The 101,509-nt window shown below is 33.6% G+C and overlaps 9 protein-coding genes and 1 non-coding gene across 11 annotated transcripts; 5 read left to right on the forward strand and 5 right to left on the reverse strand.

The window, feature by feature from the left end:
• The first annotated feature begins 7,517 nt into the window (after positions 1–7,517).
• On the forward strand, positions 7,518–10,805 carry LOC108222698 (heat shock protein 90-3). Its single transcript, XM_017396580.2, has 3 exons — positions 7,518–7,884; positions 8,485–8,626; positions 8,713–10,805. Exons 1-3 carry the CDS (start codon positions 7,762–7,764, stop codon positions 10,548–10,550), a joined length of 2,103 nt encoding a protein of 700 aa, XP_017252069.1. The 5' UTR covers positions 7,518–7,761; the 3' UTR covers positions 10,551–10,805.
• A 1,485-nt stretch (positions 10,806–12,290) lies between these two features.
• Positions 12,291–15,756, forward strand: LOC108220725 (F-box protein CPR1). The gene is made up of 4 exons (XM_017394575.2): positions 12,291–12,424; positions 12,777–13,942; positions 15,079–15,157; positions 15,475–15,756. The coding sequence occupies exons 2-3, from the start codon at positions 12,798–12,800 to the stop codon at positions 15,116–15,118; spliced, it is 1,185 nt and encodes a 394-aa protein (XP_017250064.1). The 5' UTR covers positions 12,291–12,424; positions 12,777–12,797; the 3' UTR covers positions 15,119–15,157; positions 15,475–15,756.
• A 372-nt stretch (positions 15,757–16,128) lies between these two features.
• LOC108219876 (farnesyl pyrophosphate synthase) lies at positions 16,129–19,691 on the reverse strand. The gene is made up of 12 exons (XM_017393431.2): positions 19,400–19,691; positions 18,958–18,982; positions 18,662–18,774; positions 18,468–18,554; positions 18,256–18,372; positions 17,805–17,893; positions 17,666–17,717; positions 17,327–17,422; positions 16,948–16,992; positions 16,753–16,842; positions 16,593–16,664; positions 16,129–16,465 (listed from the first exon to the last, which is right to left on the reverse strand). The coding sequence occupies exons 1-12, from the start codon at positions 19,511–19,513 to the stop codon at positions 16,337–16,339; spliced, it is 1,029 nt and encodes a 342-aa protein (XP_017248920.1). The 5' UTR covers positions 19,514–19,691; the 3' UTR covers positions 16,129–16,336.
• Positions 19,692–25,447: 5,756 nt separating this feature from the next.
• On the reverse strand, positions 25,448–25,520 carry TRNAK-UUU (transfer RNA lysine (anticodon UUU)). Its single transcript has one exon. It is a non-coding gene; the product is annotated as a tRNA-Lys (tRNA).
• A 2,417-nt stretch (positions 25,521–27,937) lies between these two features.
• On the reverse strand, positions 27,938–31,049 carry LOC108222730 (ABC transporter G family member 26). The gene is made up of 9 exons (XM_017396624.2): positions 30,749–31,049; positions 30,236–30,519; positions 29,990–30,145; positions 29,716–29,899; positions 29,345–29,623; positions 28,976–29,260; positions 28,615–28,899; positions 28,431–28,538; positions 27,938–28,345 (listed from the first exon to the last, which is right to left on the reverse strand). Exons 1-9 carry the CDS (start codon positions 30,959–30,961, stop codon positions 28,076–28,078), a joined length of 2,064 nt encoding a protein of 687 aa, XP_017252113.1. The 5' UTR covers positions 30,962–31,049; the 3' UTR covers positions 27,938–28,075.
• Positions 31,050–39,518: 8,469 nt separating this feature from the next.
• Positions 39,519–47,711, forward strand: LOC108223673 (26S rRNA (cytosine-C(5))-methyltransferase NOP2B). Its single transcript, XM_017398044.2, has 18 exons — positions 39,519–39,649; positions 39,800–40,084; positions 40,179–40,339; positions 40,438–40,501; positions 40,582–40,715; positions 40,806–40,889; positions 40,982–41,056; positions 41,149–41,220; positions 41,475–41,548; positions 43,675–43,727; positions 44,482–44,591; positions 44,865–44,933; positions 45,043–45,117; positions 45,258–45,350; positions 45,514–45,593; positions 45,670–45,769; positions 46,094–46,362; positions 47,005–47,711. The coding sequence occupies exons 2-18, from the start codon at positions 39,805–39,807 to the stop codon at positions 47,096–47,098; spliced, it is 1,887 nt and encodes a 628-aa protein (XP_017253533.1). The 5' UTR covers positions 39,519–39,649; positions 39,800–39,804; the 3' UTR covers positions 47,099–47,711.
• Positions 47,712–48,600: 889 nt separating this feature from the next.
• On the forward strand, positions 48,601–54,063 carry LOC108220737 (SEC14 cytosolic factor). The gene is made up of 11 exons (XM_017394586.2): positions 48,601–48,798; positions 48,893–48,921; positions 49,830–49,913; positions 50,015–50,068; positions 50,446–50,523; positions 50,667–50,720; positions 51,281–51,340; positions 51,424–51,519; positions 52,583–52,684; positions 52,774–52,854; positions 53,463–54,063. Exons 1-11 carry the CDS (start codon positions 48,639–48,641, stop codon positions 53,781–53,783), a joined length of 1,119 nt encoding a protein of 372 aa, XP_017250075.1. The 5' UTR covers positions 48,601–48,638; the 3' UTR covers positions 53,784–54,063.
• Positions 54,064–57,019: 2,956 nt separating this feature from the next.
• LOC108223511 (uncharacterized) lies at positions 57,020–67,061 on the forward strand. The gene is made up of 11 exons (XM_017397811.2): positions 57,020–57,175; positions 57,266–57,333; positions 58,138–58,219; positions 58,390–58,473; positions 59,764–59,803; positions 60,515–60,560; positions 61,729–61,787; positions 62,673–62,740; positions 66,201–66,284; positions 66,365–66,429; positions 66,782–67,061. The coding sequence occupies exons 1-11, from the start codon at positions 57,117–57,119 to the stop codon at positions 66,865–66,867; spliced, it is 741 nt and encodes a 246-aa protein (XP_017253300.1). The 5' UTR covers positions 57,020–57,116; the 3' UTR covers positions 66,868–67,061.
• Positions 67,062–68,022: 961 nt separating this feature from the next.
• LOC108220383 (protein NOI4) lies at positions 68,023–71,394 on the reverse strand. The gene is made up of 3 exons (XM_017394133.2): positions 71,250–71,394; positions 69,968–70,150; positions 68,023–68,315 (listed from the first exon to the last, which is right to left on the reverse strand). The coding sequence occupies exons 1-3, from the start codon at positions 71,346–71,348 to the stop codon at positions 68,271–68,273; spliced, it is 327 nt and encodes a 108-aa protein (XP_017249622.1). The 5' UTR covers positions 71,349–71,394; the 3' UTR covers positions 68,023–68,270.
• A 2,155-nt stretch (positions 71,395–73,549) lies between these two features.
• Positions 73,550–88,722, reverse strand: LOC108221973 (E3 ubiquitin-protein ligase UPL1). 2 transcript variants are annotated; one of them, XM_017395844.2, is made up of 16 exons: positions 88,383–88,722; positions 87,079–87,174; positions 86,792–86,998; positions 78,668–86,593; positions 78,287–78,601; positions 77,796–77,985; positions 77,425–77,714; positions 76,984–77,318; positions 75,695–76,823; positions 75,440–75,586; positions 75,267–75,347; positions 74,852–75,077; positions 74,625–74,764; positions 74,297–74,403; positions 74,032–74,180; positions 73,550–73,946 (listed from the first exon to the last, which is right to left on the reverse strand). In XM_017395844.2, the coding sequence occupies exons 1-15, from the start codon at positions 88,413–88,415 to the stop codon at positions 74,078–74,080; spliced, it is 11,325 nt and encodes a 3,774-aa protein (XP_017251333.1). In that variant the 5' UTR covers positions 88,416–88,722; the 3' UTR covers positions 73,550–73,946; positions 74,032–74,077. The 2 variants fall into 2 exon arrangements, with proteins under 2 accessions (XP_017251333.1, XP_017251332.1); XM_017395843.2 differs by having other exon boundaries at positions 78,668–86,596; positions 88,383–88,558.
• Between the last annotated feature and the right edge of the window lie 12,787 nt (positions 88,723–101,509).

Consider the following 101,509-nt stretch of genomic DNA (forward strand, 5'->3'; position numbering starts at 1 on the left):
TGATTAGATTGTTATTTATATTATAATTCATTGTATACAATTGAACATATCATGAATAGTTCATTGTTCAAGCGATGGTTTAAATTTCAAAATTTCTCCTCTGCCATTAATCTAGTTAGCTAATTTATTTATTAAATTGAAAGTATATTTCTTAATTTAATTTGTTGCGGTTTTAAAATCGAAATCGCACCAATTAAAACTAAACCATAGTTTTAAAACCGAAACCGTCGGGTCGGTTACAATTTTCAATTTTTAAAGGATCTTCGGTTTCGGTTTTACCCAAAAACCGAATCGAACCGAGGTTTGCTCACCCCTAATGTAATGTATTTTAAAAGAGTAGAAACAGTTTTTCGACCTGATTGTATGGACAGCTGTACCAAATCTACAAATGGTAGCCTGTTTAGATAATTTTATATTAAAAATGATCTATAAATTATTAAAATATAATAAAAAAAAATTTGACAGATTATCTATTTAAATGATGAAAATTGACATATTTAACAAATAATAAAGATAAATAAATTTTTTAAAAATATATTCTACTACATTTTTAAGTTAAAATCAGTTTTTTGTTTATTTTTATTTTAACTTGAAGAGAATAAGGATAAAACTTTCGTCAAAATCGAAAAGTTAGTCAAAATAATCTACTTCTACTTATATATATAATAGCCCAACACGTTCGTGTCAAGCCTCCCTCCTGAGCAAATAAATTACCTAGCTCCGAACCCGAGCCTAACTCCGAACCTAACTCTTCCTCATACATATAAAAAAAATGTTGTTAAAGGGACTCGAACCCAAGCCCTCTTCATTAGAAGTGCACCTCTCAAACCACTTGAGCTACACATGCAATTATTTTTTTTGTTCAAAAGCATTAAACTCATACATTAAAACTGTTGTATTTATATTTTTTTTTCAATATCATATTTATTTGAGATAAGTTATTATTTCAGGTAAGTCTCATATGTTTTTTACATGATAGATTAATATCCATAAATTAATTACTTACGTAATGAATTTAAATTTGAAAAAGAATTTGAACAATTGGGCTCGAGCCATGTTTCAGACTTCAAAAAATGGATATAATTCATATTTGAATAAAATTGGACGAATTCAAATCTAACTTAATGCTTTAAACGAGTACTGATACAATATTAGAAAATTTTAAGCCATGAATGTGAGAAATAAGCACAAAAACTAAGATTTCGGTGAGCATCTTTGAAAGTAAAAATTGATGGACTTTCAACATGGACTATGTCATATTTTTCTTTTAATTATAAAAAGTGACTTATAAAAAGATTACAATATTTTGAAGAACATAAAATAAGATAACTGAAAGAATATTTTTATTTAGATTACTTTTTTATTTTAAACTTATGATGAATTCAGAATTCGACGTGTAACCAAATCTTTTAAAAAAAAAATTTATAGATATAAGAATAGCGACAAAGACATCAAATTTGGTGTTAGAAAATATGTCTAAATGATGTGATTTTGGTGATATATGAATTTGAAATATTATAACTTGTGATACAAAGGTGAATTTAGGGAATTTCTATATTGTTAATCAAAAGTCAACCAAATAATAATAAAACGCGTTTACGAGACCTACTAAAAAAATTGAGTTATAAATTTTACTTGCTTAAAATAAAATAACACAGAAAAATAAGTTATATATATATAAAAGTCTTAAAACTATAATTTTAATATGCCATCCATCAATGTATAACATACGAGTTAAATAAAATGATTCGAAGTATAATTAAATTAATTAATCAATTACAAATTAAACTAATAAAATATAATTAATTCTGAAATGGATAATCCGACGCGATAAGGTGAAAACTATAATCTAATTAAACGGGAATAGAACAAGAATAGTTTTTCATAAGCCAGAATATCGAACACTTGATTTGATCTTTAACAATTGAACATGATATGCTACATTGCTCACCCCTAAGAAATAAGAGTATCAAAATATTTAGAAATGTGAGTTTGCACAAAGCTAAAAAAGTAACTATACGGCTAATTAAACTAAATATTTCTTATTTTTATGAACTTCATGGTGCCTAACTGACATCTACTCTATTTTTGCTATTTGAGATCTGGTTTATTACAATTACATGAAAAATCATTAAAAGCCTAAATCAACAAGCTCAGAAAACTAATGATAAAAAATTAATATTTTATAACAAGACAATATTATAACACGCGGTATCAAATTAATAATCATCTAATATTTTAAATTAACAAAAAAAAATTATAAGACATTGAAATACTATATAATTGATATGAAAATTAAAAGGGTAAGCCAAATCAAACGTGTCGAAATTTTTCGGGTACAATTATAAGGTTAATAGTTCAATGGATGCTTTTATAATAAAGTAAGGTAGGGTCTTTTACATACAATATATGTTTCAATTATTATTTATACAAGGTGTGTGCAACATATGATAAAAAAGAATGTGTTGATGGTATGTCCATCATATATCACTTAACTATTACACAAACGTACGCTCAAAAAAATAGAAATAAATATAAAACAACGCGGACCACACATCTTCATCTAATCATGATTTAGGATATCGTAATTCGCATATCAAGAACAAGTTTTCATATTGGATGAAATAATTTAATAATTTTCAACAATAAATTACAGATCTTTTTAATGAGGTATAATATATTTAAATTCTAAAAGTTTCAGTATTAATTTCGAGTATAATTTTGAACATGTAGATAATATGGCAGTGACCTCTATATCCTAACGAATTTGAATATAGAAAAATCAGTTCAAATGTTGTTTTTGATCCATAATTTTTAACTATCAATGCTATTAGATTGCAAATATTACATTTCATATTTACACATTATGTTAAAAAATAGGACGTAATAGTTATGCTCGAAATAATATGATGACACACGAATATTATTTAAAATACAACAAAAACTAGAGTCCCGTGCCTCGCACGGATTTTTATGCTAGTTATATACAAAAGGTCTATAATTAGATGTAACATAATATGTTGATTTTATATTCAATATGATCGCTAATTCATTTTCTCTCCCTCCTCCTGGATACTATATATTAGGGGGCGGGACTAATCACACAATTATATTCCTATAAAGTATAGTTCTCTAGTTTGTAACTTGTTTTGAAGAATTTTTTTTGTAAACAAAAATTTAACATCTAAGTTTTATTTTAGGAAGATAAATTTTAAAAATATTTTGCTGAATTATAATTTATAAAAATATTAAAATACATGTCGAGCAGTTAGGTAAAATATATAAAATTAAATGAGATATAAGGAGTAAAATTTTTGTTTAAATCGGGACAATGTCATTATTATATAAGAATATATAATTCTTAAATGAATAAGTTGTGAAATCATATTATGTATTTAACAATGATAAATTATTTAAAATATAATTAAAATTGGGTATTTACCAAATATACCTCTTTTTAACATTTTAATTGTAATAATACAATCTTCTCCCAAAAATTGCATATTTACTTTCTTTTTAAGAAAAGCTACAAAATATTTGCATATATACGACTATGACTATGAACTGCTTCCTGGAGTAAAAGAGAGAGAGAAACGAGCGAACTTGTTCTTGCCTCACCCCTTCCCCCTCTCTGGCTCATTCTGATCTGTTTCTCTCTCCTTCCTCTCTCTTCTGCCTCCATCTCTTCCTGCTCTCTCTCTATCTCTTTCTCCGATCCATTGATTATGTCGGCCGTACTTTCTCCGATCACAAAACCCTAGGTACTCATTGTGAGTACAATCTTCGTGGTGTTCTTGATGATTGTTGGATTGGTGATTATAGTGGATACATACAAGATGAGTTTAAAAGAAGGGAGAAATGTCGAAATAGAAGCTCCTAAACGTGGTTGCTGGTGTTGATTTTGTGTGAATATATTTTGTTTTTTGTTATCCTTCATCTCTGTAGGAAGTTTTGGTTAGTGATGGTTACTTGTGGTTGCAAAACTTGTTGATTTTGCTTTTGGCCCCGCAGGGGCATTTATTTTTCTGCCTTTGCAACTTATTATGCAACTTAATATAATTTTAGCATTTTTTAAAAAAAAAGTTACATATGTAGTTGAAAGTATGGTTGCTCGTAGTTGCAGATTTGGTTGCATGTGCAAAATCGTATTTTTGCAAGAAAAAATTGAATGATAGTATTTTTGCAATTTATTTTAAAAAATGATAGTATTTTTGCAAAATTTCTTTTTGACTTGGGTATTTGTGAAAAAAGCCCATTAAAATTTATATGTATTATTTTGGATCTTTGCATAAATAATTCAAGGGCTCATTAAAAATTTATTTTTAAAAAAAACATTTTTTAGATATAAAGATTGACAAAATAATAATAAAGACTTATTTCACAAAAAAGAAAATCTCATAAAAAAATTTCAAAAATAAAATTTTATTTAAAAGATACTCGCTCCGTTCCTTTTTATTAGTCGCTTTAATTTTTTGCACGTATTTTGAGGTGCAATAAAAACGTATTTCTACACGTTATTTTCTAAATTTTCTTTTTTGAATAAAAATATAGATGTTAAACTTTTATTCAGAAAAAGAAAATTTGAAAATAATACGTGTAACTATATTTTTTTTGGGCTTTTCTCATAAATACCCAAGTCTAAAAGAATTTTTGCGAAAATACTATCATTTTTTAAAACAAATTGCAAAAATACTATCTTTCAAAAAAAATTGCAAAAATACGGTGGTTGCATATGCAACCTTATCTGCAACTATAGCAACCATATACGCAGCCACAAATGCAAATTTGAAAAAATTTATCAAAAATTATATTAAGTTGCATAACAAGTTGCAATCAGTTGCAACAAAAAGAAAAATGAATGCCCCTGCGAGGCCAAAATCAAAATCAACCACTATTATAACTAGAATCAACCAACACCAACCAAACCTCAAAAACACAAAAGAAAAGTGCGGTGAACAGAGTCGATGTGGGTTAGGGTTTAGAAAAGGTATCGCTAGTGGGAGCAATCATCAGTCCAATCGACACCGCAAATATAATTATCGATCCAACCATCATCAAGAACACCATAAGTATGCCTCGGATTTCACGATGAACAATCATCAGATCGATTTTTGGATGAGATAGGGAGAAAGGAGGAGAAAAGAGCAGAGGAAGAAAAATAGAAAGAGAGAGAGCGAGAAGAGATGTTGGTAGAAGAGAGAGCGGGTGGAGAGAGAGACAAAGAGTAAGAGAGAAGGGAGAGAGAGAGACAGAGAGTAAGAGAGAAGGGAGAAACGGATAGACATGGAGCAGAAAGGGTGTGGCTGAGTCTGTATTTGTGCAAATGTTTCAATCAGAGTCTCAAAAAAAACGTACATTTGCAATATTTTAGGTAGGTAGTAATTTTATTAAAATATTAAAAAGAGGTATATTTGGTAAATACCCTATTTTTTTTACACTCTCGGCACAAAGTCAAAGCGACGGAGGGAGTGTTTAACCAAACAGACCTTCTAATTTCTATGTTTAAAACAATTTTCCAGAAATCGCTAGGCGTCCCAGGGCGGTCGGGGTACCTTCTAGCAATTAATCGAGAAATCGGGGATTAATCGGAGTATTAATCGGACATATATTATTTTTAAATTATTATAACTAAATATATTTTAATAATTTTATCTACTTTTCACTACTAGTAGAGTCAAACTGGTAAACAATATAATATCATATATTAAAAATAAATACTTGATACATGTAATACAAAATCATTGATTGAATAAATATATACCAATCAGTATCTTATAAATAATGTAAAAAATATTAAATAAAATTATTTATTTTACTTTTTTTATAGGATATTAAGGTACTGTTTGGGGTTGCTGTTGCAGACAGCAACAACAACTTTTTACTGAAAAGCAGGTGAAAAACTGTTTGGTAAATCGAAAAGCAGCTTTTCCGAACAGCAGTTTTTGACTGAAAAGCTGCTGTTAGAAAAAGCAGGTCCTCCCATGCTTTTGGAAAAAGCTGCTTTTCAGCTTTTGCAGAATGCTGTTATAGATTTCATTATAAAATCTAACCAAAAACATTTTTTTTTATATTATAACTCAAAATAAGTAAATATAAAAAATTACCAAACAGTTATCTGATTTCTGCACCAGCACTTATTTTACCAGCACTTTTTCTGACAGCACAGCAATTTTTAACAGCACTCCCAAACAGACCCTAAGTTAAGTACAAGTGAATATTTAATTTTTTATAATATAATCATAATTTTAGATTTTATTTATTAAAAAAAAATTCTTTTGTTATTGGCCGCCTCGACCGCCTAGGCGGGATGTGGACCGCCTAGACGGGATTTTGACCGCCTAGACGGGATTTTTGTAAAAAACGCCTAAGACCGAATCGGGGCGTTTCGGTGCCGTCTAGCGTCTAGGCACCCCCTAGGCGGCTGCTATGCTTAGGGGTGAGCGTGGTTCGGTTCGGGGCGGTTTTAAGGCAAAACCGGAACCGGAACCGGAACCGGAACCGCGAATCTTCGGTTTTTAAAATTAAAAACCGAAACCGCAACCGAACCGTCGGATCGGGTTCGGTTTCAAAAGCCTCGGTTCGGTTTTAGTCGGTTCGGTTTCGGTTATAAAACCGCAAGAAATGAGAAAAAGAAAAAAAATTACGTATTAAATCTTTAAAATTTATTTTACAACATTAAAAGTTATAACTTTGTATCTTTACGGTATTAGATCGATGAAAGAGTCCAAGGTTGTGAGTTTATGATTTTGATAGTATGCTTCGTGCTACTCTTTTGGATAAAATCTAAGGTATGTAAAAAAATCGAACCTAATTCAAGTATTCTCCGACCTATACCAAACTATAATCTAAATTCTATATATCACTTAGTTACGGTTCATGATATATTAATATAAATATATGTATATATTATTTTAATACACACGTGTATATATGTACATATATAAATATATTTATATATTTATATTTATATATGTATTATAATTTATAAATAATATTTATTTATTTATTTTAAACAATCGGTTCGGTTCGGTTTATTTCGGTTCGGTTTTAATCTAAAACCGGAACCGCAACCATTAGAATCGGTTCGGTTTTTTAATTTGCGGTTTCGGTTCGGTGCGGTTTTATACGGTTCGGTTTTCATCGGTTTTTAACGGTTTCGGTTCGGTTTCGGTTTCAATTCGGTTTTTTGCTCACCCCTAGCTATGCTGATTTTTAGACTACTGGTTTAAAACGAGGTTTTGACGACAGTTTTACTTTTATACTTTCGTTCAAAAATTTATTCATTGGGACATTATTGTCATTCATCAAAAATAATTCATATTCATATTTACTCCCTCTGTCCCATTTAATTGTATACGTTTCTTTTCAACTGCTCGACACGCATTTCAATACTCTTATAAAATATAGTTCCGTAATTTATTTTTGAGATTTTCTTTTTCTGAATAAAAATATAACATCCAAACTTTAATTCAGAAAAAGAAAATTTTAAAAATAAATTACACAACTACACTCTACAGGAGCATTAAAGTCCGTGCCGCGTCCCCGTCCCCCGATGTATACAACTCAGGGGACGGAGGGAGTAACGAATAAGCCTTCGGGTTTGCGAGGTTTGAAACGAAAATAAAAGGGGTACAGTAATAGAAGGATCTAGAAACCCTAATCTGGTTATATAGTCTCCGCCTCTTGATTAATTCAAGTCAGCTTCTTTCTTGTTGTAATCTCAAACCCTAGATCTTCAATCAACTCGTCTCTCTTTCTCTAATGGCGGACACTGAGACATTTGCTTTTCAAGCCGAGATTAATCAGCTTCTGAGCTTGATTATCAACACTTTTTACAGCAACAAGGAGATCTTTCTTCGTGAACTCATCAGTAACGCTTCTGATGTAAGTCTTCTAGTTACATATTTCTTTTGCTTATACTTCTTATTTTCTTTGTTTCTTGTTGTATTAGATTGGTTGTTTTTTTTTAATTTAAATCGATTCTTAATATTATGTGGTTAGGTTGTTTTTCATTTGATTAGAATTAATATTCATGTGTTCTAGTACTCTTTGGAATTTTATTGTTTAATGTAATTCAACATTTTGCTTCGATATATTAAAGTTTGAATAATAATCTGGGTATTAAGATGTGTTAAAATTCAAATCTTAAGCTGGCTATTAAATGGCAAGGGTTCAACTCCATCTCACCCTCGAGAATTATTTGAGAATATATACTAAATTTGGATGCAGTGAGTCTTGTTGTTAAATATATAAATCACAGTATTGAATGCTTAATACATGGAGTGACGAGTTGACCTCCTTACATCTACAGCTAATCTGTTTGAGTTGCTCTTACAAATTTTGGTAAACTAAAAAGTTGTTTGATTGAGATCCTCTTCACATACATTAATGAATGCTTGTATTCAGTTGTGATGAGGTCACACTAGCATGAGCTCTATGGTACAAATTGTCGGACTTGGCCAATAATGTTTTGCTTCCGTGCAGGCTCTAGATAAAATTCGCTTTGAAAGCTTGACGGACAAGACAAAGCTCGATGCCCAGCCAGAGCTCTTTATCCACATCATTCCAGACAAGGCCAGCAATACCCTGACACTAATTGATAGTGGCATTGGCATGACCAAAGCTGGCGAGTGACAGTGTCTTATAGATTTATTAATGTTCATGTATATGTATCTGTTTGGCCTCACTCATTGTCTTATATTTTAATTTCAGATTTGGTAAACAATTTGGGTACCATTGCAAGGTCTGGTACTAAAGAATTCATGGAAGCTCTTGCTGCGGGTGCTGATGTTAGCATGATTGGACAGTTTGGTGTTGGTTTCTATTCTGCCTACCTTGTTGCTGAGAAGGTTATTGTAACCACTAAGCATAACGACGATGAACAGTATGTTTGGGAATCCCAAGCTGGTGGATCTTTCACCGTTACCAGAGATACTTCTGGAGAGGTTCTTGGAAGGGGTACAAAAATTGTTCTCCATCTTAAAGAGGACCAGCTAGAATACCTTGAGGAGCGCAGGCTCAAGGATCTTGTGAAGAAGCATTCTGAGTTCATCAGCTACCCAATCTCTTTATGGATTGAGAAGACCACCGAAAAAGAAATTTCAGATGACGAGGATGAGGAAGAAAAGAAAGACGAGGAAGGCAAGGTAGAGGAAGTTGATGAAGAGAAGGAGAAGGAAGAAAAGAAAAAGAAGAAGATTAAAGAAGTGTCTCATGAGTGGTCCTTGGTTAACAAACAGAAGCCCATCTGGATGAGGAAGCCTGAGGAGATCACCAAGGAGGAGTATGCTGCCTTCTACAAGAGCCTTACTAATGACTGGGAGGAGCACTTGAACGTAAAGCACTTCTCTGTTGAAGGCCAGCTTGAATTTAAAGCTGTTCTATTTGTTCCTAAGAGGGCACCCTTTGATCTCTTTGACACGAAGAAGAAGCAGAACAACATTAAGCTGTATGTCCGTCGTGTTTTCATCATGGACAACTGTGAGGATTTGATCCCAGAATACCTGAGCTTCGTTAAGGGTATTGTTGATTCCGAGGATCTCCCCCTTAACATTTCTAGGGAGATGCTGCAGCAGAACAAAATTCTTAAGGTCATTCGCAAGAACTTGGTGAAGAAGTGCCTTGAACTCTTCTTTGAGATTGCAGAGAACAAAGAAGATTACAACAAATTCTATGAAGCTTTTTCAAAGAACCTTAAGCTTGGCATTCATGAAGATTCCCAGAACAAAACAAAGATTGCTGAGTTGCTCAGGTACCACTCTACTAAGAGTGGGGAGGAAATGACCAGCCTGAAGGACTATGTCACCAGGATGAAAGAGAACCAGAGTGAGATCTATTACATTACTGGGGAGAGCAAGAAGGCTGTTGAGAACTCTCCTTTCCTTGAGAGGTTGAAGAAGAAAGGTTATGAAGTGCTGTACATGGTTGATGCTATTGATGAGTACGCTGTGGGTCAGTTGAAGGAATTTGAGGGTAAGAAGTTAGTTTCTGCTACCAAAGAGGGGCTTAAACTCGAGGAGAGTGAAGATGAGAAAAAGAAAAAGGAGGAACTGAAGGAGAAGTTTGAGGGACTCTGCAAGGTTGTTAAAGATGTTTTGGGGGACAGAGTTGAGAAGGTTATCGTTTCTGATCGTGTAGTGGATTCACCTTGTTGCTTAGTTACTGGTGAGTATGGCTGGACTGCTAACATGGAGAGGATCATGAAGGCCCAGGCTTTGAGGGATTCAAGCATGGGTGGTTATATGTCAAGCAAAAAGACAATGGAAATTAACCCTGAGAATGCTATAATGGAGGAGCTCAGAAAGAGGGCTGATGCTGACAAGAACGACAAGTCTGTTAAAGACTTGGTTCTCTTGCTCTTTGAGACAGCTCTCCTTACCTCTGGATTCAGCCTTGAGGAGCCCAACACCTTTGGCAACAGGATCCACAGAATGTTGAAGCTTGGTTTGAGCATTGATGATGATGATGAAGTGGTCGAGGCTGAAGACATGCCTTCACTGGAAGAAGCTGATGCTGACGCAGAGGGCAGCAAGATGGAAGAAGTGGATTAAATGTTCTCTTCTAGTGCATGCTAATCCAGTATCGCTTCTACTTTCTTTTTTAATATTATAGCCTTCTAAGTTTTAGGTTGTTTTTGAGACTCGGAGGAATTTAGAATGTTGGGAAGAACATGATATTTTTGGAATCCCGAGACTTGTGATAGTTGGTTCTTTAAGTCCTTATGCTCTGGCTATTCAGTTCCAAGATTGCCTAAATTGTTTTGTTTTATGGAAATATCTAATGCGTTTGGCCAGGGCCATATATAATCTCTTTTGTTCAAAGCTCAAGTAATTTCAATAGTTTATACTTGTGTGTTTTTGTGAATACTTGACAAATTTCACCATTGCTAACAAAAATCTGCAATAGAATAAGCGACAATTGAGGGACTTGTGCTTTGACCTTCACTTTCACGGGCGATGACAAATTCCTCTAGCCTGATGATCAGAATCACTCATATGTTGTGTTTGGTTGGGGTGAATGATTCCGGAAGGAATGGAATGAAAAATGAACTATCTTATGGACAATTTTTAAGAAAATTCATTCCTTCCTCCATTCCATTCCTTACCTCACGGGCTAGATATCACACCTTCAATTTGAGATAGAATGCTTCATTCTCTTCCATCCTCAATTTCTTCTCAAATCTCATCATAGCAATTTTGCACTTCCTCAAATTTTTTTCAAAACTTTCTTACTATCTCTATTAGCTTCAAGTATTTTTACTCATTCCATTCCATTCTCTCCAACCAAACACAACATTATGGACATTCCTTAGCAATTGCATGACAGAGTGGCGTGCTCCTGTATCATCATTTTCTCCTTCAATGCTTTCTTTTATATGTGCCTAGTTGTTGCTCAGTATAGAAGATGTCTGATGTTTTGGATTCTGGGTTGTAAGCATTAGTCTCAGCTTGTTAGTTGTGACTGCTTACTTATTGCAATGTCACAGGATCAAGTTAAAGGCTCTTCTCTAGAAGTTGACATGTATATATTTACTAAAAACCTTAATGTTTAAAATTGGGTAAAGTGCATCAAAATGTTAGAGTCTCTTTTTCTTCCAAAATATGTATTCCAAATGACTAACTACTATTTTAGCCCTCCTGTAAAAATTAAAATATGTATTCCAAATGAGCAAATACTCGTTTACCCCTCAGTCCTGTCTACTTCTGAAAAAATTAAAATAATAATGATAAATTTCTTGTTATTTACAAAATCATGTTAAAATATGTGATTTTATATTGTAGATGATTTATGATTTATTAAAAATATAATAATAAATTTAAATTTATAAATTATTTATTTTATAATAAAATTAAAAAAACAAGTAAGTTGTTCATGTTACATCCTTAAATTAAATTTTGATTTATTTTTAATTTTAAATCATTTTTTTGAAATTTTGTGTTTGATGATCTTATATTCTTTGTATATATGTCAAAAATCAAGAGTTATTCGGGAGAAGATAACAGTTTCATAAGATCAAAGCCGTCAATAATCCAGGATCTAGGGGAAACGATAAAAATTTTATGAAATCTGTAGTCTTTATGTATATTTCATATCTGTTATAATTTTCAACTTATCTGGTTTTTCATGATCAAAATTTGATTATAATTTATATTTAAAAATATCAGAATTTTAAAATAATGTGAAATTTAAGAATGCAGATAATCTTAATAATAAAATTTTGTAATTGTTTTCTTTTCTACCGGTGTATATTCAATTTATGATCAAGTGAATATGATAACAAGAGTATATGATCAAAAGGCAAAAAATTGGGAGAGGACGAAGACACAAGTTAGTGTTGTCTTGGGAGCAGCTGAGTGTATATAAACTAGGGCACCATTTCAATCCTCAGCTACAAGTTCAGTGGGATTTTATCACACAGAGTAAGGTAAGTTTATTTACACCCTCTCTCTTAGTCTCTTTCCTATACGACTATTACGGTTGTGTACATTGTTGCAGTAGCTGTAGAGTAGACTATGCTTTCTATTATCAACTCAAATTCACCATCACTAATTACTATTCCCTCCGTCTCAAATTGTACGAGCCACTTTTAACTAGTACGGTTTATAAAAAATGAATGTTCACCTTAATCTTAACCACGTTAAAAGAGGTACTGAGTATCAAAGTTTACGAATGTGTAGTTATAAAGTGGTTTATATAAAATGGTACGGATAGAGTAGTATTTAATAGTATGATCTATTATAATGCTCACTCACACTAATTACTCTCATTTCTTACAGTTAAACCCTAGACTTGCTACAATGTCACTTCCTTGTGAAATGTTGGATGAAATACTCATTCGCCTTCCTGTCAAGGATCTTCTCCGCGCCAGATGTGTGTCGAAAGGATGGTGCTCTCTCATCGATAGCACTCCCTTTGTTAAAAGACATCTTAGTGCAAATGCTGGTGCTGGAAGTCTCCTTATTAGGGGCTCTGCTGGAATTGGAAACTTCTACCTGGCGAGTTTCAATGCTGCTCAGGATGAGGCGACTGCTCTTGAAATTAATGATCCGCTCAAGACGCTTCTTGTGGGTGCTCGTATTCAGGGGGCTGCCAATGGTTTAGTTTGTGTGTCCAAGAATAACATAAATCAGCTTTTCCTTATTAATCCAGCAACCAACAAGTCGAGAATGATACCTAGCGCGCCACAGGAGTTTCCGCGTTCTTTCTATTATAATGAGTCTTCTGTATGTGGCTTTGGATATGATCATATTAATGATGATTACAAGGTCGTCAAGATTGCAGATTGTTTTATTCAGTTTCGTGGCATTATGGCCATTGTCTACAGCCTTAAAACCAATTCTTGGAAACAGATTCATAATGTTCCTAGTAACACTCGGTTCACAAGAGATTCGGGAGCATTTGCAGATGGAGCTCTGTATTGGTTGGGCATCAACAAGCCGGTGGATATCAATGACACATGTTGCAAAGATTTTCTTGTTGTTTTTGATCTCGGGCTTGATCAGTTTAAAGAGATCCTTATTCCAGCTATGAAGGGCCCTGTTATCAGTTTTAGTACCAGATGTGTTGATTCTGATGGAAGATCACTTTGTATTATTGATTCATACCCTGATTGTCATACAGATCTGTGGCTTATGAATAATTCTGGGGCGGAAATTCCTTGGTCTAAACTATTGTCAGTGGAGAATCACCGCACTCAACCTTTTAGATTTTTCCGACCAGTTTACTTTTCCAGGAGTGGTGAAAGTGTGCTCTTAGAGGTGGACAACTCGAAACTTGTCTGGTATGACCTTGGAAAGAAAGCTGTCAAGAATTTTCTGATTCGTGGGATTCCGAATAAGTTTAGTTCACATGTCTACACTGAGAGTCTCGTGAAGCTCACTGAGGACAAGCTGCTGCAGAAGCCCTCACAAGACAAACCAGAGATAAAACAACAAAAGAGGAGGTAAAATTTGTTCTGCCATTTCTGTGGTTTAAAGTAGTGCTTCTCTGGCAATCATCGTGTTGTTAGTAGTTTTAGACTTTAGTCATTTATAAATCACAACGGCAAGGACATCAATTTGACATTATTTTATCTGCTGTACATTGTAGTGTACGCTTCATGAATCCAATACTTGATAAGAGTTAACAAACACAGTCTTGTATATATATTGTAGTATGCTTTTAGTTTTTCCATTGGTTTGGTGGTTCACTACTGTGGCTGAGACTTTTTTTTCTAGTCCATTTTAGGTGCCCTACTTTGGGTATATGTGAGTTCTTGCTCTCTTTCTTTCATGTGTTGTAATTTGGTGTAAAGACATATGTAGAGCCATCTTTTCTAGGCAATATCACCTTTGTGTCCTCTAATGGAGCCTGCTGTAAATTTTTGTAGTTTCCCAATTTTAATCACTTTGAAGCATACACTTGAAATGAGATTATCATTTACATGGTATGGTACTATTAGTTCATATCACTGTCATTGTAATGGTACTGCATTTTACTTTTTAATCAAGCTGTCTATGGAGTTATGGAAGTAATTGATGTTATCTGTGCCGCTTCCTTAGTTCCTTTTAACAGAATTAGGTTTTATTTACTGTTAGATTTTGTATAGTTCTTGAAATCATATTTCTTTAGTCAGTAAATGTTGTCTGCTCCTTATAAGTCAGACACTTACATTATGTTGGGTACTTTGAAAGCTCCATCCCTAGTTATACTTGCTTCCTACATCCAAACTTTTAGAGGCAACAATGCTTCCCTACTCTGTACTAAAAGCAAGAAGAGAAGTTGTTAAGTATTTCTGTTCTTTATTTTTGAATTGTCTAGAAATTGGGTAATATGAAAATGCATATTAATTGGCATAATTTGTGTCATATTATTCTCTTGTTGAACTAGTATTATACAATATTGATGCATATTTATTATTATAAAGGGAGTATTATTGTCTAGACCATGCTAATCACACAGCATTCTCCCTCTTTTCTTGTTGTCGTTTTGGTTACTGACTTGAGTGTATCTTTTGATTAATTGTGGTTGTTGAATAATTTGTTTTGGAGCTAAAGCCAAAACTACTTTCTTACCAACTGTTGACTGTATCTGTTGCAGAGATGATTTCCTTTCCAAGGGATTCAAACTGAGGCTGTAAGATCTTGTAGGAACAAATATGGATGAGTAGGATGACAAGGTAGAACCTTTTCCGAATCAAATTTTGTTGTCAGTAGGTTTTATACCATCTTTGTTGTTGTTATTATTATTATTCTTGTTGTTGTTGAAATTTTGAGTCTTCGTTTCCTCTGCACTGACCATTTTACATTTATGCACTTATGTAGGTTCTGAACCAGTAAAAGTTTGTCATTAGTCGATAATCATTATAATGAGCTATCCGACTTAATCAGATTGTATTGGAACAGTGAACATGTTTGGATGTAAAATGTTATGAATCGAAATAACTTGTATAATAACTTTGAATTTCTTACTTGACAAAGATGGTTTGTGCTGCAGGAATGCACTAGATGGAAGGGAAGTAGAGCTCTATATCGTGTTTGGAACAACTGAGAGTTCACCTGAGCGATGCATATGTTAATGTTTTTGTCAGTGTTTATTGCCCCCTCCCCTTTTGTAACTTGAGTTGTTGGCAAGTGTTTATGTGTTACAAGTACACTGTGAGTTTGAGAATGGAATGCAACTGGCAGTATGATGATTAAGATCTCGTCTGTTATTTTTACTAGCTTGTTTAAATATAACAATTGATGTCTTCATGATATATATGCTGAATTGGGTAAAGAGCTTATTTGTTTAATTAGGAAGAGGTATTTGTGTGTTGCCCTAATTTCGTTATGTAGCAGGGACATGCTATATAATTCAGTGAGTGCAGTAAGAAGGCATAGTATGTACATAAGTATCTGCTAATGCCAAGTGTAACTTGTGAAGTAGGTACCAAAACAATTATCGAAACACATAAAATAAGCACTTCTTTTAAGTTAAGCCAAACGACCACATAATTGGTGTTGCTTCAGGTTTGTCCATCCATATTTATAATGACGCTTTTAGAGTTGCTCTTATCTGCTCTAAATATTGTATCAGTTGTCTGAGCATAATTACCATATGTGAGAAGAAGCCAAAACCGAGGGATTGCAGTAATGTAAATACCAAATGTGTCCAAGCAAAATAATCTAGTCTAGTTGTAAAAGTTAAATAACAGGAAAAACAAATGTATTGTTACAATACATCTTGACTTGCAATACACTGAAAAAGACGACAACTGATATAAATATGGGATGCCCATAACAATGACAATAGAAAGCATCACAACACAGGGACTTCTGACACTATTGATCTGACCGGGTGGCTACGAGACCATCTCTTATTTTTGCCTCTTGTATATCTTTCCCAAAAATGATTTTAACACTGCTTGCACAGATGTGTTTGGATGAGCTTCAATGAAGTTGATCAACTTTTCATAGCTTTTGCTCTCATACTCTGCGAATACATCCTACAAAGACAAACAAGAAAACGATGCATTCAGTTTTCAGTAACTGGGAACTCGAAGCTACCAGACTTTGTTTGACACTCCACAGATTGCAATGTAAAGAATTAACTAGAAACAATCTTGTAAATACCTCAAGCTTGAGAGTATTGTATAGCTCTTTCACTTTAGCTACAGAGGCTGGATCCTCCTTTCCATAGTTTTCCTGTTTTAAAAAGAATCAATAAGATCCATCACGGGGTTAGAAATGTTAAGAGTAGAGGACTACAAATAGGATGTTCCTTTGAACTTACATATAGAAACTTCTTCTGTTCCTCATTAGAAAGTTCAAGTGCTTTTACAACCAACCAGGAGCACTTGAAATCTTCGATATCTGTTCCAATCTGTCAAATGGACAGAAACATTGATATCCATTAATCTAAGATGACCGATACAGACAAATGATCAAATATGTTAGTGGTAGTAGCAAAAAGTCAAGAGAGTTTTACCTTCCCAATTACCTCTGGTGCACCAAAGCAATCCAGGTAATCGTCCTGAAAGATAAGAGAATTGATCAAATAGCACACATTGACACAAGCAACATAATTAAGCTCTGTTAAATTCTTATTATTAGTGACAAACAAGACTGCACCTACTCTCCATGTGCCGATGCATGCACATATTTTATGTTCTTTGGGGGTTGGGGGGGGAGGGGGGGGGGGGGTGCTAGGTAATGAATCATGTATATATAAATATAAGATATACGCAAGTTGAGGCAAATTTCCGAGTGACTGGAGCACAATTTAAAATAAAGTTAGGTTGTCTCTTAAGATTATATAAAGTTCTTTAAAACTGAACAACAAAGGTACATGGAGCATTAAGACTTACCTGCACTTGAAAATACGTTCCCATTTCAATAAGTATGTCCTTCACATTAGTATGTTTCTCAAGATCTTCACCAGCCATAAGAAGCGCGCAGGCCACCTGCATAAGACATACAACCAATTTGATGAGCAAAACAATAACAAACATGGGGCCATGTAATTACTTAAATTAACAGCAAGCTTCAAAAAAAATTTGAAGGGGGCTGTTAATTTTCACAAATTAGATACTACTTAAAATGGGCAATATAAAAGGCAAAACAGGCGTAATGTCGGCAAGTGATGTGTAAAAGGGGATTCTAAACAGAAATACAAGAGAAGATATTTATATAGAACAAGAACTTACTGGAAGATAAAATGAGTAGTAAGCTGTTTTGTACTGCACAATCCGGCGGTGACTGCACAAGAACACCAATCTTATACTTAATAAAGTGAAAAAAGAAGAAATGTTTTAATGTAAAAAATAAAAGAAATCCAGCACTTACATAGGCAATGAATACTTAGACAAGTCTTTCTCTCCTACAAGGGTGGTGATCAGATCTATCATCTGTCCACAAGCTGTCTGGAACTCCACCTGCTCATGATATATATATAATCACTTAAATTAATTAAACCTTAGCTATAGCCTGTGTATAATAACACTATAGAACTTCGATATTGAAAATTTACTTATTTGCTACAATATAAATGTAAAATGGCATTAAAAAACACTTTGTCTGACACTTGCAGCTCTAAGCATTTCTCTAGATTACTTTTCCAACAAGAACTTTGTTTAATATTCACTATTAATATTGCATTATCAAACTGTTGCATTAGCTTTGGGTAAAAATTTGTAGTGTTTATAGCATGTGAAAATTTTAAATTCTTTTTATCAAACAAACCCCCGTGTTGATTAGTAAATCCTTATATAGTGATCATTTATGCAGGAATTCTCACCTCATTAAATAGATCCAACAGGTCCACATAGTAAGGTTTTTGCCGAAAATGTTTCTTTAGAATCCTTGGGATATGGTTGCGAAGCAAAATGCCATCATTGACAGCAATCATACCAACCTACCACACACAAAAGAGACTGATCAGTCAAGGAATTAGAGCGCTGCAGTTACATGCTTAACAATCAGATTGAACATCTACTAATAAACTCATACCTTGGGCACTCTGAACCAACAAGGTTGACCTCTGCGTGTGTGCGAGCCATCCATAATGTCATCAAGCACAAGAAAGTAAGCTTGAAGCTGCCATTTTTAGTCAATTAAAAAACACGAAACCAACGTTAAATTACAATTATACCATGACAAGAAGTAGATGTTTGACCATCGACTGGTACACCCAGAGAGCTTACCCATTCAATACACCAACCAAGTGCGCTTGAAAGGAAAATTTCGTCATCATCAAGTTCTTGTCCTTTCAACAGTTTGTAGCTGTCAATAACAGAAAGCCCCCGATTCAGCTTCCCTGTGAACAAAACAATTTAGCATAGAGCGTGAGATGAAAATTCAGACTCCAAAACAATCTATTCAAGTCCAAGTTTGCTCCCCATTCGCAAAAAATCCAGTTGCAGAAGAATCAGGCGACTAGATCCGAATCCAATTCTGACCAAAAATACATAAATTATTATCGTAATTACTATCCTCCTACCTCCAGGCACATTGTAGTCTAGCATCTGCAATGGAAAGGATACACAGTCATATAAAAAATCGAAAAAGAGAATAGGACAGAATTCACAGAACACATCTCAAAATGCTGAACACAAACAAACAAGCCAACATGTAAATTTGTATCCAAAGGAACAAAAAACCGCAGCATTTGTGGAGTATAAAGTTAGCAAGTAGTGTCCTAAATCATCGCCAGATTCAAATCAGACTTAAAACCAGAACCCAACAGGGCATGGCGAGATCCAATAATTCAACATTGCATACCATCTTCAGTAATGTAAATTTACAGCACACTAAAATCATCTAAGAATTAGACAAGCAAAAGAGTTGTAGTTGATGAGAATCCAACAGCAAAAAGTGAGGAAAGAATGAGTGATATTTGGATGCGTGTAGGAAATGCATGAAGGAAGAGAAGATATGCATACCCTTTCGACCCAGAGGCGAGAATCATCGGTGAATTCGAAGGCAGGGTCGCTCAGCAATTCGGATTTGAGAACAGAGTAGACCTCCAGAAACTTGGCCTTGAGATCGCCGCCCATTGTGATTGTGTGATTGAGAATATGAAGACTGTGTTTATGTATAAATATATGATGATAATATAATATAGGAGGAGGAGGAGGAGGACAGGGGATGGCGAGGAAGAGTGGACGTGTGTGTAAGTATTTATAGCAGGACAAGAACGCCAACAACAACACAAACAACTAACAGCGGAGTCATAACTTTTAGTTCAGAGGATGCTAGATGAGAGCTCGTAGGGCTGTGATTCGGCTGCCCGACCGGTTTCAAGCCGGGCGTAATTCGACCCCAGATCAATCGAGTCGGTCAATTTAATTTAGAGTGGTGTATTGATTTGAGATTTTAAAACATTTTTTCATTCATAAATCTGAGAGTATTCGATTGGAATTGCTTGAAATTCATTAAAATCTTGAAGTATTCAATTCGGATTTTAAATTATGTTACAAAATCTGGTGATACTCAATTAGAATTTTAAATTATGCTTTAAAATCCGATTATATTCAATTGGAATTATTTAAAATCTGATGGTATTCAAATGCTGATGGATTTTTTTTAGATTTCATAAAATGATTGATTTCGTGGTATTTTTTGATATATTTTAAGTTTTTTGAAATCTCGCCAAAATTCATGAGACTTAATCCTATCAACTCTGCGACATTTTATCAAGAATTCACACAAAATCAAAATCACATGCAATTCATTAAAATCCATAGACTAAAAACAATCTATTAAAATCAATCGAATACACCCTCTAAAATCCATACACTAAAAACAATCTATTAAAATCAATCGAATACACCTCCTAGTTAAAAAACCTATTTTAACGCGCCGGTCGAGTCGGCTCGATTAATTTTAATCGAACATAAATTTTTACCTCAACTCAACTCGTTTAAAGTCACAAGTTGAGTCGAGCCAGCTCATTTAATTATCCATCAACATAAAGACTCGTATACAAGCTCGAATAGGATTGGAATATCGGAGCTGCTCACAAACATACAGACTCTAATGACGGGTCCAAGAACCCACTTCTTCTTTTGTCCAATTAGTTTTTCTTTTTACTATATACTTTAACTTTAATCCGGGAATCTGTATAAAAAAAAAAAACTTAATTGGGGAACAGTGAACACGATGAAATATTCTTTTTTTCCATATCACTTAAAATTGGTAGGTAGGAGGACAAGTCCTCCGACCTCCGGCTAGAAATTATAATCGAAAGGCAAATTATTTTGTTATTTATTTGACTTAGTAATATTCTTTTGCACATAATATGACAATTCATTGCATTTTTTATCTTCAATTTTCATGGAAAAATAAGGTTGCCATGTTACACGTGTAATTATAAACAATGTCAGCAGATAATTGTGCATTTCTCGTTGTTTTCGCAAACATTGCGCAGCTCCATGCTTTCTTTCTATTTCCCCCTCTTCCACTCTCCTTTGTCCACCAAATTTTACTTTCCTCCCCTCCCTTCTATGGGTAGTACAGTACGTTTTTGTCATAGCTGCAAATATTGGAAACTGGAACTTAAAATATACTATTTTCTATTAAATTTTTTTAATTGTCAATATTAATTTTTTTATCAGTCAGATGAACATATATCAATTCCATGTTTGATAGCAATGTATACCAAATAAATTTTCTGATAAAAAATGAAATTAGTAATTGGAATTCTACGCGTATAAGAGTGTAGCAAATGAAAGTAATAAATCGTGCGAGTGGTGTAGATATCGAGAGTTTTTACATCTGCGTCCACCGGATAAGACAATTTTGCGAACAAAAATAAAAGGGGAAATTAAAAGATAGCATCCTTTCATGGAATTGGAGGGGGGAGAGTGTACACTTACGATAGGTCCACATCTCAGATCTGTCTCGCCATTTATAATTCACATCTTCAAACTTTATTGCAGTAGTTAGTTTGGAAAAGACCGCATAAGAAGATTAATGATGTATATAAAAATTACCTTTAAAATAATTTAATAAGATCATACATTTATACTACATCACCTATGACATATTTATTGTTTTTGGAATAAAGGAAGATTTTTATTGCAGTTAAACATCAAACAAAAGCGTTTCCAACACACGCGATGGAGGAAACAACAAATCAATAAATCAACGAGTTAGAACATGTGTTACCTGTTTGTTTGTTTCTTAACAAAACCAACATCATACCGACGGAGAAGTGATTTTCATTGTAAAAAGCGGAATCATCCACATTTATTTTGTACATACCAGGAGGGGATGAAATCATCTTGAAATCTGATCCTTAGTAGGCTTAGACACTTGATTGCTCTTTTGAGATTTGCGTTTTTCATCTCTCTCCAATCTGAAATCTATTTAGAACTCCATGTTACAACAATCTCATCAGTTACAGTCTTACGTTCCCAGACACATCTATTCCTCGTCCACCAAACTCCCCAAAGAATCGTAACAATTTTGATCAGATTATCACTATTTTCAGTACAGAGTTTGCCAGCAATCATTCAAGTGCGTTCTTCACTGCCCACATGTCATATGATAAACTCACTTTTTACCAGCAAGATTTTGCAAAAGCTTCGTTAAAAAATAATCGATCCGAACTGTTCGGTGTCTCGACTTATATCTGACTTCAAAATATCTCATACCTATTTTGAATACGATCCAAATTTGACGAAAATTTAACTCGAATAAAATATGATCATATATATGAGCACTTATATAACAGCTCAAATTAGTCTCATATTATTTTTTATAATATGATCCTACTCGAATACCCGAAATGATCCATGGTGCATATTCGATTCGAACTCATATACATATTATATTTTTAACCCATTTCATTTGAAAGTAAATAATCTTCATTTTATAAAAAATTTAAATCTTATTAAAGTTTAAATCTAAATAAAATATGGTTTATACACCGTGATAATGCATATCATTTTCATGTGTGTGTGTGTGTTTAAGTTTTATAAGTTTTAAATTGTATTTATTATATATTTATTTAGACTAAATGACAATTACTTGAATAATTAAAATAATAATGATATTTAATATTAGTGGATGATATTCGGCTAATATGAATCATAAACTGCTCAGTTAAAAAATAGAAAATATGATATTGACTCGTATTCAGTCCATATTCGGATTCTTAATACTTGAAATCAGTGTAAATCTGAATAAAATATCCTGATTCCAAGCTGGACAGCTTAGAAATTATATGATCCAATACTCGAGTAGAGCGTACCCGGAACGAATTAGATCATTTCACATCCCTAATCACTTACATGATAATTTCTTGTTTTGAACCGGAAGACATTAAAGTTAAGAAGATTCACACTTATTTATATAAATTTTTTGTTTAGCTCTCGATTTGTTTCTAGGAGTTATACATATATTTATAAAAAAATTCAATATTTATATATGTTATTGATAATATTTTTATTTTATTTTTTAACAAATTATAAATCTATACTATACTATAATAAGCCAACATGGGTATAATTTGTAATCCAAGGTTTTAGTTATATTTTTTGGTTTGGTACTCTCCTTTTGGTACTACAAGTCTACAAATGTGCAGTCTATTAGTATTATATTGTTAAACAGTTTCAAATCCTAAAAACACTCATAACAATCAATTGTCATATTTTTTTTTTTGAAAAAACAATCAATTGTCATATAATATTTCATTAAAAAAAATTATAATGATGTTATAAATAAAATTATAAATATACAATTTTGAATAGCTTCTTTTAACAAGAACCTTCATATAACTCTTTTTAACTTTAACGTGTTCAATCTCAATATAAACACGAACCATTATATAACTTTTTCCAACTCTAATCTTAAAAGTTATTATTGTCAAAAAATCAAAATTACAAAATTATGTTGAAATTCGATTGATTTACTAAATCTTTCAAAGGTATTACACAATCGACTATGTTTGGAAAAGATTTGAATTTTCTGATATTTTTTATTTTTAAATCTACGTTACTAAATTCGGATTAAATGTACTAAAATCCTCTGTGTGTGTGTCTATATAGATTAAGGTTTGTCCATTTTCAAGTAATCGGGTGAAAATATAGTCAGTGGAATAATATAATTTAATTAAAATTCAATTCGTTAATACTAAAATATTAATAAAATAATGTTAAAATTTAAATTATAAATAATAAATAATAAATTACGAATTATATATCCGCCCGTGTTTCGCACGGGTTAAAGGCTAGTTATATTTAAAAAGGTAATGATGGAGATTTTGTCTTGTGAGTATTTAATTTTTGAAACTGTTTAATGATCTCGGAGTAAAAGAGTATGAAACTTTTTACACTTGTAGTCATAAAAAGAGAGTGTTTTAATGTTAAATTTTTTTCAGGTAAAAATAATTATAATCAAGAGCATCTGTGAGTGATAGCCTCTCTCTTAACCCTCTTTCTCTTTTCTCTTTTTTCTCTAAGACTCTCTCTTGTCGTAGCTGTCGGGTCTTCCATCGATTTTCAACGGTGGAAAGCCCAAATCAGTTAATTATTTTGTTTCTTCTTAGTTTTTGAATAATACTACTTCTCGGGACACTTAGATCTAAAATCATCGGAGATTTCGTCGTCTTTCTTCCACGCGGGTGGGTTTTCAACCCGATTTCTCTTGTTTTTGTGGTTATGCTCCAGATTTATTCTCGAGAAAATTCTTAGATCTAAAACCATCGGAGATTTTATTGTCTTTCTTCTCTGTTTCAAGCGGGTGGATATCAGATTTCTCTTGTTTTTGTGATCTCGCTCCAAATCTAAGGTTTATTTATTATTTCGAAGTGAAAGTTAGGTTGTTTCTCTCCTTGGTTAGAGTTTTGGTTATTTCCCTGCTTTTATTTGAGAGGATATGATTTTTGATTTAATGATAAAAGTTGTTAAGGATGTGCAAATATGGTCGATAGCTAGGATGAACTTCACTAGATGTATAGGTAAATATTCTATCTTCAACAAATCGCGTGATTCCAAGAAGAATAGGTTAATCAGCGATTGTTTTCGTTCTACGTTTGTTCGACGTGAATGTTTTTGTAGATGTCATATATTTTTTATTATTGAATTGATTTTTTACTAAAAAAAGAATAATTATGACCAAAACAACATGATCAAATCAAAAAAATATAACCAAATTATATCCATATTGGTTGCTTAGTATAATATATTAGAGTTAACCCCGTTTCAAGAACATGCGAGTATATTTGATCATCTCTTGAATAATAAGTTAATTTTTAGTAAGTCGTTTAAATTCATATTAAATTTTCCGTACCAAAATTTGTATTCAAAGAAATATTTCCTATAAATATATAATTTTATTTTATACTTTATTATTTTTCAAAATATGTTAGTACTTTGTGAATTTTGTATCTTTAATAGCCCCTCATCTCAAAATCTCAAATTTAAATGAGATGGTTGGATATGGATTTCAAATGACAAGATTTGATGCTCTCAAAAAAAAATGACAGGATTTGATGTGTTACTTCACATTCTAAATTTTATTTCTTCTGTCCCATTTAATTCTATACGTTTCTTTTTCACTGCTCGACATTCCCTTCTAGCTCTTATAAACTATAGTTCTATAACTTATTTTTAATTTTTTTTTCTAAATAAAAATATAACATTCAAACTTTTATTCAGAAATTAAAAATCATAAAAATAACTGTACTTTACAGGAGTATTAAAATCCGTACCGCGTGTCCGTCCCCCAATTTATATAACTCAGGGGGACGGAGGGAGTATACTGTTATTTTATTTCCATTTTATTAGAATTGGTCGAAATGATGATTTATATTTACTTTTTTAATTTAAAGTTTCAAAAATATATACTACTACTAGTCTACTGCATGCCTTTTGAAACCTGTTCCAAGTCGAAGTTACAAAAACCTGTTCAGGCGAGTATCCTCTGTCAGTGCAAGGCGCCGGCGGATGTGTTACGGGAACAGTACAGTTTTAAAAATATATACTCGCCGTCTGTGGGAATCGAACCCACGACCACGGGATTAAAAGTCACGCGCTCTACCAGCTGAGCTAAGACGGCTGTATACTGTTATTTGCTGGAAGTTATATTGGTCATTGTCCCTGCAAAATGTGATTCTTACTCATGCCAACCTCCTCATATTTTGTCGTCTCAAAATTATGCATTTAGATATTCATTGGATGTTTTGACGTAATTTAATAAAGTGTTTATCATTTATAAATAAGATGTTAATTATAAGTAAGAGGTAAATTTTGTTTTGTGTGTTTAGAGATTTTTTGTGTGTGTGTTTACAAGAGTATAAAATTTATTAATATAATGATAAATTATTATGTATTATCTTTTAAAATGGACCTCTACATATTTATAAAATCAATTTTTAAAAATAATAATAAGTCGGCAAAAAATTAGAATTTTCAACTTATCATATTCTTGACTTTATAGTGGGAAATTAACTTACAAATTAGTTACATAAAGCGTACAAATAAGCACTTACTGACTTATAGGAACTGAGCTATAAACCCGGCCAAACAACACCATTACATATTTCATCTTTCTTTTCCGTATTCTTTTTTAGAGTAAATCAGATCGAGAATTTTTCTAATTATTCATCACTTACAAATATACTAGTTTTTTAAATATATGCGTGAAACACGAGTGAATATATAATTTAATATTTATACTTATACTTTTTACATCATTTTATCAATGATTTAGTATTGTTCGATACTCATAATTTTTTTGCACGAAAAGTTCCATAATAATGTTTCGAAGTTTGACGGAGTGTCATTAACCGATTAATTATATTCTCTTAGAGACTTAGTTTATATAATATAAAAGAGTATACGAATATCGCTATTTTATTAGAGATCTTGAATATCATATTCGTACTGCAAGTAGAATATATTTCATTATTTTGCATAATAATATATTTTGCAATGTTATGCATATGCTCGTAGAATATACATAGTTTGGAATGTCTCCAATAAAAGAGTGATCTGCATGTAGGTCAACTTAATTTCTATTGATGATAGTTTTATTATTTTCTTAAAAACTAATTTAAATCATTATTTTCTTCTTTTTATTTATAAGAAAAATGTATTATTTATTTTATTCATAGTCTTGGAGTAGAACACGAGACGCTAGTTATCTCTCATCTTCATACAATTATTTTTTATGTTTGTGTTTAAAAATAACACAAAGAAAAAGATAATTATATAACGATAAAAAAAATACCTAACCTAGGTGGTATGTGTAAGATTATCCATCTTTCTTTTGCAGGACAAACATATATACTCCTTACGATCTAATTGTGTGTGCAAGGACACACATGTATACTTCTTATAATCTCTTTGTGTGTTTATACGCATACGCTAACAATTATTTTTTGTTTAAGTGGAGAATTTTGATTGGCGGAGATTTTTATATATACAAATGGGTCATCATTATTAATGAGATTGTAGTCAATAAAAATTCATCATCTAACTAAAAAGTGGTTGTCAACTCATGAACAGACACTAAAAATCCGTATAACAATATAAATTTAATACACATGTATAGGGACCGTTTTGGTGAGATTAAAATAGGTGGCTTTTTGCTTATAATAAAGAAGTAGGGTAGAAGTGAGTAGTAAGTTAAGACTTATAAGTGATTAAAATGTTTGAAAAAAACAAGACGTCGTGAAACAAAAGCTACATTCTCAACTTGATTAAATGCTTCTAGTTTTTTAACACAAACAGTACGAATAAGCTGCTTCAGAGATACTTAAAATTCTATTATGATTCAAAACAAATATTAACAAGATGATCATGAATAAGATGATTCTTACTTCTAAGTTAGGATACAAAGAAGAGGAGTTTAGTTGAACATGTCCAATAAGATTGTTTTATTTTTTCCTTTCGATACATCACTAAAGAATTTTAGACGATTTTTTCATTCACGAAATTTGGGACATTAAGTTCAGATTTTAAAATTTGTATCAGAAGTTTAAAGTATTTATTTGAAATTTTAAATTATACTACAAAATCTGGTGGTATTTATTTAGGGTTTTAAACTAAACTTTATAATTCAATTGAAATTATTTGAGAATCATTAAAATTGATGGTATTCAACCGCTGACGGACTTTTTTGGACTTCATAAAATGATGGATTTTGTTGGATTGTTCAGTGTATTTAAAGATATCTGAAATCCCATCAAAATTCATGAAATTTTGTACCATTGTGCTTAGATCCCAATGACTCTCCATCAGCAATATTACATCTAAAATCCACATAAAATCAAAATCAAATACAATTCTTTAAAAACCGTATATTATGTAACAACTATGTTGCATAAAATTCAAATTCAGGCATCACCATGTCGGTATGTCCGCTGGGACGGTGAGGCTTATTATGTACATCTAATTCTTATTACCGACGTTTTCTTATTATTGAATGCGATTCAAGAAGTATATGATTATCCTCGATAAAATACTAGAGATCAAGGGTGAAATCTATTTGTTTTATTAACAAACCTACGATACTTTAGATTGAAATGCTGATTGTGCTGCTGTTTTTCAAATGTTAATATATCTATGCTATACGAGAAGGTTTCAGTCACTGCTAGAATGATACATTATTCATAATTCGCAGTTGTTAATCTTTCGACGAAGACAAACGTAAGCCAAGAATCGATAAACTAGTGACATAGCCAGCAAAATCCAAACTTCTTGTAACCCGCCTTTTAAGTTGACAGTGTCGAATGAAGGCGAACTCTGCAATGTCCTGCATCCTCCAATACTATCACACTCGTATAATTGGTCACCGGAATATTGCACCTTCAACAGCAGCCTAAATCCATGGTACATAAACGATACATATTTTAACCACCGCATAAATCTTGGTATATGCTGCAATAGAAAATTGACATGCAAAAATTCAGTTTTCAAATTTTGTCAGAATTTGTTTTTATTTTGTTACGGTAGATATGAATACCTGGACATAGTAACCCCCTGTGAGAAGAAACAACATAAGTAGTAAAGAAGCAATCATTCCAGCTCTTCTAATACTCATTACTATAGCTCCAAATAATTCTCCAGCTCCCTGAGTTTAGTGAAGTCTTTTAGTTTGGTTAATATTGTCTAGGTGTTAGGAAGAACTTGGAATAATGTTGACTTACTTGGCTTGTAATAGCTACTAATAAGACTGCAGCCAATGTCATAAAGTAGCATTCTGCAGTTTGATTAAATCCAGCCATGAAATACAAAATGGTCATAAAAAGTGTTGGATAAAGAACATGGGCTATCATGTCACACATTGTACTACAAGCATAGTACACGCTCAATCTGTACATGTCCGCTTTCCTTTCTTTCACCAAAAACACTTTCTCAAATGGGAAAACATACACCGCTCCGAATAATGATGATGATGTCCAGAAAATACAAATGTAGAACATCAAACCAATCTGCGTGTAAACCAATTACAAGAAAATCATCAAGGGCAACGAGCCTATGTGGATAATATGGTTAAAATGTTATTACCTGATCTCTGAGCTGAGCTTCTGTATGGGTGCTAGATTTCCACCACAGAAGGCCTAACAAGACTGCAACTCCTAGTGCTTGAGCTAGTCTTAACACGTCAAAATAATCTCTATATCTTGCTTTATATGTTCTCTCACTCAAAATTAGGAACTGTTCCCACCAAGTCATTGTCCAGTCTTTCTTTAATTGGATAGCTACTTGGAGATGCTCCAATGTCTTCGTTGTCATATGATTTGCTTCTTTCTCTTTTGGCTCCAGTTCTGTTTTATACTTTTGTCGTAGATGCTAATACACCACAGACAAAATATTGAGTGAGGTGACACAACCATGAATCTTAAAATTATGACATAAGAGAAAGCGAGTGCTCACCTTGAGTACAACCTTCTCATATTCAGGTGTGTCCTGAATCGAACGCAAATCATCAGGAACAGTAATGTCATTTATCTGACCAGTGGCTAAATTCAATAAGAATTCTGCAGGATTCATAGCAATTTCAGGTGTAAAATGCAAGGAGGAGAAATAATCCATCGAGTCTTTGGCATTTCCATAATACACAGGATAACCTTCTGATAACAGAAGAACCCTATTGAACATGTAAAACATTCTGCTCGAAGGCTGGTGTATTGTTGTGATTATTGTTCTTCCTGCCTACAAGCGAATGAGATGAGAAATGATAAAAAACCTGACAAACCATATAAGATCCACTAGAAATTTAGAGTGGGTGAAATTTATTTACTTACCTTAGCAACATCTTGAAGGATAAGGAGGAGCTTGTTTGCCGAGGTCGAATCAAGGCCTGAAGTTGGTTCGTCAAGCAATAGTAATGATGGATCAACCAGAATTTCATAACCGATACTAGTTCTTTTCCTTTCTCCCCCTGAGATTCCTTTAATAAATCCTCCTCCTATGCGTGTGCTTCGACATCTAGATAATAAGGAATATTAGCATATCGAGATAGTTCAGACTACATATGTTAAGGGATTTATAATTGTCGAATTCTACATCCCTCCAAACCTTTCAAGGCCCAATTCCTTGATGATTGTTTCCACTCTTTCATATTTCTGCCTTCTAGTCATGCTACCTGGAAGTCTCAAGTATGCAGCAAATACTAAAGTTTCTTCTACTGTTAATTGTGACAACAGAATATCATCTTGTGTAACAAAACCAATCCTGCTAGAAGACAAGGGCCGCATGAATGTAAGAGTAATTTGGGTCATTAGGGACCTTTGTATGATATAGTTAGCTTTATGTATATCTAACCTCCTTTTAAGAGCTGGACTGTAAGGAATGTCATTGTAAGTGATTGTTCCTTTAATATTCTTTTGCAATCTCCCTCCTATTACCTTTAACATTGTAGTTTTCCCACTACCAGAAGGACCCATTAAAGCAAGGATCTGGCCAGGGCCAACGCTCCCTGTTATACCCTTCAGTATCTGCTTGTAATTGTCATGATTAATTTGTGACGCTACTTTGGTCACGACGGCCTTCAAAGGGTTGGCAGATGCAGCTTTACTTATTTTCACCTTGTATTCCACATCATGAAACTGCTTTCCATACAAAATGTAAGGAATATTTAACACAATTTCAACAAGTCTAGCAATCCAACCTAGTACTTGTACTTGTACATTCGGGTTTAACGTTTAAGCATTACTTCCACTTGGTTAATGTAATATCAAAATAGGTAAAAGAAAAACTAAAGGCATCACAAGTACTACATGAATTAATATAAATGATAGTGTAACAAGTAGCAATTAGCAAGAACATGTCAATTACCTTAAGATATATGGGAAGGGGACGGTCTTTAATGGCATTTGAGCTGTCATCTAGTTCTATATCAATCTGTGAGCAGCTTCTGTTTCTGAGGTAGGCTTGTGACATGTAATCTATATTATGGCCAAAGCCATTTCTAGCTGCAATTTGCATAGACCCCGGAGATGGAGGGGAGAGCGATAAGTCTTGTATTTCATCTTGTCTTGAAACTTCCATTTTTTGGCTTGACACTCAAAATCTGTGTGGGACTTGTTCGAGTAAGTTCATAACATCTGTTCTATTACAGATAGTGTGTTTGGATCAACTATAATATACCTAAGACAAGCCTGAATAAAATATAGATGGATGTAGATGGTTGAGCAACATGCTTTGTATGCCAACTTAATTGCATACAACAAAGGTTTTCTAGTGGGTCGGTTGTTGCACACGCTTGGTACCAAATTGACCTATATGCTTGCCAAAACCATGATGACTGCTTTTCAAATCTCGCAAATTATGTAGAGTTGGTTATTGTCGTCTAGTTACATGCATAAGACAACTTTTATATCTATAGTAGGTGCTCAAATACAAACTACCTTAATGTACAAACTACAAAGCTTAATATAAACCCTTGGATGAACCTAATCCAATGCCCCTAGAAGTCATCACATACAACCAATATACACCCTCCCACACATGATTCCAGAGAATTCCCTCTGTTTTTTTGTTTGATTTTTCCCGTCAATCGATGTACTTTTTTCAAAATATGACTTTACTGTATTTTTATTCATCTCCCAACGATCAATTTGCATACCATATGCGCTATATTTCGATTTGATTTAGAGATTATTTTTTTTAGTTTGTGGTTTGTACTCTAAGAAGGTTTGTACTAGAGACTAGAGTAAGACACTATATACATAGGCAAATGTTCATATAGAAATTTAAAAAACTAAGAACTACAAACTAATTTTAGCCATCAGATCAATCTAATCTAATGCTCCCTAGAATTCACCACACACAATAAACCTGTACCTTCTCACACAAGATTTCATGGAATCCCTCCGTTTTTAATTTGAATTTTCCCGTCAATCGGTGAATTTTTTTAAAAAATTCCAACGTCACTGAATTTTTCTTCATTTCCCAACGAGATTTTTTTACATAACATATGTGCTATATTTTGACGTGATTAGAGAATTTTTTTTCAATTTGTGGTTTTTAGTTTAATAAAGGTTTTTAGTGGAGCAGACCCCCCCCCCCCCCCCCACATATATATATATATATATATATATGCCATTGCTCTTAACAGAACACTGTTAAAAAAAGAACAACACATAACACTTTAGAATCAAATATAGAATCTCATCTAATACTTGAATTAAATTCAAATTTTAAGCTGCATAACGTTTTATTATGAATGATAATAATATCCACCATGTTTAATAATAAATATTTATTAAAAATAACTTGATTCTGTGTAAAATAATCGTGCAAAAAATATATTTATATGATTCTATTCTGAATTCTGTTCTGGATTCTATAACATTTCATATCAATAATTTGGATGAGTTTGGATGTTAGATTTCATAAAATAAGTTTAATTAGTGTTTAGCTGTTATGACAGTGTTCTGATATATATATATATATATATATATATATATATATATATATATATATATATATATATATAAATATATATAGAGTTGGGCTCAATGGAGACCAAAAATTTTGGAGTCATTAGAGACTACAAGATCTACCGTTAAATAATATGGCAATTAATGGACATGATTAAATATTCTTTGTCCTGCATTTCTTGTCCTGCATTTCTAGTTTTGTAATATTAATAATTTACACTATTCTTGTCCTGCATTTCTAATAATGTATTATTAATATTCTTGTCCTGCAATTCTAGTAATGTAATATTAATAATTTGTCCCGCATATTTGCGATATATCTAAATGTTATTTTGTCTTGCAACAAATTCAATTCGTTGTAGGACAATGACAATGAGTTCAGTGCCAATCATAGCAGTGTCCAACTACATCTTTGTTTTGTATGCAATTATTATTTTTATTTGTTAGGATTTCGGTGATTGAACACCAATATAATGGAATTATTATTTTATGTTATGCAAGATTTAGAAGTACTGCTTGTTGTTCATCGATTTAGAAGTGCAGGACAGGATAGGGAGAGAAAACAAACGTGCAGGACAAAATATATGCAGCCGTTGGATGTTTAATGATTGGATGGCCAGGATTAGGTCTTTACAGTTTCCAAATATTTTAAACTTATATATATGATTTGTGTATTTTAATGATTTTTAATATTTTAAAGTTATATATATGATTTGTGTATTTTAATGATTTTGATTATATAAATATTTATATGTATGTGTTTGTAGTTGAATGATTTTATTTTGAAGTTTTAATGTTATGAATGTTGGAGGGAGATGAAATTATTTGAGTGAGGGAAGTTGAAATTTTATAAGAGAGGGAAATTTTTGATAAGGGGGAAATGAGGGTGGGAATGGTGGAAACTTTTTTGAAATACGTACATTACACATCAGTTGCATAAATAACTGATGTCTAAAGTACTTTAACACATCTGTTTCAGTGAAAATGATGTTGAAAGTATCTTTAGCATCAGAGAAATTTCTAACTGATGTCTGAAGTGTGATGTCTATTCCACTTTTTCTAGTAGTGTCCATAGAACTTTCTTCTATATATATATAGAGAGTCTTACTCCAATAGAAACCACCTTATTCTAGAAACTAAAAACCAAGCTGAAATATCACTAAATCCTAAAGCAGATACCACTAAATTCTTAAACAACTCCATCTCCACCTCCATCTTCACCAACCGCACCTCCATCTTCACCAACCCCACCCCCACATCCGCCACTGCCACCACCTCCGTTGTCACCTCCTCCATAACCACCATCACCTTTATGCCGCCCGCCCCCTCCATCTCCACCTCCATTATTTCTCTAACAACACAATCTCCACCTCCATCTTCATCAACCCCATCTTGGTCGATGCTTCAACCTCCTTCAGCCCCGTTCATACTTCTTTCTCCACCTCGGCTCAACTTCAAAACGCGGCGGAGCCGCCACTATTCCGGCAACGCTCCAACCCACTACTTCAAGCCGCCCACACCTTCGTTACAATCATCCTTCCTCAATCTCCACCTTCACCTCCACCATCTCCACCACCGTCACCACCATCTAAATCGAAAACCTGAACAGATCTGGAGATTTTGAGCAGTGTTTGGAACATATATGAAGATTCTGGGCGGCTTCAGCAAGTTTTCACTAATTCTTACAACACAGATCACTAAATCCTAAAGAGAATATCACTAAATTGTACTGAGAATATCACTAACTTGTATTGGTTTCTAGTTTTTATTTTAAAAGTGGTTTCTATTTGATCATGAGCCTATATATATATATATATATATATATATATATATATATAGAGAGAGAGTTGAGATCTATGGGGTACTCTTTTTATTGAGAAATTGGAGTCCCTAAGATCTACCGTTAGATTTTAAAAAGATCCTGTGGTTGAGATTTAATGGATTAAAATGTGAGAGGATCAGTTTTTATTAATTTTAAACACTTAATCACAGCCATATCTCGGATACTCCGCTACAAACTACCTCCATACGGCTTCAATTTCGCTGCGATCAATCTAAAGTGCGGGACTGTACAACCTTAATTCACCGTCTCGGAAGAGGTCTGTAGGACAAATCAAAGCTTCGCGATAATGAGTTCAGGTATTCTCCACACTCCATCTTTTGTTCTTCAATTCACTTGCATGCCGGAGATCGGACCACTATGCTACCAGTTTCTTAGAACCCCGGATCTCTCGTTCAATGGGTCGTCCTACATTTTGCGTCTCGAAACATTCATTGCCCTCTTGTAAATTTTTGTGGCTTGGTTAGTGATTGAATAGTAACTGTCGTGTTGAGACAATGCATTTCATATTGGTGACATTTAGGTATTAGTTTCTTCACATTCTAAATTAATTTTGTTGTTCAGCAATTAAATTTTGGACTGTTTTGATCGCGGTGCTGCAGTTTATGTGCTACTGCATTTAGGTCTTTATTTGGGAAACAGAAATTGCGTTTTAAGTGTGTCTTGTAGATTTGTAAAAAGCATGACTTTAGTGCTTCAAGTACAACTTGTTTGGGTGTGTAATGGATTATGGAACATTTGTCGTTTATGGTTTTAAGAGTAGTTCTGTACTTTCCTGGTTGTGTAATTTTGGACTATTTTGATCGTGGTGCTGCAGATTATGTGCTACTGCATTTAGGTTTTTGTTTGTGAAACCAAAATTGGTTTGTTAATTGTGTCTTGCATATTTGTAACCAGCATGGCTTTAGTTCTTTAATTAAAACTCATATGGGTGTTTAATGGGTTGTGGAACATATGTCGTATATGGTTTTGGGTGTTTAATTGGTTTCAGATGTTGCTAATATATCTACTGGTTTTTTTGGAAGTAGAATTGGAGATGACAACATGTCCTGCACTTGTCCTCTGTATTTTGACTAGGGGATTTTTCTTTTGCCTAACACAATTTGTGGTCGTATTTTTTGTGTTCTGCAGTTGATTTTGCAAAAGGTATTGACTGCGTCTGTAAAGTTTATAAAAAATATTATTTTGGCCTGCATAAATGTACTGCATATGAGATTGGTAAAAAGAGTCATAATCTATATTTATATAAGTACACTGCTCGACATTGATAGGGACATACTTTTGTTATTAATCGAAAACTTGTTTGGAACAACATGAATGTTTATGCCAGTTCTTGTCATGTTATGACTTGCCTAATCTTTTGGATATTGAGAAGTTAGTACCAACGGCAATCCAACAGCTTGGCAAACAATTTATAACTTTGTAGATTGAGGCATATTTGTAATGCGCCGCATGGAAACATACATGGGCAATTCGATCTTCGGAGATGGCAAGTAAAGTACATTTATATATTACCCTAATCAAGTTCTTTTTTATCCATATGCTATTAATTTAATAAACATTGTGCAGGACAATCAAAAGATACTGCTAAAGAAACTCCAAGTCATCTACTGTCATAAGATTCTTGCGTGCTATGAAAATAAGAAACATGGAAATTGCAAAAAGGAAGAAGATATATGGTTGAATTCTACTGAGATATTTGTTTTTGTATTTCAGTATTAGATGATGGTTTAAAACAGTGATTGATAAGCAGCTATTTTCTAATTTGTTTTGATTAAAATCATAATTTTTAAAATGAGTTCTGTAATTTGTTCTGCATCTTTTATTGATATCCTGCAAACCTGACATAATAGTATCAAGTTTGTCTCCGCAGTCCACGTAGAGAACTAGTCTCAAACAACAAGTTCTGCATCTTTGGTCTAATTTATAATATTTATGACATGACTCATAATATAAATTATAAGATGCAGAACAATTTCTTAAGCAATATATACTCCTGGGCGAATTAAAGAATCAGTCTAATATTTTGGACTAAAGAAAACAACAAAACATGTTGTTCTACTCAGTGAATTCGTCGTCGACATTAGACATTCTAATAGTTCCGGCATACAGTATGAAACTATAAGATGATAAGAATTTTAATGGTGGTGTTAATACATAAATTGTGTTGTAACGAAAAATGATAACAGGGGACACACAAGTATCCACAAGCCTACAAACACTCTACACATCTGTAACTGCCCCATAATTTTAGCCAGCAACGAGCATAAAAGGTTAAAGACATAAAACACGTGCCTAACCCATTAGCATTAAACAGTTTTTTTAGATTTAAAATTAGAAAAAAACTTTAAAAGCCAACCATCAGATCAATATTAAATGAAGGGTCATGATCAGGACTCCAAGACTCCAACAAAATATGGGACTCCATATAACTTTCTTCTAGATCTTAGGGACTCCAATTTCTCAATAAAAAGAGTACCCCATAGATCTCAACTCTCTCTCTATATATATATATATTGGAGACTAATTTGTTCGGAATATTTGAAGACCATATCTTGCACTCTTAAATTAAAACAACAATGAACGACAAATCTCAAAGACATGTGGGCATTTCTTTTTATTTTTAAAAGTTAACTTCCGTATATTGTCCCGTATCAGTTATAGTTTTGTGCAATCTCGTAGTATAAGGCGGCATTCAATTGACAGTTACAAGTCAATTGTCCTCACTAACTTTCTCCCCCAAATCAAAATCCAACAAATTACGGGATAAGAACGACAACGCAAAATTAGTGCAGGATGATGACGACATAAGTTGCAAGTTCAGGTTTGTGTCCACCAAAATCAATCGTAGACAAGTAATTTGTGAGGTATTAGATGTTTTGTTGTGTTTTTGGTTTAATGTTGACTACATGCTTGTTGAATGTTGATAATGGAAAACAATATGTGCTCATTATATAACTTTCCTAATAATAATATCGGACGAGTTAAAACATGTGACATCATTTTGGGAATGTTTTTTTAACTCTTTTGTGTTACCTAACTTTCTCAACTTAACTTACTTGCATACTCCTTCTATCTCTCTCATTTCTTTATCGTTTTCTAACACTGCTCAACACATATTTTAAGGCGCATATAAAACGTAGTTGTATAACTTATTTTTAGAAAATTTCTTTTTTTTTATAAAAATATAAACATCAAATTTTTATTTAGAAGAAAAAAAGTTCAAAATAATTTATAGCTATGTTCTATGAGAGCATTAGAAATTAGAATGCGTGCCGAGTTCCATCCCTCAATGTAAACAAATGAGGGGCGGAAAGAGTATCATTTAACTTATAATTACATCATCAAAAATTGAAACCTTTGTGTTGAGATATTGAACAACAAATATTAGAAACTTGAAACAAATATCAATCTAACACTGCTTACCTATTACCTCTACCTCTATAGGTACCAAATATATTCACCAATTATAGAAGATTATGTTAAGTACTATTGTAGGAGATAGAGAATAATATTTTTCTTTTTTTCTCACAAAGAGTGTCAAAAATGCTGAACAACACGAGAGGGATTTCTTTATCAAAACAACAAAATGTTCTTATGCTTCTCATAAAAAGAAAGGTCATTTTTCTAAAGTAGATGTGACTGAGATGTAAATAAAGTTTAACAGAATGAATAGTATGTTTTAACAATAAAAGTGTATATCAAATTTTTCTTTTTTATAAAAGTTTAGATAGTAGATTTTTATTTAAAAAAAAGTTTAAAATAATTTTTCCAACTATAATTAATGAGAGTATTAGAATTTGTGTTGAGTGCCCGTCTCCAGACGTAAACAATTGAGCGGGACGGAGGGAGTAAAAGTTGACGAAGATAATGTGAGATTTATTTTTATATTATAAAATCTTACTATTTTAAAAAAAATTTTAAAAAAAATAAAGAATTAGAGGGCATCTTAAAAAAAGATGTCAAAAATGAAAAACATCGGAGTGGATATTTCTTATATTGTAATAAAACAGAAATCCATTTTCCCAAAACAATTTTTTAGAATTCATGTTTAGTTTAATATTAAAATTAATAATATTTTTTAACAAACAGCGAGATTTTTATATCAAATTATATGATGCATGAAAAAGTTTAATTCATTTAATAATTAAAAATGAATTATAAATCGCAAAAATACCAAAAAAAATCCCGTGCATAGCGGACACAAATGAAATCTACTGTTATCCTCTAAAGTAAATTTGAAAATACCTGCAGTTAGAAATTAGATTAGCAAACCACGAATCAGAATATCACGAAGCATTGGAGAAAATAAAACTTTAACAAAAAATATGAAACATTAACAGAAGAGGAGCATTACCAAGCGGAGAAGAAAAACCCCATGCTTGCAAGATGAAGAGCTGTTTTGAAACTGAAAACAAAAAGCAAACCCCGTATAGAATATTTATATTACCCATTCACAAATAAAAAGCCCAATATACTTATATACAGCCCAATACTAATCCATATTAGAAATATCAAGTTTAAGTTTAACAAGAGTAAATTAAAAATGGAGAACAAAATATTGGGAAAGCAACTCGAACATGCAAATAAAATATTTTATATTAATTATTATTTTAAAAAGAAAAAAAAAATTAAACATTAAAAATGCCTTAGCGAAGCGGGCAAAAATACTAGTTTTATATAAATTTGTTGTTGTTAAAATAATTGTAGAAAAGAAGATCGTTAGTTGATAAAGGGTGTTGTTGTTTAGTTGTTAATGCATGTTTAAACTTGTTGGTAAAAGTTGTATTGTGCTATATTAATCATGATCTCTTATATTTAAGTGTATTGGTCTTCACTCGTATATGAGTTATATTAATAATTTGTATACTAGTTTGTTAGTTTTAGAAGCAGAGAATGTTAGATTGATTTTTAAGGTAGCCAAGCTTGATGAACGCATGTATGAACTTAACAAAAAAAATGTTCCCCAAATATTTTTTCGTGAGGATTTTTTTCAAAAAATATTTCTCGAGTTTTTTTGAGGAAATCCGAGAAATTATATTATTCAAAAATTGTAATTTGAAATTTTATTTTTTAACAAGCTAAGAAATTGAAATTGTGGAATTCAAATTCTAGATTTTAAATGATATCCATGCCTCCAAACAATACCTTAATAAATTTCAAATAATTTAAATTAAATACCATTAAAAACAGTTGAATATACAAGATTTTAGTGTAATTTTGTTAATTCAAATTAAACAACATCCCTAATAATAAAAATAATTTTTTTTCGAGATCCTGCCGTTGTAGGGAGCAGGGAGATTTGAGCAACTCAACAAGGCCCAAAACAAGAAATGGGCCGGCCTAACTACACACATCCATCATCTCGCATATGTACTCCTACCACGAATGCTTAGGTCAAGACGTTCTAATACACACTCAGTCGACGGCGGGAGAATTTGAAGAACAAGCTAGGTATGCTCTTCTATTTTACTCACTCTTAATTTTCAACTTTAAAATATATACGCACTTATGTTATCTACTGAATTTCTGTGATGAACAAGCCTTGTGATTAACCAAATGATTAATATAATTGAAGTAATTGATTTTGTTAATGTTGTGTAGATTATATGGCTGCTAAGGGGGCAATGAAAAAGAAAGCTACTAGTAATAGTAATAAAACTAATTCTAGAAAGAAGCAGAAGAAGGAAATTGAGCTCCCAAACCCTAAAATTCAGGAGAAAGTTGTTGATGATGATATTAGTGGTAGCGATGTCGATAGCGATGTCGATGATGATATGTTAGTTGAGCAGCATCGTGATGACAGTGATGATTCTGCTTCCGATGCTTTGTCTGATGGTGACCAACCTTTTACGGATGATTTTCTTCAGGATGATAATGTCGATGGAGGTATATGTTTCTCTGCTCTTTTCATCATTGTTTTATAGTATGTTTTAATTTGGTTGTACTTTTTTGTTTGTAATTGTGTTGTTGATATCTGTAGAGAAGAGTTCGGATTCTGATTCAGACTCGGATCACTCTGATATCGAGAGAAAATCTAAAGCTATCGATGCTAAGAAGGAAAAAGAAGAGAAAGAAGCAGAAGCTGAACTTGTGGATAATATTAAGGAACAAGCTGATGAAGTCACATTACCAACCCCGCAGGTATTTTCTTTTCTTGTATTGTAATTGGTGGGGATAGTTACGTTTTTGTCTTGTAGTTGGATTGATACATATGTATCATGTTATATTGTCAAATTTAGGAACTTAAAGAAGAGGCGCAGGGACCTCCTGATCTTCCAAGGCTCCAGCGCAGGATTAAAGAAGGTGAACTACAGTGTTTACTTTTGTTGTGTAGTTGATTTTTTTTAGCAGTTGCACGTTTATATGATTAAGAAAATTTTCAGTCGTTCGGGTGCTTTCGAATTTCAAGACGCTACGTCAAGAAGGGGCATCAAGGAAGGATTATGTTAAGCAGCTTACAATGGATTTGGCTTCATACTATGGTTACAATGATTACCTGATTGAGGTCTTAGTGGAGGTGATATTTATGTTCCTGTAATCTGAATTTTTCTGTTAGGGTGCTGGAGTTGGTTCTCACAGTTTCGTTGTCGTCGTCGTCGTCTTGCAGATGTTTCCTGCAGTTGAACTTGTAGAGCTTATCGAGGCTTTTGAGAAACCTCGGCCTATGTGTCTTCGAACTAACACTTTAAAGGTGATAATTATGTATTTGAGCAGATTTTGTTTACTTGTTGGTGTTTGGTTTTGTGCTAAACTATAACTAGTTTGTTGTTTGTTGAATCTCAGGCACGCAGAAGAGACTTGGCTGGCATTTTGTTGAACAGGGGTGTAAATTTAGATCCCTTAAGCAAGTGGTCAAAAGTAAGACCTGCTCATGACCTTTTTACAGCCTTATGTATCAATGTTTTTAGCAAGAATTATTGATATCAAATCTCCCAAATGTAAACGTGCAGGTTGGCTTAGTTGTTTACGACTCTCAAGTACCCATTGGTGCCACTCCTGAATACATGGCTGGTTTCTATATGGTATACATATATATCTTTATCAGATTACTTTTGCAATGAATTCACTCTTATTACACCTAAATATTTCGGCTTTGACTTTTTTATGTCAATTTGGAAAACGTGTAGTAGTTATACATATAATACTATGGTTTTACATGTTTTGTGTGAGAATCACAATACCTATGTGTTTGGAATCTAAAAAAAAATTGGTTATAGGAGGACTTCTTATTTTTTTTTTACCTTTTTATTGTCATTTCTAACATCTAATTTAACAGTTACAAAGCGCTAGCTCTTTTCTACCGGTTATGGCCCTTGCTCCTCAGGAAAAGGAAAGAATCGTGGATATGGCGTAAGTAAAATGTTATTACATATAAGTTAGTAGTAGTCGTAATATTTTGTACTTACCTTTTCCATTGACCTCTTATACTTTGGTTCTTTATCACTTTAGTGTAATAAAAAAAAAATCTCGTGTGCAAATTTCTGTATGTAGTGGCATAAGCTTGAGTTCTCTTGTTGTATTAGTTGTGCGAGTTTTTAAAATTTAAAAAAAAAATGAAAGTTTTCTTGATCCAACGAGGATGTACTTAGAGAAATCAATTTGTTACCTTCTTGCCTGCAACAGTATGATCATAAGTCATAGTTATAGCTTCAATAACAACTTTATAATATATTTATATTACCAAAGGCTTTAGGAAACACGGGCCCAAGAACTTTGCCAACTCAATTGTGTTCTGGGATTAAATCAAGTTATAAAGTTAAAACATTAAGCTGTAAGGGGCAGTACCGGAACTAAATAAAAACCACGCTAGAAAGTTTTTGGTTACTAATGTACGGGCCCAAGAACTTTGCCAACTCAATTGTGTTCTGGGATTAAATCAAGTTATAAAGTTAAAACATTAAGCTGTAAGGGGCAGTACCGGAACTAAATAAAAACCACGCTAGAAAGTTTTTGGTTACTAATGTAGAAACCTGTGGGTTAAGAAAAACCAAGAAATTAGAAATCCAGCTCCTTCAAGTTCCCAGTTACTGTAATGTGATTAATAGTTATCGTTTTTGTTTGGTTATGGTCAATCACAAGAATATAAATACTCATGTGCCCATGCCTCTACTGTGATTTGAACCCTTGACATATTTTTATCCAGAGGAGAAAGCTATCCACTAGCCTATGACTTCTGGGCTCTGGTTAATTATTAGCTATTTTTTAGATTTCAAATTTCTTTATTAATTACTCAATGTTGAGCTTCGAAGCTTTATTTAGCCATAGATAACTATATTGAAGTCTAAGACATAGTTTCTTATAGACACTAGCTTTATAGGATTAGCCATATTATTGAACATATCTTGATTATAGAGTTTTGTGTGCACTTTACAAGTGCTTATTTTTAATAATCTTAGTCCTAATTCTTAAATTATTACAATCATCTCTCCTTCCACATGTATCAGAGCATAAGCTAAAGAATTCCTGTTAGCTATTTACTGTTGGTTCTAGATAAAGAACTGTATTATTTTCCAACTGCCTACTGTTATGGCGTTACAATGGAGGAAAAATGGCTCAAGGCGTCTGACTAGTGAGAATAAGATATTAGAAGTAATTATATATCCCGAGATCCAAAACATGGATGAAATTCAAGAATCAGAATATGGCAAAGTTCTATATCCGTAGTGCAGAAAACCAGCTAATTTCCCTTTCGTAATACACCCATATTAATATATACAAATTGATTCAATAGACTATCTGTAATAACATAAGAATAGGATAAATGAGATTGTTAAGAGCTAGGGAATAGATATGTTTGAGGTTTGATCGAGGTTGGTGGAAGAAATTTGGGGAAGCGCATACATTAGATATGGGGAGATTGTAAATGAAAAAGAAATATTAATCACATCTATTGCTTTTATAAAATTGACAACAATGACATAGTTCTACACAACTCTAAAGGGATTAACCTAAGATGTAGGTCCCTTTTTCTCATGATTATGTATGCATAATTCTAAAACACAAGGTGAAACAACTTCTCGCTTTATGGGCACCTATTCACCAGGGCCTTCTGCCCCCTTACTGATGCTGTGTGCCATTGCGGTTTAATAGCAATGCTGCGTACTTTAAATCATACGATGTAGAGCTGTAACACCCTAAGTAACTTCTTAAATCAAACAGGTTTGTTCAAATGATTTACGTTACTTGTTTAAATAAAGTCTCTATCTTATTAACATAACCTTAGCTTAACAACAGCCACCTTAATTACTGTTCAGAGCCGTTAACTGAACTTAAGCGTCTCTAGTTAATGTTAGATATTAATAGGTATCTTAACTCAGGGGTTGAGTGAACTTGACTGATGTCACATTCATGTTTATGGTTATGGGTTCATAGCTCAGTTCAGGCTTTGCCATTCTCTAATTATTGTTATTTTCTTCATGTTTACTACCTTCCTATTACCTGTTCCAGTTTATTAACAGCAAGTGTTATTTTGGCAGAGCTGCTCCTGGTGGTAAAACAACGTATGTTGCTGCACTTATGAAAAACAGTGGTATGTAAGATAATACCATGTTATCTAATTTTGTTGTGTTTTTCTAATCTATTCGTGCCTCTGGAAATGCTTCATTTCTCTGCATTGTCTAAAAAGAGCACGACTCTGGAACACTCTTATTGTGGTGAGAAATGTGTTAATTACACTGAAGGATTTTGGAAGAAAAAATCATTTAATCTTTAGAATGAATCTGTGAAGAAAAAAAGTTCTCTGGGATTTACATTTGCTCCTTTGGTTACTGTATAACCAAATAGCCAAGAGGCCAATGCAGAAGCCTCACTGGAGGTTATGGTTTGCGAATATTTGATTTGTACGCACCCTATTAGTGAATAAGAATTATTTTAGTTATTTAAAGTTTCTAGGAAGTCACTTGTGTAATTTAGTGGGTTTTACATTTCATACTTAGCAATTTCTACTTGCATTAAGTATCAACTGAAGCTTCTAATATTATGTAGGTCATATTTGTGGTTTATTCGCTGCATATGGATGTTGTAACAAGTGTACTCACATATATTGAAGTTTTTATCTGTATCTGTATTATCGACGAATTATCATTTAAGTATCTCAAGTATAGTATGTTTTATACTCGAACATTCGAAAATCTTATATGCAATCATGATTACATCTTTTCAAGTATGTTGTATGTACTCTGTTCTTCGTTAATTGCATTTTTGGAATTTGGAAAGAGCAATCTATATTTGGTAGGATACTTCATATATTTTTCTCGTAATTATATCAATGGAAATGAATTCAGGTGTAATTTTTGCCAATGAGATAAAGGAGAAAAGACTCAAGTCACTAACAGCAAATTTATCTCGCATGGGAGTAACAAACACTGTTGTTTGCAACTATGATGGGAGGGAGGTCAGAATCTGCACCTCTGTGTATTGTTGCATTGTTCATAACATAGCTGTTATAAATTGCATCATTCTGTCTCACTTCATATTAACTAACTGATTTACAATATGAATCATGGTTTGATTCAGAATATTATGGTAATAGCTCCATACTACAAATAAAATTTATTATATAAAAGTAACCACATTGCACAATACTGAATTAGGCAACGATTCGTTCATTCCTGAACTCTGTTCAGCATGCCATTAAATTTTTTCTTTTACCCCCTAAAAATTTCAGCTACCCAAAGTTTTGGGCCAAAACTCAGCTGACAGGGTATTGCTGGATGCTCCTTGCAGCGGTACTGGAGTACGTGGTTTTGTGTTCTCTCCTTTTTGCTCTTTTTTTTTCTATTTTATTTGTGCTTGTTCCTTTTTTGCTGCTTCTAAAATCAGACACCATTAATATGTGGGTGCAGGTTATATCGAAAGATGAATCTGTCAAAACCTCCAAAAGTCTTGAAGATATACAGAGTTGTTGTCATCTGCAGAAGGTATAGATTATATTTTAAAAAGTGACTCAAACTGTACAAGGCTTGCATGATGTCATTTTCAAAATTCAAGATAAATATATTGTAATACCTTTTGCATTGCATTTTATAATTTGATGGAAGTGTTTCTCTGTCCTTTACAGGAGTTGATCCTTGCAGCAATAGATATGGTTGATGCGAATTCAAAATCAGGGGGCTACATAGTTTACTCCACTTGCTCCATAATGGTTGCTGAGGTATGCTATTATGAGTTATGCCACTCTTAAGTTTCAGCAACTACTTTACCTTGTTCTTTTTTTAATATTTAAACACACTCGCGCACACTCTAGTCTTTAACAAAATTCGAACCAAGAGGACATTAGTAAATACTTTTCCATAAATATTCAATGTTCTGTACAGAATGAAGCTGTAATAGACTATGCACTTAAAAAGAGGGATGTGAAACTTGTCCCGTGTGGACTTGACTTTGGGCGTCCAGGGTATGTTGAACTCATACTATCTAATCATCCCGATTGAAATTACTATATTGTGGACACTGACACTTCTCAATTGCAGATTTATTAATTACAGGGAGCAGCGATTCCACCCATCATTAGAAAAGACAAGGAGATTTTATCCACATGTTCACAACATGGATGGATTTTTTGTTGCAAAGGTATATTGGACATTTGTACTAACTTCCTTGATCTATTGTAGGAATGAATCTGGTGTATTCCTTTGAGACGCTATGTTTTTGAATAAAGGAATGTCATTTTGTTTACAAAATTTGCAATATTAAATGATTTCCAAGTTGCTAAATCTGCCCATGGTACTGTGGCAGATAGAATAATGCATAGTTTTCTGTATCTGATTAGTTATAAAAGTTCTGCATCAAATTTTTTCTTGAATTACGTAATCTGAGTAATTCGATGTGTTTTTTGTCTTCGATCAATTCTTAAGTAGGTCTAAGTTAAGACTTTACATCTTGAAAACCTTGCAGTTCAAAAAAATGAGCAATTCGAAGGCTGCCCCTGCTCCAACTACCGAACAGCCAGAAGGTGGGGATGAAGTGATCGAGCCCATAGATAGTGTGATAAAAAAGAAGGCCGAGGACAAAGTAGTGCACCATAGAATACATGAAAGCTCTACAAAAGAAAAGGTTCACCGCGAGAATGGCATTGCTCAGCATGGAAAGGCTGAAAATACATTCTCTGGCAAAAAGAGAAAAGAGAGGAAACGCTTTTCTAGAGAGGAGATATCAAAATCAAGGTACAAGCCTTTTTATGGAATTAAAATCTAATGTGAAAGGAACAAATTTCCATCATCCATTGGATACAATGTGGGTTTTATGTCAAAGTGCCCATTGTTGCCAAAAACTATCAAGTGACTACCCGATCTCCACCGGACTCATTTTAGCTACTAGAATCATTATACATATCACTATAATAAATTTTGAAAAATAATCAATGGAAAAGCTAATGGATATCTAATCAGCAGATAATGTGTGATCCACATGGATCACAAAAAAGAATTAGAACCAAATATTACAAAGAAATATATAAAGATTGTAGCGAACACATCATCTATTTGCTAATTTTTTCATTAATATTTTTCAAGATTAATGGATTGATATATATAGTGAGTATAGGGGCTTAAGTGAGTCCCCTCAGATTGGGTAGTCACTTGATAGTTTTTGATGAGAATGGTGGGCACTTTGATATAATACACGAGACTATGGCTTTGATATCACAAGATGTGCGCTCTTTAACTGAAATTTATTTATGTGTTTACGTTCATGTTGGTCTGGGTTATTATCTCACTTTTTTCGAGCTTTGAAAGTATCCATCATCCATCATGTGTTACATTTGATTTATCTTGCAAGTTGTAACAGATATTTTGAAATATTTGCAGAGAAGAGAAAAGAGCTGCTTTGAGGACAGCGGCAAAGGGAAAGCCTTTTTCCAAAGAGAAAAAATTTGCGAAAGAGGCTCGAACTACCAAGTGACACTTGAGTTTTGAGTAGGTAAAGGATTAAAGATAATCAAAGTTGCAGATGTGAATTCTGTCTACAGGGGCCTTGCTAATCCTCCATATTTAGGTTATTATAGCATAATTTAATGTATTATTTCAGAAATGTACTGTATTGATATAGAAAGGAAGTTTGTGGGGTTGTAATATGTTTGTGAAGATGGGAAGAGAAGAATTGTTGCTCCACACTCTGCTGGGTGTTAGTTTGTGGCCAATGAGAATGGGAAATCATATGGTTATTAAACATAAATGAGGATCCGCGTGAGAATGAGAGTTATTGAGTTCAGCCATAAGACGATAAGAATGATGTATGACAGTCGGGCATCCGCCGTGAGGTATCTAGTATGTAGCAGCTTTAGCTACTCCAGTACTTTGTCAGTGCAAAATTACTGGAAGATTTTATGTTTCAGTTTGAGTCTTGTTTTTTCTCGTGATTGAACAGTTTTGCTTGTCAGTTCAATCCTTTGATACAAAATGCTCTGTAGTCAGTCATTGTTCTCATTTAACTGTAGTAGTTTTAGAAGTTTTTGATTGTTTACTGTAACAATCAACACTCATTTTTAAATTATATACTCCCTCCTTCCAACTAATTTTTATGTATGTATTTTTTATTTTTTTTTGTGACAAATATGGCTTATAGCCTTACAAATGAGTATCTGTTCTACGAAATTCTCGGGGTGAGCCAGGGTTCAAATGAGTATCTGTTCTACAAAATTCTCGGGGTGAGCCAGGGTTGAATCCAGGATCTGGAACCTGGAATGACAAAGGATAAGCTCGGTGAAGTATAGATATATAACTTGTTTTTAAGATTTTTTGTCTTGATTAGTAGAAGACCTTTGTTTACATTTTGCAAACTTTGATGTATGTGCCAGTTTTACTGATTTTTGTTTAAAAGATTTCCGATATGATCTCTGTTTTAATCTTGGATTTGTATTATTGAAACTGTATCAGGTATTAGTACTACTTTTATCAACAAATAGGTTCTATGCGTCATAAAATTTTCATTTGTTTATCTTTTTTATTCATAAAAATAAACTGTTCTATTCTTATATAGTTATATAATTATTTCACTTTTATTTATAATTAAAATGATCGAAAGTAAATCAATTCGTGCAGGAGCACACCAGCCAGAAGCGAAGTGTGTGTGTATACAAAACGACAGTAGTTATTTGTTTATATGTTTTCGGTGAACCTGTCCACATAATTCCAAGACCGGCCATGTTAGAAGACCTCACCGGCACTTTTTCTTGTTTATGAGTAACAATTTATTTTATAATTTTTTATTATCTATATCTATAATTAAAATAATAAATATTCTTGAAAATCAAGGCGAATGTTCTGAAGCATCCAAAAAGCAAAGAAATACTCTAAAAAGGATCTTGTAATATGTAAATTGTCTTGCAACTATGTACTCAAATGTCCATTTTTCAGTTGACAAAAAGACATGTTTTTTTAGCATTTGGTAACAAAATCTCAATCAGGGCCTGTAATTTCTTCCAATCAGGCCTTAGATATTGATGCTTTCCTCCTTTTTCTCACTGCCCACTAAAGTAAAGATTGTATTTAGTCCACCATTGACTACAAATCTTGATTTTTTATCAGCCCATTTTCACCAAATGGAGATCAGCTCAGAACATTTGATTAATGAGTTTCAGAAGATGATAGATGACAGCCAATGTGTGTTTGTGTTTCTATTTTTTACTTATCTATAATAAAGTTTCTTACTTTACATTTTCTATGGTTAACACTTTTAATTCTTGTTTTCCTGCAGTTGATGGGCCATTGAAGATCACATTTGAGGTATTTTGTGATAAATGTAGTGTTTGAATGTGATTCTCATATGTGCATAAAGTTTATGTTTAATTGTTGGTTTATGATCCGGGTTTCGATTTTTATTTATGAATTTATTCTCTGTTAAGCTGTTTGATCAGATTAGTTATATCCTATAAGGCTATAAGTTAATTTTGATACAGCAGGGCCTATTTCTTTTTCTCAGGCCTTAAAAATCTTAGAAAGAGATAGTGAATCCCTGCATTTTAATAATTTTAAGTAATAATTGCAGAAGGTTGCAACTTTTGTTTTTCTTGTTTTGTTAAATTTTGTACTGTGTGGGTGTTTAGGTAAGTCGATAGTTGGTTCTTTGACTTTTTAAGTCTGTAAAACTAAGATTGTTTGATTTTATAATAGTGGCACGGAATGTTATCCTTTTGACGGTTAAGCTCTTAGGATAGACTAGACTTTATTACACTAGTGTTGGTACCTTCATGTTCCTGCCTTGCCTTTTCTGTGAATGAGTTCAAGCTGATTAGTGAAGCACTTAACTTGTTGGTCTCAGTCAACCTTTGCGCTTGTCTTGGCAACATGATGTGCATTGCAAGTGGATAAAGAATTCAACCGCTTATGCTTCACAAACTTGCTAAACAAATTGGTGCTGTATTTTTCGTTGACATCCATACTAGGTCCATTAAATGTCAGGGTAGTCATATGGAAGTACTGATCTGTATTCTCCATAGCCCAACATTATAAGGGAACTATTTAATACAATTTGTCCCATTTAGATACAGTCGATAATATTTCTGTCAGATTAATTAGAATGTAAAATGTGAATTGCTCTCATTTGTAACATTTGGTAATATAAATATTTTTCTGTAACTTTTTTACTTAACCTAGAAAATGATAATACTAATAGCTATATTTTTGTTGTACAGGCTATGCATCAGGGTTATCCAAGAGAAAATCTATGTAGGTTTCTTAAAGCAAGGGATGATAATATTGCAAAAGCCCACACAATGGTCAGTATTAAATACTTGAAAGATAGTTTAACATATAGGTTTTTTCCTTTACTTAATTTTAGATATTATATTTCTGCTAATGACTTCTGCAAATCTTCCAGCTTCTTGACTGCTTAAACTGGAGGATACAAAATGAAATTGACGATATAATGGCGGTAGGTTTGTTTTATGAAAGTGAATATTATGTTCAGTATTGGGTAGTTGTAGGAATATTTACACAAGTTCTAAGTGGTATAGATGGGATATTCGATAAAAATACCTAAATCGTGGACTCTTGGCCAGATAACTTTTATCTGTCTTATAATTGTACTTTATGGCCGAATTTCATGATTTATACTTGAACATGGCTCTTTTCTGGTTTGACTTGTATACATGGATGCTACATGCTGAATTAGCGCCTTAATTGAGTCTGCTAAAATATCAAAGAAAGATCTATAAATTCAGTTTAACGTCTTAATCAATCTCTTCACTTTAGTTGAAGTGATCGATTGGAGTTACCTACTTGCTTACATATTTTAGCTTTTGTTCACAGAAACCAATTGTTCCTGAACATGTTTATAGAGCTGTGAGGGATTCACAACTTGTAGGAATGTCAGGTTACTCGAAAGAGGTACTCCTTTTATTTGATTGACATTTCTTTATTGTTATTATTCGTAACTTGTGAATGCATGTAAAGCCTTTAGAGGTAACTATGGTATTTATAGGTCTGAAATTACAAGCCTAGTTCTCTTCTTGTCTTATAATATATTACAGGGCCTTCCGGTTCTTGCTGTGGGAGTAGGGCTCAGCACCTATGACAAAGCATCTGTAAGCATACCTTTTTCCTTTTAATTTTTTTTAATCTAGTTCTAGATACCTATTTTATATTATGTAAATTGTGTGGTAGTTGAAGAGTGTAGACAGTCATGTTATATCTGATGTAATAACTTTGACGATTACTTAGTGGTCGTATTTTCATACGAGAGTGTTATAATTTAAGCACTGTACTGCTCTATCAACTCTAGTATCTGATCATCCTCAGCACATATGGGTACTACCTATGACATTTATTGTAGCACTGCATATCTAATTTTCGCTTGATTTGCTACAAATTACGTCTTTTATTTAGTTTTGTATATTTGAAACGATGCTTGATTCTGTTTAACATTCTTATTTTTATTCTCGCGGATAAGAAAAATGCAGTAGACTTAAAAATTAGTTTCAGTAGTGTTAGTTTTCATCAAATCAAATAGTAATACTTTAAGAATTGAACACACGATATCATATAGTACAGTTTAATGCATAGATGGTGTTGCTACTTATATTCGCTGCTAGCTGAAGTAATAGAATAATACTTTATGCAGTAATGTGTTTGTGTTCTATTACAGATTCACTACTACGTCCAGTCACACATCCAAATGAATGAATATCGAGACCGCGTTATATTGGTAAGAAATATGCAGCCTTATGATTATTCTAATCTATTAACCTTATAAGTAGGCATCCTTGTAATTGACTTGTCTTGCTGCAGCCTGCTGCTACAAAGAAGTACAACCGGCATATTAACACATGCGTGAAAATACTGGATATGACTGGTTTAAAGCTATCAGCCCTGAACCAAATCAAGGTGCATTAAGATAATCACTTTATTTCTATTTGTATATCAATAGTTTTCCATTTGCTTTCTTCAACCAAAGCATCATACTCTTACTTGAATATGTTATCAACAAAAAAAATTAGATTTGACTAAATCTGGTTGCTAAAGTTTTTCTTATATCACCACCAAAAGAAGAGAACAATGATTCTAAAGATAATCCCCTCATGGCCAAGTATTATATTAGCCTCTGGATATCAAACTTTATTACATGAACGTTTTGGATTGGTTAGGATAGATATATATCAAACTTTAAGGGTGTTCTTCTTTGAGCAGTGGCCTGTGTGTGTGTGTGTGTGTGTGTACGTGTATACATATATAGGTCGCTCTCTAGAAAGAATACCCATAAAGAACAATAAAGAACACTATCATAACAATTTATTTTTTTCATGAAAAGATGATTTATTAAGATTAAAATACTAAGTTTAACAACAATTAAGCTTAACACAGCGAATCTAACATTGAATCTCATTTAAATCATAAAAATCAAATGTTAAAGAATCTTGCATAGAATCAAACATATAACTATATATACATATTTTGAATAATGAAACTTACACAATATCATGTTACGTTTACCCAAAATTGTTGTTAAATCCATGTTATATTCTATTATTATTCACAAAGAAAGCTTAATTAATTAAAAATTGGAATCTAAATGAAATTTTTGGTCAAATTCTATATTGTTCTTTATTGTTCTTATATGGGAGTGATCTTTATAGAGCAATGGCCTATATATGTATATATATAGATCACTAGGGATGTTCAAGATTATAGTGGTGGAAAAATAATAGGGATTTGTGGTCAACTTAGTGGTTAACTTTTAGGGATTTACTCAATACAGGAAGAGGTAATCTTATATTATTAGAAGACTTTGATTGATTAATTGAATAAAAAGTTGCTTCTCTTTTGTTATGGGCTCAATCCATGCATATTCTTCTCTTAGGGCTTGTGCGTTTTCCGCAATTAATGCACCTTGTGTATCTTTTCATTTTTTAATCCTTGTCCTGCATCACAAACCCTGCTATGGCTGCAGATTTTGACAGTTATATCCACCATAGATGACCTGAACTATCCAGAGAAGACAGATACATATTACGTTGTTAATGCCCCTTATATATTTTCAGCATGCTGGAAGGTATGCCTTGATATTACAATTTAACAATGTCACTGGTACCAACCTAGACTATCTTTAAAATCAGAGGTGAACATATTTGGCCTTTATAGGTTGTGAGACCTCTTCTGCAAGAAAGAACAAGGAAGAGAATTCAGGTGCTTCAAGGTTGTGGGAGAGATGAATTGTTGAAGGTAGAAAGCCTATTTCTAATTTTTCTTGGTAAAATATTAGTTTGGTTTTTCCTACTTAGATATGAATCTTGATGCTTTCTAAGTCGAGCATTTTAACCTAACGCTGTTGAACACGAAGCTGTATCATCATTGACGATATAGTGAATAATAATCATGATATTCATGGTATCGTGTTATTACTTTAGATCTGAATAGGAGAGGATTATGTTACCATAAATGAAGGTTGGGTTGAATTATAAGACTAAAGAATTTTGAAGTGGATATAGAATGGTTATTACCGAAAAGTATAAACTTAAACGACTAAAAAGCTTTCTGTCTAAACCTAACTTCATCTTTGTCTGTAGTCAGATAATTGTATTGTTGCATCGTCATTGATTGGTAAGTTATTTTAAAGTACCTGGAGTCTAAAAACTTTTGAAAATTTTTACTTTTAGTTTATAAATAATATATACATTGTGGTGATTGCTTCTGTGCATATGATATGTTGGCTAAAGGTTTTACTAGGATAACCATAAATCTAGATGTCAAATATTTAACTGTGAATTATGCCTGTTCACCTATCTGTATTATTTTGAATTTAAGAGCAAACTTGTAAATTAAATATGCAGATAATGGATTACGCATCTTTGCCACATTTCTGTAGACGAGAAGGTTCTGGATCATCTCGACATTTGTGGACTGAAAAAGATGATAATTGTTTCTCATTAGATAATTCCTTCCATCAACAACTGTATAATTTTGTCAAGAAACAAGGAGAGCCAAAAGAACGTGTTGCCCCAGTAAAACAGGGATCCTTCCATGTTGATTTCCCAGAGCCAGTGCTGGGAGATGCTAAAATTGCTGAAACTATTAAATCTGAGTTTCAAAAGCTCGGGGATCAAAATGGGCTATTAAACGGATTGGGTAACCTTGAGATAAATGGTCACTGATATTTCGAAACTGAATTATTTTAAAAGATGGTGGAATACTGGCATATAGCTCTGGGATCCAGTCCAAATGCTCAGCTTCTAGCCACGAGCCTCGTAGTAATTTAGCTATGTAATACCAAAATGTCTTCTATTTGCTCAATGTGAATCTGATGCAGAATTATATATCGTATAATGAAAATTGTAAGTTATCGCCATATCAGAGTTTCTGGTATTCCATGTTGTATGATTATATTTTTTCTTGTAAGAAAATTGTTATGTCATTATAGTTATATGTCATTCAGTTCCTGGGTTTTGTTGGCAGTGTTTCAGAAGTATAGACAGATATCTGGTAATAGGATTGTAGGACGCAAGTCTCCCAAGATCCAGATATCAGACTGTGTTGATAATTCTGTTTCTGCCAGAATTCAGGATGCAGTTTCCGTGCCTTGTTTTGTTCTCATTTGCACAACCTTTTGGGCTTTCCCTCAATCTTTCTGTGTGCAGCCTATAGTCTCTTGAAGGCCTCATTCTCACTAGCTTTGACAGCCTCAATCTGAGCCACGGCAGAAGCTACTTTTAACTATCTCCATTCTTCCACTTTGGGGTGATTTGAGTATGGGTAACATTGGTCTTTTCAGACACTGTTATAATCCATTCAAGAATATGATTATGTAGCGCCATTGTCTAAATTGCTGATTAGTCTGAGCAATGCATAAGTAGTTTGAGTTTGAAACTAGTTTGTCTGGACTTACAAGTTTGGAATTTTTTATTTTAAGTTAAAATTAGAGAATAACATGACTAAGAGGTGGCTTTTATGGACTTTACGATCATGTCCCCGACATAGATTTGTATATTTCTTTCTGTTTGTGCGGCGCATATCGTGTTCATGATTCCCTGGAATGTCGTCCCAGCGTTTGAGCATGCCGAACGGGATCATCCAGAAGGCAAAGACGCTCCTATGGATAATGAAGGCGGTGTCTTCTTGGTCCTCTTTCGTCATTTTTATCTGATTATAGCATGCAATTGCGTCCATAAATGAGATCAATTTATGCCCCGTTGTTACATCAATGAACTCATCGATTTTGGGAAAAGATAGAATTCCTTGGGACAACCTTTGTTCAAGTCGGAATAGTCCACGAACATTCATCACTTGCCATTGCCTTTCTTTACCAGGATAGTGTTGGCGGTCCATTTTGAGAATTGTACTTCTTTAATGAACCCGGTTGTCTGTAGCGGCCTAGTTCTGCGTTAATTGCTTGTTTAGAGAATATCCTCTTCTTCTTTCGTACACATTTGGTCCCAGATTTAGAATTTGTACGAGTAACATATAATGAATGTATAAAATCATATTTTAAGTCTTTGTTATATATCATTTTCTCAAACTCGATTTCTCAAACTACACATGTATCTGCATCATTTTTACACTTAAGCAAGAAACAATGTGGTCGCTCAACATGTCAAGATCCTAATGGTAAATGAAGGTTCGTGTTACAAAAATGTGGCTTTCGTGATCTAATGTGAACAATGAGAACGAAGTGATCAAGGGATACAATCTTATTTTTTGTAGATGACAATGTAAGTTTGTTTCCCGACAATGGCACATATTTTTTTCATAATATTTCAGGCATCTACGTATATTTTTAACTGTTGAAAATAATAAATAATTTTGTGAATATTAGCTGAAAGACTTATATCAATTTGGAGGCTGTATTTATATAGAACTATCATGTTCACGCTTATGTTTGCATTGATAATTGGAAGAATCTATTCGAGACTATTGTTGAAGGAGGTCTTTACATTGTGTCAAATTTCTTCACATAGGAGGTTTTAGGAACTCTCAAACGAGTCTCCTCCAAAATCATTGTCAACTTTCTACTGCAACGTCAGTGGAAGATTCGACTTGACTGAAAGGTAAACTTTATCTTCCTGGATCGTGCTACTAAATAGTTGATCGAGAAGACTACTATTAAAGTGATTGCAGAAATTAGTGAGGTGCATTATTATAATTCAATGAATGTTGTGTTGGTTCCTTCCATCTATTTTTTTTTTTTTTTTGGTCAGTTATATGTCATGTTTTGTGAACTTTACACATGTCTCTATTACAGCTGAAAAGTACAGAATTTATACAAATTATTGAAGATATTGTTGGCAAGAAATACACCTTTAAAATCCAGCTTATAAGTGATAATATCTTGATGTATAACAAGATGTACTATGCAAATTTGAATCTGGTCATTCATCAACTTCGGTGGGTGAGGCAACAATTTTTACAGCTTCTGCAATGGGTGATGTGAGCAGTGTCTCAATAGTCATATGGATATCTTGAATTTGAATGTTTCTTGACCACCACATGCTGCAATCTTACTCAATTTTTGTCACAGAACAATGCAGTTGATTTGGGACGAAACTGGAAACAGTTCTAGCAACACAACAAGCTAATCCAAATCGTCAAATAAGAAATGTGATATGGTTAAATTAGCAATCTCTCTATATAGAATTCATATTCTTATTCTTATTATCACAATAATTGGTCTAATGATAAAACATATGCTCCTAAATAGGAGAAATGAAATGTTACTTTGTGTTTCAATAATTGGAAGTTTTGAATGGAAGCTTTCAATCAATTTCATAAATGATTCCTCTAAGTTGTCTTTTTCAATAACGGTTTTCAACGATCTTAAACTTATTCTCTTTTATTTAAGTTGATTCAACATGATGTTTGATATCATTTTACTTTGGTTATGGAATGTTTTTTTTTCTGCTATAATAAATGAACGTTTATGTTTATCATATTCTCTATCTAAAGTATAGATTATCACATATTTTCAAATATATTGTTCTCGTGATCTCATTAAAATATTTTTGTGGTATAGATGTGCTTAACATTTTGTTCTTATGTAATACGTAAATTTCAATTAATATGATTTATATAATTATTTTAGTTTAGACAATTTTAAAATTAACATATGTGAAACACGAACATATTGCTAGTTTGATTAGTAATTTTGTTTAAAAATAATTTGATTAATGTTTTATAATCGGTGTGAGTAAGTCGAAATCACTTATGATTAATTCAAATCAGTATATTATTCAACCTGTATGGCTAAAAGATTTAAGAACTTAAGAACTGTTTATTTTTTCTGAAAATGAATATTTTTATAATTCTTTTTGATATAAATATTAAAAAAGTGTCTAATATTTATTCCGAGAAAAAAATTAATAACTTTTTCAAAGAAAGTAAAATTTCATGTATTTTCCCGAGAGATGACTTTAGCTTTTTATCGTTTTTGAAACTTCAGTGCACTATAATTAATTAATCCATAAAATCTGTGCATCACCGAAACCCTAACGAAAATGGCGTCGTCGTTGGGTTCTCTGAAATCAGCCATTTTCGATCGCCAAGCTAGAAGACAGTGGGTGATTGATATTTTTTCTTTACTTAATTTCGATATATGTGTGTTAATATTTGCATCCTAATTGATTTTCACTGTTTAATTTTCTAGGCAATATCAATCTCATATACTAGGCCTCAATGCTTACGATCGCCACAAAAAATTCATCAGTGATTATGGTTAGCCCCGTGTCTTTTTCATCCATTCATTTGTGTTTACGATTTCATTTGTTTTGAACCAGCTTACTTTTGCTTTTAGGGATTTTTTTTTGTTTAGTGTAGTATTATGATGCTTATCGATAAATAGTGAATTGGTTGGACAATAAAGGGAACATACAAATAATGAGATGTTTATTTGTTGGATCCTTTTGTCCTATATCTAGTGAAGGATGAACGATCTCCTCCGCTGAGAATGGAAGGGGGCTACAATCATTCGTACATTTCCTTTTCGATGTTGTTTTAGTTGAACTTGTCAATTTGTGATATCAATATCTGCTCGGTCTCCAGTACCTGAGTGTAGTTATGTTTAGTAATCTGTTTTTGATTTTTGATATTAATAAATAATCTCTCTCTATCTCTCCCTCTCCCTCTCCCCCTCTCCCTCTCTCCCTCTCTCCCTCCCCCTCCCCCCCGCCCTCCCTCCCTCTCTCCCGGTACCATCATTTTTGATAGTTAATAACTGAAAAATCCAACGATGATGAGAAACAAACTTAAGTTGTTTAGTTTGGCAACCAACTAACTGTGTCACCTCATGTTCCGCATTGTGTACACCATAGATTTAAGGTACAACATTGAAACTTTGTACAGTTACTGTCTATCTAGGTCTCTATAGTGGAGTTATAATATCTTGTCAACTGTTTATCAATGTCTGTAGTGAAGCTTTATTTGTCTACCTAATACATTTTATCTTATGGCATTTAGCAACTAATAGCTCTGATGAGTATATGGCATAAACAATTCTCATGACAATTATGTTCCCTACAGTTGACTTTTATGGGAAAAATGTGTCAGCAGAAGAAAAGCTGCCTGTTAAAACTGATAAAGATACTCTTAGAGAAGGTTATCGGTATGACCCTCTTCTTGAATCTGTGGGTGTTTCTTCATCTACAGTATCGGGGTTTGATGTATTATCTGTATGTAGAAGTTAGGTTTTACATTTATACGATGTTATTGATGGAGATTGTATTTTCTCGCGGTGCAATTGCTTAATTATATTTACTTAACCATATCTCGCAGATTTATAAGATCTGAGGAAGATGACCTGGATCCCTCCTGGGAGCAGAGACTAGTGAAGCGCTACTATAATAAGCTTTTTAAAGAGTATCCTTTTTAACCAGATTGTAATTATTATATGATTTTGAAGGGGTTCTGCTTGAGTAATCGTTATGTATGTTATTGTTTCTTGCTATATAATATACCTTCTTAAATTGCATAAATGATTAATTAACTTCTTATTTACATAGTAGATTAGAACACGTTGCTAATTAAAGATAATTTACTGTTAAAATCACTGCATAGCTTTCAGAAAATGCCTATATCATCTTGATATACAAGTGTTAGGTACTTAATTTTTCAAAGACGTTTCAGTTGGAACCTCTGCTTTGCCCAACATTTACCTATTTCAAATATAAGAATATTTTTATTGTAATGATATAAGAAGTTACTTGTTTTATTGGATAGTAATCTATGCATACATCCTTTTGAACCAAAATACTAATCTAGTTAGATAATCAGCTATGGGTTTTAATTTAACAGAGAATATTCTCTACGTTGTAAATTTTGTCTTTACTGGCTGATTAGGGGGGAAAAAAATAGGTCCGAAGAAAATAGCAATTTGGTCTTCAACTACCAATTTGCTTGTGTAGACTGAGATCTGGTATTTACCGAAACCATGTGTAAGGTAGTAAAAAAGATATTCTCTTAACAAAAATGTGAAAGGAATGAGGAGGCCCTAGATATTGATATCCTTGCAGTATTGACATTGATATAAATCCACACCTTGTGACAAACCTGAATCTGGAAATTAGGGGCTGTTGTTTGGTTCGCTGTAGGGTTGGAATGAAAAATTTGATTATGGTGGTATGGATATGAGGTTTTATTTCTGAAATCATGTGTTTAGTTGAATTGTGAAATGAATATACTTGATTGAAAATATTTTGGAGCCGTTAATTTAATCAATTTTGTTTATGTATATGAAAAAAGTTGTATATTATACAATACAAAGTTAAATTACTATACGATTTATAAATAATAAAACTAATATAAAAAATACATTTGATTAACAAATAAGTTAAACTACTAAATACTAAATATTTACTAACTAAAAAAAATAAGTAATTGATATGAAAATAAATAATCATTACTCATTAATTAGATTAAATTATATTTTCCAAGTAAACATCAGGTTTGGAATAAATAAAACTCATACCAGGTACCTGAACACCCCGAAACAAATGACCTAAAAGGAATTAGCCTGGGATGAAACAATTTTTGTTTAATTTTGGAGATGTCCTACAATTGAGAGTACCTTTATTACGTGTCAGGAATAATATTTTTTTTCTAGTACAAAGTAACGATTATCACTTGTTTATTTCTCTTAACGTGACAAAGATACTGTATAGCTGATATGTCACAATACAGGACAGGCAAGGTATTCATTTAATTGTTAAATGATCCAGAGCTTTTTCTTGTGATTTATTGGAAATTTCTTTTTAGAAACTGCTGTAAAACCATAAGGGAGGGCAGAATTATTATGTAATTAAGTATTACCTCATTTTCTCTGAAAGTTAGAATTGTTTAAATCCTTAATTACTTGTTCACACATAATCTAAAACCTGCTGCAATCATAGGTTTTAATATATTATCTGAAGATTTAAGCACTTTATATCTGTATTAACACTCATATGATTATATTTAATATAAATGTTGACGTGCCACCTTATCGGGTGAGCCTCATGTCCTCTCTTTATAAAAATTTCTGTTTTGTTTTGCAAGTTTTTACTGGTTGTTAATAAGCATATATACGTTACATAGCTATTTCATGCAAGAAAATGCAATGTTCTGTTTAAGCAGTTTTAATAATAGTGCTTCTAAGCATAACAAGTAGTTTGATCTCTTTGAACCTGTCAAATATGTTTCTTGTGCTGGAATATTATGAATAGGCATCACTGGAGTTCTAGAATTTGTCATGTCAGTAAATATTAAAAAAAGGGCACTAAATGTAACTGAAACTGTGATAGTTGGTAATTATCTGAGAACTGAACAACTTGCTGAATAAATGAATATCTCAAGTGATGTGAAAACATCCTGTGTGTATCTCTTTTATGGAGTAATACTTACTATTGACACTTGTTTCTAGTAGATTGGCCTCAGATGGAGAACAGAAAAAGAAGTAATATCTGGAAAAGGTACAATATTAATTTATGACTATCCTAGAATTCTACTTTGCATGTCTTAAGCAGCAGTTGAGGTGTAGCACATCTGTTAATAAATCCTGAAAAATCTCTCTCTCGCTCTTCCCCCTTCCCTCATATGTGGGACCACTGACCATGTTGGTAAGAGCAAGTCCAACAATGTCCTAGTTCAAGCCTTAAATATAATATGAAATATTATGTCCCAGTAGTTTAGGACATATTTAAGTAACTTCAATTCCAACAGTATGCCTTATTCTCACTATATATTTGATATTTTATTATTAAAGGCTTTTTTTCATCATTAAAGGACAATATAAAGTTGAGAGAGAAAGAGAGTGTGTATAATAATTGATTATAAAATATAAGATAGGGCAAAGAGAGGTGCCTTATTCTTGAAGAGGTTGTCCTAGTGATATAAGGCATCACTAGAACATTATTGGATCAACTTTTTTTTATCAAATGCCCTAAATTATAACTTAGGACATATAAGACATCTCTTGGACTTGCTCTAGCTTTAGTAAAGTAAATAAATTATAATTTCCTCTCTCTCTCTCTCTGCACTACTAATACTTGTTACTCGATTTTATTTACAAGTATGTGGGACCATGATTGTAACTTTTGGATTAGGCAACTATTGAAGTAATTTTTAATAATTTGCAACAAGTGACATTAGTGAAAGAACATAAATTCGATTTTTTATGTTAATTTGGGAACATTGGCACCGTTGAAGAGTACTAACCATTGGAGATAATTTAAGAGTTTAAATCTGCTATTTTAATCCAAGATCCAAGGATTGGTCAAGTAGAGCAGGTGTCTGAATAAAACTATGGAAGATGTATATCCGCGATGAAATTACTTATCCTTAGCATTGTAGCCAGTTGTATATCCTGATTCTCTTGGTAACAAGAGATCGAGGTTTAAGTCTCGATGGAGCTATTTCTGTGAGTAACTAGATTCTCCAATATGTGGATCTTTGGAAAATTATGAGAGTCTTTTATAAAGAGATATGGTAATTCTTTTCCTGTTATATTGTGATAGTGCAGATGCAAATTTTAAATTTTGTTTTCAAGTTTACATGGAGAATGTTCATAGTTATATTTGTTAACCTGTTAATAAAAGATGGAAATGAATTGATCATTGATTTTGCTCCTTTTTATGTTAGGGCAGTTTGTATGTGGTAATAAACATTGTGATGAAAAAGATGGTCTTGCAAGCTATGAGGTAGGTGTTCGTTTGTTTTTGTGAATTGTTCTCTCTGTGGTACCTTCTTTCTTTATGAAACTTAAAGCTACTGAATCGTCAATGTGTAGTTTTTTAATACTTCTTTTTCTTATAGGTCTGTCTTTTGCTGGATTTGTTATCCCAAGGATAGTTTTAAACAAATTGTACGGAGGTCTATGCACAGTTCTGAAAATAAAGTTTGAATGAAACTGCTATCATGTATAAAAGACAAAACATCTTTAGTTATGAAAATATTTTTTTCTTTTAATGCTTAGTAAATTTTCACCCCTATGCATGTAATTGTGTCAGAAACTCATTTTACAACTGCCTCCCAAACTTCTATAGCACACTCCCTTTACAAATCAATTCATTAATACCATCTTTTGCTCATCATTGTTCATATTCACAATGTGGAAAACTGAATACTCAGATAATTTGTAATTGTTATAGTTGACCTCCAGTACTGAGACTACCGTCTGTTTTTCAAAAAATTATGAACTTGGCAAGTAAATTAGAAGTAACCACATTTCCTTCACCAATCTTGAGGTCACTCTTCTTCCAGTCTTCAATGTTCATATTTATTACTCTTAGTCTTTACAATGTGGAAAGAAAACCAAAAAAAAGTTGAAAGTTGATAGATTGTGATTGTTTAGTTCTGTATCTTTTAATTTTTTGCAATGTTGTTTCTATGTCTTGCCTTTGCAGATTAATACTTTTGTGATCTTGTTAACTTACTGTTAAATCCATTAATTAATTGAGTATAGCATGTCCCAACAAAAGCTTGCTTGGTCGCCCCACCTATGATATAAAGATCTATATTAAAGCAATATTCTTAAATTTGACATCTCTGGCTTACATTATTCTTACTATTTAGCTATATTGCAGGTTAACTTTTCTTATTTTGAGGCCGGGGAGAGCAAACAAGCCCTTGTGAAACTAGTAACTTGTGAGAGGTGGTTTACTACTACTTTTGTGCTTGCATTTCTCTCTGAAATTTACCTTTACCTTCTAATTCGCATATGACCTCTTTGATTTATCTATATGCTCTGTTAATGAATTTTAGAGGACAAGGTCACTTTTCCTGGTGAACTTGGCCTGGCTTTAACTCCCTGAGATCCCTTGCATGATCTTAAACTTTCACCCCAGGGGTTAGAAGTTCCTGCCAAATGGCTGCCTAGACAGTTTTAAAGCTTGAGAAATGTCTGTATTTTATTCTCTAACCTTAATGTTCACACTTATAACATTCAAGCATCTGCATTGCTTATCTTCTCTCCCTATCCATCTTTCACATCCCTCTTCCCTTCCATTGCCTGCAACTTGCAGAATCTAGAACCAAAAAGGGAAACAGTCTAGTAAACCTATTCAAAAGTATGATCCAGTCTAAATCTAATAAATTGAAAGTTGTATACACAAAATAAAAAATAAAGAAATATTGTTTTAAGTTTGGTACCGTAACAATTTGCGAGTTTACATTCTTCTTTGGTAACGTTTCACCGCCAGGCTCTAAAATATTCGCCAGACTTAGTCCACTTAATACTGCTTCATTGGTCTTGCCCTTTTTTGACTCCACCTTTTATTGGGACATGCATTTAAAAATTTAACGAGTAAGCGTATAATTTTCTAGTAAATGGAATAACAATCGTAGAATGCAGTAAATACTTTTAGTAAAAGATAATCATGAAATTGTGCTAGTTAGTGTGTATTAATATTATTACTTTTTTGTTGACTACAGCACATGCAAACATTTAAGAATACTAGTATTAGGTAAGGGAAACTATGAATGATGTAATAGTAGCTAAAGGTGCTTTATAAAGATTTATTGAAATTTGTGGGGAGGTGAAATATATAGTACATTTTGTACAGTGCATAAAACTATTAGAGAAAGATGGCAGACATTGAAGAGCCAAATACGAATATTTTAGAGACTGTTCAAGCGATGCCAAGATTTAAGGGCAAGAAATTACTGATTATAAGTTTATTGAAATATCTATATTGTTAAAGCAAAGCTTGTTGGAGGAAATGTAAATATTGTAAAGCTTTAGTGATAGATAATGGAGTAAGATTTGGAGAAGCATGTTACATTTATTTGCAGTTCTTTTTTGGGGTTTGAAAACTATAACAAGTATCTTCATGGTTATCATTTTTAATGGCCACACAGATGCATAGTTTTGGCACTTTAGTATGATATATTGAATAAAATTTTTGGTGTTCTTTTATGGGGAGAAAAGATTAATATAAAATTAGAAATCGTTAAACTGTGTGTAGTGGAGCGCCAAGGGTTCAGGGTGGCCTAAACCTCATCAAAAGTCTTACACAGAAAATAACACAAACCAATACCATTCGATTGCATTGTCTGATAATTTTTTTTATCAACTAAAATAAATTGATCATATCTTAAGCTGTTTTTTTTATTTAACATCTATGTCTTAAACGTATAAAATAGCATTTATAATATCTTAGAGTTAATATCAACTATAGCATAGGCTCGCCTGACACCTATGGATGGCTCTGCTCTTGTGTGCCTCAGAATCACTGTTTCTTTGGATAAGGTGATAAGCATAACCTTTTTTCTTTCGATAGTTACTCCTTTATGATTACTCATATTATATTTATTTTTCATTCTATTTATTTAGAATATGAAAGTTGACAAATACCATAAATTACTAGATATGAGGTATATTTAACATTCTGCTAACCATCTCATTCTTGGTTCAATACTATCTTGGTTTCTTTGACTGCATGTGGAGTGACAGAATTCTTACTAATAAACTATGTTACTCTGACTCTTCTGTGTAGGTAGTTGTTCCCGTATCCGACACTTGTTCTGTGTCATATCCTTTGACTAAAATGTGGAAACTTTGACCAACTTAAAGACCACATTTCAGTTGACTATATGATGAAAACGAGGAGAAAAACAAAAAAGAAGGAAGCAAAAATAAAAATTAAAAACCCTGAAAATCCCAAATTTGCAACATTCCTTACAAATTTGTGTTAATCATAAGATAGTTACTCTTTTTGAAGGTATCTACTTACAATTCTAGTTTATTAATGTCTTATGCCGTGTCGTCGTATCTGTGTCCAAAAAATAGGACAATGTCCCCGTGTCCCTAATTTTAAGATTTTTCTCGTCCGACACTTGGATGTGTCATGTCCGTCCAACACTTCGTACCTGATTCAGAGCAACATAGAGCCAGAGGAATATAGAGCATAAGTATAGTAAGAAGAGGTTTATGTTTTGGAAACAATTGATAGAGTGACTACATTTGTTGGTATCTTTATGTGGTATGAAAAGAATAAGTAGTAAGAATTTAACTTAAAATTTCAGTTACATAAAAATTACATAAGACTTTGAGTCTGATGCTAAACACATGATTATTTTTTATATTCATATATAAAGAATCAAATAGCTGCTAGTAGTTTAGTTGTATAAATGTATTATTAGATAGTACTCTCCTTCATTAACTGTGGACTTGTAATAGATAAGTTAAAGTATAGTTACCAATTAGTATTAGTTTCCTTTCATGTAGGATTTTACTTGTTTTTAATATTGTAGGATTCATTTTAAACAGCTGTAAGCATCATTATTAGTCAGCTAAAGTTACCTGGTCTCGGGTATGGCTGTCTGACATGGGTGCGGATCCAAGTGTCAGATCCTTAGTTTTTTGAAACTTAAGATTTCTTGAATGTAAGTCCGAAATCAGACATGGGTGCGGGGACTCGGAATATAAGTTTAACACAAGGGAAATTTATATGTTCTTAATCCATTTTACCTCTTAGAAAGTATGTGTGACTACTGACTAGTGTCTTCTACCAATTAAACTTTTATACACTATATATGTCATATCTGTGTCAGAAAGTCAAACTATAACATTCTGAACTTTGGTTGTTACAAGATGAAGTATCCGTTTTCAATATAAAAGATCCGACTCAGATCCTCTACACACCCATGTCATGTCCGGCTGACATGCGTATAAGGCCAAAACCAAAGAGGCTGGCTAACAGAGCTAGTCAGAGTTTATATAAATAGTGAATAGCTCATAGCAAGTCTGCGTATATATTGTGTTCTTAAGTTGATTCTATGCGGAGATAGGTTCTTATCTTTTGTTTTACCCTTTTCCCACCATCCTACATCATTTTCCTTCTTGGGTGCATCAATAAAACTTTAGTGATTGCTCATAGATAGTACAGGAAGCGAACAAGCTACTGATACAATATTGGAGATACCATACCACAGTCCATTGCATCTTTAGGCTGAGGGTGGTGATGGTTTTATGATATGTTAACTGTTAAGAATTTGTTCCAAACGCCAATTATCTGTTCATCTGATTCAGATGCCGTGGCTAACTTTTCTTCTTCAAAAAGGCTTGCCAAATATCTTGTGGTTTATATATCTTACTGATTGTATTGGTTTAGGTGTGCAAAGAAGCTGAATTACAAAAAGCAGAAAGAGAAAGAGAAATTAAAACGAAATGAGAAAGAGGTGCTGCAAAGGAAAAGGTATACACCAAACTGTTGTGCCTCCCTCCCTAATTGATACCTGGCATTCTGTTATATAGACGAGGGCCTTCTAATTGCAGGGAAAGGTCAGAAAGCGATGATGATATACCTACCGATTACAAGGGGAACAAAGACAGGAAGAAAGGTACCTACAAACATCAATTATGTCTCTTTTTTTTTCCCTTTGAATTTTTAGTTCTAGCTCTGGTTAGTCACCTATATATTTGCATGTGACTATATCTCCCCATGAACTTAGGCCAGACACTGGTCAAATACTTTTTCAGGCTGATACTATAGATATCGTTTGCACATTTCATATTTCGGTGATAGATTTATAATTTTCTTATAAAGATGAACAATGTAAATATCTATAAAGTGGGAGACCTTAAATTGTAATATACACAGTTAATAAGAAACAATACTGTTTATATGACTTCATAAATATAAGATTAATTTTGTCACCTCAAAATTTATTTATTTATTATATTTTATTGCAGTCATGAAGACCTCCACTTCCTTAGATGACCAGAAGGCTGATGAAACTGAAAACTTTGATGAATTTCTCGAGGGAATGTTTCTTTAAGTCAACCATGACAGCTGCAGTATGCTATCTGACTTGAGATGATCATATCCTCTGGTAGTGTGAATCAGTGTGTAGTTATTACTGGAATATTTAGAAACTCCTAATGCTTAAATTCTGCAGTGTAAAAACTTTCGTTCTCGCATAATATGTATTGGACTATAGTAACTATAAAATTCAAGGTATTTTTTTTTTAATTCCTTGCATAATGGGCTGAATGAGTTTGAATTTCGGGTTACAATTCCTTTTTCTTTGAGTTCCAGAGTTTCAAATGTAAAATGATCAAACCCTAGAAATTATGAAGAAGAAAGACGGAGAGATTGATGAGAAAATCCTAAAATCTTCTTTAAAAGTGCTGCCAGGTATTTTTACTGTATATAAGCGGGGAAGTAAAGAATTTTTCTAAAGTCTTTCCCCAAAAACTTTTTTAACTAGTATCAGAACACTTCTAACTCGGCCAGTAGCATTCAAAGTTTTTAATTGCTTCTAGTATTACTGTTCAACTCACCGTATGGTGGATTTGCTGAAACAAGTGCTTGAAAAAAAAAGGACAAGGCACATCCAGTTGCCAACTAGAAAAATGATAAGAATCACACTTCTCGCTTGGTGCATTTTAGAATTATAATTTTATTATTTAGAAGAGTGTATTTGATCATGTAGTCATAGTCGGTAAAATTATACGTTCTGGTGCCTCGAATTATGCTATAGAGCGAATATGAAAGAGATGGATGACATCTTGACACGTATTATTTTAAAATTCTTATAAAATATGATTTCATAAATTATTTTTAATTTTTTTCTGAATAAAAAGTTAATATATAAATATTTATACAGAAACAGAAAAGTTTAAAAATAAATTACGAAATTATATTTTATACACATCTTAAATTACGTACCAAACAATGAACAAAACTGTAAATAAATGAGAGTGACGGAGGAATTCCATATCTAGATCCCTGTATAACCTCCGTCACAATACATTATGTACATTATGTACATGGTCGAAAGGTCGAAAACATCTTGATTCTAGATTGAGCATTGATAATTCCATTCCATCCCATCCAATACAAGGTCTGTACAGTTGTTTCCTATGTACTCAACCACACAAGGATCCACATGTTTAATTCCAAGATTATAAAGCACATGCACACTCAATCATCACAAAACTTATGTGTCACTTAAGAAAACAAATACAAAGATAATCTACAAGGCATAGACAAACAAAGGCTTAATTCTACAAACGCACCGAACTAGTATATCCAGAATCTTTTTCCCCACAAAAGAGAGTTAATAACACACAAACATGGATTCCACTAGTGCCCCATTACCACTTTACACCTCCTATCTAAAGGAAAATTGGTGAGGACATTTGTGCACAACTTTACTATTGCTGGAGCTCCACCTGATTAAGATTCTTCAAGCGACCCGTTTCCACAGCAAAACCATTTTTTCTGCATAACAATAGATTCCAGGATCAGTAGTAGACAAAAAAATTGTCTTCACCTATTTGATATAACTAAAAAAAAAACTTGCCAACTTCTGAAAGGGTTTGCAAGTTATATTGGCAGAATGAATCTATTGATACAGAAAAATCTAAATGGCAACTAATAAGGGCGGTCACAAACAGTGCACAGATTTAAGCTTGCTACAAGACGATATTAATCTTTTGCAGTGAGGCTTGTCAGATAGATAAAATAGAATTCCACACTTATTCACAACTATAGATCAAGGTCTCCTACCTTACATAAATGACATCCAACCAATAAGAGATCCAAACATTGTGTATATTCATAGAAGGAATTTGTCGAACTACTAACATAACTGCAATTTGAATCACCGACATAATACCTTCTGTAGCAATAAACCGTTGTTTTTTTTTGCCACATAGCAATAAACCGTTAGTTTTAGAGAGAAACACCAACAATCAACGTCACAACAAAAAATATATATATAAACGAAAATTATATTCAATCCTAACCAGATTCATTCCCATTCTGAAAATATACCTTGGTTCCAACCTAGTCATATGAAGGGATTATAATCCCCGGATTATCACCTCATTTATCTCGAATGTGAACGATTATAATCCCATGAATCTATATATTAGTCATTGTTTTAGTTCATTTCCATGGGATTACAATACCTTGTGAGAGAAGGTATTATAATCCATACAAGTGAATCAAAAAGGTGATTGGAATACAATCCCATGTGATTATAATCCTTTAAATATGTAGAAAATAATGTAGTTATCCAAAGAATATAATCCCTTCAAACAAACATGGCCCTAAGGTTTGAGCTCCTGTTGCTTGCACTAATTTCTTTAGTCTCCCCAGTTCTCTTCTCATGAAAAGAAATTATTGTGATATGGTCAATATGTAAGTTCTTCTGCTACTATATTTATCTTTATCATTTTATGCAGTGATAGATAGCTTATTCAAGCTACTAGTTTAGGTGAAAACATTAAATCAAGATTCTAAGCATTTGCCAGTGACTAGGCTATACCAATGTTTACGATGGCTTGTACCTGACCTCGCTTGTACCTGACCTGGTTTGCCCAGCCTTCTATAAAAGCCAACATTTTGCAAAGACACAACCGCACCTCCCTCACCAAGGCTTTCTCATTCCCTCTACCATTTCAATATGGTAGATATGAGCAATCAGCGGTGAACCAAGTATATAATGATAATTGGATAACTAAAGAAGAAATTCTTTATTGATGGAAATATGATAAGGTTCAAAAAGTTCTATATAATGCTTCTCCAGCATCGTTGCCAGGGGATTCAAATCGTATAGGTATACATTTGTGTAACTAACTATTGCCAATAAGGAGGGCACAAGAGTGGTGAATATCAGTTTCTGTGGGTGGGGGACTATGTTACTCCGACTCTTCAGCCTCAAGCACCTGTGTCGGACAATCGACACTCGGACATGGATATGGACACTCTGACACTTATTCTAGGCCAAAAGCATGTTGAATTTTTAAAATATAACCGAGTCTGACACTCGGACATGTATCCGTGTTAGACACTTTGAACTGAGTCCGGGTAGCATATGTGGGGGGAGAGAGTCAGAGAGAGGGAGAGGCGAATAGAGAAGAACTTACAGCCTGAGGCTTCACATGATCCACTGCATACTTTATGTTTGGATCTGCTTTTGAGGGTGACTCAGGCTTTCCACCAGTCTTTTTCTCATCTCTGGCCTTGTTAAAGATAACAGTGAAGCCTTCAGCTGAAGCAGGATCATTCACATCCCATTCACCAAACTTTGGCAATGGCCTGCCCTTATCCTGCCAATACACCACAGAAGATACCCTTAAATATTTAACCTTAATTTCAGAATTTCAATGACGGAAAAGGTTGATTAGTTCAAAACAAAAAAGATCTTTTTGGTACAAATATTACTAAAATATTCTGCTGAAACAGAATCACCCAAATTTACCAAATTTTGTTTGATTAAGCCAGCATATTTTGTTCTGTAACTAAATTTAATGCAAAAATTATATGTAACTACTAACTACAAATAGTCTTACACTATTTTCAAGTCAGTTGAATATAAGCTATCTATTCAGTTGAATATAAACTATCTTACACTATGGCCCAGACTTAAACTATCAAACACCAATTTCAACGATGCACACAAATAATTAATATATGCATCCAAAATTAGAAAAAGCGGAAGGGCTATGGTAATATAAGTGCAAAACCATAAAACATAAGACCCAGTATAAACAAGTTAGAATCAGAGTACATATAAATCAGACTTTTCTCTAGAAAACAGGTTTCTAAGTAGGACCAAGCCTTCACAAATCATCAATTGATCACCTTTCCATATATCTTTTGCCGGATTGGGCTAAAGCACCGAGTTTAAATACTTGTACACAAAGTGATCATGTCTTCCTAATTTTAATCCACAAATGACGAAATTATGGAACACGCGATCTCCAGACAAAGCAAACCTTCTGTCAGATCATTACAAAAACAAGACTACACAGATATTTTAATACGCACACAAAAATGTATATATAGGCCTTGGTGCCAAAGGTACTGCACAGCACAACAGAAAAAACAACTTAAAGCTTTCACCAAAACATATACAGCTGGTAACAAATTTCAATTGAACTACATAAAAACCCAAAAACAGATATAAAAGCACAAGTTTTAATAATACTCCATAATAAGACTGCATCAAGAGCAAGTGAATCAAGAAAGCATAAATCATCAAAGCAAGCACTTTTACAATACAAAAAAGACGAGCACAAAATGAAACTAACAAGGATGAGATCAGAGTAAATCAGCAGCTTATTGTTATAATATAATTAGATAACAACAAGAGCAATCAAAAGAGAGGAGTATAAATGAAATCTTTGATAAGAAACGATGACATACCGACATGAATCGAGAGAGATACTGATAGTTAGAGTCTGGAAGATAAACAAGGCAGAAGGAGAGAGATATGATGTAATATTCCTTTTCCTGAATAATCATAATCGTTATTCCATCTTCTCTCCTATTTATTAGTTTTATTAGTAAAATCAATATATAACCTTCTTTTAAGAGAGTTCTTGTTAGTACTTGTTAGTATTTGTCATCAAAATCGTGCTCATATTTTGGGATGTTTGTATATTTATGTTTGTTTTGATATTTTTGTTTGTTTTGTTACGAGTTTTGATAACGTTTCCAGAAAAGACTTATATGATATTTTAGATGATTTGTAAGACTTGTATTAAATATGACATGATGATGAATATCACAAAAACTCACCTCACGACATAAAATTGTTCATGTTTTAAGGTCATTTGTTGATCCAATATCAGTTGATATAACTGATAATTCTGAACGTTGAACTACAGATGCCACTGATAATTCTGAACGTTGAACTACAGATGCTGCTGCTTATGTGATGGTCAATTGCGATGCCATAATGTTCACAATTGATGTAAGTTGGATTACTCGAGATTTGATTCTAATACTTTTTGGATTAAAGAATTTAAATATTTTATGTGTTAAGCGATCTGAAAACAAAACGACTATATATTTAGCTCATTTCTTGTTACTTAATCAGGTTGTAATTGACAGTTCGATGGTTTGTCTTCAGTTATTTATTAAACTTTTTACTTTTCATCAAAAATAAAAATACTAGTTTTTAAAATATATTTATATTAAATTATATAATATTTATATTATTTATTTTATTTTATAAATTATGCATCGATATTTTTATACGCTGATTTATATGTGATGATTGTCGAGATTTTCAGTTTAATGAAAATAAAAAATTTAATGATAATTTAACAATTATATTTAATTTAAAGCAAAGAATTAAGATGGGAAAATAGTTATGAACTCTATAAAAAAATACTAAATTTAAATATATATTTTTATTTGATTTTAAATATAAAATGGATAAAATATATATTCTAATTATAATTTTTTTTAATTTTTACAAAATTTACTCATATTTTGTTTATAGCACAAAAGGAATAAAGAATGTATTAGAGTAAAGTTTTATGGAGATCATTTTTATTGGAAACCATGGAGATCACTTATGTTCTGCAAATGAAATATTGCATAAAAATATTGCAAAACGTATAGTTTTTCACATCATGTTGTACAAAATCATTATTTCACTTTAAAATCTTGAATATCATATAAGTTTCGCATGTAGAACATTACAAAATGTTATATTCTACAAAATATATTTAGTTTGCAGGACAGTGTTCAACTTGCAGAACATACATTATATACTTATGAAACATAGATGATCTTCAACAATTTTAATGAATACATGATATTTGTTGAACATACTTCACAAAATAATGTATTTTATAAATATATAAAATATAAATATACTTTTCTCTTATGAGTAAAATATAAATATATTTTATTATTATGAATAAATGTTTATTTATCAAACAATAAGATCAAGACTCCCATAAATAAATAAATTTAATTTAGTGAAATGTAGGTTTGCTTAGTATCAAGGCTCGTATAAATAAATTTTTTAACTAAACAGAAGAGGTTTGATAGTATTTATACTTTCGATCCGCAAAAAAAAATGATAAAAATTGCATATAAGGTCGCGGGACTCAATGAAAAATGACTATATATGATAGAAATTACGTATGAGGTTGTGGGATTCGATGAAAAATGACTATTCCGCGTTGGTAAAACTGAGATCTTGTATATAAATTGCATATGAGATTGCGGGGTTGATGAAAATGGTTACTTTTCACATTGGTCATATATATGATGCTATATATGATGCGGCCATGTAAGTTGAACATCCTAATTTTAAAAATAACTTATTTTGTTTTAAAATTTAATTTTATAAAAATATAAACGACCACTTTTAAAGATGATTTATAATATTCCTTATCATATTAATAATTTTCATACCAATAAATTATAAATATTAAAAAAATCATCCAAAAACATAAATTACAAAAATTAACTTAAAAATAATTTTTCACTTACTAGTAATAATCACTTCTTTTTAATTATTTTTAAAATAACCCAAACAACCCAATTGTGCTGTAATTTTGAACCAAAAAAAAAAAACGCAACTCGGGTCTTTTAAAAAAAAGTCAAAAATATTAATTATGCAATTTGAATAAGCCAATACCTCTAATTATCTGTGCCATGAGAACGTTTTCTAGAATACTGGTGCAGTGTGCATAATATGCTGGTGACAAAGAAAAGCCAATACCTCTGATGCATCATCCTAAAACATTTACAAGATTCTTAATACCAGAGGACTTGATTGAAGGCAAGTACCAAAAAGATACTAAAGAATATCAAGGATTAAATAGCAAAAAATATTCTATACCATACAGCAGTACAGATATTTCTGTATTCACTGCTGAGTCTATATTGATAATAACATCTAAGATAACAATAAAGTACCATCCCCTAATATAGTTTAAGTGTACATATCCTTTCCCAGGCATATCACCAATTCTGTTTCAGATACTCTAGTCCTGATCATATCCTTTCCCAGGCATATCACCGATTCTGCTTCAGATACTCTAGCCCTGACGCAGCCCCCACCTTCAGTTGTGTTAATTACAATGACCAGTTGGTTATCTGCAGAAAAATTCATCACAAATCTTATCATCTACAAGTAGATTTCTTTTGAACGAAAGACGGGGGAAGCGTTTAACTAACTAACATGTACAGACAGATAGCAAAAAGCTGAAAGTGATGCCCTTCTCTTTTCAACCAAATCCAAATCCTTCACTAGCTTCATGGATGGCAAGCAGCAAGCGTTCTTGAAGTTGTTCCTTGGAAGTATACTCGGGAAGGTCTAATTGGTTAAAGCTGGCAAAAGAAAAACAATTAAATCAAAATTAATTTTCAAGATTGAAAGCAATCAGCAAACTTCATTACAAATATTAAAACACAACAAAACCATGAGGCAGTCTCAGATTACTAACCAGGTATGCGCAGATGGCAGCCTCTCGGGAGCTCCGTATGCCTTGTGAATCTGAAACTTTTGTGGACCAGAAATCCCTTGCAATGCTTTAAATCCTTCCAAAGGGACCTAGAGAACAATAAAAATACTTCATGAACACTGCTCTGAAAGAAGTTGAAAATACAGTATAAAGCAGCTTTTTTGTGTGCTACGTAAATTTTTTACAACATAGATTAAAGAAAAGTGTTCCGTTCAGATGTTCGTGACACAGGGAGAAGAAAGAGGAAGTCAGGTCATTTCCAGATATTGATGAATCATAAGCAGATTTATTTGTTCAGAAGGACTATTACCTTGGATGTTCCGGTTACAAATTGCAAAAATCTTGCTGTATCTTCTTTGTTAAATGTTTTGACAACTTCCCAAAACCACTGGACGACATGAGATGCTACTGTGTAGCCAGTGTACTCCGTATTGGCCTTCAAATCATCCACTGCAAAGTAAATTGTGTTATTGAAGATTCAGATGAGGCAATGATGGAACTGCCTATAAATAGACAAGTGAAGTCGAGGAAACTCACAATCAATTTCTGGAAGCCCGCTTATTAAAAGCTCAAGTTCTTTATCATTAAATATAGATATAAGTTCCCTTGGTATAAGCTCATTGAACCCTTCTAGGAAGGAATTAATTTGAGGACGAATTGCATTTGTAAGGATATGTTCAGCCACAAGGTCAACATACTCGTGCTTTGTTTCCTCAGTGACCCGTATATTTCCTCCTCCAGGTTTAAGCTCATACTCTGTAACCTGATAATGAAAAGAATTGCAATGAAACTAAGGCCTTTTTTTTCAAGAATGGAAAACGTACTACAGAGAATTTATAAATTTTACTACAGATAAAAATGACTTGCTGTTATTAAACACTACTGATTACCAAGTGCTGAAGGATTTTAATTATTACTTATTTTTCTAAAATCAGTACTAGAGAGAATGTACCTCTGTTTTCTCGTAGAGAATGTGTTTTTCTTCGTCCGCATCCATACTAAATGTCAGATCAGGTATCTCACTCACATCATTCTGATTGAGACCCAAAAGAAAAAATAGTCAAGAACAAGAGGTCTTATGTGAAAACTTTTACATACAACTGACAAACATAGATAATTACTAACCTCTAGCATCCACTTTAAATTTTTGTAATAGTCAGGATCAACAGCCTCTATATCATGGTAAGTAACCTTCACACCAAGAATGTGCTTGTAGAACGACCTAGTGAAGTATACATCTAACAGTTGCCCATCATAAAGTGCCTTCGCAACCTATGAGAAATTGCACAGTATATATGTTTCAGTTTAGGTAGAAAACGTGAAGGAGGAATAAAACTGTAGCAACAATATATATATCATAGCTATAGATCATTTAATTACCACTCGGCCAACAAATTTGAAGTACGAAAGATGTTCAGTCTGGTAGACAGAATTAGGATTAGGTTGGAAAGTTGCATTGTTTCCACCAGTGGTGAAAAGCAAAGCTCCTTTGTCAAATATAACCCTTGATAACAATTGATACCACTCTCTTGTCAAACCACCAGCATCAATACCCTCTTCTCCTTGAAAATGTACATTTAATCGCCCCTTTAGGTCCTGCGTAGGTCGCATTCGCAACTGGTTATACGAGTCCTCCAAAACATATGCACGTCGAACACCAACTCGTAACGGACCAGAGATATGCTGTTCATGCTGCTGCCTGATTCTTGAACGGAAGTAGGCTCTTTTGTTATCAAAGTCGATTAATCTTGGTGCTTTAAGAATCATGGAAAGAGACTTCTCCAGCAAGCTAGGATTCTGCCTAACAAAGGCATTGAGAAGGCGACGATGTTTTTCAGCAAACCTTGTAAACGTAATAGCACCATCAAGCCTTCTCAGAGATTCTATTCCACACTTTGTAGAAAATGATGATGAACTCCCAGAAAATTCTTTTACTTCTCTAGCTGTTGCATTGGCATGATCTTGCTGTGTGATTGAAGATTTTGCTTGTAGTTTTTCACATAAAACCAAGAAGGCTTCAATAAAAGGTAGGAGCCTCTGAGTACCAGGTGGAAGAGGAGATAGAGAGGAAGTACCCTGTATCTGCTCCCCCACATTTGTGTTTGACATTATTACGTTGACAGAGCTCTGTGCCAACTGTGATTCAGTTGCACTTATGCAGTTGCTCAATTCTTGCCACAAGGGATCAAGAGAAATATTTAACTTCCACATAGTGGCAAGCTCTTCCTGTTCACCAGCATTCTCGACAGAATTTTCCCCCTCTATATTTGGCAAAGTGAGAGAGCTGAGTGTCTGTAGCACACGGAGTATTGCTGCCCCAGCCATAGATCCAGCACTCAAACCCAGCATTTGTGTATTTCTCAATGTGACTAGCTCACTTACAGCTGAACTGCTCAGATTATGAGCCAACTCTGAAAGCTCTAAAATAAAGAACTTACGATGGGGAGCAACAACCAATGCCAACTTCTTCAGCACCTCGCCAGCAAGCAGATAAACTTTGTCGGAAAGCCTGGCCATAAAAGACTAGCTTACTTCAGGTCAAAATACAAATGCTACAGAAAGCGACGAGAGGAAAACATACAAACAGTAAACCTCAAAAGACAATCAAGCAATTATAGAACAATTAAACACAGTATATGAGAACTACCAAAAACTGGAACAGTCATTACCCCTCATGCCCAAGAAGACTGCATAGACTATGTAGGTCAGACTGCGGCAGCTGTAAAAAGATGTCCCGAGTATTGGAACTTTTTGGTCCAGCTGAAGTAGATAACCCATCACTGGATTTAATGTTGTCTAGAGCTAATTCCCCTTCAGACTGTACTGGGTTCTGCAAAAGACCACTTGAATGTGATTCCCTCTCCAAAACAGGCAAAATGTCTTGAGCATCAGTGACTGCTTTGCTTTTGTCCTCGGAATTTGAAGTTCCTCCTGGTTGAGAATGAGACTCGAAGTCCAGCTTTGATGCAGCAGCAAAAACTACCACTTGAAGCAGGCCCATTACCTACAACAGTATATATACGATGATTATTAACATATTTTCAGCCATACCTGACTAAAAACTCCAGGAACTACAATATGGTGGAAAAAGAACACCAGTAACAACCCACCTGCTCCAAATGAGCCACACTGCGTAAGAACAGTGGCTGACTTAAGAGCTTTAGTAGCGAAATTAAAGGCACGTCCCTCTCTATCGATCTTTCTGTACAAGTTACCAAATCTTGGTCTTCCACAATCTTCTCTTTCCCCTTGTCAGTTTTCATCTCCAAGGAATTTGGATGCAAAGTATTTTGAGTAATAGATGGATCAAAATAAAATAAAATATTGGCAACAGCAGAATGATTGGTGGCCAAATAGGTCATTATCTCAAGAACTCGACGCAATACCAAAGGAGGAAGACCTGTCACGTTTGTAAACTTGTTGGTTTTTAATGTAAAGATATAGCACAGCTCAATTCAATTCAGTTAAAAAGAAATTGTACCATGTAACAGCTGAGATCGACCATAAACAACATTAGACTGACACCCATACAACCTTTGGCAAGTTGATTCAGACGAGCCTTCACTTCCAGGATTGATCATGTCCAGAAGATAACGGATTAAATTCGCCCTTGTACAGCTATGGGCACATAAGTTTAACAAGAGTCTCTGCAGAAGACCTTTCCCAAGGGGCTACAAAATTAGAGAAGTTCATGTTAACAGCGCATATCCAAAATTCTGAGCTGAAAAGACAATTTTTGAAGTTCCAAACATACATGAAAAAAAGTGAACCGCACAGATAAAAAGCATGAAAAAAAAAAATCAAATTGGTTTTATGGTTTTGTCTAACTACACACTACATCCCTCAAAATATAAAACTTTACATACATGTATTTATAAAACTTAGATCATAAAACCAATATTGAGGAATCAATTCCACAATTTTAATGGATTTTAGTACATGCTAACATTAAAAAGAGAGGAATATATCTACCTGTGCTAAACGAAGGAGCCTAATCAGTGCTTTCAAAGCATTGGCATCCAAGAGGGGTTCACCTTCTACTTCCTTCAATTTTGCACCCTCAGCAACAGAAGATGTTCGCCGACCTATTGTAACACCAACGCCCCTATCCATCACCGCTTGTCGATCAAATCCTAAGCCATTCCTACGATGAGTATGCCTGTGGTTATTCCCAAATAGACTGTGAGCCTGATAATGACTCATAGCCCTGTCCCTAAGCATTTGAGCTTCAGCAAGTAATGGAGATGGTAATGCAGATAAAACAGCTTCAGATGAAGTCAAGAGTACCTGCCATGAAGAAACAGAAATTAGCATAGTTCAACAATATATTGAGCCAGAGATCAAGATGCAAACCTCTTCACGCAAATCTGGAGGAAAAGTAGCTATAATTGAAGCGTTATCCATCTCAACAGGTTGTCCTTCAGCCTGTTGTGCAACCCTCTGTGCACGTTGTTGGGCTAAGACTTCTGCTTGGATATCTGGGGGAAGGGCAGCTAAAAATTCTGGATCTATTTCTTCAGCGGTAGGTTGTTCATATGTAGGAGCAGGAACAGGCTGAGTGGGCTGAGCTTGCTGCGAAGCAAGAACTTCCGCACGGAGATCTTCAGGAAGCGCTTCTAAAAACGTCGGATCTATACCATTTGAATTAGGAGGCTCGTTATTCAAACGCGATTCATCAATCTGACTAGTGTCTTGAGCAACCGTAATGTTTGGTATAAGAGGTTGATCCTCTCCATCACCGTGAGAAGGTATCGGTTCACCAGTCGGATTCTCTTCCATTTGGCTACCATTCATATCAACATCATTATCTTCATGAGCTGAAGAGCCATGGTAATCACCAAGTCCAGGATTAGGCAGTTCTAAGTTTAATGTATCAAGATTTGAATGGCAATTTATTGTTGCTGATCCATCATTCTCCAAATTCTGAAATGGCACATCACTTTCAGGCATTTCAGATGTCATTTCAATTTGTTGAGTATCCTGGGATATATCTGTAACGGACATCAACCTCGGCTCACCGACAACATCATTTCCTTCTCCGGTGTCCATATTATCAGGATTATTTGATGTATTGTCATGATCATCTTCACCTGCTTCAACACCAGCTGCATTGCTGTCCCCAATCTGATTACTTTCGAGAGCTGTTTCATGACCACTTTCACAATTTTGATCTTCACCTTGCTGTGTTTCACTACCATCAATCTGTACAGCTATCTGACTATCGCTGATCAAGGGGCCATCAGATTGCTTGTCCGGTGATTCTGAATTATTTGACTGGATTTCAGGAGGATTTTCTGGGGGAGCATTACCACGCAGCTGACATATGAATTGTTCCTCAACTGCTTGTGCAACAGTTGCAGCCTGACTGCCTACTTGAGGATAACCATCATCAGTCCACCTACCTGCACCTGGTGCTCTTCGTCCTGGAACCCGTAAAGACTCTAAACCAACAGAAAAATCAGCCAATGTAGGTGCTGCCGCACCACTAAGTCTTTCACCAAACACGCCAGTTGGGACATTATCATAAGGGAGGACAGGTGCATCAAACATGTACAGATGAGCTACATCAAAGCTTCCAGCAGTAAGTGACTCTAAATCCCTGGATGAGTTCCCACCTGAAGACCAAGTTGATGCAAGATCACTAGACTGTGATGCTCTCAACAAGAAAGGATGCTGAAGACCATTTCCTTCCGTAGTTGACCGTTCCAGGGAATTTCTACTTGTCTGGCGACGGCGATCGAAACCCATAGGTCTGCGGAGGCCAAAGAGATCATCAACATTTACTCCTTCAAAAGGCTCAGCAGCCACATCAATTAGGCCACTATCAACTCCAGGTTGACCAAGTACCTGCAAGTGATCTAGCCCATCAAGGGCTTCCCTCCACCTCACCTCAATAACACGATTCTCATGGAAATCATCTTCATCTTCATCAACCATGTCATCATTATAATCATCTCCCAGTGCAGCTTCATCATGATCTTCCACATCTGTATCAGCTAGCGACATAAGGGCAGTACCATCCTCTCCAAGGTCTTCCTCATCATCCTCACCCTCATCATCATCCTCATCATCCTCCCCATCAACCCCCATGTCATCATCTTCTTCACCCATATCATTGTCTCCCCTGTTCTCTACATGAAAAGTCATCTCGATTTGGTCAGCATTATTCATCATGTCACCGTCTTCCATTTCATCACGCATAAAATCTATCCCCATATCTGCCGTCGTATTGCTAGTAACGGTTTCATCCATCTCAATTCTCATATCTTGATCTAAGGATTGGTTGGGAACTGTTGAATGGAGATCATTTTCATGCTGAGTACTTCCTTCAAGTTGTTGATTTGCATCCCCTTCACTGTTGCCTTGATGTAGACTATGGTTCTGATCAGATTCTACAGTCTCAGTGACCAAAGTAGCATTAACTTGATTATCCAAATTCTGACCTGCACCAGCAAATTTTTTCTTGGCTGAAGTTTCAGTTTTAAAGAGTTGTTCACCAGCATGAGCAGCTCTTGTTAGGATCTCCAAAGCCTTGAGTATGAGATTTACAACTTCAGAAGCATCTGGATGGTCTAAATCCATCACTTGAAGAATGCTTGATAAACACTGAACTATTCCGCCATCTATCATGCTTTTTGCAATATCTGGAGAGCATCCTGTACCAGGTAAGTTACTAGATGATGAGTTCTTCGACAAAATAGAATACACCAGGTCAACGAAAGAGAGAACCTTCTTATCTGGCCATAAATTGTTTCTAGACGAATTGTTTTCTAAATTTGAAAGAGACTTTAAAGTTTTTACGATTTCACTTATCACACGTCTACGTCCTTCACTTGATCGACCACACAAAACCACTAGAAACCATGAAGCTTTTTCGGATAACTTGCCTCTCCATTCATCAGGTCCTGATGTTTTGTCTCCAGATGGAGGAACAAGATAATTCAAAACATGATGCAGTATCCCACAATGTCCAGCCGAATCCAAAACATTAAGTCCCCGAAGTTGACAGATTTCCGCATCTCTTTTCAGGATAACTCCAACAGCATGAACATACATGAGAAGAATATCACTCAATAACTTCAACACAAAAGTTACCTTGGCCAACCCAGCTGATTTCTCTACAGTTTTCGACTCAGTCTTTCTTGTATCGTCAACCTTTGACTTACCTTTCACCTTGGTTAAAGATTCATCTACCTCCATAGCACTTAAAGTTGTACAATCTTCCTCGCACTTAGGTGCAGGATATTTCATTAGAATCTCAAGTAGCTGATCAATAACCTGCACCAGGTTTGCAGGGAATTTTTTGTGTCCTTTTGCACATTTACCTGACACATCATGTATTTTATTTTCAGTAATCTTGACACATTCATTAGGGGGAGCTCCGGATTCTACACGAGCTTTTGATTTATCCCTTTCTTTCTCTTTTTCTTTCGACAGTACAACAAAATTTCTTCCTCCTGATGATTCCAACTGGCACACACTTGCTGCTGCTCTCATGAAAACACCTGGATCTCTTGAAATAACAGGTGCCATTGATGTCAAAAATGCACGTACTGGGACACGCCCAGCATTGCGATTTCCACTCAGTGTCTGCCGAATTTCTAGTTCCATTGCCGTTTGTAGTGTCTGAGGATCTTCAATGAGATGTCGAATGATAGCAGATGCCACAGTGTCATATCCAGGAAAGAAACAGCTTATAGGAATATTAAAAAGAGCAACCAATCCCCCAAATTCAAGAAATTGCAAAGCTAGAGCATGAGTTTTTGTCAAACGAGCACATAACTGTAAAAGCGCCTGCATGACAAGAGGAGGGACATGAAGCTTTATCAACTCACAAGAAACAACCAGTAACCTACTGCTGTCCTCAAAACTCAGATATCCAGTTGAACTCCCAAATATACTCTGAATTGCTGCGTCGATTCCCCCGTCCAAATTACCAGCAGCTGACTTTTTCTCTATTACGTCTTCAGGAGCTGACTTTATCTCTGATGCATGTTCTGGAGCTGAAATTGGAGCAGGCACACTGGTGGAATCAGGTAAAGAGCCTCCTGCATTAGCTTCAGTGCTCTGAGATGGAATCTTAGGCTTAGATTGCGACAATATGTCCAATATAAGAAGCAAAGCAGTAATACATTTTGGTACCACAAGCTCATTTCCTGGTACAATTCTAGCTTTAAAGTTTATCAAAAAATCTATTGCTATGACAGCAATACCATCACGCGCAGCAATGTCTCGCGAATTTCCATCTTCATTGAGTAACAATGCTAAAGTATGAGAGACCATACACAAGGCTGTTGAATCCTTTACAAGTTGCAGCGGACAAAGCTTTAGCTGCTGAGTAAGGTAAGCTGTAACTTTTGCACGGTCTTCACCTTTATTCCTACTGCAAAGGGTAATAAGCAAATCTGTCAATGGAAAAGCCATTGTATCACTCGTATGAAGCAGCTTCATTGCTGATGCAAGGATGTCGTCCACTGGAGGCACAGTTGCTGGTCCCTCTTCACTTACATCATCAACTGGTTTATCACTGTTTTCACTTTTAGACACCTCAGAGGAACTACCTAAAGACAGAGCAAGAGCCCTTGCCAGTTCATCATCCTCCTGCACAGGATCTTCAACATGTGAGAAAAGCCATTCCATCGCCATCTCAACACTATTAGTCCCAACATGTCTTAGTGCTTCCTCGGCTCTTGCTCTTGAGAAACCCATCTCTATGATAGTGGCAATAGTACTTTCATCAGGGGGAGGAGCCACCAATCTCTGGTTTGTACTTCCTGACCCACCAAGCTGCTTCTTTGCATCACCAACACCACTGTATATGTGAGTAACAAGTGAGACAACAGACGAAATGAAACCCGGGTTACAATTTGGAAACATTGCATGATTCCAGACAGGAAGTATCACATCAAGGACCTGAGACTGCAACATACGAACAAATACTTCTGGGTCTCTAGGAACCGGGAATAACCCAATAGACAAACCAACTGCAACAGGCTGAACGAGCAACTGGGACTGGGAAGCAGATGCCGGAGATAGAAGTAAAGTTGAATTGACAAAATACTCGAGCACACGGCAGTAACTCAACAATGTCTCAACCAACCACGAATTATGAGCCAACTTGCCTGCCTCTAAAATATTTTCATTTTCAATAGTAGATTGTGGCAATGCGTAAGGCAGCGTCCACAACAACTGGCTCGTAGCTTCAAATGTTGTTAGTAGCTCTTTGAAGGTGCCATGGACATAAAAGTTATTTATCATTGCTGTATAACAAGTGCGTCGTCTATTATCAAATACGAGAGCCGCCATGTCATCCACCACCTTGCCCAAGTAGCGGCACTTAACAGACAATGATAGTTCAGCCGAAGCTGAATATGTTGAGAAACCAAAAGCTTCCAGAAAAAGCTTTGCAAGGGCTGTCCCAATGCTCTTGGAAGCGGCGCCTAATAAGCCAGTCTCAGATCTTCTACGGTTTGGCAAAGTAAAACCTTTGACAAGAGCAACAAAGAAGCACCGCAAAGTAGACGAAAGTTTTTTAAGAATTTCCATAGTTAACACTTCCGGGCTTTTCTTTTTCATATCTTGAGAAGAAGGTAGCTCGATACTATTGGCTGTAACCTCGGAATCCATCTGTAAAGTTTCCAAATGTCTACTTGTCCTTCCTCCCCGTATTCGGGCCAACCCATGTCGACTACGACGACTAAAACCTTCACTTGAGCGAACCACTGAAAGAAAATCACGTCCTATACCCCACTGGGGATGTGAGTTGTTCCTCACAGAAACAGGATTCATGTACCTCACTACAGGAATAGTTACATCATCATCACTCTCCCTTCCAGCAGTAGTTGATACAGAAGCATCTACATTTTCAGATTCGGCTGTGACATTCTGCTTCTCATCTACCTTAATATCACTACACAATGATATTTGCCAATGTATCTCCCTATAGACCCTCCCAAGTTCTTTTAACACATCTGCATCTGAGGTGGCCAATTCAGATATTACCACTGTAGTACTCTTCAGCAAAGAACTACAAACAGAGACAATACCTTCAAGACCAGCGAGGCACCTTAGCAGCTTCATCAGGTTTACAACTTCCATCTGAACAAAGTGTATCCCACCAGATGTACTTAAAAGTTCATGAGTCAATTTCAAATGTTCCCTCAAAAATAAACAGACTGCTCGAACAAGAGACGCAGAATGCTGCGGTGAAAAATTTTTAAATGCAGCAGATATACTCTGACCAACAGAAGCTGAAAGAGGCATAAGTGGCAATCTGAAAAATTGCAAAACAGCTTCAGTTCCCCTTTTCTCAATAAAAATACGACACGTGTCAGAATTTTGAAGAATTGTTTCAAGAAGGCGGGTAGCATTTGTAATATATTCCGGAAGAAACCACTCAATATTTGTTAACAATGCATCAGAAGCAAGGAGCTTTTCAGAGCTTTCAACCTGACTAGATTCATCACCTCCCTTTTGGATCAGATTCTGTTCTTCAGTATCAGTGACCATAAGAACAGGAGTAGAGCAGCCTTGAGAGTCATTGGATGAGTGAGATCCCTCCGAACTAGAACCTAATTTGGCAATGGCATTTAAAATTTCAATCAACATTTCCACTCCAGGGACACGCAGTGAGGAAGCATGGCGCATTAACTCATCAAGACCGCTAGATAAGGATCCTGGAGTATCTCCCGTGAGTACACGCAAGTACATCTTTGAGGTAAATATCTTCACAAAACACCTTAGGGCACCGCGGTCCCTCACAGCCTGTAGACCATTATTGCTCAGACACAAAGCATCCAAGCACTGTGGTATGCATGTTATAGCTTCAGCGGAACAAAGGACACCCTCCATTATTGCATCCAAGAAGGCGGAAGGAAGACCAGCTGCTTCTAGTACAGAAAAGCAGGTCGGATCCTTGTGTATGAGATCACTCATTACGGTTGCTGCAAGTGAGAATACCCCACCACCAAACTCTTTTGCCTTTCTAAAAATTATGCATAAGCACAGTGGTAACAGACATTCCTCAGAACCATATATCCGTGAGGTGCTTCCAGGAGCATAAGTTCCCAGAGATATAGCACGTAGTAAAGCTTTCATTAACGACCGACGATGAGATGCAACCAATGCTTCTGAATAAAGGGGTTGCCCACTATCAAGCTCGGAGGATGAGGCACCAGCTATTTCAGTACGACATGCAGGACTCGCAACAGATGTACCTTGTTGGTTTATAAGGTTTTCAACATAGGAAACTTCTACTTTAAGACGTGAAATAGTATCATCCAAGCCACCTAGGTCCCTGAACAGTGCAGCTGCAGGGTTGCTGTAATCCATAAAAGCTTCTAGAACATGTACTGCAGTACTGACCAAATGCAAGTGCTGCGGATCTGTATCCTTAAGAAGAGGTAGAAGTGTAGGTATAAATCCAGCTTCCCGCATGGCAGAGCAACCTGATGAAGAGGAAACCAGAACAGTAACAAGAGATAGCAAAGCTTCAGCAAAAATGACTGACCATTTTGACGAACTACTGACAGAATCAATAGCCTTCTGCATAAGGCTAGACAAAATGCCACGATGACCACCAGAGGTTACAGCAATTAAAACACTTGGTTGGCGTGAACGATCTTGACAAAGAGCAACCAGGCAAAGCAGGCTGAGAATTCGGATTTTTTCAGGAACTGCATCTTCGTAGCTTAATAGTGTAACTAATTCATTAATGAACTCCGGCTCAGTGTTAAAGAAAGATACTAAATCTTCTGTATCACTGCATGATTGTACAAGAACCATGAATGCATAAAGGCGGACACATGTGTACTGTTGTCGGGAAGCCAGAGAGCTGAAAGCTCTAGCAAACCGCAATCTCGTCAATAAGAAAAATCTCAATGCAGGGGGGACTTTGTACTCCAGAACTAACTTGTACAGAAGTTCAATGTCAGAAACCTGGTAACTGTTAACATTCTGCAAATGAATAATCTGCAACCCTTGAATTGGTTGCTCTGATGCAGGGAGTGCACTTGATGTATCATCTGCATAGAACTCAAAGTGAAGGGTGCTACCTAAGTCACTAGAGACTTGATCTGATCCATCCTGTACAGCACAAGCAACTAGTCCGAGGCCTTCTTCCTTTCCTCCCCAACCTTGTGCAAAAGCAAATAATTTTGAGTGAAGACCAGAATCCCTTATTACGTACTTTCCAACGGCCTTCTTTAAAAATGCTGCTAATGTTTGTAAGCAGGCCTCGACCACATCAGCATCAGTGGAAGCAAGCAGAGATGAAAGGTGCTGCTGCATTTAGAACAATGTACACATATATTTTAAGGTTATCATGAAATAAAGAAAAAATTTGGCAAGAAAATGAGCTCAACTTAATTAATAACGAAACTACCAAAATATACTTTTCCCATGTCTGGGATTGCAATACGTGACTCCAAAGACCCACTGAATTAGGCTATTATGTACATATATACGACAAGCACTTACCTCATAGGAGCTATAAAAGTGCTTATTAGTACAGTTCTCCAATATAATTCTAATCACACGGAGAATTTGAAGAACAGCATCTTTTGGGAAAGGAGGGTCTGATCCTAGGAAATTGTCCTCAACCTGCAAATCTTTCCTTGATTTTATGTACTTATCAAAATAAGAATCAAAGTGATTAAAAAGATCAACCCATTGGTGAAAATCTCCCTGCAAAACAATCAAATAAGTATAAGTTAAAGTGCAAGATAGTGGAAATAGAGTTACCACAATCAGTATGTAGACAATACCTTATCAAAGTCCCAGACAAAGCTTCTTAAGGGTTCGCCTATACTTTCAAGTGGAGTGGCAATGACATTATTGATGAATGACCTGATTTTCGGCGGCTAACAGATTGAAGAAATAATAAAAGGCCAAGTTAGTATAATTGAATATAAAACCCATCTTCACTGATTTATCCAGATAAATCACGCAATCAATCATCTAATATATTTTAACCAAGAAAAATACACCTAATATAGATATAGATGTATAATATTTGAATTTTTATCACTTCAACTTTCCTCTTTTTGTTTATTTTCTATTTCAGTATGTTTTCTTATCCGAGTAAATGTAAGAGCAACTTGTAGAATAATACACCACCGTTTATTCATTGAACATTTCTATCATGCAACAGAGTTTCACTCTTAGAGTAATTACTGAACGATACATACAAACGTACATACATATACAGGATATATAGGATAATTAAAATATTGTTTGCAAGATCTGCTAATCTTGCAACTTAAAATGAGCTGAAACCATATATAATCATTCTGTCCATTCTTAAGTGTCAGGACAAAGACTATAGAGGATACTCACCCATGCACATCATAAAAATATCGTTTCACAAAGGTTTGACCCCAAGTACTATCCCACTAGAAACATCCAGAACTTCTTCATTTATCCATATAACTCATTCAACAGAGCTCAGCAATTATAGACATGTTTTGACACTAACTATAGTAACTTATAATCAACCTCTATTAAACCCAGCACTTGAAAGCATCCAAATCAACCATACAATTATTACCAATAGATGCCAAACTACTAATGACAAAAGGTTCAACACAATTTCAGGAGAACTTTCACAAGACCTAAACATTCTTATAGAATTAAGTACATTATTTTTCACAGACAGCATAAGCATTACACTCTTTATCTCAATCTCATTTATACTGCATAGCCAGATCATAATTGAAGGCACAATTTAATCGAAGCCCCAAAAAACAATCAACACAAACTCTCTAACTACACTAAACATCACTTTTCATAGGAAAATTCCCAAACATAAAAGCACATCATTACTTGGTCAAAAAAACAGGTTAAATTTAACAAACCACAAATAACCATCACAAAAGATACGATCTTTAAGCTTTTACAGTAGTTACTTAAGTGCTAAGATAGATACACATATCATAACCACAGAAACCAACGCAAACCCCGAAACAATAAAAAAAATCAAAACTTTATTGCATAAAACAACAAGAAACAATCAAAGACACATAATACACACACAAAACATATAAAGATTGAAACTTTATTGCACCCTTACCACTTCCACGGCCCTCTTTCGCTTCAACTTCATGTTAAAATCAAAAGGATGATAAAAACATTGCCTTTACACACAAAAGGGCAACTACAGAGTCGATCGATTCTATAATTAGACGGAGAATCGATCGAAGTCGAGACTGATCCAATAATGAGAATCAAAATTCAAAGGGTAAAATAATTAATCAGATTAATCAAACAATCGAGGTTTAGAAAAATCTAGGGTTTCTTCGAGAGAGGGTTTTGTTTTGTTTGCAGACAAGAGAGATTGATCTAAGATAGAATTTGTAGAGAGAGAGAAACCGAAACTTAGCAGGAGCTCTTGTTGTAGTGTATTTTCGTATAAATAGAGATATGTTAATAGAAAATGGGGATTATCTATGTCAACTTAACTTTCGGACTCAAATTATGTTCTCTTTTTTTTTTGGTATATATTGATAAAATTACTTTTTTCCCAAATATAAATAGAAATTTTAAATAAATTAGATATTTGTCAATTTTGTTTAAATCAATTATATAACAAAACAAATACAATGCACGGACGTTTTTTTAGCATTTGAAAAGAAAAAGTTATGTCGAAATTTGGTGTAACAAGATAGAAATTGTTATTCCCAAAGTGATGTAAAAGAGAATTAAATACATTATTAGCAAATTATTAAATTTATTTTCGTTTGCAGGTTATTAAATTTAAGCTTATTCAAAATTCAACTCCAACAAGTTCAAGAAATATATTATCTATACTATACTATAATATTATATAAAATCTCAAATGTGCTATAAATTCTAACACGGAGATCAACTACAATGATAACAAACTGCGAATCATAGCACCTCTTGCGTTTCTGCAAATCTATCACCTAAGTGTTTTGTGCACAAGTGTATTGTTTGTAGTTGATTACAAATGAAATCAATTGACTATTTATATGCTTCCATTTTAACCATAAGTGATTAAAGTAGTTGGTCTGAGGTTAGCTATATGTGTATAAGAAAGTCAACGCTTGTATCATGCGGCGGGCTTCTGTCACGATCATACATACAATTATGTGGTGCCACTTCGTTACTTAGCCAATTTGTGCACAATGGTGTATCATACATCCATTAGATAGAACTTAGCGTCACTAATGTTTTCATGAGCTTCCTGTAGAATCAGTTGGCACATATCTTGCAAGTAGAGATGTCAACTCCTTTACTTGATAAAAAACTTAAGACTTTAACAAGTTAGCGCTCAAACTCCTTTACTTAGTGGAAAACTCAGAAGTTTAACAAGTTGGCGCTCAAACCTTCCCTGTATACACTCTATGTGACACTATTAAGGTATATACTGCATCACTTGGCTCCACATCCATGCCTTAAAGTTCTGGAATGTCTTCGCCACTTATACCATATACATATACCTGTCAAGGAGGAACAAACTCTAAATAAATAAGAGTCAGAAACATTTGTGTTAGTCCCGACGTGACGTAGAAGGGGGTTTGGATACGTCATTACCAAATACTCGATTTATATTCGTTTGCAGAGAATAGACGTTCAATGTTCGTTCAAATTGCAATCAAACAGTGACAAATTAAAGGAATATAATTTGTATTATATAAACTTTAAGGGGGCTACAAATTCTAACATGAGGGTTAACTACAATGACAACGATACACTGATCACAAAACGTCTCTACTTTTCTACTAATCTATCTCAACTATTCTTGTAGAGTATTTGTGAGTAGTGTGCACAATAGAGTGGGTGGTGTTATTTTCAAATGAAAACATTTGGCTCTATTTATAGACTTTCAATTCTATCCATGGTTAGTAGGGCTGTCAAAAAAACTGAAAAATCCGATATTCGTCCGAAAAATCCACATTCGTGTTCGAGATAAAACGGATATTATCCGTGTCCGAATCAAAGCAAATATTATATGTATTTGAATCCGACAATTTCGGATACGGATATAGGCATATTCGTATCCGATAATATCCGAATCCGAAATTATATATATATATATATATATATATATATATTATTTGACAAATTTATAATGTATGTCTTATAGTGTGTGTGTGTGTGTGTAATTTTATACGTATTCATAAAATAATATCTTTATATACATTTATTTAATTGTTCTATAGACATATATCATAATATCATTCGAGTTTAATATTTTAAAGATAACAAATTTATATTGAAAGATAAAATAAAAAAGTAATTTTTGAATAAATATAAACTGTCTTTAATGACTTTAATTCATAACTCAACTTTTAAAATTACTTTTTGTTTTTTACTATTTTTTTGATTTTTTTTTAATTTTTAAATAAGAAATCTGATTGAAAATCGAATTCTGATTCGGATCCGAAATGTATATGTATCCGGATAGCATGCGCCGCATCTGGATTCAGATATTATCATTTAAAAAATTTCTGGTTCGGATCCGAATACGAATCGTATGAATTCTCGGATTCGGATACAGATACAGATATATCCGTATCCGAATTATCCGTTTGACACCCCTAATGGTTAGCTATAGTTGGTTCCTTTGAGCCTTGTAAGTGTGTATATGTGAAGTGGCGCCACCTCACTTGGTTTTTCAGTTGAATACTTCACATGACGCCTCCAAGACTTCACTCATTGTAGTTAGCGCCTCCCATTGATCAATATTACCTTAACTGTGGCACCATCTCACTTTACTTAGCCATAGTTCTAAGTAATGAAATGATAGGTCCATAATTTTGTATATTTTCATTGCCTATTTATTGCTTGTGTTCGAATTTTTATCTTTTAATTGTTTTATTTTCAAGAAACAGTAATAAATAAAGAAATAAAGAAAAGAAGAGAAAAGGGGATGAAAAAGATAAGAAAAGACAAAAGTGGAAGAAGATGAAGAAAAGAAAATGGAAAATGCTTGGTTAAAATCAAGGGATAAGATTCCACCAACACACTGCATATGAGTGTTTTAAATTTAGCCAACCTACCTCTAAACCTTAACTCTGACCTATAAATACTCCCATCTTCTTTTTGTAAAATAAACTTTACCTAGTATTTACTTTTTTTAGCTCACCACACTTTTTGGAGCAACCTCCCTTTTCATGTTTTAATCTAGTTTTGAATTGTAATAGCTCTTTAAATTTTGTAAACACTCTTTAGTATATCAATCCAAGTTTTCATATTATACATTATATCAATCTCTCACCGGTACACATTATATCAATCTCTCACCGGTACACATTAATTTATGTGATATATGAGATTCAATCCTAACTACTCATATTATACATTATATCAATCTTTCACCGCCCGAACCGAACCGTCCAAACCGAAAAATTCGGTTTCTTACCGGTTTGGTTTGGTTTTGGTTTATTTTATATAAAAACCGAAATTTTCGGTTTGGTTTTGGTTTTTGAAAATAAACCGACCGTTTTACCCAAACCGAACCGAAAAAATATATATATATATATATATATATATATATATATATATATATATATATATATATATATATATATATATATATATAGGGTTACTCCAGTGAGAACTTCTTAAAATGAGAACCGTGAGAACTTCCTTAATTTATCATATTTTGGCTAATCTAAACATCAAACTAGTGGGTGCCCAATATAAAAAATGTATATAAAACTAGTTTCTTCCTAGCCAGTCAAAAAAAAAAATTCAAAAAAAAAGGTCCACTGCCACGTCATCAGTGATTTTTTTTATTTTTTTTTTATTTTTATTTTCGGCTAGCTAGGTGGAGACCTTAATGATATACATTTTTTGTGAAGGTGCCCCTGGCGGGGCCCTTCAAATGAATGAGATTTTGATAAATTAAGAAAGTTCTCACAGTTCTCATTTTAAGAAAGTTCTCATTTGAGCAAGTGCCTATATATATATATATAGGGCATTGCTCAAAACAGAACACCCTTAAAAGAAGAACAAAGAAGAACACTTTGGAATCGAACATAGAATCTCACCTAAAACTAGAATTAAATTCTAACTTTAAGCTAATTAATCATTTATTATGAATAATAATAGTATCTAGCATGTTTAACAACAATTATGGATTAAAAATAACATGATTCTATGTGATATTAATCATGTAAAGAATATATACATGATTCTATTCTGAATTCTGTTTTGGATTCTGTTCTGGATTCTATAATATTTCATATTAATAATTTGGATAGATTTGGATGTTAGATTTCATATATTAAGTTTAGTTAGTGCTTAACTATGTAACTAGCGTAGAAGCCCGTGCAAGGCACGGGCCAACATTTATAAAATATATATTATTTATTTTAATTACTAATATTGTTTGCTTTTATAATATTATTGTGTTTTTATTAAAATTTTAAGTATAATTTTATTTTGAAATCAACTAATAATATCAATAATATCTGATTCAAGATAGTAAATATATTTTTATTTACTCAGACTAACATGAAATAATCCGTATTTGAGATATTTTTACAATAAGTGAAGTCTGGTGGGTTATTCAATCCAATTATAGTGACATAGGTAGAATTATTTGACGCAAATTATATATTACAATTTATAAAATAGGTAAATAGTTGAAATTGATTTAATATGTTCACAATTTAGGATCACCCTTAATGATACGATCGAATTCAAGCACGTGAACATGTAAAAGTTTAACTATACGAATCGATCAAAGTTCATATACACGTAATAGTTGTGATCTCCCTTTGTCTCTCTTTCTTTCCCCCCTCTCTCTCTTCTTATAACCGGTCTACACATATTTATATGCTGAACAATACCATGATCATTAGTCGGTCGAACGATCATTTGCTACCCTATTACTGTCTTATCACGAAAGTTTATCAATATTTAATAAGTTGATCTATTTTTTATAAAATTATATGTGACTATCTATTTAATAGTTAATTGTCTAAAACTCGACTGATTTGAGTTGTAATTCGGTTGAGTACCTGCACGCGAACTCGTTTCTAAGCTAATTTTATATTGTTTGGATGATAACTCAATTTTGAGTGCCACTCAAGTAAAGCTCGATTTTTGTTTGTTTTTTATAAGATAATTGTGTTTTTATTAAACTCTTAAGTATAATTTTATTTTGAAACCAACTAATAACATCAATAATATCTAACTCAGAATAGTAAATATATTTTTATTTACTCAGACTAACACGATATAATTTGTATAATAAGAGATTTTTACAATCAGTGAAGTCATGGACTATTCAATCCAATTATAATGACACATGCAGAATTTTTAGACACAAATTATATATTTTAATCTATAAAACATATAAATAGTTGAAATTGATTTAATATGTTCACAAGTTACGATCACCCGTAATGATATGATCAAATTCAAGCACATGCGCATATAAAAGTTTAACTATACGAGTCGATCAAAGTTCAGATACGCATAATAGTTGTTATCTCCCTTTGTCTCTCTTTCTCTCTTCCTCTCTCTCAGTCTTCTTATAACCAGCCTACACATATTTATATGTTGAATAATACTATGATCATCAGTCGGTCGAACGATCATTTGTTACCTATTACTATCTTATCATGAAAGTTTATCAATATTTAACAAGCTGATTTATTTTTTATAAAAATATATGTGATTATTTTATTTAATAATCAGTTGTCTAAAACTCGACTGATTTGAGTTGTAATTCGGTTGAGTACCTGCATTCGAACTTTTCACCAAGCTAATTTTATATTGTTTGGATGATAACTGGATTTTAAGTGCCACTCGAATAAAACTCGATACAAGCTTGGGCCAACTTGAATTAGATGTTAAGAAATTTAATAAATGGAAAAGATTTAAAACTGAAAAGATTGAATATAATGTCATAATTATCCAAAACTCGTGAAATTGGATATAGTATTATAATATATAATATAAGTTATCGTATAATATACATATGTTAATAATTTAATCTCTAAAATTAATTAATAAATAAATCTAATTTTTTCCCGGTACTTATATATTTACCCGAGTACTCATTACTCGATATAATCACCGAATCAAATCATAATTTTATTTTTAAAACAGTGGTTACATGATTTAATTAAGTTGTCACTTGAGTCCATTACATGTAAATAATTTTTATTTTTTTAATAAAATGAGAATTACAAGATCTTAATTTAAATTTATGATTAATAAATGATAGTTTGATTAAATGCTTCAAAATCAGTTCAAATTAATATTTTTTTGTAAATTAACTAACTATTAGCATTTAATATTTTTTGTATGAATATATTAGTTAAAAAAAAACTTTTGTAAATGAGGGGCCATAAATAAGTGGAAAGCTAGTGTAATTAACCTTAATCAATGATATTTAATATGTTGAATATAATAAATGAACCATATTGGTATTATTGTAATTATAGGTTTAGTATGGGTATATTGGACATTTCACACCTAATTATTTTGCTCTTTTTGCCCTTGGTTGCAATTTAATATATAGAAGTAGATTATAATCATAACAAATCATTTTTTATGAAAGAAAAAGTGTTATGATAGTGTTCAGTGTTGTTCTTTTTTTAAAGTGTTCTGTGTGGAGTGCAACCTTATATATATATATATATATATATATATATATATATATATATATATATATATATATATATATATATATATATATATATATATATATAATTAGAAATTATTATTTAAGACCTTTATACATGTGACCCTACCAATTCTAAACTAGTACAGTGTGCAGTGTACACCTCTTTTTTTCTCCTGTCTCCTCGGCTTCTCATATTAGTCTATTACTCTTATACTGGTTGGTGGCTACTGGAGTACACAGAACATCCACGTTAACAAAACGACAACTCAATAACTTTACACAACACATTCTTCTTCTTAATCTTGTAAGTGCTACTTCATTTTATATTATCTTTTTACGATTAAGATTTAAGATATTAAATCCCCTTTGTAATGTATAGTGTACTATAATATATGAATGATTAGGGATTAAGGTGCATGGTATGTTTAGTAAAATAGATTGTATTATTCAATCTTTTTTAGATACTCTTTCATATCTTGATTTAATCTTATGCTAATTTTCACTTTTGTTTTTAACAGCTTACAACTTAACATGTCTACTCCAACTCCTGAAAATGAAAGTGTTCCCGCCGGAGCAAATGAAAGCGATATTTTGCGGAATGATGCAGTCGATGATTCTCAACCGAGGCCTGCTACTAATGTTATTGCTGATCCTGATGTAATTATTGTGGATCCTGTTACTACTGATGGTGATAGCAAACAACCGGAAAATATATTGGATGAGCTTAAACCCCAAGGTATGAGAAAAAGAGGATTTAGATCTGATATATGGAAAGTTTTTCGTTTGGTTAACAGTGACAAGTTAGCTATTTGTAACTTTTGTAAGAAGAAGTATGCATATGATTCAAAAAATAGAACAAGTACTTTATGGGCCCATGCTAATCAATGTGTGAAAAATCCCTTTAAGAATGTAAAAACTGATCATCCATTGCTTTCATTTGATAAGAAAAAAGATGGAGGAAACACTCTTAAACCTCACACTTTTAATGTTGAAGAGTGTAGACAAGCCTTGGCTGAAATGATTATTTTAGGTGAGTATCCTTTTCGTTGTGTTGAAGGTGAGGGCTTTGTTAGATACAGTAAGAAGTTAGAGCCTAGATTCAATCTTCCATCTAGGTGGACAGTTGCGAGGGACTGCATAAAAGTTTATAAAGATGAAAAGAAGAAAACAAGACTTATGATGAAAAATCAGCGCATATGCATGACTACTGATTGTTGGAGCTCGAATCAGAAAATTAATTACACGTGCTTAACTTCTCATTGGATAGATGATAATTGAGTGCTTCAAAAGAAAATTTTAAACTTCCGTCACGTAGTAAGTCACAAAGGAAAGATGCTTGGGAAAGAGATTGAAAAGTGTATGCTAGAGTGGGGGGTTGATAATATACTAACCTTGACGGCTGATAATGCTAGTGCAAATGATGCACTTCTTAAATACTTGAAAGACAAAACAGGAAAATGGAGTTCTTGCATTGCAGACAATGAGTTTTTACATGTTAGATGTTCTGCCCATGTTCTGAATTTGGTTGTAAAAGATGGACTAAGTGAAGAAAATGCATCAATTGAGGCAATCAGGAATGCTGTCAAATTCATTCACTCATCTGCTGCCCGGTTTGATGCATTTAAAAAATGTGCGGAGATAGAAAAGATTAAATCCAAAGCCATGCCATCAATAGATGTAGATACAAGGTGGAATACGATTTATCTAATGTTGGAGAGTGTGGTTGATTATGAATTAGCATTTGACAGATTATTGGAAGAAGATAAAGCATATAAGAGTTATTTTGAGGAAAAAAAATAGAGGGCCGCCTACTAAGTCAAATTGGACTTGTGCCAGAGTTTTTGTAGAGTTTTTAAAACTATTTTATGATTGCACTTTGAAATTTTCGAGCTCCATGTATGTCTCATCTAATTCCTTTTTCCGTGAAATGTTATAAGTGCATGATATGTTGAAATGGATGATGAATGGAAGTAATGATGAGGCTTTGAAGAATATGGCTCGAAAGATGAAAGTAAAGTATGATAAATATTGGGGAGAATATGCAGATTTTAATTATTTGTTATTTGTTTGTGTGGCTTTGGATCCGAGATATAAGATGAAATATGTTCGGTGGAATATAAAACGATTGTGTGACAATGATATGGTGAAAGCTGGTACTATCACTGATAAGGTTGAGGAAGCAATGGAAAAAATTTATAAGTTTTACGAGTCCTCCTCTGTTTCTAATCAGCATCATCAGAAGGTCGAGGATTCAAGGGCTGAGAAAGATGTGTCTAGTGAAAGATCCATGTACGCCATTTTGGATGAAAAAAAGGGACAAAGCATGGGAAATGGATATGATGGCTGAGGATTTTGATGTTAAGAGTGAGTTGGAAATTTATTTATTAGAAAAAGTTGAGCCGCCAACTAAAGATTTTGATATATTATCATGGTGGAAATGCAATACTCCTAGATATCCAATTGTTTCAAAGATGGCACGAGAATTGCTAGCCGTCCCTGTGTCAACCGTGTCTTCCGAATCTGCATTTTCTACTGGGGGCAGAGTCCTTGACCAATTCAGAAGTAGTTTACTCCCAAAGACAGTTGAAAGTTTAATTTGCGCTCAGAATTGGTTGAAAAGTCCTTCGGAACCAATTCAGTTACGTGAAAAGCTACTAGAGTTGGAAAAGTATGAAGAAATTGCTTCTGGTATGAAATTATATATTTAATAGTTTTCTTATTTTGTCTGCTTTCTATTTTCTTTAAAATATATAATTTTTTTGTTTCTTTTTTAGAATTGGATGGAGCTTTGATGGTGTCTGATGAAAATTGAGGTGAGGTTCTTTTTTCTTAATATATAAGTTCTAACATTCCAGCTTCCAGGAGCATAATTGCAATACTAATATTATATAACTCTCCCTTTTAAAACAGGCCTGGGCATCTTTGTTTACTGCAAGCATCACTGTCTTCTCTTTTGTTAGGCCATTGTCCACATTTTTGGTCCCTGTTTTAGTGAGTCATTAGGATTGTCGATTGATCATATTTATTCTTAATGTTTGGGTTGTAAGCTTATGTACTAATTTTTTTATTTTCCTTCTTCCTTGTAAGCTTGCAGTTGATGGCTTAAAGTTACTGGAACCTTAGAAATGATTATAATGATTTTGTTTTATTAGCCAGACTATACTTTCAAATTGTATTCTATTTTGCTCTCTGGATTATGGATCATTTGCTACTTATTAAACAATGCAATGGATTTTAGTTATAAAAGTTATTTACTTTATTTATTCATGTATGTGTGATGATGAATGGTAATCTGCTAGCATATGCAAAAATATTTTCCAGACTTCTAGTAGATATAAAATTAATTAGAATTTAACTAGAAAATATTTCAATAAAAAATTATTAAAATTTGGGTATTAAACCGAAACCGACCGAACCAAACCGTTAGTAATCGGTTTGGTTTGGTTTGGTTTTTCTAACTTTCAGTTCGGTTACAGTTTCATGGTTAAGGAAACCGTGATTTTTGGTTTGGTTTGGTTTGGCACTCTGAAACCAGCCAAACCGCCCGATGCTCAGCCCTACCCCCAACCACAACCGACCTCCATTTCTGGCAACCACCACCTCCGGCGTCCACCAGAAAATCACAATCAGAAAATATAAAATCACCACTGTCAAACCGAAAATCACCATCGGAACACCATCACCGCTGGAAAAATGAAATCACTGCTAGAAAACGAAAATCACCACATCACCACCATCTACAAACACCAAGCCACTATTCATACTCGCCAAATCCGGCTACCAACTCCATTCATCAACTCCGACCGCCAACATCATAATAAAAATCACCAGATTTAAATATAAATCACTACAATAATCAGAACCGCCACCATCTACAAATCACCTCCACCGTTTACAAACCCCCCAAATATGCTAAATCACCAATTACAAAGTAAATCATTGGAAATGAACAAGAAAGAGAGGAGATGGAAGAATGTAAAGGAGAATAAGATCAAAGAAAGGAGGGAAAGAACATATCTATTTATATAAGAGTGGTGTGGGTGTGCGTGTTTTGAGGTGTTTGAACATAGAGGCGTATCGAAGCCTCAAGCGATGTTGATGACACGATAAAGGCAACGGCGTAGAGCTCTGCCGTATTTGGTGGAAGAGAGCGGCGACGATAGTCGCGTCACGCAGGGGAAATGGGACCAATGCCGGGGAGAGAGGGAGAGAGCGATGAGAGATAGATGGGGAGGCAGATCTACTGTTTTCCGGTAGTGGCGGGCCGGGGTGGTAGTGGCGTTGGTGGGTGGAGAGGTGGATGAAAGAAATGAATTATAAATTTAAAATATAAAATGTGTGGTTGTGTTTTAATTTAATTTAAGGGTAAAAATGTGTGACTAAGATTAGATATCATGTCTCACATTAGTTGGGGGTTTTCATTTAAGCACTTGTGCGTGTTTGTGTGTATTGGATATTTTTTCGGATTTTGGGTTCAGATCGGGTTTCGATCGAATATCGGATTGTATATGGTTAGATATCGGACTGGTAAATACCAAATCCCAATCCAAAAATTTTCGGATCTGGAAATCAAATCCAAATCCAAAAAATCAGGTTCGGGATATCTAAATTTTTAGGGTTCAGATCAGGTATCCGTCAGATTAGATTATTTTACCATTTTTAGATCTAGCTAATTTAACCATCCATAGATAGAATGGAAACCTATTAATAGTCAAGTAGTTTTCATTTGAAAACTAACAACACACTGTACATTTGCGCAAACTACACACTCACAAACACTTAACAAAATTAGACGAGATGGATTTGTAGAAAACAAGAGCTTGTGCTCTGTACCTTGTTGTCATTGTAGCTAACTATTGATATTTATATATACACAATATATTTTTCTTAAACTTGTTGCAATTGGATTTTGAATACGAACTTAAAATTAATAATACGTAAATAAAAACGAAATCAAGAATTTAGTAGTCTACATCACTTTGGGACTAATATTGCTTATCGTATATAACTCATACACTGAGTGTTAAAAAGAAAGAGTTAAAATATCAGCATTTTTTGAAACGTCATTAAATATTTTTAAAATCATAAATATGATATATATTTTATTTTATCCCAAAAGTTGTGATTTAAATAAAATTGCGTTGCAAAATAGAGCAGAAAAGTTATAATAATTGATATATTTGGATTAGGGGTGTCAAACGGATAAAACGGATACGGATATGCCCATATCCGTATCCGAATCCGCCTACTAAATACCGTATCCGAATCCGCATCCGCAAATTTTTGAATAAAAAAATCCGTATCCGGCGAATATTATCCGGATACGGATAATATCCGGATCCGTTATTAACTCACCATTTTTTTGCTTATTCATGCAGTGAGGATTAAGAAGATAGTTGAGATAATTGATGATGAGGAACCAGTGAAAAAAAAATAATGGGTCATGACTAAAGAAGAAAAAGAGCAAGTCAGTTGGGTCCAATGAAAATAATAATACCCAGAAACAAATTGTTGTCAGGAGTGATATTGATTCTTCAGTCATGGAAAGTGAAGATGAAGATGGATTTCCAATATCTACTCCTGGTACCAAGAACTAATCGAAGAATTTGCAAGAATCGAGGGATTTAGTGGGATTTAGATTATAGGGTTAGAAGAGTGCGGGGTTGGGCGGCGGGTTATGAACTCGCAGATTGGATATTTTGTTTAGTGGGTTGAGTGTTAACCGTGTTACTCTGTAGCACTGTATCCTGTATTGTATGTGCATTCTAATTTCTTTTTGTTTTTAAGTTAATTTTTCTTTCCTATTTTAAATATTAATTCTGGTTTAAAATATATATGATAAAATAAAAAAAATATAAATATGTAATAAATTAATATAAGTAATATTATGTATATATATATATATATATATATATATATATATATATATTTATTTATTTAAATACTTTCGGATACAGATATTTTCGGATACGGATATGCCTATATCCATATCCGTATCCGCAATCCTCGGATTCGAATACGGATTCGAACTGGCGCGATCCGTTAAAATGGCCCCGAATGTCACCCCAAAACATCACTTCACTTTGCGTTTGACGATCTGGAGTTACTAGAAAAGCATAAAACGGGACTTCGTCCCACGTTCTAGTGTCTTTCTAAAACGCATCTTAAATTTATTTTTTTTGCAAGCTCAAAACGTGGCTTCGTCCCACCACATTGAGAGTGTGATTCTCAAAAGTAAACGTTTGATTAAATCACGTATTAAGCTAAAACGTGACTTAATGGCACGTTCAAGGTGTGTAGTATATTTTTTAATAATCTAAAACGTCACTTAAAATAACGTTGAAAGGTTAAGCGCAACTTTAAGTTGTGTTTTACACCCTAAACTCAACTTAAAGTTGCGTTTTGAATATTTTTTTTTAATTTTTGATATTAATTTAATTTCAAGTATAAACAAATCATTCTAAAACCCAAATATAAATCCTAAAATATTAAAAATTATCGATCTATGTTTTTAAGATTAATTTTTTAATCTAGTTCCTCGGCTCTAGGGCCTCGTTAATTAGGGTTTAGGCTCGAGTGTTTAGGATCTA

The sequence above is a fragment of the Daucus carota genome, chromosome 5 (assembly GCF_001625215.2).
Source record: "Daucus carota subsp. sativus chromosome 5, DH1 v3.0, whole genome shotgun sequence".
NCBI classification, from domain to species: Eukaryota; Viridiplantae; Streptophyta; class Magnoliopsida; order Apiales; family Apiaceae; genus Daucus; species Daucus carota.

What these genes read in the sequence shown, in the direction of transcription:
- LOC108220725 (XM_017394575.2), top strand. Translation starts at nt 12,798, where the DNA reads ATGTCACTTCCTTGTGAAATGTTGGATGAAATACTCATTCGCCTTCCT. An exon ending in ATAAAACAACAAAAGAGGAG is followed by an intron (nt 13,943 to 15,078) that starts GTAAAATTTGTT and finishes TATCTGTTGCAG; the next exon opens with AGATGATTTCCTTTCCAAGG.
- LOC108219876 (XM_017393431.2), bottom strand. Translation starts at nt 19,513, where the DNA reads ATGGGCGGCGATCTCAAGGCCAAGTTTCTGGAGGTCTACTCTGTTCTC. An exon ending in CTCGCCTCTGGGTCGAAAGG is followed by an intron (nt 18,983 to 19,399) that starts GTATGCATATCT and finishes TTTCCATTGCAG; the next exon opens with ATGCTAGACTACAATGTGCC. An exon ending in ACAATACTCTCAAGCTTGAG is followed by an intron (nt 16,466 to 16,592) that starts GTATTTACAAGA and finishes TTGTCTTTGTAG; the next exon opens with GATGTATTCGCAGAGTATGA.
- LOC108222698 (XM_017396580.2), top strand. Translation starts at nt 7,762, where the DNA reads ATGGCGGACACTGAGACATTTGCTTTTCAAGCCGAGATTAATCAGCTT. An exon ending in TCATCAGTAACGCTTCTGAT is followed by an intron (nt 7,885 to 8,484) that starts GTAAGTCTTCTA and finishes GCTTCCGTGCAG; the next exon opens with GCTCTAGATAAAATTCGCTT. An exon ending in CATTGGCATGACCAAAGCTG is followed by an intron (nt 8,627 to 8,712) that starts GCGAGTGACAGT and finishes TTTTAATTTCAG; the next exon opens with ATTTGGTAAACAATTTGGGT.
- LOC108223511 (XM_017397811.2), top strand. Translation starts at nt 57,117, where the DNA reads ATGGCGTCGTCGTTGGGTTCTCTGAAATCAGCCATTTTCGATCGCCAA. An exon ending in CACAATACAGGACAGGCAAG is followed by an intron (nt 59,804 to 60,514) that starts GTATTCATTTAA and finishes TGTTTCTAGTAG; the next exon opens with ATTGGCCTCAGATGGAGAAC. An exon ending in GAACAAAGACAGGAAGAAAG is followed by an intron (nt 66,430 to 66,781) that starts GTACCTACAAAC and finishes ATTTTATTGCAG; the next exon opens with TCATGAAGACCTCCACTTCC.
- LOC108222730 (XM_017396624.2), bottom strand. Translation starts at nt 30,961, where the DNA reads ATGGAAGTTTCAAGACAAGATGAAATACAAGACTTATCGCTCTCCCCT. An exon ending in ATGAGAAGGTTGTACTCAAG is followed by an intron (nt 29,261 to 29,344) that starts GTGAGCACTCGC and finishes GTGGTGTATTAG; the next exon opens with CATCTACGACAAAAGTATAA. An exon ending in CAGGGGGTTACTATGTCCAG is followed by an intron (nt 28,346 to 28,430) that starts GTATTCATATCT and finishes TTTCTATTGCAG; the next exon opens with CATATACCAAGATTTATGCG.
- LOC108220737 (XM_017394586.2), top strand. Translation starts at nt 48,639, where the DNA reads ATGCTTTCCTCCTTTTTCTCACTGCCCACTAAAGTAAAGATTGTATTT. An exon ending in CATTGAAGATCACATTTGAG is followed by an intron (nt 48,922 to 49,829) that starts GTATTTTGTGAT and finishes TTTGTTGTACAG; the next exon opens with GCTATGCATCAGGGTTATCC. An exon ending in AAATTGACGATATAATGGCG is followed by an intron (nt 50,069 to 50,445) that starts GTAGGTTTGTTT and finishes TTTTGTTCACAG; the next exon opens with AAACCAATTGTTCCTGAACA.
- LOC108223673 (XM_017398044.2), top strand. Translation starts at nt 39,805, where the DNA reads ATGGCTGCTAAGGGGGCAATGAAAAAGAAAGCTACTAGTAATAGTAAT. An exon ending in ACATGGCTGGTTTCTATATG is followed by an intron (nt 41,221 to 41,474) that starts GTATACATATAT and finishes CTAATTTAACAG; the next exon opens with TTACAAAGCGCTAGCTCTTT. An exon ending in GCAACTATGATGGGAGGGAG is followed by an intron (nt 44,592 to 44,864) that starts GTCAGAATCTGC and finishes TAAAAATTTCAG; the next exon opens with CTACCCAAAGTTTTGGGCCA.
- LOC108220383 (XM_017394133.2), bottom strand. Translation starts at nt 71,348, where the DNA reads ATGATTATTCAGGAAAAGGAATATTACATCATATCTCTCTCCTTCTGC. An exon ending in ATCTCTCTCGATTCATGTCG is followed by an intron (nt 70,151 to 71,249) that starts GTATGTCATCGT and finishes GTGTATTGGCAG; the next exon opens with GATAAGGGCAGGCCATTGCC. An exon ending in ATCATGTGAAGCCTCAGGCT is followed by an intron (nt 68,316 to 69,967) that starts GTAAGTTCTTCT and finishes ATTGTTATGCAG; the next exon opens with AAAAAATGGTTTTGCTGTGG.
- LOC108221973 (XM_017395843.2), bottom strand. Translation starts at nt 88,415, where the DNA reads ATGAAGTTGAAGCGAAAGAGGGCCGTGGAAGTG. An exon ending in CTCCAGATTTGCGTGAAGAG is followed by an intron (nt 78,602 to 78,667) that starts GTTTGCATCTTG and finishes TCTTCATGGCAG; the next exon opens with GTACTCTTGACTTCATCTGA. An exon ending in TTGTAACCGGAACATCCAAG is followed by an intron (nt 74,404 to 74,624) that starts GTAATAGTCCTT and finishes ATTGTTCTCTAG; the next exon opens with GTCCCTTTGGAAGGATTTAA.